This window comes from Drosophila kikkawai, unplaced genomic scaffold, assembly GCF_030179895.1.
Source record: "Drosophila kikkawai strain 14028-0561.14 unplaced genomic scaffold, DkikHiC1v2 scaffold_132, whole genome shotgun sequence".
In the NCBI taxonomy this organism is placed as follows: domain Eukaryota; kingdom Metazoa; phylum Arthropoda; class Insecta; order Diptera; family Drosophilidae; genus Drosophila; species Drosophila kikkawai.
Genome location: NW_027222463.1, coordinates 96,202 through 240,380, shown reverse-complemented (window position 1 = coordinate 240,380; position 144,179 = coordinate 96,202). Strand labels below are relative to the sequence as shown.

The 144,179-nt window shown below is 40.0% G+C and overlaps 1 protein-coding gene, 2 long non-coding RNA genes and 1 pseudogene across 3 annotated transcripts; 1 reads left to right on the top strand and 3 right to left on the bottom strand.

The window, feature by feature from the left end:
- Positions 1-54,953: 54,953 nt before the first annotated feature.
- Positions 54,954-57,574, bottom strand: LOC138929330 (uncharacterized). Its single transcript, XM_070288774.1, has 3 exons — positions 57,507-57,574; positions 55,305-55,763; positions 54,954-55,239 (listed from the first exon to the last, which is right to left on the bottom strand). Exons 1-3 carry the CDS (start codon positions 57,572-57,574, stop codon positions 54,954-54,956), a joined length of 813 nt encoding a protein of 270 aa, XP_070144875.1.
- Positions 57,575-65,191: 7,617 nt separating this feature from the next.
- Positions 65,192-66,074, top strand: LOC138929329 (uncharacterized). Its single transcript, XR_011445724.1, has 3 exons — positions 65,192-65,529; positions 65,581-65,736; positions 65,793-66,074. It is a non-coding gene; the product is annotated as an uncharacterized lncRNA (long non-coding RNA).
- A 3,893-nt stretch (positions 66,075-69,967) lies between these two features.
- LOC121502473 (uncharacterized) lies at positions 69,968-74,783 on the bottom strand (annotated as a pseudogene).
- Positions 74,784-78,506: 3,723 nt separating this feature from the next.
- LOC121502913 (uncharacterized) lies at positions 78,507-79,349 on the bottom strand. Its single transcript, XR_005991124.2, has 2 exons — positions 79,220-79,349; positions 78,507-79,160 (listed from the first exon to the last, which is right to left on the bottom strand). It is a non-coding gene; the product is annotated as an uncharacterized lncRNA (long non-coding RNA).
- Positions 79,350-144,179: the final 64,830 nt, after the last annotated feature.

The following is a 144,179-nucleotide window of genomic DNA, read 5'->3' as shown; positions in this document are numbered from 1 at the left end:
ATGTATTAGACGTGTAAAAACTAATATAAATATAAATTCTGAAGTGGATGCAGACATTATTAGCTGAGTTGTAAACTTTTTGTTTACAAATTTACAATTGAGTATGCAAATAAATGTATTAGCCTTCTAAAAACTAATATAAGTACAAATTCTGCCGTGGATACATGCATTATTAGCCGAGTTGTGAACTTTTTGTTTTCAAATTTACAATTGAGTATGCAAATGTATTAGCCGTGTAAAAACTATTATAAATACACATACTGAAGTGGATACAAACATTATTAGCTGAGTTATGAACTTTTTGTTTACAATTTACAATTGAGTGTGCAAATGTATAAGCCGTGTAAAAACTAATATAAGTACAAATTATACCGTGGATACATGCATTATTAGCTGAGTTGTGAACTTTTTGTTTACAAATTTACAATTGAGTATGCAAATGTATTAGCCATGTAAAAACTAATATAATTAAAAATTCTGAAGTGGATATATGCACTATTATCTGAGTTGTGAACTTTTTGTTTACAAATTTACAATTAAGTATGCAAATGTATTAGACGTGTAAAAACTAATATAAATATAAATTCTGAAGTGGATTCAGGCATTATTAGCTGAGTTGTGAACTTTTTGTTTACAAATTTACAATTGAGTTTGCAAATGTATTAGCCTTCTAAAAACGAATATAAGTACAAATTCTGCCGTGGATACATGCATTATTAGCTGAGTTATGAACTTTTTGTTTACAATTTACAATTGAGTATGCAAATGTATAAGCGGTGTAAAAACTAATATAAGTGCAAATTCTGCCGTGGATACATACACTATAAGCGGAGTTGTGAACTTTTTGTTTACAAATTTACAATCGAGTATGCAAATGTATTAGCATTGTAAGAACTAATTTAAATATAAATTCTAAAGTGGATATATGCATTATTATCTGAGTTGTGAACTTTTTGTTTACAAATTTACAATCGAGTATGCAAATGTATTAGCATTGTAAGAACTAATTTAAATATAAATTCTAAAGTGGATATATGCATTATTATCTGAGTTGTGAACTTTTTGTATACAAATTTACAATTGAGTATGCAAATGTATTAGACGTGTAAAAACTAATATAAATATAAATTCTAAAGTGGATATATGCATTATTATCTGAGCTGTGAACTATGCAAATGTATTAGACGTGTAAAAACTAATATAAATATAAATTCTGAAGTGGAATCAGGCATTATTAGCTGAGTTGTGAACTTTTTGTTTACAAATTTACAATTGAGTATGCAAATGTATTAGCCTTCTAAAAACTAATCTAAGTACAAATTCTGCCGTGGATACATGCATTATTAGCGAAGTTGTGAACTTTTTGTTTAGAAATGTACAATTGAGTATGCAAATGTATTAGAATTGTAGGAATTAATTTAAATATAAATTCTGCCGTGGATACATGCATTATTAGCTGATATGTGAACTTTTTGTTTACAAATTTACAATTGGGAATGCAAATGTATTAGACGTGTAAAAACTAATATAAATATAAATTCCGAAGTGGATTCAGGCATTATTAGCTGAGTTGTAAACTTTTTGTTTACAAATTTACAATTGAGTATGCAAATGTATTAGCCGTGTAAAAACTAATATAAGTACAAATTCTGCCGTGGATACATGCATTATTAGCTGAGTTGTGAACTTTTTGTTTTCAAATTTACAATTGAGTATGCAAATGTAATAGCCGTGTAAAAACTATTATAAATACACATTCTGAAGTGGATACAGACATTATTAGCTGAGTTATGAACTTTTTGTTTACAATTTACAATTGAGTTTGCAAATGTATAAGCCGTGTAAAAACTAATAAATTTACAAATTCTGAAGTGGATATATGCACTATTATCTGAGTTGTGAACTTTTTGTTTACAAATTTACAATTAAGTATGCAAATGTATTAGAGGTGTAAAAGCTAATATAAATATAAATTCTGAAGTGGATTCAGGCATTATTAGCTGAGTTGTGAACTTTTTGTTTACAAATTTACAATTGAGTATGCAAATGTATTAGCCGTGTAAAAACTAATATAAGTACAAATTCTGCCGTGGATACATGCATTATTAGCGGAGTTGTGAACTTTTTGTTTACAAATTTCCAATTGAGTATGCAAATGTATTAGACGTGTAAAAACTAATATAAATATAAATTCTGAAGTGGATGCAGACATTATTAGCTGAGTTATGAACTTTTTGTTTACAATTTACAATTGAGTATGCAAATGTATAAGCCGTGTAAAAACTAATATAAGTACAAATTCTGCCGTGGATACATGCATTATTAGCTGAGTAATGAACTTTTTGTTTACAAATTTACAATAGAGTATGCAAATGTATTAGCCTTCTAAAAACTAATATAAGTATAAATTCTGCCGTGGATACATGCATTATAATCGGAGTTGTGAACTTGTTGTTTACAAATTTACAATTGAGTATGCAAATGTATTAGCATTGTAAGAACTAATTTAAATATAAATTCTAAAGTGGATATATGCATTATTATCTGAGTTGTGAACTTTTTGTTTACAAATTTACAATTGAGTATGCAAATGTATTAGACGTGTAAAAACTAATATAAATATAAATTCTAAGGTGGATATATGCTTTATTATCTGAGCTGTGAACTTTTTGTTTACAAATTTACAATTGAGTATGCAAATGTATTAGCATTGTAAGAACTAATTTAAATATAAATTCTGCCGTGGATACATGCATTATTAGTTGAGATGTGAACTTTTTGTTTACAAATTTACAATTAAGTATGCAAATGTATTAGAGGTGTAAAAGCTAATATAAATATAAATTCTGAAGTGGATTCAGGCATTATTAGCTGAGTTGTGAACTTTTTGTTTACAAATTTACAATTGAGTATGCAAATGTATTAGCCGTGTAAAAACTAATATAAATACACATTCTGAAGTGGATACAGACATTATTAGCTGAGTTATGAACTTTTTGTTTACAATTTACAATTGAGTGTGCAAATGTATAAGCCGTGTAAAAACTAATATAAGTACAAATTCTGCCGTAAATACATGCATTATTAGCTGAGTAATGAACTTTTTGTTTACAAATTTACAATAGAGTATGCAAATGTATTAGCCATGTAAAAACTAATATAAGTACAAATTATGCCGTGGATACATGCATTATTAGCTGAGTTGTGAACTTTTTGTTTACAAATTTACAATTGAGTATGCAAATGTATTAGACGTGTAAAAACTAATATAAATATAAATTCTGAAGTGGATTCGGGCATTATTAGCTGAGTTGTAAACTTTTTGTTTACAAATTTACAATTGAGTATGCAAATAAATGTATTAGCCTTCTAAAAACTAATATAAGTACAAATTCTGCCGTGGATACATGCATTATTAGCCGAGTTGTGAACTTTTTGTTTTCAAATTTACAATTGAGTATGCAAATGTATTAGCCGTGTAAAAACTATTATAAATACACATACTGAAGTGGATACAAACATTATTAGCTGAGTTATGAACTTTTTGTTTACAATTTACAATTGAGTGTGCAAATGTATAAGCCGTGTAAAAACTAATATAAGTACAAATTATACCGTGGATACATGCATTATTAGCTGAGTTGTGAACTTTTTGTTTACAAATTTACAATCGAGTATGCAAATGTATTAGCATTGTAAGAACTAATTTAAATATAAATTCTAAAGTGGATATATGCATTATTATCTGAGTTGTGAACTTTTTGTTTACAAATTTACAATTGAGTATGCAAATGTATTAGCCGTGTAAAAACTATTATAAATACAAATTCTGAAGTGGATACAGACATTATTAGCTTAGTATGCTAATTAGACGTGTAAAAACAAATATAAATATAAATTCTGAAGTGGATTCAGGCATTATTAGATGAGTTGTGAACTTTTTGTTTACAATTTTACAATTGAGTATGCAAATGTATTAGACGTGTAAAAACTAATATAAATATAAATTCTGAAGTGGATTCAGGCATTATTAGCTGAGTTGTGAACTTTTTGTTTACAAATTTACAATTGAGTTTGCAAATGTATTAGCCTTCTAAAAACGAATATAAGTACAAATTCTGCCGTGGATACATGCATTATTAGCTGAGTTATGAACTTTTTGTTTACAATTTACAATTGAGTATGCAAATGTATAAGCGGTGTAAAAACTAATATAAGTACAAATTCTGCCGTGGATACATACACTATAAGCGGAGTTGTGAACTTTTTGTTTACAAATTTACAATCGAGTATGCAAATGTATTAGCATTGTAAGAACTAATTTAAATATAAATTATAAAGTGGATATATGCATTATTATCTAAGTTGTGAACTTTTTGTTTACAAATTTACAATCGAGTATGCAAATGTATTAGCATTGTAAGAACTAATTTAAATATAAATTCTAAAGTGGATATATGCATTATTATCTGAGTTGTGAACTTTTTGTTTACAAATTTACAATTGAGTATGCAAATGTATTAGCCGTGTAAAAACTATTATAAATACAAATTCTGAAGTGGATACAGACATTATTAGCTTAGTATGCTAATTAGACGTGTAAAAACAAATATAAATATAAATTCTGAAGTGGATTCAGGCATTATTAGATGAGTTGTGAACTTTTTGTTTACAATTTTACAATTGAGTATGCAAATGTATTAGCCTTCTAAAAACGAATATAAGTACAAATTCTGCCGTGGATACATGCATTATTAGCTGAGTTATGAACTTTTTGTTTACAATTTACAATTGAGTATGCAAATGTATAAGCGGTGTAAAAACTAATATAAGTACAAATTCTGCCGTGGATACATACACTATAAGCGGAGTTGTGAACTTTTTGTTTACAAATTTACAATCGAGTATGCAAATGTATTAGCATTGTAAGAACTAATTTAAATATAAATTCTAAAGTGGATATATGCATTATTATCTGAGTTGTGAACTTTTTGTTTACAAATTTACAATCGAGTATGCAAATGTATTAGCATTGTAAGAACTAATTTAAATATAAATTCTAAAGTGGATATATGCATTATTATCTGAGTTGTGAACTTTTTGTTTACAAATTTACAATTGAGTATGCAAATGTATTAGACGTGTAAAAACTAATATAAATATAAATTCTAAAGTGGATATATGCATTATTATCTGAGCTGTGAACTATGCAAATGTATTAGACGTGTAAAAACTAATATAAATATAAATTCTGAAGTGGAATCAGGCATTATTAGCTGAGTTGTGAACTTTTTGTTTACAAATTTACAATTGAGTATGCAAATGTATTAGCCTTCTAAAAACTAATCTAAGTACAAATTCTGCCGTGGATACATGCATTATTAGCGAAGTTGTGAACTTTTTGTTTAGAAATGTACAATTGAGTATGCAAATGTATTAGAATTGTAGGAATTAATTTAAATATAAATTCTGCCGTGGATACATGCATTATTAGCTGATATGTGAACTTTTTGTTTACAAATTTACAATTGAGAATGCAAATGTATTAGACGTGTAAAAACTAATATAAATATAAATTCCGAAGTGGATTCAGGCATTATTAGCTGAGTTGTAAACTTTTTGTTTACAAATTTACAATTGAGTATGCAAATGTATTAGCCGTGTAAAAACTAATATAAGTACAAATTCTGCCGTGGATACATGCATTATTAGCTGAGTTGTGAACTTTTTGTTTTCAAATTTACAATTGAGTATGCAAATGTATTAGCCGTGTAAAAACTATTATAAATACACATTCTGAAGTGGATACAGACATTATTAGCTGAGTTATGAACTTTTTGTTTACAATTTACAATTGAGTTTGCAAATGTATAAGCCGTGTAAAAACTAATCTAAGTACAAATTCTGCCGTAAATACATGCATTATAAGCTGAGTTGTAAACTTTTTGTTTACAAATTTACAATTGAGCATGCAAATGTATTAGCCATGTAAAAACTAATAAATTTACAAATTCTGAAGTGGATATATGCACTATTATCTGAGTTGTGAACTTTTTGTTTACACATTTACAATTAAGTATGCAAATGTATTAGAGGTGTAAAAGCTAATATAAATATAAATTCTGAAGTGGATTCAGGCATTATTAGCTGAGTTGTGAACTTTTTGTTTACAAATTTACAATTGAGTATGCAAATGTATTAGCCGTGTAAAAACTAATATAAGTACAAATTCTGCCGTGGATACATGCATTATTAGCGGAGTTGTGAACTTTTTGTTTACAAATTTACAATTGAGTATGCAAATGTATTAGACGTGTAAAAACTAATATAAATATAAATTCTGAAGTGGATGCAGACATTATTAGCTGAGTTATGAACTTTTTGTTTACAATTTACAATTGAGTATGCAAATGTATAAGCCTTCTAAAAACTAATATAAGTACAAATTCTGCCGTGGATACATGCATTATTAGCTGAGTAATGAACTTTTTGTTTACAAATTTACAATAGAGTATGCAAATGTATTAGCCTTCTAAAAACTAATATAAGTATAAATTCTGCCGTGGATACATGCATTATAATCGGAGTTGTGAACTTGTTGTTTACAAATTTACAATTGAGTATGCAAATGTATTAGCATTGTAAGAACTAATTTAAATATAAATTCTAAAGTGGATATATGCATTATTATCTGAGTTGTGAACTTTTTGTTTACAAATTTACAATTGAGTATGCAAATGTATTAGACGTGTAAAAACTAATATAAATATAAATTCTAAGGTGGATATATGCTTTATTATCTGAGCTGTGAACTTTTTGTTTACAAATTTACAATTGAGTATGCAAATGTATTAGCATTGTAAGAACTAATTTAAATATAAATTCTGCCGTGGATACATGCATTATTAGTTGAGATGTGAACTTTTTGTTTACAAATTTACAATTGAGTATGCAAATGTATTAGCCGTGTAAAAACTAATATAAATACACATTCTGAAGTGGATACAGACATTATTAGCTGAGTTATAAACTTTTTGTTTACAATTTACAATTGAGTGTGCAAATGTATAAGCCGTGTAAAAACTAATATAAGTACAAATTCTGCCGTAAATACATGCATTATTAGCTGAGTAATGAACTTTTTGTTTACAAATTTACAATAGAGTATGCAAATGTATTAGCCATGTAAAAACTAATATAAGTACAAATTATGCCGTGGATACATGCATTATTAGCTGAGTTGTGAACTTTTTGTTTACAAATTTACAATTGAGTATGCAAATGTATTAGACGTGTAAAAACTAATATAAATATAAATTCTGAAGTGGATTCAGGCATTATTAGCTCAGTTGTAAACTTTTTGTTTACAAATTTACAATTGAGTATGCAAATAAATGTATTAGCCTTCTAAAAACTAATATAAGTACAAATTCTGCCGTGGATACATGCATTATTAGCCGAGTTGTGAACTTTTTGTTTTCAAATTTACAATTGAGTATGCAAATGTATTAGCCGTGTAAAAACTATTATAAATACACATACTGAAGTGGATACAAACATTATTAGCTGAGTTATGAACTTTTTGTTTACAATTTACAATTGAGTGTGCAAATGTATAAGCCGTGTAAAAACTAATATAAGTACAAATTCTGCCGTAAATTGTTGCATTTCAAGTCGGAATGGGCTGGAGGGCTATCGATATATCGATAGAGGTAGGGTCGGTAGGAACAGGGGGAGGCAGGGACTGGTGAGCGAACCGGGAAAAACCAAACTTAAGAGAAAGGGTTTTTACCCTTTTCACTAGGCCGTTGCACTGAGCGCCCCAAGACTACGGTAAGCCGAAAATGGGAACTCGGACAACGGAGCCTGTATAGGGGGGCAGGAGCATCTAGAAAAAGTGAAATTTAATATTTAAAAAAGAAAAACGTGAGTGAAGTGGCGCGAAGGAAAATAGCCATAGTGATTGTCAAAGAAAATATATGGTTTTTTTCTTACAGCGTGGCCGTGACGAATAACACGGGCCACGGGTCTTTTTTTCTGTGTTCCTTGGTGTTGGTGCATTCGCGTCTCCGAGCGTTAGGTGGATTTTGTCTGGGCGAGACCTCACTTCCCGAGACCACCGCGCGACACCAGGTCCCAGCGCACCTGCACAGCAGCGGCCGCCGGCACAAGCCACCACCGCCAATCCTAGCCGTAGTCTCTTCGCCTGGGTTTTGCATGCCCCATATCAATAGCCATTGATTCTCCGCAGCCGGAAATATAAGATATTGTGCATAAAACTTTGTTAATAGTTGTTAGTGTTTGATGTATTTTTTTTTTTTTTTGTAAACTCACGTATCGCCGTAATTTGTCCTCTGCGTTGTCGTAGTCCCTGGGTCCGGGATTTGTGCAACACAAGGCTGCAATAGGGCCGATTCGGGGTGAAGAAGCTGGACCAAAAATCGAAGTAGAACCCTCTCCCCTTTTATTTCTCTTGGAGCTCCAGTAGGGATATCAGGTTGGAAGTAGCAAATTCTTTTGGCCAGGTTGTGGCCTGTTGCGTGTTAGCGGAGCGCCGGTTCTCCTCCGCGATATCTGGAAACAATTGCTTGGCAGCCTTGGCGCGAGCGCATCCCAGGCTGAGGCCACGCTCTTGTAACGTGCGGGTGAGTTGTGACAAAGGAAGAAAATATATTACTGGTCTTCGGGGCTTCTCTCTCTTTCTCACTCTCTTCGGGTCCGGAAGAATGACGGGCGGAATCCTCTTGTGCCTTAGCTCTTGGGCGTTTGGGGTGGGTTTTTGCCATTTCCATTCCACATTCACATAACCTTTAATTTTTAGGATTCCTACTGACACTATAAACAGGAGCTCAACTCCATGAAGTAAACCAAATCAACCAATACTAAAAGCAAACACATTGGAAAAAAATAACTAGAATCGGACTGCGAGCTATAGACGATTAGCAAGGTCTTAGGTGATATTTGACTCTCGCTGTCTGTACCCTACCCAACCATGATCTTCGAAGCGAAAAAAATTACGGAAGATCCCAAAACATTCCTCCGATGAGTTTTAAGTTGCCATGTCAATCCAGAACATAATAAAATTTAGCACATCATGATTTCAATTCTCCATATTTTAATTCGTAATCGTTAACAATATATTCCATTGCCTAAACACAACAAAACTCAAGTCTGAATAAATGTACAAATCCATTATCCGGAAATATTTCCAAAAATGATCGAATTCTAAAGTTTTATCCCTTTTATTCTTACAGTGTAGTCCCTAAAGCTACTAAATTAAACCTAAACGAAAAATTGTTAATACATAATAAATTTTAATTCATGTTGTTTTGTTGTATAGGATTATTGAAAATAAAGGGAATTATTAATTTACGAAAATTCTTTTTCTTTTAGCGTAGTTTACATTTTTTAAAGGTTGTTGTTGAATTATTTATTTACCTATAATAATTTTAGTTTGCTTTAGCTTTGCATATTGATTGTGATTTTATTTTGTTATTTATTTAATTTATATATATAGATTTTTTCTTCTGACTATTTTTCTTCAGTGTAGGCTCATTATTGTCTATAAAAGGACAGCAGGGTATGCGCCAAAGGTGCGAGATAAAGTAGAAAATTTTTAAAGGCTACATTTAAAAAAATTAATAATAATTTTAATTAAAAAAAATGATCTATGGCATTTTAAATTGGTTGACTATATTACGATTATTTTATTTCCTTACTTTTACTGTTTCAATATGTATTTCTAATAATTTTTTTATATATATATATATTTATACCCTTGCAGGGTATTATAATTTCAGTCAGAAGTTTGCAACGCAGTGAAGGAGACCTTTCCGACCCTATAAAGTATATATATTATTGATCAGAATCAACAGCCGAGTCGATCTAGCCATGTCCGTCTGTCCGTCTGTCCGTCCGTCTGTCTGTCTGTCCGTCCGTCTGTCCGTCTGTCCGTTTCTACGCAAACTAGTCCCTCAGTTTTAAAGCTATCTGAATGAAACTTTGCATATAGTCTTCTATATACTCTCACTGCAATATATGTCGGAACGGGCCGGATCGGACAACTATATCTTATAGCTGCCATACAAATGTTCGATAAATTTTTAGAAAAAAAATTATAACATTGCTGTTTTTCAACATTTTTGCACCATTTTTTAGATATGGTCATTTTATATTATTCCAGAATTTTGTTAAAAATTTTATGAAAATCGGATGACTATATCATATAGCTGCCATAGGAACGATCAGGAAATTAATAGGAAGAAAATTATAACTTGGCACCATTTTTGAGATATGGCCAATTTATATTATTTCAGAATTTCTATATTAATTTTATGAAAATCGGGCGACTATATCTTATAGCTGCCATAGGAACAATCGGGCAATTAACAGAAAAAAATTTATAACTTCGTTGTTTTTCAACGTATTTTTATCTTCTTTGAGATATAGCCATTTTTTATTATTTCAGAATTTCTTATTTAATTTTATGAAAATCGGGCGACTATATCTTATAGCTGCCATAGGAACGATCGGGGAACTGCAAGAAAAAATCTAATTTCGGTGTTTTTCTTTTATATTATTTCCCATTTTCGGATTTAATTTTATTAAAATCGAACGATTATATCCTATAGCTGCCATAGGAACGATCTGAAAATGTTTAGGATAAAATATAAAAGTTCGTTGTTATTACTTATATGTTTCTGTTTTAGAATTATATACATAGTATAGCTCTTGTAAAATATATCTGGCCAATTCTGTAATTGGCAATTGGCAATCTGTACTCATAGCCTCTACTAAACAAGTGATCAATCTTGCACAGTTGCATAACTAACCTTATTACCTGACATCTACCTGTAGTAGAGTCAAAAGGGTTAACCTTAAAGGTTGACAACAGGGAAGGTAAGGTGCTTTTTTATTGACGCACATGTATAATCCGCGGATTAGTATTTTTACGAAATCTCCCGCCATATATGAAGATTTTCGAGTATGACCTGTGGTGGTCACTCTATTTCTAACCGACCGAAAACTTAAACTTAATTGGTAAACTTCAAAACATATTTGCCATTTTTTAAGTGGAAGGCTAGACCATAGACCTACAGGGACCGAGTGACAACATATTTCAGTACTTCTCAGTGCTTCCAGTAGTTTTCTACTGTGTGAATTTGTGTTTATCTCACTGAAAACAGTGAAAAGACAATTAATAGTGTTTGTGTGTGTGTGTATAGGTATAGAAAAATTTGAGTAAGTTTAGTGTTAGTTATACATTTTGGCTAGATTTGGTTTGGGTACATTTTTGAACATTTGCCTTAATATATTTCGATCTCCTGTGGAGACCATCGTTAGGCGAATTAGCTTTTTCAAGCGCCCTTTTTTTAAACAGACAACAAGAAAATGCCGCGCACATCTTCTTTGTCCCAAGAACAGCGCCGCCAAGCCGCACTTAGGCGAAGTCGCGCTCAATACGCTAGGAATGCTCCCCAAATTAGAGCCCGAAATGCCGAGCACAATGCCCTTGTCCGCTCAGCAATTTCGGAGGTTGCAGAGGAGACTCGCGCTCGAAATACCGAAGCACGCTCTCAGAGAAGGCGTAGTGAACGAGTTCGAGCGCGGGAACGAGTGAATGATGCAGCATCTCATGCACTCGCCAGGCAGAACTCCGAGGAGCGTCGACGACAGCAGTTGCAAAATACTGCGGATCACGCTGCTTGGAGATCGCTCGAGGAAAACCGCAGGCCAGAACGTGCTCGAGATGCTGCAGCGCATGCACTCGCCAGGCAGAACTCGGAAGAGCGTCGACGACAGCAGTTGCAAAATACTGCATCGCACGCACTTGCCAGGCAGAACTCCGAGGAGCGTCGACGACAGCAGTTGCAAAATACTGCGGATCACGCTGCTTGGAGATCGCTCGAGGAAAACCGCGGGCCTGAACGCGCTCGGGATGCTGCAGCACATGCACTTGCCAGGAGCTACTCCGAGGAGCGTCGACGACAGCAGTTGCAAAATACTGCGGATCACGCTGCTTGGAGATCGCTCGAGGAAAACCGCAGGCCAGAACGTGCTCGAGATGCTGCAGCGCATGCACTCGCCAGGCAGAACTCGGAAGAGCGTCGACGACAGCAGTTGCAAAATACTGCATCGCACGCACTTGCCAGGCAGAACTCCGAGGAGCGTCGACGACAGCAGTTGCAAAATACTGCGGATCACGCTGCTTGGAGATCGCTCGAGGAAAACCGCGGGCCTGAACGTGCTCGGGATGCTGCAGCACATGCACTTGCCAGGAGAAACTCCGAGGAGCGGCGACGAGAGCAGGTGCAAAACACCCTCTCTCGCTCTAACCGAAGAGCACAAGAGGAAAATAGGAGGACTGAGCGAGCACGAGATGCCGAAGTCCGCAGAATTGCTAGGAACAACCCAATAATTAGGGCACGGGAACAACATAGGAACACAATCCATCATCGGAACACTAGGCTTCAGAGGAGACTTCGGGAGCAGCAAATTCAGGAAATGGCTGAGGAGCGGCTCCTAACATACAGGTCCATTTCTCAAAATCGCCAGGCTGAATCTGCAAGGCAGTCACAGCGTAATATAGCTTCTAGAGCAGAACTATCCCCAGATGAAAGACATGATCATCGGGAACGCCAACGCCAAAGAAACCGAGCCTCTGCTAGGGAACAATATCGACGGAATATAAAAGATGGACCAACTCAATGCTGTGTGTGCTGTGGAGGAACATGGTTTCCATCGCAGATAAATGGTTTAAAGAAAAATTCCATATCTGCAAAGTATCCAAATTTAAATGTAGACAATGCATTTTATTTAAGTAGGAAATTCCCGAGTCCGTCAGGCAAATATCAGTTTTGCAGCTTTTTTATGCGTATTATCTCCCTAGGCTATGAAAGGCAATGCGGAATTAGAGGTGCAGTAGTTAATGTTCCGATTTCGGTACCTGATACTGTAAACGCACTTCCCCGTTCCTTTGATGCGACTCATGTCATACAGGTGCACCTTAAAAGGAAGCTAGAGTATTCCCACAATTTCATGACAAACAATTCGACCCGCTCGGGTCCTTGAAGCTGTTCGTTATTTAGTTAACACTGAGCTTTACAGAAAGCACAATATTGCTTTTAATGGGAGTTGGCTTACTCAAATGGGAGATCGAGAAGAAATCCCTTTTATCGCAGATGAAGCCGACCGAGAGGAGGTGGAACAGCTCTTACGCCAACTACCCAATTCTCAATTAAATCGACCAGAAGAAGATTTAAATCCAGGCGGTCATGAAACCCTTTTAGAAAATAATGACACTGCTCTTCAACGTATAGCTTTGGCCCCCGGAGAAGGGCGCCTGCCAACTAATTTAACCCTCGATGAAGATGCAGAAGAACTTTCGTTCCCAACAATCTCTTGCGGTGCTGTTTTCAAAGCAAAAACCACCTACGCAAAAAAAGCAAGATCGCAAATTCGTTTTTACGATCGTCGTTGTGCAGTAGTACCCAAAGTACTTTATATGTACAAATTTTACGAAATGCAGCGAATTCAAAATTCAATCTCCATTGCCCTTCGTAAAAAATCAGGTTCGGTAACTGCTGCCAATGTGATGGATAATTCGTTTGTTGACAACCTTGTACAGCATGACGACGGATATCACATTCTTAAAGGTCTTCGATCCGCCCCAGCTCATTGGGAAGCTGAGAAAAAAAAGGTCATAGCTATGATAAGGCAATTTGGGCTGCCTACTTTTTTTATAACTTTTTCCGCTGCGGAATCCAAATGGAATGAACTTTTGGTTATTCTTTCTCGTCTATTGGATAATAGAAATATTACAGAAGACGAAGCGGCAACTCTTTCTACCGCCGAAAAGGCTAGATTAATTAGATCTGACCCAGTAACATGCTCCCGATACTTCGACTTTAGGTTTCGACAATTAATTAAATTGTTCAAAAGCTCCGAAATTTTTGGCGAGTTTTCTCTGGTTCATTATTATTGGAGGATAGAATTCCAGCACAGGGGATCGCCCCATTCTCATGGAATGTACTGGTTCTCTGGCGCTCCAAAGCTAGAAGGACCAGAAAATTCCGATCAAGTGGTGAGTTTCATTGATCGTTTCATTACCACCACAGGGGACGATACTGAATTGCAAGAAGTAATTCAATATCAGCGGCATAAACATAGTTCTTCGTGTTTAAGGGAACTGCGTGGCCAGGATTTCTGCAGGTTTCAAATGCCATACCCTCCAATGCCAGAAACAATGGTTTTGTTTCCGTTAGAAGACAACGAACCCAATGTTGAACATTTTAAAAAAAATTTTTAAAAAATTAAAGAGCTTTTAAAGTCTACTTCCGATGAAGAAGAAGCCGTCTTTAATAACTTTGAAAACTTTCTTGCTCATCTACAGATAAGTCTTGATGAGTACAAGTTCGCCATCCGATCAAGCTTAAAAAAGCCTCAGGTATTTCTCCGCCGCAAATTTTCCGATAGGTTAGTAAACGCTTATAATAGGGATATCCTTGGCCTACATAGGGCAAACATGGATATACAGTTTATCTTAGATGCATTTGCCTGTTGTAGTTATATAATTAACTACATAAACAAATCCAACCGTGGGGTGTCGCAACTGCTTAGAGAAGCCATGACTGAAATAAGCCATGGAAATATATCAGTTAAAAGAAAATTGCAGCATCTCGGGAGCAAATTCATTAATGCTACCGAAATATCAGCCCAAGAAGCAGCCTACAACATTTTAGGATTGCACATGTCTGAGGCAAGTGAAGGAAACATTTTTGTAAACACTTGCCATCCAGATAAAAGAGTTCGGATAGTTCGATCTAATAGAGAATTAGAGCAGCTTCCTGAGAACTCAACTGATATTTTTGAGCAAAACTTGCTTGATCGGTACGTACAGAGGCATGGAGACTTAGAATCGATATGCCTTGCAGAATTTGCAGCTTGGTACAAGTTTTCCAAAATAAACGCACCAAGAGAACCGTCCAACGAAGATTATGATGAAGCGATCGACTTGGATCAAAATGAAGAAAATCCCATTTCTGTCCAAAGCTACCAACTGCTAGATGGAACTGGGAGCGTCAAAAGACGTTAGCATGCCTTAATTCTTAGATGGGTTCGCTTTAGCATAAACTCTTCCCCGTCGGATTATTTTAGAGAGCACGTAATGCTCTTCTTCCCATGGAGAAATGAAGAGACTGAACTTATTTCGAATGACAATGAAATGACATTCAGAAATAATTACGACATCATTAAGCGCAACAAAGAGCAATATGATGTGTTTGATGATATGGAACTAGAGAGAGTTCTTCAAGATTTTGAAAATTTTGACAGAGAAGATAATGGGCTTCCTCCTCAGGAACCTGCCTCTCAATATCTAGATGAAGAATTTAGAGCCTTGGCGGTACCAAACGTCGAACGAAACGTAAATGTACTCCAAGATGACAACGCCGTAAATAACACAGAAGATGGCGAACTTCAACTAATAAGACTTCCCCCGTTAGTATCTGATGATAATCTTTGCTCGCTGTCCAGGTCGCTTAACGCTAAGCAACGTCTGTATTATGCCCACGTGATGCATAATATAGCAGCCAAAAAAATATTTTATGAATATGTTGGCGGAGGTGCTGGAGTAGGCAAAAGCAGACTGATTTCAACGATATATCAGTCTATAACTTGGAGAGCTAATAAACTACCGGGTGCAACTGATTCTGCAAAGGTCTTACTTTGTGCTCCCACTGGAAAAGCAGCTTTTGGAATTGGAGGACTTACACTTCATTCCGTTTTCTCACTTCCAGTGAATCAAACATCAGGTCCTTTAAGACCTTTAAGCAATGACTCCATAAACACGATGCATTGCAAGCTAATAGACCTCCAATTAATTATTATCGATGAAATCTCGATGGTCGGATCTAAAACGCTAGGATATTTAGATCAAAGACTTCGACAAATTTTTAGAAGCCAAGACGTAATTTTTGGGGGTAAGTCTATTATAGTGTTTGGAGATCTGAAGCAGCTGTGCCCAATAGGAGATCGGTGGATATTCCTAGAGAATATCTCAAATCCGTATAATATTCTGGCTGGCACAAACCTCTGGAGTAATTTTAGGTTTTTCGAGCTAACAGAAATAATGAGGCAACGGGACGATCATGCATTTGCTTTGGCTTTGAATAACATGTCAGAAGCTAACATGACAGATGCAGATGTGGTGCTTTTTAGGCAAAGAGTTGTCACGCCAACCGACGTTCCGGATGAAGCAATCCACTTATTTGCTTCCAATGACGAGGTTAATCAGTACAACGCCTTAAAGCTCGCTCAAATCCCCACAGAAGAGTTCGTTTCAACTGCCATAGATACTGTGAAATCAGCTAATATGTCAGTACGAAATAAAGAAACAACTCTCAGAAATGCCCAAAATATGAAAACGTCCGAAACCCAGGGTCTGCCATATATTCTGCGTCTTAAAACAACAGCAAAGTATATGGTTACCGTCAATATAGATACAAATGACGGACTGGTAAACGGGGCAACAGGCCAATTAATGCAGGTTGACAACTGCAGGGTAAACAACGTTGGATTAGTAAGAAAACTTTGGATTAAGTTTTCAGATCCTACAGTTGGTGCCATGGCCAGATCAAAAGTTAGGAGAAATGATCACCCAGATTGGACTCCTATTGAAAGAACAGCTCGAGTCTTCCAATGCGGAAGCTCAGGACATTCTTCTGTTGATCGAAAGCAATTCCCTGTTGTTCCTGCTGAGGCTATAACTATACATAAAAGCCAAGGAGCCACCTACAACAAAGTCGCTGTGCACCTTAAAAGGGGCATTAAGCGAGCTTCGCTTTACGTAGGACGCAGCAGAGCAACAAGCGCATCGGGTCTCTTCCTTTTAGGAGACTTTGTTCCTCCAACTAGATTTGGAGCTACAAATGTCCAAGCAGAGCTAGAACGCTTGAGAGGAGAAAAGGCCTTGACTACGCAGTATGAATTCTTGGTCAATGGGGATAATACCATCTCAATGTATTATCACAATATTGAGTCTCTTCGCGCTCATCGCGAAGACATTGCCAATGACCAAATTATTTGTTCTGCAAACTTTCTGTGTTTTGTCGAAACCTGGACTCTTCCCCACGAAGAGTACAACTTAAGGGATTTCGTCATTATCAGAAGAATTGATAGCAATCGGTTAAATGGTATTGGGAAAAACGGAATACTTATTTATGCCAAACAAAGTATTTCGTCAAATGTGCAGTTTCTTTTTGAGACAAAGAAAGCGCCAACACCCAGAGCAACCTATCAATCGATTGCTTTTAAATATCTTGACACGTCATTTATAATTGTTTATAGGAGTCCCGGATATCCTATTGAAAGATTTCGTAATGAAATTAAATCAGACGTTGAAAGAGTTCGAAGAATGGATATTAATAAAGTTGTTTTATTAGGAGACTTTAATATCTGCAGATCCTCAGCGGGTGATGTTTTGGAGGAATTTTTGAATGGACATAATCTTTTGCCATTAAATAATTCTGAAACAACGAAACAGCAAACTCAAATTGATTGGATATTTTCTGACTCCCGAGTTCCAGAAGCTGTTGCCCTGACATATAAAACACCCTATAGCCATCATGATGGAATTTTTTTTAAATATAGCTTTTAGGAGAGTATTCATAAATTATTTGATTAGGTATAAGTAGAATTTTTTTTTTCCCCCTCGTGGATTGAGACCTTGCCGTGGTGAGGGGGCTTAGTACGTGAATTTTAAACAAAATATATCACTGAAACTAACCGCAATCCTTATATAAATCATTTTTTATTTTTTTACTTACTGCAAGGGTATTTAAACTTCGGTAAGCCGAAGTTAGCTTCCTTTCTTGTTTTTTTTTTTATATAGACTACATTTTAATTAATTAATTTTTTTTTTCTGTGTATCAAAATAATTATTTCATTATTTATTATTAGTACTTAATTCACGCAATATTTTGGAGAAGATAATTTCAACTTAAAGCTAGCATATAAATATATATATATTTTTTTTTTGTTTAAGGCATTACTCACACGTTTACTTTTCCATCGTTGAAAGGCCTTCCAGCGGTGTTACATGATGATCATAAGGCTTAAGGGGGGCAAAAGCTTTAAAAAATTGAATTTAACTTCTCATATGTAATATTTTTTTTTTTTAATTACTAAAACTTTAAGTTAGCGGAAGAATGGAAAAAAAATTTCTATCGACTTTAATTTGGCATTTTAATTTAATTTAATTCTAGGTCATTTCTACGTCGCAACACTCTCTTTACTTTTTATGCATTTGCCGAGCAAAAGAGAACAAAAGAAAATCAAATGCAAAACAAGCTTAGAAAAACAACAACCACTTTTTTACAACAAAACCCTTTTCCTAAAACGCGTGGTGCGATCGCTGCCTCCGCCTTATCATTCCTCTGCTCTGCCTCTGCCGGCGTCGCTGGACCAAGCGCTACCGCTGCCCTGTGCTTTTCGCTGCTGGGGACAGGTGCGGATTTAGGGGCTGGCCAGGTGCGGATTTCGGGTTGACTTTTCCTCAAACCGGGATCCAAATGGACGGTTTTCCTCACTTAAGATTTTTCCAATGTAATTTTCTTCTTTTCCCGTAGTTGGGAGAGTTTTTCAGCTTCCAAAGGCAACACTAATATGAAATAAATTTGGCGTTAGAAAAACGCAATTTAATTCTGCCGTTTAAAAAAAAACCCATACCTTTCAGAAAAGGCTGCAAGGGTTATTTGCAGTTTTCCGGACCGTTCGCCCGGGAGTTTTCTTTGGCCAACTCGAAGTTGAAGCCAAGAAGATAATTTGTCTCCCAAAACTGAAAGCACTTTTCCAACCGTTGGCACAATTTATTAAATAAAGCGCTTGGGCGCAATTTATTTACGCTCTGGGGCGCAATAATAATTGTGTATAAAAAAAATGTGCGCAAACGGATGTAACCTGAATTTTTTTATTTTTCACTGCACAAAACACAAGATCGATGTCTGCGGAGTTTTATTATATTGGCCGGAAAAGATCGAATAAAGCCGCGTGGGTGGTTTATATAGATAAGCTCAGAAAGCTTTATCTGGACCAAAGTTGGCTGCGCTTATCAATGCACCTGCATTAAGAGAGCAAGCTTAAGATAAGCCATTTTCTTTCAGCGATGCCAGATTTTAATATAGCTAATTTTTTTAATTCAGCTATTATAAAAAACTTTTGAAGCTTTTAAATATTCGTTTTAAAAATTCGAACTCCTGGCCATTACACCACCCGATAATATTCCTTCTTTTAGATGTAATATTAGCGGGAATTAGTTTCGGATGTCCTTCGCATGGAAGGTTCCTATTTCTCTTCCTTGTAAATTCTCGATTTGGTAGATTGGTTTTCACTGTATTTGTTCTTCAAGGCTACGTAAGAATCCTCTAAGAACGCGTTTGCTTGATGGTCGATTACTGGGCTCATCTCTATCTCTGCAATATCTTGTTCACAGAGTCTGGATAAAGCATCAGGGACGACGTGGTCCTTTCCTTTCCTATGCAGGAAGGAAAATTTCAATTGCTGCAACCTGAATATCCATCTTGCAAGTCTGCCTGAGACATTTTGTTGACGCATTAGCCAAAGTAAGCTAGAATGGTCTGTTACAACTTCGAACTCTTGAAGCTCTAGGTAGCAACGAAATTTCTCAATGGCTAATACAACTGCTAGACATTCACGTTCAGTAACGCTATAATTGCGTTGAGCTCGACTCAATTTTTTTGACATAAATGCAATGGGCTTCTCCGCTCCATCTTCTGACAATTGAACTAACACGGCGCCTATTCCAAAATCGCTGGCATCGCAATGAAGGTAAAACTTCTGGCGAAAATCTGGATTCGTTAGAACAGGGGCTGAAGTCAAAACTTCTTTTAGCTTGTCCATTGCTATTTGAGCTTCGGAGGTCCATTCAAATTTTAACTTTTTTGACAACAAATCCGTGATTGGACAAGTTAGATCCGCAAAATTAGGGATAAAACGACGGTACCAACCACAAACTCCTAAAAATCCTCGTACCTGTTTCAGATTCTTTGGCGATGGCCAATTAACAATACAGGATACTTTTGCAGGGTCAGTGCAAATGCCACCACTACCTATGACATAGCCTAAGTAGTTGATGCTTGTAACACAAAATTGACTTTTAGCCAGTGTGACGTAATTACGCCGTTGAAAGGGGAAAACATAAACTGGGTATCGTTGTTCTCGATCATACCTCCGAGTGTTAACCACATTCAGGCTTGTCGACCCTTAACCATCAGCTGAGCGGGACCCATTGATTCCTAGCTCTAGCGGGAGATGTGGGGGGGGGGTTTTGCTGCGGATAAGGATTGTTACGTCAAAGGTTTTATTATAGAGTCCCTCCTGAATCTACACAATGAGACGATCCTCATACAAAACAATTGTCTCATAATTAGTAAGATATGAAACAAGGCAAAACTAAACTGCGAGAAAAAAATTGAGAAACGAGAAAGCACGAATACGTATTTGAGCCTGCAGGGGTGGCCTTGGCTGTTGTTCGCCACACCCTATATCTTTACCCTCCCAACCATGGTCCTTCTTGTAATCGTTAGCGAAAGACCCCAAAAGTATTTACGTATACATCAGTTTGTTAGTCTCCCATGCCATAAGTAAGAAAACTTAAAAATTCATCATCATTATAATAATTTTTAATAATCAAACAAAAATTCCTTTTCCATATTTTTCAGTGTACATATCTCCAATTAACAATAATAAACGAAGTCCTAATATAATTATTTTTCTTCACTCATGTCTACTAGATTTCAATGCTTAATTTATTTATTTATTAATTTCTAAACCCTATCCTTACATAGCCTATTTTATTGACTTATGTTAATATAATTATTTATTTAATCATTTAAATTTTTTTCAGTTTTTTTTGTTTCGTTTAAAACAATGATAATGGTAAGGTGGTGCCTAATTATGATGCTATAAAATATTATGAAAATATAACTATGTCCATTTAATTGTTTTTATTTTTTGTTGTTTTTTTTTTTTGTTGTTTTGGGTCTACATAATTTTATTTATTTATTATTCGATTTTTTGTTTAGCTTCAACAACCTACATCGCACAATTACAAGAAAACAGTTTCTATTGCTGAAAAAAGAAAATATGTATATGCAAAATAACAAAATAATTAGGTTTTAATTTTCTCAGTGTAGCGCATGTTTTGGCTTTACATTTAAATGCTTTAAATTTACGATGATAACATGAATCAGAATAAAAAAGAGGAATTGGAAAAATAACAAAAATCAATCGATGCTGATAAGCATTAAAGCCGGTAATCAGCCTGTACACTGGGCGACATAAGTTGTTTTCTGTGTTCACTCACCCACTTTGTTGTTCTCGAAGAAGGCCTTCTTGTCGATGAGGTTTTGGTGTGTATTAGGGAAAAATTAAAAATTAAAAATATAGCCGCATAATCTTAATTTGTTTGTTTGTTTTTTTTTTTTTTTTTGATTAATATTTAAAATATGTAGAAGTTATTTAAAATTTTTTTTTTTTCAGTTACGTTTTCATATTTGATATTAATTATACAGTTACATATTATTTATTTTATTTTACTGTGTTTAGTTACGTTTTAATTTGTTTTTTGTATTCTTACTGGCAACGAAACCTTTTATTGCACTGTACGATATTAGTTGGATTTGCTAAGCTCACGCTCTTGTTTTTTTTTTCCTATCATATTGACTGCTCATATGCATCACCATCACTACCACTGTCATTGTTTTTACACCGTTTACATCTTTTACATGCCTATTTTAAATTTTATATTTCTTATCGGATTTGAGACACTTCATAATTTCATGATTTGGTAAAAATGACGATGTTTTCGATATGGTTTTAACTCTATTGGTTTTTAATTGAACAACAAAAAAAATAAGTTTTATATATCATTCGGATTTTCTCCTTCACCGCAGCTGGTCACATCTTCGAAAAGTCCTTATTAAATAAAATAAAAATAAACGAAAATATATAAGATAATTTATTTAAAGAAAACTATTTTGACTCCAGAACATTGTTTATAAATCCGTGCCAAATAAGTGCTGAAATAACATCTGCAAGTCCACCAAACTTTGCGACACAATCAGCCAGAAAATCGAGTGACGCAGCAAATTTTTAACTCAAAAAGCAACAACAAGCCGGGGTGCACCCTGGTAAGTCAAAATGATACCACCAGACAAAAATAAATTGTTTTCGAGAAATACAAACTCAGACGAACAAAAATATATTATAATTAAACGAAAAGACAACTTATCTCTGGAAAATGCAAATCCATTCATAATAAAAAAATCGATTGATTATGTTTGTGGAAGTGAGGTTGAAAAATGCAAACTCACCAGAGCCGGGACACTTTTGATAAAAACTAAAAACTCTAAACAAGCAGAAAAACTACTAAAAATTAATAAAATCGGGATAATAGATGTGGAAGCAAATGAACACAAGAGCCTAAACGAGACAAAGGGAGTAATTTATTGTAATTTACTCCGAAATATCCCAGAAGAAGAAATTTTGGCAGAGCTGAAATCCCAAAAAGTCAAGGAAGTTTACAAATGGACAAAATTGGTTGATCAAAAACAAGTCCCAACAGGTCTGTTAACATTAACTTTTGCATCCACTAATCTCCCCGAAAAGGTAATGATTGGCTACGAAATAGTATTTACTCGCCCATACATTCCACGCCCAATGCAATGCAAAAAATGCCTTCGTTTCAACCACCTCCAAACCTTTTGCAAACAAGATAGCCCCACATGCAAAAACTGTTCAGAAACCACACACACAAATGACAATAACGACTGCATACAGGAACCAAAATGTATCAATTGCAAAAACAATCATACTTCCATAGATAAAAAATGCCCAGTCTTTATTAAAGAACAGGAACTTGTAGCCATAAAAATCACCGAAAAAGTTGATCACAAAACCGCCCGTTCCATATATTATGCACGCCACAATCCCAGTCAAGTAACGTCATATTCACAGACTCTAAAAAACACAACACCATTAGAAATCCCTACTAAACCAACAACAATAACCGAAACACATGAGAATAAAGGAAATGCTAGGATCACAAACTCCTCAGAAGAAATACTAAAAGATTCTGACAAAAAAATGGAAAATACAACTATGCCAGCAAACCGGACGCACGTAACTTATGACATCAATGATGAAGCAATGGATACACTTTTCGATCTCGACTTGGAAGTCCCCACAACATCAGCAAGAGACCGTACACTTAGAAGCCAAACCAAAGAAAAATCCGCCCTATCCAAAACATTTAAAGCCAAAGATCAAAAATCCACCTCGTATAACCCATATACTATAAAACAAGCACAAAAAAATTTTTAATTCATTAATGTCTTTAAAAATATTGCAATGGAACATTAAGGGATACACAAATAATTACAACCAACTACTATTACTCATCAAAACACACTCTCCACATATTATATCACTTCAAGAAACACATATACAACAGCTTTACAGTTTACCAACCCCTATAAATTATAACATACTGACAAACATTGCATCCAACAGATTTGGAGGAGTAGCCCTACTAATTCATAAATCAATTCAGCATACGCAGTGCAACATTAACGAAGATGTAGAAGCAATAGCAGCCGAAATAAAATCCAAACAAAAATTTAAATTATATGCCATTTATATCTCACCCAACAAAGCTTTTTCACGCAATAACTTAAACAACGTTATAAACACCAACAATGAATTAGTTATGGTAACAGGCGACTTTAATAGTTGGCACCAAAATTGGGGATCCCCACAACCGAACTCAAGAGGAAAAACAATAGCTAAATTTATCGAACAATCGCAACTTACCCTCTTAAACGATAAATCACCAACTCACTTTACTACGCACAATACCTTCACCCACGTTGATCTTACCTTCTGCTCTCCTTCACTGACTCCACTCACCACCTGGAACACAATCGATGATCTTTACGGAAGCGACCACTTTCCCATCCTAATCAACCTCTTTCCCAAAAACCCCACCAACAATCCAAGCAATCCCTATTTTAAAATTAAACAAGCCAACTGGGAGAATTTTCAGAAATACACTCACAACTTTAACGAGTTATACCCCTGCTCAAACAACATCAACAAAGAAGCTGCACTAATCAACAAAATTCTAATACAAAGCGCACATCATACAATACCCCAAACACCGCCAAACATCCTCTTACCCCGAGTTCCCTGGTGGACCAAAAAAGTATCAGATCTACACCAAGAAAAGAAAGAAAAATGGAGAGCAGTAAAAAGACAAATAACACAGCAAACTATAATAGAATATCGGAGAGCCAATGCGCGTCTTAAAAGAGAAATTAAGACAAGGAAAACAGAAGCAACTACAACATTTACATCAACTATACAGACAAAGACACCAACAACTAAAATTTGGAGTAACATAAGACGATTTTGCGGACTGAACCCAGCAAGGCAAATTCACTGCATCACAACCACCAATGAGACTACTACGGATAAAAACCAAATAGCCAACCTGTTCACATGACATTGGTCTGACCTTTCAAAGGACACAAACTTCGACCATAAATTCATAACACAAAAATATACACCTATAACTCTAAACCACTCCCCATCAACATCAGCAATAGAAATAGAAAGGAACATAACTAAAATGGAATTTAACATGGCACTACAATCCCTGAAGGGTTCAACACCAGGAATTAACAGGATCTCATACCCTATGATCAGAAATTGCTCTCTAACAACGCAAGATAGAATAATAGCCCAATTCAACCAAATATACAACAACTACATTCCGCAATCATACAAAATCAGCCTTACCATACCCGTACTAAAACCCAACAAAGAAAAAATAGACATAAACTCCTACAGACCCATCTCTCTAAACTGCTGCATAGGAAAACTCCTGGACAAGATAATCTCACAGCGACTATGGTGGTTCCTTACGAATAATATCCAATAAAATCCAAATCAATTCGGATTTAAAAAAGGAAAGTCTACTTCAGATAGTCTACTGTACGTTGACCACCTTATCACCAAAGCATTGAATTCAAAAAAACATATCTCGCTAGTCTCTCTCGACTTTGCCAGAGCATTCGACCGGGTTGGAGTACACTCAATAATAGACCAACTAACTAAATGGAAATGCGGACCTAAAATAATAAATTACATTAAAAACTTCATGGCGAACAGAAAATTAGCAACCCGAGTAGGATCACAAACCTCTACAATACACCCTTTAGAAAATGGAATACCCCAAGGTTCACCTATCTCTGTCGTCCTATTCATAATAGCATTCAACAAATTAAGTAACATTATTTCTCTACATAAAGAAATAAACAGTGCTTACGCGGATGACTTCTTTCTAATAATAAACCTAGATAAACGCAAAAATATAAATTATGACTTAAACGCACTCTTCACTGAAATAAAAACCTGGGGCGAGTACTCTGGTGCATCTCTCTCACCAACAAAATGCCAACATCTGCACATTTGCAGAAAACATAACTGCATTTGCACGATTACCTGTAACAACGCCAACATAACAAACTCCTCATCACTCAAGTTACTTGGACTCTGGATAAACAACAAATACAAATGGAACACCCACATCAATGCCCTCATCCCAGCACTTTCAAGCAAACTAAACATTATAAAATGCCTGGCTAGCCCACGATTTAATTGCAACACACACACATTGCTCAACGTCACAAAATCAATACTCATATCAAAAATCGACTACGGTCTACACATATATGGACAAGCACCGAAAAACAGTCTTAACAAATTAAAAACTTCATTCAACGCAGCAATCCGACTAGCTCTGGGAGCATTCCGCACGACACCCATCCACAACTTACTATACGAAGCCAACATATCAACAATAGAACAAAAACATGACCATTTAACAGCAAAACTCTTCAAATCTCTAATACAAGCTAAAGACACTCCTATCGCCAAATATATAAAACCAAGCACCAGACGGAAAAAATGGATCTCAACAATACAAAACGCAATTACAAAATGCCAAACTAACGGAATACCATACCAGCCGATAACGATTCACAAACTAAAACCTGCCTGGCAACTACCCAGCAAATCAATCAATACATCAATTCACACTTACAACAAAGCCAACACCCCTCCTGAAACATACCAAAAAATCGTCAATGAAACAAAAACATATTATCCAAATCACACGTTTATCTACACCGACGGATCTCAGCAAAACTCAATTACAACATATGCAATCACCACAGAAACCGAAACCCTAGCCTACGGAAGCCTACCACCCTACTCATCAATACAAACAGCCGAAATCTTAGGAATCCTCGAAGCAGCTAAAATAATATTAAAAAAAAGAGGCAAATTTGTAATATGCTCTGACTCACTAGGAGCAATCGAAGCCATCAAAAACCGACTCACAAGCACAAGAAGAAGTCACTCGTCTCGACCAAATAAAGTTTACCCGATTACGATTGGGCCATACAAGCCTAACACACAAACATCACCTAGATACAACAACACAACGAAACTGCCCACTTTGCCATACATACACTCCAGTCACTATAGAACACATCCTAAACCTTTGCCCTACAATAGCCCAAATGAAACAAAATATCCTTAAAAACACAAACGCCACACACTATTTAAGTAACCCCTCCACAGAAAACATCAAAATAATAACCAAATTTCTTAAAGAAACAACATTATATCACAATATTTAACATACACTTCTACACAAATTGTAAATATTGTAAATAATACACCATAGCCCCGTATATAGTCGATGGCCCTGGCAGCTCGCACTATATATTTACATGTTAGTCTTAGTTTTATAAACTATTCTAACATTCAATAAAATAAAAAAAAAAAATAAAAAAAAAGTTTTATATATATGTTTTTACACTATTCTGCATGTTTTTTTTTTCGCTTTGAGGTCGGGTTTTGAAGATTTTACATTTTAACTAGTCGTGTATTTTATGAGTTGTTTTAACCCATTTCCGAGTCTTCGTTAACTTTTAATTTATCACTAGATTTTAAGGGTTTTTAATTTTTTTAATCTGCAATGTGTTTCACACGTTTATTTTTTTTTTTTGGGTCACTTTTTGTGGGTTTTTCTCTGCTCCAAGCTGCTGCGAACTCCAAATAAATTTTCTCCAGCAGAGATAGCTGCTCCGGCCGCCTTTTTTTGGCCGGCGCTGAATAGCGTAACCAATCTGCTCTGCTGCCTCGTTTAGCTACAGGAATTAAAATAATTAATCTTGTGCCAACGAGCCCAGGAATTTTTTAGAAATATTTACCCAGTGCTTCCTTTTCTTGTATTTTTTCTGCTCAATCGACCTAGCGATTTCTCGCCGTGTAGTCGAAGAAAATAAGCGTGACCTACACGTGCAAAAAAAAATATTATTATATGTCGATCGGCTTGGACATTTTTTTTATAAAAAATATTTACCTTGCCGACACGGCAATCTTTGGCAGCCGGTAGATTGGGGTTTGTTGATGGCCTTTTTCAACCGATGCCGAAATAGCAGTGGGATTAGGGTCCGGAGCACATGTGCATATGCTCTCTTGTATATTTTCCCTGCTGGGTTCGGGACCAACTTCTCAGCTTGACGACTCCAATAGAAAAGATCGAAGCCAGAAGCTGGAGACCCGAAGAACCCTTCACTGATTTGCACTTCGGTATTCACCAGCTGGTGGTTTCAACTGTCATTTTTAAGACGTTGCCAGATAAGAGGTCGATACTAATTATCGGTACTATTTTTAGGCGCGTATCATTTTAATTTAAAAAAAAAAAATACTAAAAAAAAAAAAGTTTTTCTATGGGTCCATTACACCACCAGATAATCTAACGAGGCTCCGAGGCACGATTAGCTGGAATTAGCTTCGAAGATCCTTGGCGTGATATGTACCAATTTCTTTGCCTTGTAATGTTTCTAGCAAGTAATAAGCTGTTCCTACTTTTTTCTTCACCCGACATTTTGAAAACTGCGGCCCTAATTTCTTATTGAAATTCTTAGCGAAGTTACTCAGGTAAAAGTTGCGTTTAAACACCTCTTGGCCTTCTTTGTACGAGACTGGCCTGGATCGCAAATTGTATTGCGTCGCATTACGCTCATAAGCCGTGCGGCTATTTTGCTTAATCTCATCTCGTAACCAATGAAGTTTATCCTGACAATTCAAAAGCGGAGATTCTTCCAAGAGAGATAGCTTTCTCAACAACTTATAATCACTTCCATGATTTACCATATTGAAACCAAACAAAGCCTTGTAAGGTGAGCAGCCAAGGGCTTGGTGCAGCGAGGATCGCAATGCCGAGGAAATGCTAGTTAAATTAGAATCCCATTCGGTTTGATCTGCTCGCAGATAGGATCGTATCGCAGCCAATAAGGAGCGATTTACCCTCTCCGCCGCGTTGCTCTGAGGAGAATATAACGCGGTAAGCGTATGCTTGATTCCAAACTTAGTTAAAAAGGCTTCAAACTCATTAGACTTGAATGGAGATCCATTGTCGCTTACGAGGATCTCGGGTGTTCCAAATTCAGCAAAAATTCGATTTCGCAGAAAATCTATTATCGCGGAAGATGTAAATTTTTTTAGTGGACACAACCAATGGTAACGACTGAAGTGATCAAGGACAATAAGTAACCCTATGTGACCTTTCTTGCTTCGCGGGTAAGGACCTAATATGTCAACATACAGTTTTTGAAACGGCCTGCACGAAACACTTTGTTGACCCATGGGAGGTCGTAATGTTGTGTTCGGGGCTTTAGTTTCTTTGCAAACATCGCACTCGCGAACGTATTATCGAACTTGTTTGGACAAACCTGGCCAAAACAAGTGTCTTCGCAAACGTTCAATTGTTTTCTGCATTCCCCCGTGCGCAGATATAACGCAGTCATGCGCTTGGCGGATCGCCTCTACTCGTATTGCCTCCGGCACCCACAACTTCCAACAGTCCGAGTCCTGTGCTGCATTTCCGGAGGGGTGTTCGGTGCGTATGTACACAAATCGGTCTGCCGTTCGCAGATCCGGGAACTTTTCTCTATTTGCTTCTATTGTTTCCTTGAGCTGGATGTAATCAGGGTCAAGGAAAGATGACGATTCTAAATAAATTTCTGGACCTATCCATTCAACACTATCGATTTCTGGGTCACAAATTCGAGATAACGCATCAGGAACAATATGATCTTTCCCTTTACGATGTGAAATAGTGAACTTAAAAGCTTGCAATCTAAAAATCCAAGGGGCCAATCTTCCAGATACATTCTGCTGTCGCATAAGCCAGAGAAGGCTTGAGTGATCTGTCACTACTTTAAATGGTTGTAATTCTAAATAGCACCGGAATTTTTCGATCGCTAATATCACTGCCAGACATTCGCGTTCCGTAACACTGTAGTTTCGTTGCGATTTCGAGAGCTTTTTGGACATAAATGCCAATGGTCTTTCCTCTCCGCTATCAGATACTTGTACCAACACAGCACCAATGCCGTAATCACTAGCATCACAGTGTACAAAAAATTTACGGGAAAAATCCGCATTTTGTAACACCGGTGCTGACGTTAGCAACTGTTTCAATTTCTCCATGGCGTCCTGGGCTTCCGGAGACCACTTAAAACATTTTCTTGTTTTTAAGACTTCTGTAATGGGACAGGTGATTTCTGCAAAGTCTTTTATAAATCGCCTGTACCAACCACATACACCGAGAAAACCTCTCACTTGTTGCAAATTTTTCGGTGTGGGCCTGTTAATTACATAGGATATTTTTTCCGGATCAGTGGCTATTCCACCACTTCCGATCACATACCCTAGATAATTCACCTTAGTAACACAAAAGTCACTTTTCTTTATGTTTAGAGTTAGGTTAGCTTTTTTGAATTGATCTGCAATACGCACTAGAACTGCTAAATGTGACGCAAAATCTTCTGAGACAATGCATAGGTCGTCGAGATATCCGAAAACGCAATGACGTAAATCTGGCGGAATTAAGTCATCCATTAGCCGGGACATCGTCGAGGGAGCATTACATAAGCCAAAAGGCATGACCGTAAACTGATATAATGCTCGACCTGGAACTGTAAATGCAGTCAATGGTTTCGCTTCCTCTGTCAACTCGATTTGCCAGTAGGCATCTTTAAGATCCAGTTTCAAAATCATATTTGCTTTTGGCAAACGAGCAAATATGCCTTCGATGCTTTGCAGTGGGTAAGCATCTTTTTTAGTAGCATCGTTCAGTTTCCGTGCGTCAAGGCATAAACGAACTTTGTTTGGCTTTACCACCAGCCGCATTGGAGAACTCCACGCACTTTGTGAAGGTTCGATCACTCCGAGGCTAAGCATGCGGTCAATTTCCGTATACATAAGCTTTTCGACAGCTGGGCTCACCGGATAATAACGCTGTTTCACAGGCTTGTTTTCTCCTATGTCGATACTATGCTTCATCAGGGCAGTGCGACCTAATCCTTGTTTTTCAAAATTCGGAAATAACTCCTTAACAGCCTCAAGTTGCTGTTTTTCTTTTACTGTTAATGGGTATTTTTCCTCCTCTTCACTTACTTCTATTTCCTCATTCAATATAGAACTGATGATCCCGGGAGCTAACTCGAAAGCTCGCCAGAAATCTATACCTAATATTAACCTCTGGGCTATAGACAGGATTATGAATAGTTCTCTACCTCTTTCTCTTTATTTTGATACTGCATTTTTACTTTGAGACTTCCTAGAACTTGGTGAGACTTGGCGTCAGCGGTTCGGACTTGAGACAAAATTGACTTAAAATTGGGATACTTCGAAAAGTCCGTAAGCGCTAGGGACGAACCAATACAACTTATGTTGGCCCCCGTATCAAGCAAACCTAGTTCAGAAAAATCCAAGAATGCTACGCTGGCATAACTACGACGATCAATGTTGTTTTGAAAAACAGTTGACACAATCATAGTTTTCTTCTTTTTTAACGAACGATAGTACTTTCGCATCCTGAGGGTATTTCGTCTACTCTTTTTCACGAGTCCAGCAAAAATTCGTTCTCTTACTAGATAATAGTTTCTTAACCTCTCATGATAGGGCTTAAATGATATTTTAACTTCAGGATTCGACTTTTGATCTACCTTACTTTCTAAGATGCGAAGCTTTTCAACATCTATTCTTGAGCTATCTTCTACTTCTGGGACACCCTTCCTGGATTGGATGCCCCCCCTTGCCGGCTTTCCGCCTTTCGCTTGCAGTTTTGGCAATTGGATTTATATATTTGCGGGGCTCCGCAACCATAACAAAAAATACGTCTCTCGGCCAAGCAATTTTCCCATATGTGACCGGGAGCCTCACAGTTCCAACACAACAAAGGAGTTGTGCGTTGAATTGCTGCAATTTCGTTATCATCCTCACATTCCTGAGTCTCACTGAGTTGATTGTCCTCCACCGCGTATACGCGATATGGTCCGGGCTTAGTTTGTGATGACCGCACTCGGCCTGCTTCCCTAAGAAAATTCTCTCGCTTATGAACCAACCTTCGTAACTCGGAAATAGATGAAATGTTTCCAAATAACAATCTCTCTTTCATGTCGATCAGTAGATTTCCTTGTATCATCTCTACTAGCTCGTCTTCTGCAAAACTCACTGATAATCTATCCATGAGCTTACAAACACTCTCATAAAACGTATCGAACGATTCTCCTGGCTTTTGCTTCCGGGAGCGAATTTGTTCACGTAACTCTGTTCCTGTTCTGCTCTCACGATATTGTTCTCGAAAAGCAGCGCAAAATTCTCTCCAGTTGAATGTTTGAACCCTTTTATGGTATCTCCAGAACCAACTACTAGCTTTACCAATTAAAAGATGATGAATATTTCTGCTGATAATTTCTAGATCACCGTCAAAGTGTTCAACTGTCAAAATCTTCACTCGGTATAGAAATTCCTCTACCGATAATCCCTCTACTGTTCCATCAAACCTTACTCCCCATTTCTGAAGAACATCTGCGATTTTATGTGGACCAAGAGTATGCATATGCATACCATTTGCGGACCTATAACTTCGAAGTGTACCTGGGCTTGCATGTTCAGCTACTTGTCCGGGTGGCGGTGCTAGGCTAGATGACAAAACCCGAGTCACTGTCTCTCGAACGATTGATTCTATCTCCGCTCGCGGTACACTATTGGCTGCTGGCGGATTATTCTGTCTTCTTTGCCTTGGAGGGCGACCTCGTCTAACTGGTGCGTTGGCGACTTGATCTAATCTTGCCCTAACTCCTTGATTCGTAGGCGTACTTCCTGGTGAATGTTGGTTTTCTGAATTTGATAAATTAGACTGGTCATGAACTCTGACCAGAACCTCGGCTTCCGTTGGTGCCGGTTGTGCAATTGCTTCTAGTTGATGTGCTAACGACCGAGTACACGGACGAGAACCTGTTGCAACGACTCTTTTTGGAGGGTTGTTGACCGCGCTCCTCGCATTCGGTGAATGGCTACCTACAACTACTTTCCAATCTTTTGGCTGTACTGCTTTTAAGCAGCAAGGACACTCTTTATGTACTGGTACATGTGTTTCCAAACAATGCTTATGAAAAATGTGATTACAATGCGTTACAACACAAGGTTGTGTATTTAGCATAATTTCTTCGCAAATAAGACAGATATTTGCTGCCGAATCTGCTTGGTGTTGAGTTTTTCCTGACTCAAAGCTGTGTTCAAGTGGCATACTTAACAATTTTTTTTTTTTTTTATGGCGTTTTCAGGGAGACATAAACAAAATATGCATACTTCTGGGCTTTCTACTAATTCTGTGCTTTATGAATTTATTTAAATTGGGCTATTGCAATTAGTAAATGTAATTCTTGTGCATGACCTCCATTATCTACTTTACTGTACAGTTTTCTACGGACAATAAAACACAAATGCATTTATATTGTATTCCAGTAGCTTACCTCTAGTTTGTTTTCAAACAATGATCACACAATAGAACACATTGGATCAAGACTTTCTCTTACTTTACTCAAGTTGTTAATTATTCTGATAGCAAGCTACCTGTAATCTCGGTCGAAAATTTCCGAATACTCAAAAACTCGATTTCCAAAGATGTATAACAAAATCAATCAGTTTTCTTGACTACTTTCATAATGGTAATAAAAATCTCATCAAAGACAAAGAGCTTTCAGATTATGACTGTTGTAACAACCCGATACTGTTCTCACAAATTCCAAAGGCTAAAGCGAAAAACGATTTCGTTTCAACTCTGTCACTCGTAAGATCATCCGTTGATGTTATTTGGTTGCAAGCTATTTTATTCCAAAGAATTTTCTTTTTCAGAATTAAATTTCTACGGTCGATGCCTATCAGCACTCGCTAATAATGGATCGCTTTCCAATAGTCTATTTAAAACTTACTAAAGCTTGATTTACAACTTTCAATAATCAGGGGTTAGTACACTATACTAAACAAATATTTAAGCACCTGCCTTTTAGCATTAGCGACTGCACGGAAAATCGAAGTGCTGTTCGCACCTGGCTGCTGGGCCAAAATATATGTACCGTAAACGCACTTGCCCCACGCGTTGGGCGCCAAAAATCTATGTGACGTAATTACGCCGTTGAAAGGGGAAAACATAAACTGGGTATCGTAGTTCTCGATCATACCTCCGAGTGTTAACCACATTCAGGCTTGTCGACCCTTAACCATCAGCTGAGCGGGACCCATTGATTCCTTGCTCTAGCGGGAGATGTGGGGGGGGTTTTTGCTGCGGATAAGGATTGTTACGTCAAAGGTTTTATTATAGAGTCCCTCCTGAATCTACACAATGAGACGATCCTCATACAAAACAATTGTCTCATAATTAGTAAGATATGAAACAAGGCAAAACTAAACTGCGAGAAAAAAATTGAGAAACGAGAAAGCACGAATACGTATTTGAGCCTGCAGGGGTGGCCTTGGCTGTTGTTCGCCACACCCTATATCTTTACCCTCCCAACCATGGTCCTTCTTGTAATCGTTAGCGAAAGACCCCAAAAGTATTTACGTATACATCAGTTTGTTAGTCTCCCATGCCATAAGTAAGAAAACTTAAAAATTCATCATCATTATAATAATTTTTAATAATCAAACAAAAATTCCTTTTCCATATTTTTCAGTGTACATATCTCCAATTAACAATAATAAACGATGTCCTAATATAATTATTTTTCTTCACTCATGTCTACTAGATTTCAATGCTTAATTTATTTATTTATTAATTTCTAAACCCTATCCTTACATAGCCTATTTTATTGACTTATGTTAATATAATTATTTATTTAATCATTTAAATTTTTTTCAGTGTCATTTTTAATTCTATTTTGTTTCGTTTAAAACAATGATAATGGTAAGGTGGTGCCTAATTATGATGCTATAAAATATTATGAAAATATAACTATGTCCATTTAATTGTTTTTATTTTTTGTTGTTTTTTTTTTTGTTGTTTTGGGTCTACATAATTTTATTTATTATACCCTTGCAGGGTATTATAATTTATTATTTGATTTTTTGTTTAGCTTCAACAACCTACATCGCACAATTACAATAAAACAGTTTCTATTGCTGAAAAAAGAAAATATGTATATGCAAAATAACAAAATAATTAGGTTTTAATTTTCTCAGTGTAGCGCATGTTTTGGCTTTACATTTAAATGCTTTAAATTTACGATGATAACATGAATCAGAATAAAAAAGAGGAATTGGAAAAATAACAAAAATCAATCGATGCTGATAAGCATTAAAGCCGGTAATCAGCCTGTACACTGGGCGACATAAGTTGTTTTCTGTGTTCACTCACCCACTTTGTTGTTCTCGAAGAAGGCCTTCTTGTCGATGAGGTTTTGGTGTGTATTAGGGAAAAATTAAAAATTAAAAATATAGCCGCATAATCTTAATTTGTTTGTTTGTTTTGTTTTTTTTTTTTTTTGATTAATATTTAAAATATGTAGAAGTTATTTAAAATTTTTTTTTTCAGTTACGTTTTCATATTTGATATTATTTATACAGTTATATATTATTTATTTTATTTTACTGTGTTTAGTTACGTTTTAATTTGTTTTTTGTATTCTTACTGGCAACGAAACTTTTTATTACACTGTACGATATTAGTTGGATTTGCTAAGCTCACGCTCTTGTTTTTTTTTTCCTATCATATTGACTGCTCATATGCATCACCATCACTACCACTGTCATTGTTTTTACACCGTTTACATCTTTTACATGCCTATTTTAAATTTTATATTTCTTATCGGATTTGAGACACTTCATAATTTCATGATTTGGTAAAAATGACGATGTTTTCGATATGGTTTTAACTCTATTGGTTTTTAATTGAACAACAAAAAAAATAAGTTTTATATATATGTTTTTACACTATTCTGCATGTTTTTTTTTTTCGCTTTGAGGTCGGGTTTTGAAGATTTTACATTTTAACTAGTCGTTTATTTTATGAGATGTTTTAACCCATTTCCGCGTCTTCGTTAACTTTTAATTTATCACTAGATTTTAAGGGTTTTTAATTTTTTTAATTTTTTTAATCTGCAATGTGTTTCACACGTTTATTTTTTTTTTTTTTTTGGGTCACTTTTTGTGGGTTTTTCTCTGCTCCAAGCTGCTGCGAACTCCAAATAAATTTTCTCCAGCAGAGATAGCTGCTCCGGCCGCCTTTTTTTGGCCGGCGCTGAATAGCGTAACCAATCTGCTCTGCTTCCTCGTTTAGCTACAGGAATTAAAATAATTAATCTTGTGCCAACGAGCCCAGGAATTTTTTAGAAATATTTACCCAGTGCTTCCTTTTCTTGTATTTTTTCTGCTCAATCGACCTAGCGATTTCTCGCCGTGTAGTCGAAGAAAATAAGCGTGACCTACACGTGCAAAGAAAATATTATTATATGTCGATCGGCTTGGACATTTTTTTTATAAAAAATATTTACCTTGCCGACACGGCAATCTTTGGCAGCCGGTAGATTGGCGTTTTGATGGCCTTTTTCAACCGATGCCGAAATAGCAGTGGGATTAGGGTCCGGAGCACATGTGCATATGCTCTCTTGTATATTTTCCCTGCTGGGTTCGGGACCAACTTCTCAGCTTGACGACTCCAATAGAAAAGATCGAAGCCAGAAGCTGGAGACCCGAAGAACCCTTCACCGATTTGCACTTCGGTATTCACCAGCTGGTGGTTTCAACTGTCATTTTTAAGACGTTGCCAGATAAGAGGTCGATACTAATTATCGCTACTATTTTTAGGCGCGTATCATTTTAATTTAAAAAAAAAATACTAAAAAAAAAAAGTTTTTCTATGGGTCCATTACACCAGGTTAAGAGTAAGATTAGCTCTTCGAAATTGTTCTGCAAGCCTGACCAAAACTTCAATGTGAGAAGAAAAGTCTTCTGAGACGACACAAAGGTCATTCAGGTAACCAAATACACAATAGCGAAGATCAGGTGGAATAATCTGATCCATTAATCTACACATTGTAGATGGGGCATTACATAATCCAAACGGCATTACTTTAAACTGGTATAATGGGCGACCAGGGACAGTAAAAGCTGTTAGGGCTTTAGACTCAGGACTCAGCTGAATTTGCCAATATGCATCCTTGAGGTCTAGTTTTGAAATAATGTTTGCTTTCGGCAACCGAGAAAAAATACCATCGATGCTGGGTAAAGGATAAGCATCCTTCTGGGTTGCATCGTTTAGTTTTCGGGCGTCCAGACAAAGTCTTACTTTGTTTGGTTTAACTACAAGTCTCATTGGGGAACTCCAGGCGCTACTAGAGGGCTCAATCACATCCAATTTCAACATGCGATCAATCTCTTCATATAACAGTTTCTCTACAGCTGGACTTACTGGATAAAATCGTTGCTTTACTGGTTTTGCGTTGCCAACTTCGATATGGTGTTCAATCAACGAGGTACGACCTAATGTCTCAGACACTTTTGGAAAAAGGTCTTTTACTACATCAAGTTTTTGAATCTCTTTGCGACTCAATGGATAAGCATTTGCCACAGATTCATAGGTTATATTATCTGTCTCTAACGAACCGATAATATTGGGTGCTAATTCAAACGTCTTCCAAAAATCGTGGCCTAATATCAATTTCTGCTTAAGGCTTGGAATGATATATAGTTTAATGGGTCGTTTGAAAGTTTTGTAGTGCATATCTACTTCCAACAATCCTATAATAGATTGGTTTTCTCCACCAGCAGTTTTTGCGCTGGATTTTATTTGCTTAAATTGGGGAAACTTAGAAAAGTCAACACTGGCCAATTCCGCTCCTATGCAGCTTATATTTGCTCCTGTGTCTAGTAAACCTAATTCGGTGTAATTCAAAAATGACACTTCAGCGTAACTTCTCAGATCAGTTGAATTATTAAAAATAGTAGAGATCTGCAGTTTCTTATTTTTCTTAATTTCAGCACAATATGATTTTAATCTAAGAGTGCGTCTACTCGCATTTTCTTTGAATATACGACGTCTGACTCTAGTATAATTGTCTAATCTATCTTGGTAAGATCTATGTCTTAATGGAATATTAGATAGATTTGGTTCTGACTTTTCAGAAATAGTGGATAGAATCGATTCAGAAGAATCACTTGCCAATTTTCCAGCAGTGAACCATTCTGGTCTCGAGACTTTATTAAACAATGCTTGACCAGGTTGGATTACATTGCTAGGGGGCTCCTTATGTTGTGGGATGCCCCCGCTCGGCGGTTTTCCGATTTCTTTTGCAGGCAGGTTGGGCACTGTGGCTTATACACATTAACCTTTCCACAGCCGTAACAAAATATACGCGGTGGGGACTTACAATTTTCCCAAATGTGACCTACTTCTTCGCAATTCCAACACTTGAAATTGGCTTTCGAGTTATCTACCGCGTCTACTTCCGCATTGAATTGGGAATCTTCTACTTCATTCGAAATATTCTCTTCCAAAGCATGTATTTGACGACGATTAGTTAACTGTTTCGATTTAGACCCGGATTCATAACGAGCGTTTATCTCATAAGATAAGTTTTCTCTCATTTGAACCAAGCGACGTAACTGTCCTACTGAATGTACGGGATGGTATAATAATTTGTCCCTAGTTTCAGGAAGCAGATTACTCTTTAAAATTTCCACCAGCTCTTCTTCTTCAAGCCTAATGGAAGCGTTATCGATTAGAGTCACTACAGACTCATAGAAGGACGAAAAACTTTCTCCATGTTTTTGTTTGCGCGCTCTGATTAGTTCCATACTCATAAAGTCAGATCGATAATCTTTATAATGTTGACGAAGAGAGGCGCAAATATCTGACCAAATAATTTGATCGACTTGTTTATGGTATCTCTAATACCATGATTTAGCTTTCCCAGTAAATAATACATGTATATGATCACACATATTTGAGAAATCACTTTCCAGTGTTTTCTTAGTAAGTGAAGAGATTCTGTAAATGAATTCTTCAACTCCTAATCCATCTGCGGATCCATCAAAGGATACACCCCATTTTTGCATGATATCTATGGTCTGTCGAGAATGGCCTGAGGAACTACTACACAGAAAAAAAAATCCGGGATAAAGTCGCCAAAATCAATCCCAACTGGGCATGATTTCGAGCTAAGGTCGGATTTTCTTAATATAAGAACGAACATACTTAATTTTTTCAATCTCGAAAATTCTTGATTCAATCCCGCGAACCTTAAAAATTTCAATCCCAATTTTTCTTAATTTAATCTCAAACATTCTTAAATTTTAATTTAAAAATTTAAATTAAAATTTAATTTAAAAAAAAAAAAAAATTTTCTCGATTTAGTCCCCGAAATTCTTAATTATTTTAATCCCAAAAATCCTTGATTTAATCCCTCTAAAGTTCTTAGTGAGAAGTGAAAGAGAATGTCGGGAACGCGAATACATACAGTTTCAAGGAAAGAGCAAAAATGTTATCTCTCTGAGCTAAAAATAGATTTGCTGCTCTCACCAAATTTTTAAGAATATTTAGGCTTAATTCAAGAATGTTTGGGCTTATTATGCCTCTATAATCCCAAAATGAGATTAATTCAAGAATTCTTACGCTCATTTTGTCATTTTAATCCCGAAACGCGATTGATTCAAGAATTTTTAGGCTTAATTGGTAATTTTAATCCCGAAACGGGATTGATTCAAGAATTTTTAGGCTTAATTTGTCATTTAATCCCGAAACGGGATTAACTCGACTGTCTAACCCCGAATCGTACTTAAAAATTTTAATCCACCACATCGAAAAAATCAAGAAAAATATTCTTGATTTTTTCGTTCTACCATTTTTTCTGTGTAGATACAGGTGATGCTCTACTCCCTGTTACAACTGAAGGGTTGCGTTGTGGTGTTTGGTTAACATTCAAGGAAGCCATAACTCTACTGATCGTCTGTTCTATCATCTCTTGAATGGTATTGTAGTCTACAGGTTGACTGCGACGATTATTAGGGGGACGGTTTTGCCTATTGCTACGAGGCCTACCTCTAGAAGGTCTTTCAGCAATGACCTCTCCCTGATTGGTGCTGTTACTACCATCTAAGGCTTGAGGACTAACCTCTCCTACGTGTTCAACTGGAGGGTTTTGAATTGAATTGACATTCGGATTTTCTGCTAAAGCTAGAGCTCTAGCGCTTCGCGTCATAACACCTCGCGTATCTCGTACCGCGGAAGGTGCAGGTTGCTGAGGTCTGGGTGGCGAACAATTGCCTACCACGACCCTAAGTTCATCTCGAATAATGGCGACACTACAAATACTGCATACTGTATTTTCTGTCAACCAGGCTTCTACACAATTTTTATGAAACACATGTCCACACGTGAGTAAATAACACGGATTGGTGTTATCCAATATTGTGGCGCATAATAAACAGTTATTTTCCCTCAACGCTGAAGAGGCGCGTGGCGGAGTATTTACAACTGGCATTTTCAATTTTCTAACTTCTGGATTTGACTTAATTTGGCAACAAAAAAAACTCGGAGCAAATAACCTAGCTTGCAGTATCCGATAAGGAATTTACGTTTTTCTGGGCTATTGAAACTAAACTGAAATGAGACTAAATACTTGATTTACAATCTTACTAGCGGTTTCCATTCGGCACGTAAAGCGATGTAGCATTTAAACGAGTTCCAGACAACAGTTACCTAAGTGCAAAAATAAACAAATTGTATCTCGAAATTCATCTCAGAGGTGTCTTTGGGGTCTCAGGATCGTTAAATTTTCATCATGAAGAAAGGGTTCAACCTAACGCGATAATCGAGTACTGGCATCTGATCTCAGCCGAATGCGCAATATTCTCCAAAACTATCTTCGTCAAATAACGACTTCACATCTTCCGAAATGAACTAATTGAACTCCAAATCACGAAGTAACACGAGCAATTTTTCTTGATGAGCATGAACCCAAGTTCTTAACTGTATAAGACCCATTGGAATTCTACATTTTCTTCAACGATACGCTCTTTCCCTGGTTCTCGTACGTTATCCCGTCTGAATAAACATATTCGTAGGCCAGTGAACAGACTTCCCTCCTAGAATACTATTTAGCGGTATTAAGACCTATCAGATCTAACTTACTTCAGCTGTAGTACTACTAGAAACTCGAACAAAATATACTCAACAAAAATATTTTGGGGGGGACCAAAAAGTATATGTACCGTTTTTCCTGCCTCACATTCGGGGCAAAAGAAATCTATACAACGTTCCTCCCCGCCCCACGTTCGGGCGCCAAAAAGTATATGTACCGTTTTTCCTGCCTCACATTCGGGGCAAAAGAAATCTATACAACGTTCTTCCCCGCCCCACGTTCGGGCGCCAAAAAGTATATGTAACGTGCGGGTGAGGTGTGACAAAGGAAGAAAATATATTACTGGTCTTCGGGGCTTCTCTCTCATTCTCACTCTCTTCGGGTCCGGAAGAATGACGGGCGGAATCCTCTTGTGCCTTAGCTCTTGGGCGTTTGGGGTGGGTTTTTGCCATTTCCATTCCACATTCACATAACCTTTAATTTTTAGGATTCCTACTGACACTATAAACAGGAGCTCAACTCCATGAAGTAAACCAAATCAACCAATACTAAAAGCAAACACATTGGAAAAAAATAACTAGAATCGGACTGCGAACTATAGACGATTAGCAAGGTCTTAGGTGATATTTGACTCTCGCTGTCTGTACCCTACCCAACCATGATCTTCGAAGCGAAAAAAATTACGGAAGATCCCAAAACATTCCTCCGACGAGTTTTAAGTTGCCATGTCAATCCAGAACATAATAAAATTTAGCACATCATGATTTCAATTCTCCATATTTTAATTCGTAATCGTTAACAATATATTCCATTGCCTAAACACAACAAAACTCAAGTCTGAATAAATGAACAAATCCATTATCCGGAAATAATTCCAAAAATGATCGAATTCTAAAGTTTTATCCCTTTTATTCTTACAGTGTAGTCCCTAAAGCTACTAAATTAAACCTAAACGAAAAATTGTTAATACATAATAAATTTTAATTCATGTTGTTTTGTTGTATAGGATTATTGAAAATAAAGGGAATTATTAATTTACGAAAATTCTTTTTCTTTTAGCGTAGTTTACATTTTTTAAAGGTTGTTGTTGAATTATTTATTTACCTATAATAATTTTAGTTTGCTTTAGCTTTGCATATTGATTGTGATTTTATTTTGTTATTTATTTAATTTATATATATAGATTTTTTCTTCTGTCTATTTTTCTTCAGTGTAGGCTCATTATTGTTTATAAAAGGACAGCTGGGTATGCGCGAAAGGTGCGAGATAAAGTAGAAAATTTTTAAAGGCTACATTTAAAAAAATTAATAATAATTTTAATTAAAAAAAATGATCTATGGCATTTTAAATTGGTTGACTATATTACGATTATTTTATTTCCTTACTTTTATTGTTTCAATATGTATTTCTAATAATTTTGTTATATATATATATATTTTTATTTTATATAGACTATATTTTAATTAATTAATTTTTTTTTTTTCTGTGTATCAAAATAATTATTTCATTATTTATTATTAGTACTTAATTCACGCAATATTTTGGAGAAGATAATTTCAACTTAAAGCTAGCATATATATATATATATATTTTTTTTTTTTTGTTTAAGGCATTACTCACACGTTTACTTTTCCATCGTTGAAAGGCCTTCCAGCGGGGTTACATGATGATCATAAGGCTTAAGGGGGGCAAAAGCTTTAAAAAATTGAATTTAACTTCTCATATGTAATATTTTTTTTTTTTTTAATTACTAAAACTTTAAGTTAGCGGAAGAATGGAAAAAAAATTTCTATCGACTTTAATTTGGCATTTTAATTTAATTTAATTCTAGGTCATTTCTACGTCGCAACACTCTCTTTACTTTTTATGCATTTGCCGAGCAAAAGAGAACAAAAGAAAATCAAATGCAAAACAAGCTTAGAAATACAACAACCACTTATTTACAACAAAACCCTTTTCCTAAAACGCGTGGTGCGATCGCTGCCTCCGCCTTATCATTCCTCTGCTCTGCCTCTGCCGGCGTCGCTGGACCAAGCGCTACCGCTGCCCTGTGCTTTTCGCTGCTGGGGACAGGTGCGGATTTAGGGGCTGGCCAGGTGCGGATTTCGGGTTGACTTTTCCTCAAACCGGGATCCAAATGGACGGTTTTCCTCACTTAAGATTTTTCCAATGTAATTTTCTTCTTTTCCCGTAGTTGGGAGAGTTTTTCAGCTTCCAAAGGCAACACTAATATGAAATAAATTTGGCGTTAGAAAAACGCAATTTAATTCTGCCGTTTAAAAAAAAACCCATACCTTTCAGAAAAGGCTGCAAGGGTTATTTGCAGTTTTCCGGACCGTTCGCCCGGGAGTTTTCTTTGGCCAACTCGAAGTTGAAGCCAAGAAGATAATTTGTCTCCCAAAACTGAAAGCACTTTTCCAACCGTTGGCACAATTTATTAAATAAAGCGCTTGGGCGCAATTTATTTACGCTCTGGGGCGCAATAATAATTGTGTATAAAAAAAATGTGCGCAAACGGATGTAACCTGAATTTTTTTATTTTTCACTGCACAAAACACAAGATCGATGTCTGCGGAGTTTTATTATATTGGCCGGAAAAGATCGAATAAAGCCGCGTGGGTGGTTTATATAGATAAGCTCAGAAAGCTTTATCTGGACCAAAGTTGGCTGCGCTTATCAATGCACCTGCATTAAGAGAGCAAGCTTAAGATAAGCCATTTTCTTTCAGCGATGCCAGATTTTAATATAGCTAATTTTTTTAATTCAGCTATTATAAAAAACTTTTGAAGCTTTTAAATATTCGTTTTAAAAATTCGAACTCCTGGCCGTTACACTCTCGCCGTGAGCAAGTGAGGTGTTACCTGTGTTACAAACACGTACTCTGCCATGTTTATGTAAGCATACCTGAAATCGAAATATTATAAAGTATTAAAGCGAAATGAATCGTAAATAAGTGGTATTACCTGGGAGAGATGAGTCGGTCGCCAGACCGCCTGGAATAGACTCCGGTCCGCCGGAGAATGGGTGATGCCCCGAGATGACCAGGAGGCATCACTGGATGGGAGGGTGCGTCGTGGCGTACACATCTAAGCCACCAATTCGTCCAAATTGTCATCCAAGTCTTTGTTTACATTTTTTACGTAGTGATGTGAGTTTTGTCAGCGATAGTGTTAGTCGAGACGTCCGATATTTTGTCGGTATTCGATTGTGCGGACTGCGGGCATCGGGTCGAACCCGATGGGCCACTCTGAGCTAGCCCGGCATTGCCCTGGCAAAAGGCAGTTCCGTTACAAAATACATGCATTATTAGCTGAGTAATGAACTTTTTGTTTACAAATTTACAATAGAGAATACAAATGTATTAGCCATGTAAAAACTAATATAAGTACAAATTATGCCGTGGATACATGCATTATTAGCTGAGTTGTGAACTTTTTGTTTACAAATTTACAATTAAGTATGCAAATGTATTAGACGTAAAAACTAATATAAATATAAATTCTGAAGTGGATTCAGGCATTATTAGCTGAGTTGTAAACTTTTTGTTTACAAATTTACAATTGAGTATGCAAATAAATGTATTAGCCTTCTAAAAACTAATATACATAAGTACAAATTCTGCCGTGGATACATGCATTATTAGCCGAGTTGTGAACTTTTTGTTTTCAAATTTACAATTGAGTACATTTGCATTCGACCTTCATCGAGTGCAGACGTGCTTACGGACGACCGCTACGCGGGGTTTATTCTCGAAGTGTTTTTTCATGGTGAAAAAGTAAATTCGGAACTCTAAACTACGTACTGTCAGCTAGGCCAAGCCCTACAGTGCGTATGACATACGGACACTAGTGCGTGAGACGTGTTTTTGAGCTGCAAAGTTCATTTATATGGTGCCACGCGTAACAAGCTCAAAATAATGAGCGGCGATCAAAAGAATGAGCGTAGAACCTCTGTAAACCAAAGAAACGGTGTTTTCTCTTATTTCTCAACTCGCGACATCGAAGCAGAAAAAACGTCTACCAAGCCCAACCCGGCTCTACTGACCGCCGACGGCACGAGAGCGCGCTCTTGCTCTCCCGCCCTACTTATTCCAGCTCCTACATCTTGGAGCTCCCAATGCCAAACCCCACCACCAGCGGCTTCGATGGAAGACGCACCAACAACAAGCAGAGCTGCAATTTCTGCAAACGCATCAAAAGCAACAGCAACAACTAAACCAAATACTAATATTGCGAAATCGGTGCCAACGGCCGCAGCGCAAAATACAATGGTAACAAAAACCGTGAGCTCCGATAAGCAACAAGCGGTTCCGGCCATACAGACTGGCATGGATCGCTACATCCAAATTAAGCGTAAGCTTAGCCCCCATAACACGGTTGGTAACAAGCCTAAGATCAACCGTGTCACCAAAAGCTACGACCCAAACAACACCAACAAATTTTCTCCGCTAGCAGCTGGTGAGAATAATGAAGCAGAGCTGGAGCAGGAGACTCAAAAACAGCCAAAGCCCCCACCTATATATATAAGGGAGAAAAGTTCAAACGCCCTGGTCAACAAAATTGTTGCGGTGGTCGGGGACGGAAACTTTCATGTTGTTCCGATTATTAAAGGGAACATTTGCGAAACCAAAGTTCAAACCAAAACAGAAGAACACTTTCGAGCTGTGTCTAATTACCTGCAGGAAGCAAAAAAGAGCTTTTACACCTACCAACTAAAAAGCAGCAAGGGACTGCAAGTAGTGCTGAAAGGAATTGAACCAGATGTCGCCCCCTCCGAGATACTAGAAGCCCTGAAAGGCAAGGGTTTCTTTGCCAAGAATGTTAGCAACATTATCAACAAAAACAAAAAGCCGCAACCTCTCTTCAAAGTCGAACTTGAGCCAGACAGCAAAGCCCTAAAGAAGAATGAAGTTCACCCGATCTACAAGTTGCAGTTCCTACTGCATCGAAGAATCACCGTGGAAGAACCTCACAAACGCAACGGTCCTGTGCAATGCACAAATTGCCAGGAGTATGGTCATACTAGGACATACTGCACCCTTCGGTCAGTCTGCGTAGTCTGTGGAGACTTCCACAACTCCGCACACTGCCCTGCGAACAAAGAAGACCCCAACACGAAAAAATGTGGAAACTGCGGAGGAAACCATACAGCTAACTACAGAGGCTGTATGGTCTACAAGGAGCTGAAGAGTCGCATGCGAAGAGCGACAGCTACACGCCAACAAAATACACAAAATGTGTATTTTAATTCAAAAACTACTCCAGATGTATTTTTTGCCAAAGCAGCCAGATCTTCTTTTGGTCCGCTAAATGCCCCCACGGGTATCTCCTACGCCGAAGCTCTAAGGACAGGTATGCAAAATCCACTCCCCTCAAACTCAGTAAATGCTCAGCAGGCCCCAGAGCAGCCACAAAACAACATGGAATCCATGATGGTGACCATGCAACAAAGCATGATGGAACTCATGTCATTTATGAAAACGACCATGCAAACGCTCGTCCAGAATCAGAATATGGTGATACAGCTGCTCGTAGCACAACAGTCAAAATAATCAATGTCCAATCTACGTATATCCACGTGGAATGCCAACGGCGTCTCACGGCATAAACTTGAACTAACACAATTTCTAAACGAAAACCACATCGACGCCATGCTACTGGTTGAAACGCACCTCACAAGCAGATACAACTTTCATATAAGAGGTTATACCTTCTACCGCACAGATCATCCAGATGGTAAAGCCCACGGCGGGACCGGCATCCTTATCAGAGAACGCATCAAACACCACTTCCACCAAAGGTTTGCAACAAATTACTTGCAAGCTACGTCCATTAAAGTGCAGTCAGGTAACGGCAACCTTTGCATTGCTGCTGTCTACTGCCCACCTCGCTTTACAATCTCTGAAGGCCAATTTATGGACTTTTACAACTCTCTTGGAGATCGTTTCATAGCTGCAGGAGATTACAACGCCAAGCACACGCATTGGGGATCCCGCCTCGTGACCCCCAAGGGAAGACAACTGTATAACGCTCTCATCAATGTGAGAAATAAACTGGACTACGTTTCCCCTGGTAGCCCCACCTATTGGCCAGCAGACCCCAGAAAGATACCTGATCTAATTGACTTTGCGGTGACAAAAAACATCCCACGCAATCTAATAAACGCCAAGGCCCTTCCGGACCTTTCTTCAGATCACTCGCCGCTATTGATAACCCTCCTTCAAAGCCCAGAAACTACGGATCGCTCTCACAGGTTGACGTCGCACAGAACAAATTGGATGAAATACAAAAAGTATGTGAGTTCCCACATAGAGCTAGCCCCCCAGCTCAATACTGAAGCCGACATCGACTCCACCACCTCCGCTCTGGAAGAGGTACTTGTGACTGCAGCCAGGATCTCAACACCACAACAGAAGGATGTGCAAAAAATCAAATTTAAAACGAACCTGCAGATTGAACAGCTTATCCAAGAAAAGAGGCGTCTGCGACGGGCGTGGCAAAACAATAGATCGCCATGCTCAAAGCAACGTCTAAATGAAGCCACACGCAAACTAAGCCGGGCCCTGAAGCAAGATGCCGAAAAAGCACAATTAAGATATATTGAAAAACTCTCGTCAACCAGCACAAAGCATCCCTTATGGAGAGCTCACCCAAACTTAAGCTCTCCGACTGAAACCATTACCCCGATTAGAAAATCATCTGGTTGTTGGGCCCGCAGCGACAAAGACAGAGCCGAAACTTTTGCCTCACACCTCCAGGGCGTTTTCCAGCCGAACCCTGCAGCACATCCATTTGAACTACCGCAAAACCAAACTGAAACGGAATCTACTCCAACATCATTTCGTCCGAACGAGATCACGAAGGTCATCAGGGAACTGAAGCCGAAAAAGGCTCCCGGCGATGACCAAATAACTCAAAAAATGATAATTGAACTTCCGAATTGTGCTATTGAGGTCATCTGTAAAATCTTCAATGGGATCATAAGTCTCGGCCACTACCCAACTAAATGGAAAAAATCTATAATTATAATGATACCGAAGCCCGGAAAAGACCACACGATTCCATCATCCTACCGACCAATAAGTCTACTATCTTGCTTGTCCAAGTTATTTGAAAAATGCCTACTAAAGCGCATAATTCCTTATCTGGGAGCTCACAACATCATCCCAGCTCATCAATTTGGCTTCAGAGAAAAACATGGAACTATAGAGCAAGTTAACAGAATAACATCAGAAATTCGCACAGCCTTCGAACATCGAGAATATTGCAGTGCAATATTTCTAGACGTTTCTCAAGCATTCGACCGCGTCTGGCTCAATGGCCTCATGCACAAAATTAAAACACTCTTACCGGCATACACACACAAATTACTTGAGTCGTATCTCTACAACAGAGTCTTCGCAGTGAGGTGCAACGCAACAACATCCGGCACCTATTCAATCGAAGCTGGAGTTCCACAAGGAAGCGCACTTGGGCCTACCCTATTTGTCCTATACACAGCGGATATCCCCACAAGCGACCAGTTAACACTATCCACTTTCGCTGACGACACTGCGATCCTCAGCCGTTCCAGATGTCCAGTCCGGGCAACAACCCAGCTCGCCAACCACCTCAAGGTAGTCGAGAAGTGGCTATCTGATTGGCGTATTAAAATAAATGAACAAAAGTGTAAGCACATAACGTTCACTCTGAACAGACAAACATGCCCTCCGCTCTACCTGAACAGCACGCAGATCCCCGAAGTCAACGTGGTAACGTACCTGGGCGTCCACCTGGACAGACGCCTAACATGGCGAAGACATATTGAATGCAAGAAAATTCATCTAAAACTAAAAGCCAGCAGCCTCCACTGGCTCATAAACTCCCGATCGCCCCTGTGTCTGGACTACAAGGTCCTGCTCTACAACTCCACACTGAAGCCAATATGGACGTATGGCTCCCAGCTCTGGGGGAACGCGTGCAGTACTAATCTAGACATCATACAGCGCGCCCAATCAAAAATCCTGAGAACTATCACTGGGGCACCATGGTATATTCGCAACGAACACATCCACAGGGATCTCGGCATTCCTGCAGTTAAGAACGAAATAGAAAAACAAAAAGCGTCCTACAAGGAAAAACTCTCCACCCATCCAAATCCTTTAGCAAGGGACTTGATACGAGTTTCCAGAAGAAGCCGCCTACTACGTAACGACCATCCAACCCAGCCATAATTAGTCAGGGCCATTTTCTCTGTACCAGTCTCATGACTGCTAGTTAGGTAGTATTGTAAGATTTGATACACTTATTGTTAGTCTCATAAATGAGAAGATTCAATAAATAAAAGCAAAGCCTAAAAAAAAAAAAAAAAAAAAACAATTGAGTATGCAAATGTATTAGCCGTGTAAAAACTATTATAAATACACATACTGAAGTGGATACAAACATTATTAGCTGAGTTATGAACTTTTTGTTTACAATTTACAATTGAGTGTGCAAATGTATAAGCCGTGTAAAAACTAATATAAGTACAAATTCTGCCGTAAATTGTTGCATTTCAAGTCGGAATGGGCTGGAGGGCTATCGATAGAGCTAGGGTCGGTAGGAACAGGGGGAGGCAGGGACTGGTGAGCGAACCGGGAAATACCAAACTTAAGAGAAAGGGTTTTTATCCTTTTCACTAGGCCGTTGCACTGAGCGCCCCAAGATTACGGTAAGCCGAAAATGGGAACTCGGACAACGGAGCCTATATAGGGGGCCAGGAGACTGGAAGAGGGGGAGATTAGCGGGACGTCAGCCGGCGCGTTAGCATCTAGAAAAAGTGAAATTTAATATTTAAAAAAGAAAAACGTGAGTGAAGTGGCGCGAAGGAAAATAGCCATAGTGATTGTCAAAGAAAATATATGGTTTTTTTCTTACAGCGTGGCCGTGTGTTCCTTGGTGTTGGTGCATTCGCGTCTCCGAGCATTAGGTGGATTTTGTCTGGGCGAGACCTCACTTCCCGAGACCACCGCGCGACACCAGGTCCCAGCGCACCTGCACAGCAGCGGCCGCCGGCACAAGCCACCATCAGGCGAAACCGGGAGCAACCGGCAAACCCAACATAAACTGGAGGACAGCGGTGAGTCCGTTCCGATTAAAATCGGCCGGCCCTAACCTAAGTGGTCGGAGTCATATATTTTCGCCGCCAATCCTGACCGTAGTCTCTTCGCCTGGGTTTTGCATGCCCCATATCAATAGCCATTGATTCTCCGCAGCCGGAAATATAAGATATTGTGCATAAAACTTTGTTAATAGTTGTTAGTGTTTGATGTATTTTTTTTTTTTTGTAAACTCACGTATCGCCGTAATTTGTCCTCTGCGTTGTCGTAGTCCCTGGGTCCGGGATTTGTGCAACACAAGGCTGCAATAGGGCCGATTCGGGGTGAAGAAGCTGGACAAAAAATCGAAGTAGAACCCTCTCCCCTTTTATTTCTCTTGGAGCTCCAGTAGGGATATCAGGTTGGAAGTAGCAAATTATTTTGGCCAGGTTGTGGCCTGTTGCGTGTTAGCGGAGCGCCGCTTCTCCTCCGCGATATCTGGAAACAATTGCTTGGCAGCCTTGGCGCGAGCGCATCCCTGGCTGAGGCCACGCTCTCGCCGGGAGCAAGTGAGGTGTTACCTGTGTTACAAACACGTACTCTGCCATGTTTATGTAAGCCTACCTGAAATCGAAATATTATAAAGTATTAAAGCAAAATTAATCGAAAATAAGTGGTATTACCTGGGGGAGATGAGTCGGTCGCGAGACCGCCTGGAATAGACTCCGGTCCGCCGGAGAATGGGTGATGCCCCGAGATGACCAGGAGGCATCACTGGATGGGGGGGTGCGTCGTGGCGTACACATCTAAGCCACCAATTCGTCCAAATTGTCGTCCAAGTCTTTGTTTACATTTTTTACGTAGTGATGTGAGTTTTGTCAGCGATAGTGTTAGTCGAGACGTCCGATATTTTGTCGGTATTCGATTGTGCGGACTGCGGGCATCGGGTCGAACCCGATGGGCCACTCTGAGCTAGCCCGGCATTGCCCTGGCAAAAGGCAGTTCCGTTACAAAATACATGCATTATTAGCTGAGTAATGAACTTTTTGTTTACAAATTTACAATAGAGAATACAAATGTATTAGCCATGTAAAAACTAATATAAGTACAAATTATGCCGTGGATACATGCATTATTAGCTGAGTTGTGAACTTTTTGTTTACAAATTTACAATTAAGTATGCAAATGTATTAGACGTGTAAAAACTAATATAAATATAAATTCTGAAGTGGATACATGCATTATTAGCTGAGATGTGAACTTTTTGTTTACAAATTTACAATTGAGTATGCAAATGTATTAGCCATGTAAAAGCTAATATAAATACAAATTCTGAAGTGGATTCAGGCATTATTAGCTGAGTTGTGAACTCTTTGTTTTCAAATTTACAATTGAGTATGCAAATGTATTAGCCGTGTCAAAACTATTATAAATACAAATTCTGAAGTGGATACAGACATTATTAGCTGAGTATGCAAATGTATTAGACGTGTAAAAACTAATATAAATATAAATTCTGAAGTGAAATCAGGCATTATTAGCTGAGTTGTGAACTTTTTGTTTACAAATTTACAATTGAGTATGCAAATGTATTAGCCGTGTAAAAACTAATATAAGTACAAATTCTGCTGTGGATACATGCATTATTAGCTGAGTTGTGAACTTTTTGTTTACAAATTTACAATAGAGTATGCAAATGTATTAGCCTTCTAAAAACTAATATAAGTACAAATTCTGCCGTGGATACATGCACTATAAGCGGAGTTGTAAACTTTTTGTTTACAAATTTACTATTGAGTATGCAAATGTATTAGACGTGTAAAAACTAATATAAATATAAATTCTGAAGTGGATATATGCATTATTATCTGAGCTGTGAACTTTTTGTTTACAAATTTACAATTGAGTATGCAAATGTATTAGCCGTGTAAAAACTAATATAAATACAAATTCTAAAGTGGATTCAGGCATTATTAGCTGAGTTGTGAACTTTTTGCTTTCAAATTTACAATTGAGTATGCAAATGTATTAGCCGTGTAAAAACTATTATAAATACAAATTCTGAAGTGGATACAGACATTATTAGCTGAGTATGCAAATGTATTAGACGTGTAAAAACTATTATAAATACACATTCTGAAGAGGATACAGACATTATTAGCTGAGTTGTGAACTTTTTGTTTACAAATTTACAATTGAGTATGCAAATGTATTAGCCTTCTAAAAACTAATCTAAGTACAAATTCTGCCGTGGATACATGCATTATTAGCCGAGATGTGAACTTTTTGTTTACAAATTTACAATTAAGTATGCAAATGTATTAGCCGTGTAAAAACTAATATAAATACAAATTCTGAAGTGGATTCAGGCATTATTAGCTGAGTTGTGAACTTTTTGTTTTCAAATTTACAATTGAGTATGCAAATGTATTAGCCGTGTCAAAACTATTATAAATACAAATTCTGAAGTGGATACAGACATTATTAGCTGAGCAGTGAAATTTTTGTTTACAAATTTACAATTGAGTATGCAAATGTATTAGCCTTCTAAAAACTAATATAAGTACTGTAGTAGCCAGCCAGCTAGTCGGTTCTCCCTTGTCTTTCTATGTCAGCCAGACTAGGATCGTCGGTTGCCCGTCAGGGCTCCCTGGCCTGTGTTCACCGGGTTAAGGGTAACCTAGTGTACAAGGAGATTCGGTTTCGTGTACTTCTAGCATTGCTCTTTGCTAAGCTCGTCGGATTGTCGTGGGTTTTCCTCATCTTCCCTATATACACTCTGCACTACGCAAAAGAAAAGTTTTAAGTGCACTAACTGTAATCTACAGTTCAAAACAACAAAGGATATATTCGGATTCTGGTATACGCGGACGGACCAGTAAGCTAATCAAGAGAACATTAGGAGTAGGGGTGGCTAGCTGTTATTCGCCATCCCTTTCTGTACCCTCCCTGCCATGATAACTCGAGAGATTATGTTTGCGGTTATCCCTTAATCAAAGTTTATTCTTATATTATAATTCTAATTCACATTGCGGCAGCATCAAGATCGATCCACGAAAACTAATTTAAATTACTCCAACATATTGGAAAAAGGATCAATCAATCAAAACAAAGAATCGCATAAATTCGATCATATTGGCCAAATGCCCAAAACAATAACAAAAGGTTTTCAAATCGCATCATCTTATCGTCTACAAATTCTTATTCGCTCCTAAATTCTTATTGTTGCTTACGATGTATTTAACTCATAACCATAATGCTACTAAAACTTACTTTAATCGAATCGTAAAAATATTTAAATGTCATTCGACTAATTATATGGCGTATCGTTATAAAAATGCATCCACAAAAATAGAATATATTTGTAAAGTCAGAAATCAATATGTTTTTATAAGGAGAGATCTCACTTACTCACAAATCCGGTTGAAGCAGGTTCGGTGGGCCCATTGAAGACGCTGTGCTAGATTTAATCAAGAAATGTTGTTAACTTCTGACAAATATTATTTTTGTGTTGCTCAAACGACCCTAAATTTACATTACTTGAATACAAACAGTATATTGTCTACGCAATTATCAAAGAATTAAATCTACAAATTCAGCACATTGGCTTTAAATCCCTAAACAAAGAAAATGATCTGCAGCACACGTCAACGTTGATTGGCTGCAGCTCTGCTCATGGCGATGCCTCCTTGCGGCATTCTCCTCCAGGTCTCCTGTTCGATTCACCGCATACGAAGGGTTTGGCGTCTTCGCATGCCAGACGAAAGGTCTGTTCTCCCTATTTCATCCCGCTCTGGGATATGGTGCCGCACGTGGCACGTGCGCGCAAAGAGTAGGCTAGCGTCGCCTCACATTCGTCTCTTCCTCTTAATTACGGCAGCAAAACCAGCGGTCAACCGATCGTCGTTACTTCTGCAGGAGCTCGTAGCTCCTTCTCCTCCTCCTCGCGTTCCTTAGGGTAGCTTAACCCGCATGGGTACTCCGACACCACGCCTGGGATGGATTGGCTGATTGGGAACGGCAGGTCGGATTAAGGTTAAATCCGAACCTCCATGTGGCACACGGTTGTCGCGGCCGAAGTGTCTCTCAAAATTGTGGTTAAGTCCGATTTATGTTGGGCGTGCTCACGCGCAGGTCGATTCCAACCTCAAAACGTGGCACTCTACACGCGGCTCGTCCAAAACAATACGGCGGTTGTCGCACTGATCTTGGCCAGCAGCCTCCAAAACGGTCCACCAGCCGGTGACCAACACCCGAGAACTGGCGTAATGCTGCAGCTCTGGCGCTGAAGTTGCCGGCCGACGTATCTTCCGTCTCTTTCCTACACAAAAATATGCACTTAAACACTGCCTTTTCATTTGCACTTTTCACGGAAATATTTACCCCTTGCGCTTGGTTCGTTTCTCCGAAACTCCTTCTGCACTGGTGAACTCCTTTTCCTTGCCAGAAAACACTTTACAATTTTCGGCCACGCGGTTGAAAATTTTCCACTACTATTACTACGATCAGCAGCGGTTTGCATGCGAACGTTATCAGTGCCAAAAATGAAATGAGCGAGAACTCTGACTCGAGAAGTTAGCTGTACGCAATTGCAGCGTTGCCAAACTTCACCTAACGGAGTGCTTCCAGTCGCTCTTCTCCTTTTCCGTCTTCACACGCATTCGGTGCACACGAGAAAGGGTTACCGCTATGCAGGTAGGCTGTATGCGAGAGCAGGCCAGATAAGCTTCTATCGACGCTCTCCGCTATACTCTACGTTTTGCTTGTGAGCATATGCGAATTCAAATGTGATTTGCATTTTCGCAATGTTTACAAATTAATTTCTTTATTTCTTATATATTTTATTTTCGGTTTGCGACTGGTCAGCACAGTACAAATTCTGCCGTGGATACATGCACTATAAGCGGAGTTGTGAACTTTTTGTTTACAAATTTACAATCGAGTATGCAAATGTATTAGCATTGTTGTAAATCCGTGAGGGTTTTCCGGACAAAAAATTCGAATAAAAAAAAGGCGACTAGCAACTAGCGGCCTAGCTGGGGAATTTCAACTCGAAGGCAAAGAAAAGAAGACGAGAAGAACTGCAGTCGCACGAAAAAGTTTTATTGCGCTGGCGCAGCCAGCAGTTCCAAAGCTTAATCGGCTACTACCTTTACACAAGCAGCGTCCGAATTACCTCGCTATGAAAGCTATACGTTTCGGCTATTCAGCTCGGCTGAGTGCAAGCGATAAGCTTTTTGTTTCACATTGGTTACGTTTTAGTTCTATTTTTTTCTTCATGTAAATTCATTTTAACAATAATATCAATCGCTAATCTAGTGCTCCAACATTCCGGCCCCGTTGAAGGCCTCCGGCGCTTTAACCTCCTCGTTAGGAGCGATGTTTATCGGCAGCAATGCCAACTTCTGGATGGCGCGCTTGATGACGCCTCCTGACGTCTGGATGTGTGCTACACGCACTTTACCGTCCGCGCCGACTGTTGTTGCCACCACGCGCCCTGTGAGCCACCGTTGTGGGGGCGAGTTGTCCTCGTGTACGAGCACCAAGCGTCCGACCTCCAAATCGCTGCATCCGGTGCTCCACCTGTTGCGCTGCTGCAGGCTGACGAGTAGTCCTTGGACCAACCGTCCCAAAACTACTGCTTGAGAGCGGACAGCATTCGCCACCGCCTCAAGTACTCGCATCCGCCCTTGCTGGAGGTTACGCCTGTGTCGGACTCTTGCGGCAGCGAAAGAAGAGCCTGACCGATCAGCAGGTGTCCTGGTGTCAGCGCCTCTCCATCGTTGGGATCGTTGCCAGGCGATGCGATTGGTCGAGAATTGAGCAGCGCCTCTACCTCGACCAGGTGGGTGCTCAACTCGTCGGCCGTTAGCTTGGCGTTGCCGACCCCTCTCAGCAATCGATGTTTGGCGGACTTGACGGCTGCCTCCCACAGTCCTCCGAAGTGTGGTGACCTCGGCGGTATGAAATACCACTCGACGCCTCTCTGAGCCGCGTACCCTCTCAGCTGATCCTCGCTGTGGTGAAACGCTGCGTTCAGCTCCTGCAGCACGTTGCTCGCTCCTACGAAATTCGTGGCGTTGTCGCTGTACACCTTCTTCGGCAGCCCTCTCCTCCCGACGAACCTTTTAAAAACAGATAAAAAACTGTCAGTGGATAGGTCTATCACAAGCTCAAGGTGAACAGCCTTTGACGAGAAACACACGAAGACGGCCACATAAGTCTTAATCGGGGGTTTACCGCGGATCTTCAATGATACATAAAATGGACCGCAGAAGTCTACCCCACAAACCAAAAAGGGGCGAGCCATTTTGACCCTATCGGCGGGTAAATTACCCATTATCTGGTCCATTAGCACTGGTTTGTACCTAAAACAGTGTACGCAGCTACGGACAATTTTATTGCATGCTCCTCGAGCATTGATGAGCCATATCTGCTGTCTCAAGAGCGATACCAAAACCTTGACACCAGCATGGTAATGAGTCCGATGTAAGTTGCGAAGATACAACGAAACAAATTCTGACTTCGATGGCAGTAACAACGGAAATTTGGCATCATACGGAATTGGCGCGTTTAATAATCTTCCCCCAACCCGAATTAGTTGAAACTTCACACCATCTATTTCGCTGGAGTGTATGAAAGGATTTAGACGTTGTAGATGTGGACTCAAACTTTCAGATTTCTCTATCTTGACATATTCTGACTCAAATTCAACTCTTTGCAAGACTTGGACCATCCTAAGAAACGACAGCTTCAGTTCGTTGGCCGAAATAACAACATCGCGTTGACGCTTCTTCCCTTGAATAAATCGATTTACGTATGCCATGATCCGCATTAATTTATTAAATGACGAACATCGTCCAACAAGTTCAATAAAGACATTCGGTTGGTTTTTTGTGACGGAACATACTGCTACGCTTTTTTTATTCTCGGACAACTGTAACTCCTGTGATACCTCAACCTGATGAGAACTAGGCCACTCGTCTGGATTTCGCAGTAAGAAGTCAGGTCCATTTTCCCATAGAGTACGCTTCAAACCCTCTATATCTGTTCCACGTGACACTAAGTCAGCCGGATTCTCTTCTGTAGGCACATGACGCCAGACTATATTCTCTGAGAGTTCCTGGATTTCAGCAACTCTATTCGCGACAAATGTTGCTAAAGTAGACGGATCCCTCTTTAACCAGTATAGAGTGACTTGGGAGTCCGACCAAAAATTAACGCTCTCCAACTCTATCTTGTGTAGCAAAGGAGATACTTGAGTCCATAGCTTAGCCAGCAAATGCGCTGCACATAATTCGAGCCTTGGAATTGATTTGGTTTTTAGCGGGGACACTCGTGACTTAGCGGTTAGCAGTCTCGATAACCTATTTGTCCCAGCCACCGTGCGAACATAAATGCAACAGCCGTAGGCGTGGCTCGATGCGTCAGCAAATCCGTGGATTTGAACAGCGTCATAGGCTGACAGACAGATATATCGAGGAATGGATATCTTGTCAATCTCTGATAAATTCTGCTTAAATTCGTTCCAACTTGTATGCAATTTCATGGGAACTGATTCATCCCAATCTAGTTTTTGTCGCCAAAGCTCCTGAAGCAAGATTTTTGCTCTTGTGATCAACGGACACAATAGCCCCAAGGGGTCAAACAAACGAGCTGTGACGGACAAAATGTTGCGTTTCGTGGGAGGTAAGGATTGAAACGAATCCTCCAAATTATAATGAAATGCATCATTCTGAGGGTTCCACCTCATTCCAAGCGTCTTAACGGACTCAGAGGTGTTAAATATAAGAGATTTTTCTGGTCCCTGGTTAGTCATCAAACTTGGATGATTTGTTGCCCATTTGGCTAGATGGAAACCCCCTAACTCCAAAACCTCAGTGACTTCCTTGCGAATCACTTCCAATTCGTCCAAACTGTTCGCTCCTGTAAGCATATCGTCGACGTAAAAGTCGCTCGAAATTACTTCCGCTGCCACCGGATGTGATTTAGCGTAAATTTTTGATAGCTCAAAGAGACAACGAATGGCTAAGAATGGAGCTGAGGCTGTCCCATAAGTGACAGTGTTTAGGCGAAAGGTTTGGAGAGCTTGAGTAGATTTTTCCCTCCACAAAATGAGTTGGAAATTTCGGTCTTCATTGGCAACGTTTACTTGCCTATACATCTTTGAAATATCTGATGTCAAGGCATATTTGTTCAATCTAAATCTTGCCAAAATAGCGTAAAGCTCCCTCTGAATAGTTGCACCCACCATTAGTGTCTCATTTAAAGAGATCGAGGTTGACGTTTTACTTGACGCATCAAAAACAACTCGCAACTTTGTGGTGCTACTATCAGGTCTCAGGACACATTGATGTGGAATATAGTAGTGTTGTCCTGGAGGAGGCGTTGGAAGCCGTGACATGTGCCCAAGGTTAAGATACTCTCTCATAAACTCGTGATACATGTCTTGCAACTCGCAGTCATTCGCAAGTCTGCGCTCCAACGAAAGAAATCTGCGTCTTGCCGTTTCGAAGGATAAGCCTAGAACACTTGGATTTGTCTTGAATGGCAGCTTCACCTCAAAACGACCTGAAGAAAGTCTTTTTACTGTGTGCTCGAAATGCTTCTCACAAGCAACTTGTTCAGCTGTGTAAACAGCCTTCGATCTCTCAGGGACTTGTTCCAACTCCCAAAATCGTTCCACCAGAGAGTCGAGAGAACTTATATTTTCACTGACAGTGACGCTGCCTACTTGAGCTTGACTCGCTAAGCGTTGAGTGTACTTTCCCGACACAATCCATCCTAATAATGTTTTCTGAAGCGAAGGATGGTCGGAACCCAATTTTATTTGGCCTACGCTTAGAAGTTCAAAAAAGGATTCTGCGCCAATAAGCAAGTCCACTTTTGCGGGCTTGTGAAAACGAGGGTCTGCCAATTCAATGTTTGCTGGAATTTTCCATTGGGCATAATTGACCTCATAGTCAGGTTGATATGATGAAATTGACCTTAACACCCAAAAATCGGTTGCGAAACTATGAGCATTGACGCGAGAGTGAATTGACGTGTGCACCTTGTGCCGCACTACCGAATCGTTCTTCCCGACAGTAGTAATATTCAAATAAGACTCCTCCCTATGTAGCCGTAAACGTTGTGCCAAATCTTCGGCCATAAAGTTTATTTGCGACCCGGAATCTAAAAGAGCTCGTGCTAATTGAAACTGTCCGAATCTATCCCGCACCTTAACGACGGCAGTGGCAAGAATCACTTGGTCGCTACTTGCAACATGACATGATTGGGCTTGATTTGAATGATCAAATGCTACAGGAAACGACTGTGACTGCACTTGAGAACCTGATCCCGAAGCTACAGGTTGCTGCTCTACCCCATATCTGTGAAGAAGTGTGTTATGAGGCTTAGAGCAGACGCGACACTATGTTGCTTTGCATTTTTTAACTGGATGACCAGGATTTAAACAATTTATGCACAGCCGATTATGTTTCGTAAAATCAAAACGCTGAATCACGTACAGAGCCATAAAGGCTTGGCAACTACCTAAATTATGATTCGTCGCTGAGCAATATTGACATTTCGAATCTGGTTTGTGATCTGCTTTTGTGCATGAGAATGACGATTTTGAGTATCCCTTATTCGAACCTTGGCTAGGCTTCCCTTTACTTTTCGTTGATTCCTCAGCAGCTAAATGCTGGTATCGCCGATTCAACTGAAACGCACAATCAGACCATGTCGGCAACTTATTGTAATCTAGCTGCTCCTCAAATCGGGATTTTGTTGTGTGATCTACCTTGGACATAGCTATGTGAATAAAAATTGCATTATTGATCTCCTGTTCACTACCCAACGACTGCAATGATGCATACAGAGCCGATATCTCATCAACAAGAGACCTCAAGCCTGATGCAGAGGGTTTCGATACCTGGGGAAGGTCAAACAACTGAGAAATCGTGTCGAAGAAAATCAAACATTTATTGTCGTACACGTTTTTCAAGCTAGCCAATGCTTTCTCATAATTTAACTCGGAAATTTGAAACGCCTTTACAGTTCCTAATGCATCACCTGTTAGACATGTAAGCAAATGGTTGAACTTTTCTACCTTTGTAAGGGATGGATCGTTATGAACTAAACTCTCGAATAGACTTATAAAATTTTTGTAGTCCGAATGTTTTCCACTAAACTTCGGCAGATTCATTTTTGGTAATTGCGATGAATGACGATAACCACTGAAATCCCCTTGACTAATTCTCTGAGGTTCAACTTCTATCATTGCGGAGCGATACAATGCCTTTGTAATGATACATGCATCCTCAACCGACGCTCTCAGATCATTTTCTGAGTATAGTATATCAATGTCTGCCTGGATATCCATTAGATTTTAACAGTACGATTCGAGAAGTTGCATTCGATATTCCACTTGAATTTTGTCGAATGAAATAGTTCTTTCCTCAAATGCCTTTTTCATTCGCTCGATGTCACTCAGAACCATATCGTGTTTCTGCATAGCCATCCAAAGTTTTGCATTTGGCTTTGCAGCCGAATCTCTTTCAGCCATTTTGAAATTGATTGGGAATTAATAAAAATGCTCCAAATGTAAATGATTGGCACTAAGTTTTAATAAATCACTTTCGCAAATGATTGCGTAATTATTATTCACTTGATACAATTTCGCCGATACCCCAATATTAAACTTTATTAATATAAATTCACAAGCACACCAAATTTTATTTGGGTTATATAAGGGTTAATAATGCCAAAAACCACCGCCGAAATTAAACACCAAGTTGAATTTTATTTGACAAATAAACTGTCCGAAAATATTTAAGTGGATCCCATACGGGTTAAAGATGCCCACAAGCACCGCCAAAGCCAGAAACTGTATCACAATTAATGTCGCACGTAAATACATACATATGTACATATAATAATATGTGCAGAATTTAATTTCACTGCCGAGTTTTGCAGGAATTTTACTTTGAATACTGTTTGAATACCACTGACAGAGTATATGCTGTCGAAATTAACCGATATGCCACTATGTACGGTTTGAAAGCCACTGACCAGAGTATATAGCTCAAAAATAACTGCTCTGCCACTGCACAAAAGGGAAAATAACTTGGCGGCAAAACGCTGGTATATAAGTATGTAGATATGTATGTAATTAACTGTACCGCACGCACATCAATTTTCTCACAATTTAATTCCAAAAATTATTAAAGGCTGTTAACTTTTTATTTGTTTATTTGGAGGTTTTATATGTTGGTTTTAAATTGGTTTTCCAATATACAAAGTGCCAAGAATTACAGCCAGATAATTGCACACAAAGACACGTAACGTGGAGTGCTTCCAAGTTTTAATTTTTGGCACTGAATACCTGATCGTTGGGCATGATTTCCAGAACTTTCCTTTTTTCCAAAATTTGATCCAATCCGATCCAAGATTTGCCGAGTTCCGCCAGCTAGGTTTTTTCGCCAAATATAGAAAAAAAACGGAACAAGTGCCGAGACGACGAAAATGCACTATTTTTGTTCGTTTTTCCGACGCGAAATCGAAAAGCTAGTCGTAGTCCCTGTTCGGGCGCCAAAATGTAAATCCGTGAGGGTTTTCCGGACAAAAAATTCGAATAAAAAAAAGGCGACTAGCAACTAGCGGCCTAGCTGGGGAATTTCCACTCGAAGGCAAAGAAAAGAAGACGAGAAGAACTGCAGTCGCACGAAAAAGTTTTATTGCGCTGGCGCAGCCAGCAGTTCCAAAGCTTAATCGGCTACTACCTTTACACAAGCAGCGTCCGAATTGCCTCGCTATGAAAGCTATACGTTTCGGCTATTCAGCTCGGCTGAGTGCAAGCGATAAGCTTTTTGTTTCACATTGGTTACGTTTTAGTTCTATTTTTTTCTTCATGTAAATTCATTTTAACAATAATATCAATCGCTAATCTAGTGCTCCAACAATTGTAAAAACTAATTTAAATATAAATTCTAAAGTGGATATATGCATTATTATCTGAGCTGTGAACTTTTTGTTTACAAATTTACAATTGAGTATGAAAATGTATTAGCCGTGTAAAAACTTATATAAATACAAATTCTAAAGTGGATTCAGGCATTATTAGCTGAGTTGTGAACTTTTTGTTTTCAAATTTACAATTGAGTATGCAAATGTATTAGCCGTGTAAAAACTATTATAAATACAAATTCTGAAGTGGATACAGACATTATTAGCTGAGTATGCAAATGTATTAGACGTGTAGAAACTAATATAAATATAAATTCTGAAGTGGAACCAGGCATTATTAGCTGAGTTGTGAACTTTTTGTTTACAAATTTACAATTGAGTATGCAAATGTATTAGCCTTCTAAAAACTAATCTAAGTACAAATTCTGCCGTGGATACATGCATTATTAGCTGAGATGTGAACTTTTTGTTTACAAATTTACAATTGAGTATGCAAATGTATTAGCCGTGTAAAAACTAATATAAATACAAATTCTGAAATGGATATATGCATTATTATCTGAGTTGTGAACTTTTTGTTTACAAATTTACAATTGAGTATGCAAATGTATTAGCCGTGCAAAAACTAATATAAATACAAATTCTAAAGTGGATTCAGGCATTATTAGCTGAGTTGTGAACTTTTTGTTTTCAAATTTACAATTGAGTATGCAAATGTATTAGCCGTGTAAAAACTAATATAAGTACAAATTCTGAAGTGGATACAGACATTATTAGCTGAGTATGCAAATGTATTAGACGTGTAAAAACTATTATAAATACACATTCTGAAGTGGATACAGACATTATTAGCTGAGTTGTGAACTTTTTGTTTACAAATTTACAATTGTGTATGCAAATGTATTAGCCTTCTAAAAACTAATCTAAGTACAAATTCTGCCGTGGATACATGCATTATTAGCTGGGATGTGAACTTTTTGTTTACAAATTTACAATTGAGTATGCAAATGTATTAGCCGTGTAAAAACTAATATAAATACAAATTCTGAAGTGGATTCAGGCATTATTAGCTGAGTTGTGAACTTTTTGTTTACAAATTTACAATTGAGTATGCAAATGTATAAGCCGTGTAAAAACTAATATAAGTACAAATTCTGCCGTGGATACATGCATTATTAGCTGAGTTGTGAACTTTTTGTTTACAAATTTACAATTGAGTATGCAAATGTATTAGCCGTGTCAAAACTAATATAAATACAAATTCTGAAGTGGATACAGACATTATTAGCTGAGCAGCGAACTTTTTGTTTACAAATTTACAATTGAGTATGCAAATGTATTAGCCATGTAAAAACTAATATAAATACAAATTCTGAAGTGGATATATGCATTATTATCTGAGTTGTGAACTTTTTGTTTACAAATTTACAATTGAGTATGCAAATGTATTAGCCTTCTAAAAACTAATATAAGTACAAATTCCGCCGTGGATACATGCATTATTAGCTGAGTTGTGAACTTTTTGTTTTCAAATTTACAATTGAGTATGCAAATGTATTAGCCGTGTAAAAACTATTATAAATACACATTCTGAAGTGGATACAGACATTATTAGCTATGTTATGAACTTTTTGTTTACAATTTACAATTGAGTATGCAAATGTATAAGCGGTGTAAAAACTAATATAAGTACAAATTCTGCCGTGGATACATGCATTATTAGCTGAGTTGTGAACTTTTTGTTTACAAATTAACAATCGAGTATGCAAATGTATTAGCCGTGTAAAAACTATTATAAATACAAATTCTGAAGTGGATACAGACATTATTAGCTGAGTATGCAAATGTATTAAGTAGTTGAATAACCGGGCTTTCGGGACCTTTGATGTCGGTAAAAAGGGTAATAAAAATGCAATTAATGGATTAGCTGTCAAAATTTGAGTGGTTTAGATAATAAAAATGCACTTAGTTAGGGGGAGATATGAACCTGTCATAAGAGGGGGTAATAAAGATGGAATAAATTAGGGTCAGTGCATGTAAAAGGACACTTGAGATCAAGTGTTCAAGGGATTCCCACATGGATATGGATACGAGTGCGAATGCAACGGAGCGATCCCGGTAGCGATCCCGGATCGATGCACGTGCACCGACGACCCCTCACTTAGAGGGTGAGGCAATTGAAAAAGGGCGCACCGGGGAGATCCTGCTCCGACAGGAGTGATCCTGTTCCACACGTGTACGTTCACCCACTTAAGGCAATTGAAAAAGGGCGCACGGCGGCGGTCCTGCTCCGCCCGGATAAGGCAATTGAAAAAGGGCGCACGGCGGCGGTCCTGCTCCGCCCGGAGTGATCCTGAGCATCCCGTGTACGTTCACCCACGATCCTCGTTTGAAAAAGGGACAGGGTGTAAGTGAAGAAGGGCGCCAGACGTGAACGTTCAGGCAACATCCTCACTTGATAAAGGGACGGGGTGTAAGTGAACAAGGGCGCCAGAGTCGAAACATGTTCCCACCCACGACTCAGGCCTGTGAGATACCTCACTTGAAAAAGGTCAGTTGTTTTTCAACTGAAGGGCCGCTGGAAAGAGGATCAGAGCAGTCAAATTTTCCCACCCTCATCCCACCTACACTAGATCAAGTGCGTGCAACAACCTGCTCAATTAGCTCACCAAAGTAGGGATGGTGAAGGATGCACTTGTAACGGTTTCTCAACAGTCTGTGCAATGTGAAACACCCCATCCACCCAAAACTCAAATCCACAGTCAATCTGAAAAGTAAAGGCTGCAAAAGAAATATTCCATATCCCATTTCCACCATTAAAAAAATTTTTTTTTTTTTTTTTTGTAAATATAATTTTATTTTTCAAGTATAATAATCAAAAGCGATGTTCCAAATTAACATACATTTTCATAATTTTTAATGATTTTTGTGAGCGTACAATAAAGAAATGGCAAGCACATGTATCAACTCCATCCTCGACATTATCATGTGCCCAACAACAAGATGTGAAATGTTGCCCATGAATATTAGAAACCAGCGGTGTATCAGCCATCCTTTTATAAAAATATTTAAGCGACTCCTCCAGATATTGCTCATGTTTGGGGAAAATTTGATGTTTAAACATTTTCATGAAATTATTTATTTTTATTACAAGTTGTTGAATGCTATTACTGGTTGAGATGATGTCTTTGTTTTTTAGTGTTAGCATTTTGATGGATCCGTGTACGTCTACTTGCAATGAATTCAAAAATTTAAATTAAGTAATCCTTTCCAAATTGTTAGACGATACGCTAAACCAATCCAGTTAGTGGCGAGTATTCAACTAGTCGATCATGGATGAGAAGGCAATATGCCTTTGTATTTATCCCACTCGCAACAGTTAGTTCAGTGGAAATTTTTATATCAGTCGCTCCTGATTTGACACTCTCGTTCTGGTATGAGAGATCAACAACCACAATAGGAGCCTTCGACATGAATTCCATCGGAGATAAAAGAGCTCGGGGTTCTCGATTGTAATAGCTCTCTTGAAATTTTGTATACATGTCATACAAGACAGCAAACCGATTCTCATTATATTTAACATTCAAATTCTCATAGGGATATACTTCAGAATTAAGATATACCTTTGCATTTCTCAAATTGTTTGTAATTAGTTCTCCATTCAATGTAAATGCAATAACAGCAAAACGTGGACGTTCTCTATTTGCAGACATCTTGACATTCCATATATGATGTGTTCCCTGAACCAATGTCGGATTTATATAACAATCCCAACTCCGGAATGCGAGTGGGAGGCTAGCTCCACTCTTTACTACATTAAACATTTTAATTTTAGCACTGTCACTTGGAACGATGTGGGGGATCTTCCAACTTATACTATTTATAGCAATATTATGGATTTTTCCATCAACATTTTTCACAAACATATCATCAGGGTTTTTCGTAAGTAACAGAACGAGCTCATGTTTACAGTTTAAGACGACTTTCTTATAGTCTTCAGCGAACCCCATCAACATTTTTAAAGGTACAGAAAAACTGAAATGTCCTCCAGAAGGGATATTGTCCCCGCCACTCCACCCCGCATTGCGATAAGCCGCTCCTTCCTGTTGGCCGACTGAGAGAAAGTTCATAATAGTCGTTGTTATTCCAGTAAAACGTGTCCTATCCAATTCACAACCATTCAACTCATATCTTATTTCATCCAGAAAATAGGCCATGCAATTATTTTTGAGCAAACCGCTAACGCCATTTGTACTAGTCGTTCCTGTATTTGTTTCAATAATTTTGCTAAGCGTTCCTTCAAAATGGAGAAAATTTTCACATGGAAGGACATACAAATCTTGGTTATGAAAACTGATCCGTACTTCATCATTTGCTTTGAAGTTCTGCTGATATGGATAATATGAATGAAACTCTTTTTTAATAATAGATTCATCGTTAGCAGGCTTTTCCTGGACATAAAAGATCTCATTCATTTGAATATTAGTTGATAAACTTTATTTAATATTAAATCCCAACGATTTCAAAATCAATTTATTTTTTAATGTGAGTGCCGGGCGTTGTTGTGAAGATGATGGTGCTTTCACTTCAGCTTTAGATTTGATAATGTTATCAAAGGATCGATGAGTACCCCTTTTATTGTAAATAATCATTCTGTCGGTCGTAAGTGGAGACGGATTGATACAGTTTCTCCACGCAAATTAACTAAATCTCCGTCCTGATCAGTTATCCGTATTTCTAGTGTGCTTATTTCTCTGGTGTTCACAGGCAAATAAATCAAATTTCGTGGTGTTATGTTCATTTTATATCCAGGGGGGACATTGATTCCAAATTCATGAAGCACATGATTTGATTTATTCCCTACATATGACCCGCTTATAATGTTGCATTCCAATCTAACAGAATTTATTTTTAAAATATTGACGGGATTATCCGAGATGTAAACTTCTTTCTCATGTGGTCTTAATTTTCGTTTATTAAATCCAAATAAACGACCAATTGATCGTTCATGATTAAAATATACGGTCTCATTTTTAGTAATAACTTGAACTTGTAAAGTGCTGATATTACACTCTATTTTTATACTGTCTTGAAGCTCATACTCCTTGAGCTTATTAATAATATATTTTGAAATATCATCAAACTCATATGAGCCAATTGGTATTTCAATGACTTTGTTCCCAATATGAAATAAGTTGTTCCCCTTATCAACATTCGGTATAGAATTGAATGTATAAAAATCAATTAGAGCACATTCATAATTACGTTTTAGTTCAATTTGTGGGAAAAAATTCTCGCTAAGTACAGATGTATTACCATTTAGAGCTATTGTCAATGATGTAGTCATTATGATGCTTGAGTCTGAACTGACTTTATTCACAATAATATTATTATATTTATATTATCATTATTATTTATTCAAGTATAATAAATTGATCGAATCCTTTTCTATATCGTCCAGCTTTCATATCATCGTCTTTAGAGATTACAAGAAATCCAAATTTATCGTCCCAACACTTTCATGAAATTTCCATTATGTTTCAAAATTCATATCAAAATGAACATGATCTCGATATATGTGACGAAGGTTCATATCGTCCTGCTTAAACATTATAATAAAATTTGCATTATCTCGTATTAAATGTTTTGGAATATGTGTATACGTTTGACATAAATAGAATGAATCAATATTTCTATGTCGCCCATACAAAAATAATTGCGAATAGCAGTTTGCTTTTCACACGCTACGTCATCAAACACCATGATGGAATTGTTTTTAGCTTCCTCTGGTGACAAAACGTTGTCATTCGCTGAAAATGTATAATATCCCATTCCTCGTATTGGTTTTACAAGTTTTTCCAAATACTCATATTTCGGTTGATATAAACTCTTTGAATACACGTATATATTTTCGAATTTCAGGCCGTTTGGGTCCTCGATTAAGGCAATCATCACATTAGTTTTTCCGCAATTGGACGGACCTACCACCAAAGCTCTGATCGTGTTTGGGAGCAGTGAACTGTGACGCCGATGTTTACTCTCCCCATCACCACCACTTTCAATGTTTTTTACTATGATTTTTTTATTTTGTCTTAATAAACGCATGTTTTAGAGATAAGTACTTCATTCAAAGACAACCAGTCGTTAATTGAGATTGATATAAAATGGGTAAACATTTTTATAATATTACCAGTCATAAATCAAATGTCAAACAGGGTACAGGTCTCATAAATAATTTAATAAACACTCTTCCCTTTGAGGCTCATATACCTGGGTATAATTACTGTGGACCTGGTACGAAGCTAGAGAAACGATTAGCTCGCGGTGATCGGGGTATCAACGGCTTAGACGAAGCTTGTAGGGAACACGATATAGCATATTCAAATACAAAGGATTTGGGGGAACGTCATAAAGCAGACTCGATTTTAATTGATAGGTGTTCGGCTGGGGGGGGGGGAATTCTTCCTTCAATTTCCAGATAAGCACAAAACTATTAAAAAAACACTCCCGCGCCGCAGTCAGCGAAAACACCGTAGAAGTAGCGAAAAGTCACCACCAAACGAAGAGAAATAGTAGGCCGGGGGGCGTGGTTATTTTCAATACAAATCAGTCTGGACTTGGTCCGCTTTATTAGACTTCAATATAGGAATTAAAATGTACAAGTTGGAGTGAGAGATCAGAACCGCCGATCGCCCAGAGTCTAGAAGAGCGAGAGAGCAAGCTGCGCAAGAGCGCAAGCTGAGAGCGAGAGCGCGCTGAGGAGCTTTGCAGAAGCGGGAGCGCTTCGGAGTCGCGCGGGGGGGAAACGAAAGCTCCTGACCTGAACATTCCGCCCCCCTTGCAATCACTATGGGTTGCAATAAAGTCTGCTCCTCATTACGGCGTGTGACAGGCCCCGGACAGGACCCATCCAAATACGGTGCTTTGGGCCACCGGCAATCCATCCTGCACTTTCAGGAACCCAGGCTGCATAACTTTGGGGTACACATCCGCGCCCAGGATGACGGAGATCGTAGCCGGAAGGTAGAACCGTTCATCAGCCAAGGTGATGTCCTTGAAATGGGACCGCACAGTCTCATCCAACTGTCGGATCGGAGTGCGGACGCGCACGTGAGGCTCCACTTTGAAAACGAGGTCGAGCCGGACATGGGCGTTCGTTTTCGAGCCGACGGTGGCTGAGCAGATCTGTTCAGCACCCACCGCTGTCGTTGAAAGTCGCAAAGAAGTCGCCAGCGACGCATCAATGCAGCTCATAGGCGTGCATGGATCGATAAGCGCCGCTGTGTCGAACACTCGCGTCCCGGTGTCAATCCGCACCAGCGCGGTCGGGAGGAGGTTCACGCGGTATCGCTGAAGCAACGTGGCCAGTGAAGGCCCTGTCGGAACTCCCTGCGGGGCGAATGCCGCGGTTCGTGGAGAGGCCGACGAATGCCGTGGAGAGGCCGAAGAATGCCGAGGAGCGGCCGACGAAAGCTGAAGAGAGGCCGCAGAGCGCCGAGGAGAGGCCGAAGAGCGCCGAGGAGAGGTCGTAAATACAGCGGCTGCTCCTGCATATGCAGCAGTGTGTGGTGCTCTCCGTTGCAGATCTTGCACCTATCGGCACGGCGGCACGCTCCATCCGAATGCTCGTGAGCCAAGCAGTTGGCGCAATAGCGATTCGCGATTACCGCGCGGAGCCTCTTTTCGATGCTCAGCCGCAAGAATCTGCGGCACCTCCGTAGAGGGTGGACTCCGTGGCAGACTCGGCAACGGTAGGAATTTATACCTCGTGTACGTCTGCTCTCCATTTCGACGGCGCTACGTAGACGTGGGAACATTGTTTATAATCTGGAGTAGGAAACCAAAAAAACGAATTAGTATGGAGTCGAAAATATGACTTAGAACTAGCGACAGAAGCAAACTACGGAGTGAGGATACGGCTAGTTATTGAGATTTTTCGGAGGTCGCCCCCGGAAGCAATACGACCTTTGCGACAGGGCGCTTAACGATTCCCCGAGCAGTACGAATATTCACTACTCGGACATGACCATCGGGTCCGGGAAACACGGAGTCAATCCTGCCGAGCTGCCACTCAGTGGATGGCAGATTATCGTCCTTAATTATAACCATCTCGCCCACCTCGAGATTTCTTGTGGGGACTTGCCACTTTGTTCGCTTGTGGAGCTCCTTAAGGTACTGTTCCTTCCATCTCAGGCGGAATTGCTGATGAAGGGCCTTAAGGTGCTGCCACCGGTTGATAATAGAAGTGGACGCACCCTTAATTTCGGGTTCGACGGTGGCGAGAAGGGGTCCACCTACTAGAAAATGACCTGGCGTGAGTGCGAACAAGTCTGTGGGGTCTTCGGACATCGGGGCGAGTGGACGCGAATTTAGACAGGCCTCAATCTTGGCCAGCAATGTGGAAAGTTCTTCGAACGTATACTTTCGAGTGGCTGTGGATTTATAAAACAGCGTCTTGAAGCTTTTAACTCCAGCTTCCCATAATCCTCCCATGTGCGGGGCTCCTGGTGGTATGAATTGCCACAGGAGTTCCTGGTGACTATAAGCATTCGTCACGGACTCCTTGACAGCTTGCAGAAATTCACGCGACAGCACTGCGGCTGCACCAACAAAGGTCTTCCCATTGTCCGACTGAACTTGTCGAGGGCACCCTCTCCGCGAAACGAATCGGGCGAATGCTGCGAGAAATTTCTCTGTTGTGAGGTCCGAAGTAGGCTGTAAATGGATGGCCTTCGTGGAGAAACATACAAACACCAGCACATAGCCCTTGGTAATCAGGCAGGCTCTCCCGGTGTAGTTCTTTATATCAAACGGTCCGGCATAATCCATGCCCGTGTACGTAAAAGGCCGCGAAAAGGACGTTCTTTCTTTTGGTAATTCGCCCATGAGTTGGGTCTGCAACTTCTTTTTGTGGATCACACATATTTTGCAGGAGAAAATTACAGACTTGATTAAGTTCTTGACCCTTGGTATCCAGAATTTTGAGCGGATCAGGCGTACCATTAGCTGATTACCGCCGTGCAAGGAGATGCGATGCGTAAAGGATACAAGGAGACGCGCCAACTGACAGTTGTATGGAAGAAAGATCGGATGCCGTTCATCATATTGGAGGACTTCGGAGGCCGTCACCCGACCACACGCCCTGATGAGGCCGTGAGGATCAAGGAAGGGATTCATGTTCTTAATAGAACTGGATGCTGGAATTGGCCGCTTTTGGCTCAGGCAGGCATATTCAAGCGCAAAGTATCTGCGCTGTGTTATGAAAATTAGGAGTCGCTCAGCTGTGGAAATCTCTGTATTGGATAGCTGCAGCTCGCCTGGAATAGGTCGTTTTTGCGAGCGCTGTATGAAGCGCTGAACATAGGCGAAAACTCGTAGTGCCTTATCGAGCTTGGAGAACCGCTCAAGCATGTCCTGCTCCGGGCATGCTAAATGGCAACGTAGGGGTCGCTTCTCGATGTGGATGTCGGGAACTGATTCATAAGGTGCAGGCCAGGAGTCTTGTGGCTGAGTTAGCCATGAAGGCCCATGCCACCATAGCTCACTGGTAGCTAACTCTTCAGCCGCTACTTCACGACTGGCTAGATCTGCTGGGTTGTGCTCGGAACGCACGTGAGACCACTGGCTGGCATCAGTATTTTGCGACGAAGGTCGTCCACTGACATGGTGGCTTGTTCAACCATGCCAGCACAATAGTGGAATCAGTCCATAGAAAAGATTCCATACGACCGAAAGGAATCTGAGGCAGAATTGCAGTCCACAAGTCTGCCAGAAGGACGGCTCCACACAGTTCTAGACGCGGGAGCGAGACGGTTTTTACCGGAGCGACTTTGGTCTTTGACGTTAGAAGATTTGATGAAATGATTCCATCACGCTGGATGCGCACGTAAATCGCTGCGCCATAAGCCTTTTGGGAGGCATCACAGAAACCATGGATTTGGACTTGTACACCTGGTTGAAAATGTACCCAACGCGGGATGCGAACTTGGTGGAGGAAACTGTAGCTCCGAAGGAAATCATGCCAGCGATGTAGTAGTTCTGCAGGAAGAAACTCATCCCATTCGACGCTGGCTAACCAGATATCCTGCATCAGGATTTTGGCCTGAACCACAAATGGGGAGAGCCACCCAGCTGGGTCGAACAATTTCGCGATTTGGGATAAGACGTCGCGTTTCGAATAGTTTGCCTGAATGGTGACCTCTGTTGGGACAAAATAGAACTCATCCGTCGTAGCGTTCCACCGTACTCCCAATGTCTTAGTGGTGCTGACCTCTTCGAGATCAAGAAAATCAGTCGAAAGTAGATGCTCTTTAGGAAGTGCTTTAAGGAGTGCACGTTCATTCGATGTCCACTTGCGGAGAGGGAATCCAGCTGAGTCCAGAGCTGCTTGCAGCTCCCGAATAGCTAAAATAGCTTCAGCCTCTGTATGGGCTCCTGCTAGCACATCGTCGACATACATATAATTTGAAATTATATGCGACGCCCGTGGATATTGGGCGTTGACATCGTCGGACAATTGTTGCAGTGTTCGTAGGGCCAGGAAAGGGGCACAATTCACTCCAAACGTGACCATCTGAAGCTCGAAGTCGGATATATCCCCTTGGCCATTTCGAAAGAGAATTCTCTGAAACGGAGTGTGCTCTTGGTTTAGGAGAATTTGCCGATACATCTTGGTGATGTCGGCATTGAAAACGAATTTAAACGTCCGCCACTTCAGGATTTGAAGAGTGAGATCGGACTGCAGTACTGGCCCTGGATACAGAATGTCATTAAGGCTGTTCCCATTGGAAGAAGGACTGGATGCGTTGAAAACTACGCGAACTTTCGTGGTCGCACTTTCGGGCTTAAATACTGCATGATGGGGGAGATAGAAATTTATCTTGTCGGTATTCGGAGGCACCGGCTTCATATGTCCAAGATCGATATATTCTTGGATCACTGAGTCATAAGTGTCTTTGAGAGCCGGCTCCTTCTTCAAGCGAGTCTCATTACTCAGAAACTGTGCGAGTGCGGAACTCCTGGAATGCCCCAAGTCAATGTGCTCTGAATATTTGAAGGGCAGGGATACTATATATTTCCCGTCGCAGGATCTGGTAGTTGTTCGGACGAAAAAGTCTTCACACAACTTGTCCGTCTCCTTTACCAGTCTACATGGAAGGTCCTTCACCTCCCAAAATTTTGTGAGAAGTGTTTCCATGGTTGCTTCGGACTCTATGGATATCTGTGTGGTAAAAGACGAAACCCTACTAGTGGTTGAAGACAATGGGCCGGTCAAAATCCACCCGAAAATGGTCTCTTGCGCTAATAAAGACCCACATACGTTTGGCCTCCAGCCCGATAGCAGGACAGACGGAAGAATATCCGCACCTAGAAGAAGGTCTATCTGAGACGGCTGGAAAAACGACGGATCTGCCAATGGCATATTTGGCAGCCTATCGAGGATGTTTCGATCAATTGTGCTTGTCGGAAGATTGCCGGCCAGGTTCGGCAGCACAAACGCCGTCGTGTCGATCTTGAGCATAGGTTTGGCCGGAGTGCCCATCTGGAAATGACACATTTTTTGTGAGACACCGGAATTGGCTTGGTTGAGCCCTGTGACTCTTGTTGTTACGGCTTGAAATGGAAGTTTAATCCGGTTGGCAAGCCTCTCAGAAATGAAAGTGCCTTCGGAGCCTGAATCTATCAGGGCACGTGCTGGAAAATTCTCTCCTCGGTGGCACACATGAACTATGGCCGTACCTAGAAGTACTCCTTGTTGGTTGGAGGCGAAATGAACTGACGTGTTTGAGATTGGCTGCTCTGGAGGGTGAGCCGGCGCTGTGCTGACAGCGTTAGACGGAGTATCTTTGTGCAAGAGCGTATTATGCCGTCCCCTGCATGTGAAACAACAATGCCTGCTCGGGCATTCACGAAGATTATGTCCCCTTGCAAAGCAATTAAGGCACAGTCTCTTTTGTTTAATATATGATGCTCTTTGTGGTTGAGTCATCTGCAAAAAGCGAGGACAAAGCCGAACTGGATGAGGCTCTCGGGAGCAGAGATCACAAAATCGTGCGCGTGGCCCGACTTGTGTCTCGAAGGTATTTACCCTCCTTGGTTGTGCACTTCTGGGCTCCCTTGAATGCTGTGTGCTGGAAGAATTGGGTCGGACATCCTCAATTGCTTCTAACGTCCGATATCTCTCCTCGAGAAAGGAATTCATTTCTTCCCAGGCTGGGATCGCGGACTTATTGGTCAAGGACTGCTCCCATAACGAGAGAGTGACCTTCGGCCACTTGGATTAGAAAAATTAGAAGGCAGTCCCAATTTTCCGTGGAAATTTGTGAATGTTCGAGGGCTATCAAGCTCCCTTGGATTGTGCTCTGCAGATCTTTCAAGGCCGTGCCTGATTCACTGCCTAGGGTCGGAAGACTAAACAGGATTTTTAGTTGGCTGTTTACCAACAATCGCTTATTTTCAAAGCGATCCTGAAGCGCTGACCACGCGGATTGGAACCCATCATTAGTCAGCGGAGACTTGGCCGCAATGGCGTGAGCTTCGCCGCTAGTTTTAGCGTTTAAGTGGAATAGCTTTCCCACTGGAGTTAACCTGGAATTGTTTACATAAATGGCCGTAAACAGGTCACGAAAGGTGGGCAAGCGCAGATAATCTCCGTCAAAGATCTCTGTATCGCATGGCGGAAGACTGCAACCCCTCGAGAATGTCTCTGTCGGCGGAGCTGTTCTTGGCGGTGAAGTGGGGGCGGACATACGGTCGATGTCTTCATTTAGCTTCGCAGCACATCTTTCGAACACCGCATAGCAGTGCTCATATTTGTTTTGCAGTAACGGAAGATTTCCGCTACCTCCTTCGCGAAGAGCTGCTTTGGAAGCGGTTTCATACTCCCGTTCAACCTTTTCCCATAAGGATTGTATCTGATCCAGACGGATCTTTACGGTAAACAAATTAGGCTCGGAAGAGGATGCCGTAAATATCTGGCTTTCAAATTTGCTAAGACGGTCGCTAGTTGCTATGAACTCAAGCAAAATAACGTCTAAAGTGTTCTTGGCTTTGGATCTCAAACTACTTGACGGTCCCGCGCCCGTGTTTCTCGGACTCGGTTCCCGCCTTTGACTTCCATCTATTGAAGGCGCTAACTGCGCTGCCTCCTTCTTCTGACTCGCGTCTTGCGGAATTGGTTCTTGTCCTTCCGACATTTTTTTTTTCTTTTTGGATTGGATTGGCAAGAATATGCCGTAGAATTCGAATGTTAGACTTAGTTGTGGTCAATACCGTCAACTAAAAATCGCCGAAGTAGAAATGTGAGACGGTAAAAACGAAGCGAATATGGATTGCAAGAATATGCCGCAGAACTAGGATGGTAGATGGTAGATGGCGGGATTAATCAATCTCAGAATTAACCAATAAAATTCGAATCGTAGAATTATTTGCTCCCTATACCGTCAACTAAATCGAAGAAGTAGAAATGTGAGACGGTCAAAACGAAACGAATATGGATGGCAAGAATATGCCGCAGAACTGGGATGGTAGATGGATGGTGGATGGTGGATGGTGGAATTAACCAATCTCAGAATTGCAAGTAAATAAACTGGAAAAAATTTACTTGACGTGGAAGCGACGATAACTGAAAATATGTGTAGCGGACTCACTATCAATTGGAGCAAATGCGACGAGAATGGAAAATTTATTTGTAGTAGAGCCAATATTAATTGGAGCAAATGCGACGAGAATCGAAATTTATTTATAGTGGAGCCAATATTAATTGGAGCAAATGCGACGAGAATCGAAATTAATTATATTTATAAATAATTGCGGAATGGAACTGCCGAGTTGTTTATTATTTTCGTATTTAATAATAACCCAATAAATGCAAAGAAAATATATATGGAGTACCATTGACAATTGCGGATATTTAATCGCGTGCAAAACTTTAAAAGGTATTAAATGAGCTATTAATTGATTAATTATTAAATAATAAAAATATTAATTATAAAGAAAAAAATAATTAAATCGGAATGGTGGGAATGGAACACCTGACCCTTTTTTCCCAACACAATATTCGTTGGGTTACGCTGCCGGCGATGTAAAGCTCTTGTGTATGTAAGTAGACAATTATATGTCGCGGCGGCAGCGGAACTATGCAAGGCGCAACAATGAAATGCACAAAAATACGGACACTGGTTTACAAATTTTTGCAATATTTTATTCTTTATTATATTTTGATTTTTTTTTTTTTTTTTAAATGTTGTATGTAATGGTTTTTGTATGGGGGAGTTTATATGGAGAAAATATAAGTAGGGTAAGGTGGGGTAAAGCCGACCTAGTAAATGGTTTTGGCTATAAAATGCTTATTTTACATCGGATAAAATCGTTATTTATACCAAATTAAAGGTTAGACTTTTGCGCAACGTTCTATGCATAGCATTTTATTCATAACTTTGAAAAGTTTTGAGATACAAGCGTTTTACGAAAAAGTTCATTTTTGCTATGTTCAAAAATGATGGGGTAAACCCGACCGCCTATGTTTTTGGTTGATTTAGTACAGATATAACCTAAATATAGGTTTTGCAATGATAAATCAATCAATGTTATGTTATATAATGGTAATAAAAGATAAAAGAATTAAAAAAATTAAAATAGCAAAATAATTAATCAGTATCATCTGATTCGCTGCTTAAATAGCTTGCTGGCGTTTTTTGGTTTGAGTTGAACGTCTGGTTGGCTGCGATGTTGATGGTTTTGGTGTGATTGTTGTTTTTTTTGGATTTTTTGCGGCAGGATTTGCCCCACCACGTAATTTTTCATAAAAACGCAATTAAAAAAGAAATTATGAAAAAAATGAACCAAACTTATATGCACTTTGTAGGACTTTATTCAAAGAATCTAAATCCACTTACCTTTTCATGCGATAACTTTGACAAAAAGAAATATCCTGCAGTTAATTATGCACAAAAATGAAATTCAAAATTGTGAAAACAAACTTTTTGTCGTTTGACCATCTCAATGTTGACTAATAAAATGCTGTCATACCACCATTTACATTGTTTTCGATGCTCTACACGACAACACTAATATTATTTTGCGTAGTGCTTCCGATTTTCGAAAACAGAGGGAGGTCGGGTTTACCCACACTGTCGGCTTTACCCCACATTACCCTACTTATATGGATTTATATTATAGCACTGGATAGCTATTCGTAGGCAGCGGACTGTATTTTGATTGTTAATAAATCCTTATTATTGGAATTTTTATTTTTTTTATTGTGCGAAATCAAATCAATGTCTTTATGTAGACCGATGTATGGACATATGTATGTATGAATTTTAATTTTGTGTCGGAACCGTTTTGTACATTGATGTACGGATAAATGCCAATATGTATAGAGGAAAGCGGACGAAAAAGAATATGGCGACGTTTAAAACGGAGACGGATTGAAAAAATTTGCCAATTTTATGAAATGGAAAATAAGAAATGGAAAATTCCTCAACTGCCGTTGTCAGGAAAACTCGCTCTTGGAGTCGACACGGAAATTAATCTTGCAGCAGAGTGACCGAAATTAATTGTTCGGACTACTGCTGAAGCTCGGCAGCGAGGGGGGCGACGGAATACGGAGTACTTATCTTGGAAGCAGAAAAACGCCGAGAACTGCTGGTGAAGCGGAGTTATAGAAAAAATACGGAATCCAAAATCCAAAAAAATCCAAAATCCAAAAAATCCGGAAATCCAAATAATCCAAGATCCGGCTCTGTAGGACCAAATGTTCGGCTGGGGGGGGAATTCTTCCTTCAATTTCCAGATAAGCACAAAACTATTAAAAAAACACTCCCGCGCCGCAGTCAGCGAAAACACCGTAGAAGTAGCGAAAAGTCACCACCAAACGAAGAGAAATAGTAGGCCGGGGGGCGTGGTTATTTTCAATACAAATCAGTCTGGACTTGGTCCGCTTTATTAGACTTCAATATAGGAATTAAAATGTACAAGTTGGAGTGAGAGATCAGAACCGCCGATCGCCCAGAGTCGAAAGCCTCCGCTAGAAGAGCGAGAGAGCAAGCTGCGCAAGAGCGCAAGCTGAGAGCGTGTAGTAGCCAAGAGGCAGGTGCTCACTAGATACTGTGGGTTTTCCAGTGTATAATCGGATCGGTATTTGTGCACTTCTTGCTATGCTCGGTTCAAAGCTCGTCGGATATGGCGTGGGCCTTCCTCACCGATAATAAGTCACACCCTTTCACTACTGTAATAAAAGTTTAAGTGCACATTCTGTAAACTAAATGATTGGTCAACGGTTGAATTAATCGGACGTACGGACGGACCCTAAAGAGTAGGTATAAGAGAGGAACACTCGCGTTGTGGGTGGCTGAGGTGTCGTTCGCCCCCACGTCTTTACCCTCCCTGCCGTGGTAAACTCTGATAAATTAAGTGTTACCCCTTTACTAAGTTCATCTTTTCGATCTTAGCTCATTCTAAAGTTATTCGACATCCACTTGCTGTATTAACATAGACCAAAAATATACGTTTTTACTCCATTATTATTTCGTTAAACTTCAGGATAATTCATAATTCTGTCTCTTACAATTATTCATCATTTTCTTAACCTCTCTAGTCCCCAGCTATTTATCTCTACGTTAATTGAAATTTAAGTAAACACACGCGTAAATATGCGGCTCGCTTAGGATCCCGTTTAAATTATACATACGATCGATATATATTTACAGAATAAATCAAAAATGCGGCCTTTGTGCCGATTTACTTTCGATATATTGACTTACGCTCAGATCCTCCGCTGCTGGTTCGTTGGGCCCATCGAAGTTGCAGGTGCTGATGGCTGTTAGTTGGAAAGTTCAGAAACGATATTTAAATGGGACGCTCGCGTTCGCATTCACATATTACGCTAAATGGCAGAAAAGCAACAACAATATCAGTTACTTTCTAGCTAACGTTACGCATTACTCTAAATTTAATCGATCTCAAAACTTCTCTACATCCTTCGGGTTACTGGAATCATCCAGCGTGAGCGCGCTGCTCGCCGCGACGCGCCTCCAACTTCTTCGACAGGTCACATGCCTGCCGCGCAAGCGAGCTCTCTATCCGGCTGCGCCTGCTCCTGCCTAGTCTCCGCTCAGCTACCTTCGCTGCACCTCCACTGTTCCTACTGGCTTATGCTCGAAAAGGTAATGCTTAGCCGCTGTCCATACAGCCGAATCGCCTTAGTTGGGGCTGCACGAGGCCGGTTACATTACTCCGAGAACTCAGACACAGGCCGCCTCTGGTCTGACTCTTGGAGATTTCTCGCTCCCGGTTTAGTGCGGTCGCACTCGGATCGCTATAGCTCCTTGGCAGCCGACGTGGCAAAGCAGAGGTACCCAAAAAGTAGGGTTACGCGCACGTGCTGCGTTGGCCGCACGTCGACGTCTCTGCCGCTGTAGGGCCTCCGAAAAGTTAGGTTATGGCCGCTCGGTTGCACCGCGCCGCCTTGTTCGCTGATCGCCAACTTCTGCCGCGTGTGGCTGCCACGCCGGCGATACGCCCACGCCTAGCGAAGGACGTAAGAGCCGTCGCCTAGCGCCAAACTAGCCCTGCACAACAAAAGGGTTAACTATACTATAAACTCTGCCGTTCCGTAGTTAATATTTACCCGTTCTCACTCGTGCACAACACTTATTAAGTTTTGTCACTGGTCTCTTGCTGGCACTTTACTATTAATTCGATTGAAACTGTATACTCCACGTGCCGGAATTATTATAGTAAAAGTGATCTACGATGCGTGTGCTTTGCTCTGGTTTTCAATTTCAAGTGAGCGAGCGTCACAAAATTTCTCTACACGCAGCGTGCCTTGCATAGCAAACGAGCCAAAAGCTACGGGACTTTTCCCAAATCCTCTCTCGCGCTCTCGATGCTGGAGGACTGGAGGAAGGAAAAATAAGCAAAAAATCGTACGATTTCGCTGGCGCTGCGAATGCAGGTAGAAGAAAAACGGCATGTTCTGGAAGGCGCTACCCTACACTCTAGTCGCGGCATATGCGTTTCGATGGGTCGGTTCTATCATTTAAACTTACGATTATTCTTATTTATATTTTCCTATTTGTTTTCTCTGCCCTTACCCTCTGACCCCTACACCACAGTTAACTCATCGAGAGTCCTACTCGAAGAGGTTTTAACTGAAAAAGGTCAGACAAGAATCGTTCTAGCTCTTTATGTCTTTCAGGTGATACACCCCTAAGGATTTGCCGACATCGTTTTCTAATTCATAGTAAAAATGGCTAAGCTTCTTAGTAACTGTCGCTTTCATAAAGACTGGAGCCAGCTTACTGTTGAACTGTTTAGCCGCATTGCTTTGCGCAAAACTGCGGGCATACACAGTGTCACCGACTTTAAAACATGCTGAACGCGAGCGCAAATTATAAACTTTTGCATTGTTTTCATGCGTTTCCTTAATTTTCTTCTGTGCTTGACTACGTGCTAGCTGCATGACATCAGGCGTTTTCAACAAGGTATCATCCTGTAACGACTTAATGTTTCTTAGTAATTCATAGTCCTTTCCGTTCATGATCATATTTTGACCAAAACACAAATAATAAGTGAAAATCCGGTGCTACGATGATTGTTCGCTCTTAAAGATGCGCTAATTTCGTCTATATTCCTATCCCAATCGGTATGATCAGTCCCGATATAAGCTCTTATGGCGGCCAGTACGGATCTATTTACTCGCTCGCTCGCGTTGGCTTCGGGAGAGTAAATGGCTGTACACACATGTGCTACGCCGAATCGCGTTAGGAAAGCCTTAAAATATCCAGATTTAAACTGTGATCCGTTGTCCGTTAGTATGGATTCCGGAACTCCGAATGTACAGAAGACGTATTTCACCAAAAAGTCGCAAATTCTATCAGAAGTAAACTTTCGTAATGGGTGCAAGAAGTGAAACTTCGTGAAGTGATCGACGATAATAAGCAGACCTATGTTACCGCTCTTGGATCGCGGATATGGTCCTAAGAGATCCATATAAAGTTTCTGAAACGGTCTTTGGGAAGTTGTTGGATTCCCCATGGGTGGTCTTAATATTTGATTAGGACTTTTGGTCGACTTGCAAATGCAACAGTTAGCTACGTAATCACGGATTTGGGTCACCATACCAGGCCAAAATAAATAACGCTTCAATTTCTCAATCATTTTGGACATGCCTACATGAGCTGAATCTGGGGCATCGTGTGCTCGGTACAAGATTGCGTTTCGTAAGGCTGTCGGGACCCAGAGCTTCCAAGCATCCGCTGTTTGTAGGGCATCTCCCTTTGCGATTTCTGTTCGTTTGTATACAAATTTACCCGATATTTTCAGATCAGGCAATCTTGCTTGATTTGTTTGGATTTGGTCGATCAGGCTTAGGTATTCCTCCGAATCGAATTCGCTAGATGACAAATCAATGATTGGGCCTGCGTCTGTGACTTCCTCTAGGTTAGATTCTTCACAACGCGACAGCGCATCCGCAACTACGTTCTGCGAGCCGCTTCTGTGCTTTATACTAAATGAGAAACCCTGCAGCTGGATTGACCATCTAGCCAATCGTCCTGACAGGTCTTTCTGCTTCATCAGCCACTGTAAGGACGCGTGATCTGTCACTACACAAAATTCCTGCCCCGCTATATAAGCACGAAACTTTTTAATCCCTCTAATCACTGCTAAGCACTCTAGTTCGGTCACAGAATAGTTTCGCTGTGCTTTCGTCAGCTTCTCTGACATGTACGCTATTGGTAACTCAACGCCGTCTTCATTTTCTTGGGCTAATACGCATCCAAGTCCATACAGACTAGCATCGCAAAGCAATATGAACTTATTATGAAAATCTGGGGTTCCTAACACAGGTGAGGAGGTCAGTTTCGACTTCACTAATTTAAATGCCTCTTCACCTTCCGGATCCCAGCTAAACTTACGGTTCTTCTTAAGCAATTCCGTGAGTGGTAAGGTGATCGTAGCATAATTGTCTATGAATCGCCTATACCAGCCTGCTAGTCCTAGGAACCTGCGAAGTTGTTTGACTGTCGTCGGGATCGGAAATGTGTCGATTGCGCTAACTTTGCCTGGATCGACTTTGATCTGTCCATACCCTATGATAAAGCCTAAGTATTTAATATCGGTCATACAAAACTTCGACTTCGCTATATTGATAGTTAAATTAGCTTGCCTCAACTTCACCGCGATTTCTTCTAACAACACCATGTGGGACTCGAAATCTTCCGACAGAATTAATAAATCGTCTAGGTATACGAATACCCTGTGACGGTTAGGTCATTCCTCGGGGCTCAAGGATGGCCAGGGTTCGTCTCAGAAATTTATTTGTTGTCTGAGGTGGTTGCTGAAAGAGATGCCGACCCGGTCCCAGAGTAGAACGCCGAGAAATATGCCGTAACTGTAATTATCTGTTTATTGCCTCCAACATTACAAGTGTTAAAAAAGATTGGATTTAGTCTGCTGCCGTGGGTAGTCGCTCTGGAACGCCGCACTTCAGGGTCAGGTACATCCTTCCCGCTCGGGTCGACAGTGTCGGTGAAACGCCGGTGCGCGGATGCCCCTCAGATCTCCTAGAGTGAGAATAGCTGGTGGAGGCCCTCAGGTCTGCCAGTTAGTGGAATAACTGGTTAGCGGAGACCCTGAGATCTTCCAGTTAGCGAGCAGATTTGTGGAGTCCCTAAGGTCTTCCAATCTTTAGAAGTTTGTAGAGGCCCTAAGGTCTTCTAAGATGGAGAAGTTTGTAGAGGCCCTAAGGTCTTCTAAGATGAGAAGTTTGTAGAGGCCCTAAGGTCTTCTAAGATGAGAAGTTTGTAGAGGCCCTAAGGTCTTCTAAGATGAGAGGTTGTTAGAGGCCCTAAGGTCTTCTAAGATTGAGAAGTTTGTAGAGGCCCTAAGGTCTTCTAAGTTTGTAGAGGCCCTAAGGTCTTCTAAAAGAGAGAAGGTTTTAGAGGCCCTCAGGTCTTCTAAGTTTGAGACGTGCACGGAGGCCCTAAGGTCTACCGAGATATATAGAGACTTATAGGGAGGCCCTTAGGTCTTCCAATATTGAGACGTACAGAGAGGCCCTAAGGTCTTCCACAAGTTATAGACGTAAGATATGGTCGGGGTCCGACTATGGGTTACCGCTTACCAATATACCTTACTTAACCGTGCTCCTTGGGTGACTCCTTCCTGTTGGCTTCCCCTTAGCTCCTGGTAGAGGACTTGGCCGATCGCTGGCCGAAAACTGAATGCTTTTCAAGGGCTGAGGCTCGCCTTATATAGGGCTCCGGCAGGGTCGAGTGTGACCGCCGCACCCGAAGATATTTTGCCATAATAGTGTGGCCAGGCCCTTCCTGGGCCAGTGTGACCATTTGGGCGCGATCATGGCGCGCGCGCGCATTCAATTCAAATCTATTCCATATTCTATATTCATTGTTTTCTATTGTGTATTCCTTATTTTATATCTTACGTATATATTTGTGCGCGTCTGCGCGTCACAACCCTAGGGCGCAAATGTGTTGGTATCACGGCGTCCATCAGTCTGCATAGTGTTTGTGTTGCGTTACACAGGCCGAACGGCATTACTTTGTATTGATACAAAGGCCTGTTGGGGATCGTGAACGCTGTGCACTGCCTGGACTTCTCCTCGAGTGGAATCTGCCAGAATGCGTGTTTCATATCGAGACCCGTTATGTAACGCGCTGGTGGCAATCTGCTAAGGATTCCGTCTACGTGAGGGAGTGGATAGGCGTCTTTTATGGTTAGCTTGTTCACCTCCCTGGAGTCCAAACATAACCGAACTTTTTCTCCTCTCTTCACCAGCACGCAGTTACTGCTCCACGGGCTTCGAGATTCTTCGATCGCGCCTAACGCTAACATATTCTCTACTTCGGCAAACATAAGTTTCTCCTTAGCTGGTGAGATGGGCCAATGCCTCTGTTTTACCGGCTTCGCTTGACCAACGTCTATGGAATGTTCAATTAGTTGAGTTCGACCTAATCCTTCTGACTCGTAAGAGGGAAGCTTAGAGATTACAGTCTCTAGCCTCTTCTGTTGCTCGATCGAAATAACATGCGTTTTCGGGCTATCGTCCGGATCTTCGTCTCGCCCTACGTCAAGTTCAGCTACACTTCCGGTCTCTTCCATTATTTTGGACAATAGACCGAAGTCTCGCCAGAAATCAACTCCCAGATATATATCTTGCTTCAGCCCTGGAATCACAAAAAATTCGACTGGATGTGTACGATTTCGATAATTGATGTCTGCCACGAGTCTGCCTACGACGGGGCACTCGGAGTTATTCGCGGTTTTAATGCGACCTGAACATTTTCGTAAATTTGGGTTCTGAGCTAAGTCTCTAGCAGCGTTGCCTCCGATACAGCTTATCGTTGCTCCTGAATCGAGTAACGCCACATAGCGCTTACCCACTAAATCGATTTCCGTGTATAAACGGTTATCGGAATTCATAAAAACTGCTGCTATCAACTTTTTCCGGTTCTTTCGAACCTTGTTCCAAAATGATCGTGCTCTTAGTGTTGAACGTCCGGGTTTGTGAGTGTCAATACTGCTGCAAACGTCTGCGAATATTCTTCGTCTGGCTTCAGCGTACTGTGCTTCACGTATATGATAAGGTTGGTTAACTTTTGCTGTGTTTGGATGTACTTTTTGCAGATTTGAAACTTCACACGGTTCTGTCTGCGTACCACTACTGGATTTTAATGTTTCGGATGCGACGCGTGGATTTTGGCCGACGCATCCCTTTGTCGGTTTTCCGATGGTCTACAGTGCTGACAGTTTGGCTTAAAAGTGTTCTTGGCTCCGCATCCATAACAGAAGATGCTGCGAACTTCGAGACACTCGTCGAACCTATGGCCTATCTTATCGCAGTTCCAACATCTTATCTGATTAGTCTGTAGGGCTGACACATCTTCTAGTCCTACATCCTCAGATTCCTGTTCTAGTTGAGCAATATAAGGTCGTGTTCCAACTTGGTTCTTCCCTTGCTGCGGTCTATTCTGCTTACAAAACTGTTCGTGTGTTCGTATCTCTTCCCTTAAGGTGACTAAGGAATCTATGCGCAAATGCATCAACTCGTACCTCAGCGATGGCTTCGCATGCCGAATCAGCAGTTCATCTAACGACTGCTCTGAAAGTCGAGTACTCAAGCGCGAAACCAACTTTTCTATTTGGAATTGGTATTCTTCGAATGGTTCCCTGTCTGCTTGACGCCTACTATTGATAGATTCCCATATGTCCATGTCTGTATCCACATCTCGAAATTTCTGTCTAAATTCCCAGCAAATCTCTGCCCATGTAAAATTCGTACATGCTTGGTGGAACTTCCAATACCACTCATTCGCTTTGCCGGTAAAGAACAGATGTAGGTGATCACAAAGAAGCTGATGATCTCCGTTCAAGTTTTGTTGGGCTAGTGCTTGTACTCTGTACAGAAAATCCTCTGTCTGCAAGCCATCTTTGGCTCCATCAAATTTGATGTGCCAACTCTGGATAATACCGGGCACCTTCTCCGGCTGCACCGAAGTGTGCGACCTCTCAGAGTTTCGACTAGATTGTCGATTCCCTAATCTCTCGTTTTGCTCCCTGTTCGGTAAATTCAATCCTGACCCTGGCTGAGCTTGACCTACTGCGAAAGCTTGTCCCTGTGTTACATTGTTCATGCTTCTCCTACCTCTCAGAGTTTCGACTAGATTGTCGATTCCCTAATCTCTCGTTTTGCTCCCTGTTCGGTAAATTCAATCCTGACCCTGGCTGAGCTTGACCTACTGCGAAAGCTTGTCCCTGTGTTACATTGTTCATGCTTCTCCTACTCGGGGATTGGGCATTCTGTTCGAGCTGCAAATTCGATATCTGTGACTGTATGAAAAGAGTCAAATCCTGCATAAGCTTCTGTTGCTGAGACTGCATTGCTGCTTGAACTACTCTACCTATTTCTTCGACACTCTCTGCTCTAGATGAATCGAGAATTGATGGTGTATTAGCGCTTCTATCGCGCTGCTGCGCCACGTTACTACGTTGCTGAGACCTAGTAACCATACCTCTGCGTTGCCCCAAACTTCGACCTCTTCTTGGTTCATTCCTGTTACGGCCTCGGTTTGTGATAAGACTGCTGCTGCCTTCGCCAGCGTCATATTCATTGGGTGCTCTTCCTGACTCGGATCTTTGTTCTGCATCTGCCAATTCGGCTAACAAGTTATTGTTCGATACTGACAACTGCTGCACCGTGCATGGTCGATCGCAAGTCGGACACGAGTTCGTTACTGACAAGTGATCTCTAATACATTGATGATGAAATCGATGATTACAAGGAGAAGCTGCTGTCAGATCGTTCACGCTTAAAGGTCGTGTGCATAGAATGCAAACACTTTCGTCATTATTAGAAGCGGCTGCTAAATTCTCTAAGCTATGATGAATAGGCATTTTCTTCTTGCGTATCTGTTATGGGTTGCTTAATATTTTCAATTTATAGCCTTTGTTTTTCCAGCTAGTTTCTGTCGAATACCTTCTTGCTGAGCGTTCTCTCCTAACCAACTCTATACTAATATTGTCTATATTGTCGCGGCTTTGTAGGTTTGTATTCGCTGTATTGGTCATCCATCGAAGTTCCTCCACTTGATATTCCTAAATACGCGTACAGTACCTTTTGCCAGTAGTCTAAACTGTCGCCTTTGGATAGTATTCTGCGCTCGGTTAGTACTGGTCGATAGTACCACGAAGTTTTGACAACATATCGCTATTCCAAGCTACTAATTCCGAATTCGCTTCCCTCTACCTATTGAACGGGAGTTTGATCCACCTAACTAATTTCAGGCTCGAGTTTTTGCGCCTGTGAGTGGGTTCGTTGCGGTCGCCTTGATCCGTAAGATCTCGAATCGAAGACGCAATTCCGGCTAAGAAGTCCTCAACTCGCAACTAGCAAATCTCTAGTATGAAATAGTAACAATTTCTGCTGATTAAATTAATTACAAAAAAATCTTTTGGATGGATAGTCGAGCATTTTCATGGGCTAAAACCACTCGAAGGTCCTGCACCTAAAACAATAGGTATTTGCGGCTCCTGCGAGTTGCACTATAGCTTGATATTCTTCTTCCTCTTATTTCTCAAATGCAGATAACGGTCTTTGGCCCCACACGTTGGGCGCCATTTTATTTATGTAGTAGCCAAGAGGCAGGTGATCACTAGATACTGTGGGTTTTCCAGTGTACAATCGGATCGGTATTTGTGCACTTCTTGCTATGCTCGGTTCAAAGCTCGTCGGATATGGCGTGGGCCTTCCTCACCGATAATAAGTCACACCCTTTCACTACTGTAATAAAAGTTTAAGTGCACATTCTGTAAACTAAATGATTGGTCAACGGTTGAATTAATCAGACGTACGGACGGACCCTAAAGAGTAGGTATAAGAGAGGAACACTCGCGTTGTGGGTGGCTGAGGTGTCGTTCGCCCCCACGTCTTTACCCTCCCTGCCGTGGTAAACTCTGATAAATTAAGTGTTACCCCTTTACTAAGTTCATCTTTTCGATCTTAGCTCATTCTAAAGTTATTCGACATCCACTTGCTGTATTAACATAGACCAAAAATATACGTTTTTACTCCATTATTATTTCGTTAAACTTCAGGATAATTCATAATTCTGTCTCTTACAATTATTCATCATTTTCTTAACCTCTCTAGTCCCCAGCTATTTATCTCTACGTTAATTGAAATTTAAGTAAACACACGCGTAAATATGCGGCTCGCTTAGGATCCCGTTTAAATTATACATACGATCGATATATATTTACAGAATAAATCAAAAATGCGGCCTTTGTGCCGATTTACTTTCGATATATTGACTTACGCTCAGATCCTCCGCTGCTGGTTCGTTGGGCCCATCGAAGTTGCAGGTGCTGATGGCTGTTAGTTGGAAAGTTCAGAAACGATATTTAAATGGGACGCTCGCGTTCGCATTCACATATTACGCTAAATGGCAGAAAAGCAACAACAATATCAGTTTTTTTCTAGCTAACGTTACGCATTACTCTAAATTTAATCGATCTCAAAACTTCTCTACATCCTTCGGGTTACTGGAATCATCCAGCGTGAGCGCGCTGCTCGCCGCGACGCGCCTCCAACTTCTTCGACAGGTCACATGCCTGCCGCGCAAGCGAGCTCTCTATCCGGCTGCGCCTGCTCCTGCCTAGTCTCCGCTCAGCTACCTTCGCTGCACCTCCACTGTTCCTACTGGCTTATGCTCGAAAAGGTAATGCTTAGCCGCTGTCCATACAGCCGAATCGCCTTAGTTGGGGCTGCACGAGGCCGGTTACATTACTCCGAGAACTCAGACACAGGCCGCCTCTGGTCTGACTCTTGGAGATTTCTCGCTCCCGGTTTAGTGCGGTCGCACTCGGATCGCTATAGCTCCTTGGCAGCCGACGTGGCAAAGCAGAGGTACCCAAAAAGTAGGGTTACGCGCACGTGCTGCGTTGGCCGCACGTCGACGTCTCTGCCGCTGTAGGGCCTCCGAAAAGTTAGGTTATGGCCGCTCGGTTGCACCGCGCCGCCTTGTTCGCTGATCGCCAACTTCTGCCGCGTGTGGCTGCCACGCCGGCGATACGCCCACGCCTAGCGAAGGACGTAAGAGCCGTCGCCTAGCGCCAAACTAGCCCTGCACAACAAAAGGGTTAACTATACTATAAACTCTGCCGTTCCGTAGTTAATATTTACCCGTTCTCACTCGTGCACAACACTTATTAAGTTTTGTCACTGGTCTCTTGCTGGCACTTTACTATTAATTCGATTGAAACTGTATACTCCACGTGCCGGAATTATTATAGTAAAAGTGATCTACGATGCGTGTGCTTTGCTCTGGTTTTCAATTTCAAGTGAGCGAGCGTCACAAAATTTCTCTACACGCAGCGTGCCTTGCATAGCAAACGAGCCAAAAGCTACGGGACTTTTCCCAAATCCTCTCTCGCGCTCTCGATGCTGGAGGACTGGAGGAAGGAAAAATAAGCAAAAAATCGTACGATTTCGCTGGCGCTGAAGAAAAACGGCATGTTCTGGAAGGCGCTACCCTACACTCTAGTCGCGGCATATGCGTTTCGATAGGTCGGTTCTATCATTTAAACTTACGATTATACTTATTTATATTTTCCTATTTGTTTTCTCTGCCCTTACCCTCTGACCCCTACAAGCGAGAGCGCGCTGAGGAGCTTTGCAGAAGCGGGAGCGCTTCGGAGTCGCGCGGGGGGGAAACGAAAGCTCCTGACCTGAACAATAGGGCTTGGGATCGAGTAAAAGCAGCGGATAGCAGCATTAGTGAGAGGGCTGCATCATATTTTGTTACAAACATGATGAAGCTAAAAAAGAAATTTGGTATGGGAGCAAAGCAACAGAAAAAGAAAGTGGTGAAAAAATCTCTTGCATCAATCATCAAAAAGGCAACCATCGAATTGCGAAAGCATAAGCCACTCGACATATTGAATGCTGTTAAAGTGGCACGCAGTGCAGTATCGAAATCAATGGGATGTAAGAAAAATGTTGTAATTCCACGGGTAATAGCAGTTCCAAAAGTTGGTGGTTTTTTACCATTGGTACCTATTTTAACAGCCCTTAGCGCTGTGGGTAGTTTAGCGTCAGGTAGCGCTGCAATTGTAAAATCAATTAACAATGCAAAGAGGTCAAAGGCACAACTTGAGGAAAACCAGAGACATAACAGAAAAATGGAATCTGTATCGTTGGGTAAAGGCTTGTACCTACAACCATACAAGAAAGGCTATGGCATATCATTTTCAAAAAATAATAATTAACAAAAAAAACTATTAAATGAGCTACCCAAGAGAGCACTTTCCAATTTTGATATATTGAAGTTTGCCTTTAAAAATATTCCACATTTTCGGGGGTGTTATATGAGAGATGACATACCCAAAGTACCACATTATTCCGAGTGTGGAATAATAAATTTAGCAGACTCATCATCAGAAGGAACGCATTGGGTGGCGTATTATAAGAATGGATCAGACTCGTACTACTTTGACAGTTTTGGTAACTTGCAGCCGCCTTTAGAAATAATTAGATATTTAGGGGAAAAAATAAGATATAATTATCAGCGTTTCCAAAAAATTTGGTACTTTTAACTGTGGGCATTTATGCCTTAAATTTTTGCTAGACTGTAATTCTTCCCATACCCTTCGTAACCACTTCACATGAAGTGGACACTTTGACCTTTTACAAAGCTAGACGTTCTATCCCTTGAGACCGAATACCATAGTACAAGTGGATAGCAGTGGGAGGAGAAATATGCTCCTTGGCGGGTATAAATTCAGGGCCCTCGTCTAGGAAAAATATCATTCAGCGACCAGCATCAGCAGCAACAACAGCAGCAGCAACAGTAGCATCATGAACCGCCACCACCACCAGCTCTACCAGCTCCACCAGCTCTACCAGCTCCACCAGCTCCACCGACTCCAACACCGCATCTAGCTCCAACTAATCCGCCTCATCCAACTCAACCGCCTCCAACCTCCCCACTGGGGTCACGCAGGAGGACATCGATGCCCTTTTGAGGGATATTGAGGAAGACCCTCAGATGCAGGCCTTCAACGCCTGCAGAGTGAAAAGGAAGTTAACCTTTCACAAGCTGTCGATAAATATGCCCTTTCATATTTATTCGGCCAGGCGGGTGACGGGAAAGTTCGGCACCAATATTATGGTCGAACTGGATACAAGAAATGTACTCCTCCCGGATAGGTTCTCGCAGCTTAAGGATGAGGTAATCCAAAAGATTTCTTCAGGGTCGTATTCTCTCCAAAAGCTGAAGGATGGGAATGTTATAATAGATTTAAGTACAAATTTCAATAATTAAATAAAAAAAAAATTTTTTTTTTAATTACAAATTTTTTATTGGGAAAAGGGACTTGGGAAAATTCTTTTTCAGCTTTTATATTTCAGATTAAAAATGAAAACAAAAATAAATAAAAAAAAAATTTTATATATATGTCGGAGATATCCGTTATTTAATTTAACCGTAGTCGAGCCAGCGAGTTCTGTTCGCCTGCGCAGTCAAATCGAATCTGTCATCACGCCACTTTTCCTGTGGCCCTTTCACCTTTTCTTACTTTTCACTCAGATGTCATTCCTAGACAATCTCAAGCTGTCTCTCTCATTCTCTCCTATTGTTGCGACAGACGAACAGACCTCACTCAGTAACACTCCTGTTACCGACTCAACTGTCATTGCGCCTGCGCGCCAGCGACACCTACAGGCTACCAATACCTGAGCATGCCGAATAGTTCTGTTGCCATAGCAACAAGCTTTCCAAATTTGCACTTAGCAACCAACTCGCCGACACGGCCATCCTGACAATTCACGCGTCCTCGCGTGACGTGTCTTCTAATAGCTCTAAACATAACTGTCATTTTCATTTATCATTCTCTCTTTTTTCTCTCTTTGGTCTCAACTTAACATTTCATTTTATCTGTTTTATTCATGTCAAATAAGCTTTACTTTTATTTCTTCTCGCCACTTCATTCTCTTCTCGTACCAAATCTGTATCTTCTTTCTCTGCTCGTACCACAACTCTTACTCAACATCTCTTCATCAATTTATACAGGCTCTTGCTGCACACTTTGCAACGCTCACACGCACCTCTTGCGTCACGGTCTCTCTGGACCCTCATAGCCTTATAAATGATTCCACCAACGAGTGCCTCAGTCGGCGATCTCTCACACTTCTAGTGTCTTCAAATGTTAGTTTGGCAGGATAACCTTTCGAAACCATAGAGTACAAGCTCTTTTCGTATTTCAAAAGGCTCCGCTTCACATATTCTGACCATAGGAATAAAGTAGGCCCTGTTTCATGTGATCCGACACGGCCTTCCTGACAAATCACACGTCCTCGTGTGTTAACTTTAAATCACAGTATTCTCAAATTTCAGTACTCGTTACATTTTATTGTCAACAAACATTTCATTAATTTTCTAAACATAAGTATTGAGGCATTTAGACAAAATAAGCATCTTGGTTTCATGATAACATAACAAATTACATCTTCATTTTAATCATAATTTACAATTCAGACTTCTCTAATTACATAGCTTTATCAACTGGTGTATTTCCTTTTACACCCACATACTGACCCCCGCCATAACAATTCCTTCTGTTATGGTGCGGTCTCCACTGACCCCCGCCATAACAATTCCTTCTGTTATGGTGCGGTCTCCACTGACCCCCGCCATAACAATTCCTTCTGTTATGGTGCGGTCTCCACTGACCCCCGCCATAACAATTCCTTCTGTTATGGTGCGGTCTTTATATCCCCTCTTGGGATTCCAAGGCATCAACCGTGCCATCCATATCATCATTCCCCACATGGGAATCAGACGCATCTCCACTTGAGTCGTCTAAATCTTTAATCAACTTTAATCTTTAATCAATCAACGTCATTGCTTATTTTGTCTATTTGGCTATGCCCTCAAAAACTCATGCGCATACTTATAAAAGTTCGCTTACTTGACAGATATCTCAAAACATATCAGCCACCATCAAGCTTTTCTATAAACTCTGTTTGGTGCCGATCTTCATTTTCATTTTCCATCTTCATTTCTTTCTCCTTTCTCTCTCATTCTTAACATATTTTCCATTTTCATTTTTCATTTTAAATTAATCTTGCCTTATCAAAACTAGTGCTTTTCCGAACCAGCATAACGTAGCTTTAAATTTCTCTTTCTTTATACTTTTCTCTGTGTCATGTGGTGGTATCAAGCCCAAAGGGTGGGTCCGATTGGCATCTCTTAAGGGCTTGCATTGGTTGCACTACTAACTGTGCAGTTCGCCGCAAGTTGCACCCCGCCAAGAGCATCTTCCCATCACCTCTGCGGTCCTGGTATCCAGCCAGATGACTACTTTACAACTTTACACATGATACAATTTTCAACAATCTTTAAACTTAGTCATTTCCAACAATTCTGATAAATATTGCTGAGTCTATTTTTTCCAACCCAAACACATAACGGATTTATAACCTTGATTAATAACTATCCAACAAAATTTAAGGGACACTACTGGCAGATAACATTGCCTCACACCTCTCTGTATTCTTTAAAATCCCTCTTCGTAACTCAAGTTAATTTCAATTATTTTTAGTTGTTTATAAACTATACCAATAAATCCTGAAGTTGATCAGTCGGTCATTTGAGATTTCCATTCTAAGTTCAGACGTTTTTCTGTCAATTTATTTTTATTTATCGGAGTTAAATCAGTCATGTGAATTCTGGACACAAAAAGAATTCCACAATTGCCTTGCGCTTTCTCTTCCTCTACTCTATGATGCACTTCAGTTAATTTTTTTTTGTTTAGAAATGATTACATCTGCAATAAGTATAGACTACAAACTCTCATCTGAGCAAACAATGCCAAAAATGTCAGAATAATTGCACGCCAACCAATATTTCCAATTCATACAAAGGCTACTTGGACTCCACAAGACACATAGTTCTACCAATATATCCACCAACATAAGGGTCTCCATTAATTAGGTGTATTAGCATTGGACCATATCCACAAGAGCTTATATCTGTTTCAAATTTGATCAGATGTTTCGAACCAACAAATAACGATTACAGGCTCATTTGTAATAATATTAAAAACGTTCGTTCCAATTTCTGAATATCGTCATTTCACTTAAAGATACTTGAAGCCGAAGAATCTGTCTCATGATCTGAGAAAATCGAGGCACACGTTTTTGAAAACAAGGCACCAATTCAATAAATGGTCTTACGACGGTCTCTTAATTGCACCGATTAAAAGAACGGACCTTTAACGTAAGGATTTTCTAGGAATTGGGTCTGATTTCTCCACCGCACACCTCATAGCTCAGATACTGCGTAGTAGGTTCAAGAAACCCACATTTGGTAACGTTAAATGGCAACTCTGGTACAGTCAACACATTTAATACAACCTTCAGCCTTCGGAAAGCCTTTTCTTCCGAGTTTGCCATGATTAACATGCATCTATGTAAACTATCGCAAATAATCATGATAAATTCCAAACGCCTTAACAATTGCATGATGAAGGTAGAAGATGCACTCTACAAACCAAACGGCACGGCAGACCAAACAGACGGCAACTCGTAATTTTTTTAAATTAATTATTTTTCAACAGAAACATTTTTCCTTCACAGGGTCTGACATAAGCGGCAAAGGCCACTGTCCGAAACCATTTTCGAATATTGCTTCCGATAGTCTAAGCACAACCTATCGTAGCACAGGGCTCGCCAATGGGAAGGCAGATGGGCAAACGACACTGCAATCAAACACATCTCTATTCCCATCTTTTAGCCAATTCAGCTCCCAAATCAAAGAATAATTGGAAAGGGCTCACCCGATACTGTCACTGTTGAATCACACAAATCAACTCGCTTCTACATGCAGCTGCCGCTGCCCCTCGCAGCCGCTGATACCCATCTCGTGCACACAGATGCAATGTGACCACCGTTCTCACGCCTGAAGTGCGTCACTCCAGCTCTCCGCACTTCAGCCGCAGTTCCGCCAGTGTGCTGTTGTTGTTGTCTTCCATTCTTCCCCAAATTTTCTGGCCGACACTGATGACACTTGCAACCGTCCGGCTCAACACGCGACCAGTGCATTTGACTGCCTATCACGACTCCGGTGTCTCGCACCACGCGGCTGCGCAAGCCTTCGATGCGCCACTGAATTTAATATCGACCGAAAATCACTTTATCAGAATGCCCGCGAGGCTATGGTGAATCCCACTTCTGATGTCGGAGATATCCGTTATTTAATTTAACCGTAGTCGAGCCAGCGAGTTCTGTTCGCCTGCGCAGTCAAATCGAATCTGTCATCACGCCACTTTTCCTGTGGCCCTTTCACCTTTTCTTACTTTTCACTCAGATGTCATTCCTAGACAATCTCAAGCTGTCTCTCTCATTCTCTCCTATTGTTGCGACAGACGAACAGACCTCACTCAGTAACACTCCTGTTACCGACTCAACTGTCATTGCGCCTGCGCGCCAGCGACACCTACAGGCTACCAATACCTGAGCATGCCGAATAGTTCTGTTGCCATAGCAACAAGCTTTCCAAATTTGCACTTAGCAACCAACTCGCCGACATATATAAAAAATATTACTGTTCAGGTCAGGAGCTTTCGTTTCCCCCCCCGCGCGACTCCGAAGCGCTCCTGCTTCTGCAAAGCTCCTCAGCGCGCTCTCGCTCTCAGCTTGCGCTCTTGCGCAGCTTGCTCTCTCGCTCTTCTAGCGGAGGCTCTCGACTCTGGGCGATCGGCGGGTCTAATCTGTCACTCCAATTTGTACATTATTAATTCCTAATTAGAACTCCAATAAAGCGGACCAAGTCCACGATATTTTACATTGAAATTACCACGCCCCCCCGGCCTCCTATTTCTTATCGTTGGTGGTGATTTTCTTGTGTGCGGTGATTTCTACGGTTACGTTGACTGCGGCGCGGGAGTGCTATTAAATACCTTTGTGCTTATCTGGAGATTCGTGGAAATTGAATTTCCCCCCCCCCCCCCCCCTCGAGCCGAACAATTACAAATTTTTTATTGGGAAAAGGGACTTGGGAAAATTCTTTTTCAGCTTTTATATTTCAGATTAAAAACAAGAAAGGAAGCTAACTTCGGCACGCCGAAGTTTGTATACCCTTGCAGATTGGTTTCGATGTTTATATTATAGATTTAAATGCTGAAAACACTCACAAAACAGAGTTTCATTACATTTTACCTATACTTATTATGTTTACAGTTTGACAGTTACAGTTTTACATTCCCAGTTTTACATTTTCTCTACATCTACCGATCGGTTTATATGGCAGCTATATGATATAGTTGTCCGATTTTTATGAAATTTATACCATAATTCTAGAATAATAAAAAAATATTATATCTCAGAGTAGATAAACATACGTTGAAAAACAACGAAACTATAATTTTTTTTCCTATTTATTTCTCGACCGTTCATATGGCAGCTATATCATATAGTCGTCCGATTTTGATAAAATTTTTACCAAAATTCTGAAATAATATAGAATGGCCATATCTAAAAAATGGTGCAAAAATGTTGAAAAACAGCAAAGTTATAAATTTTTTTCTAGAAATATATCGAACATTTGTATGGCAGCTATATGATATAGTCGTCCGATCCGGCCCGTTCCGACATATATAGCAGTGAGAGCATATAGAAGACTATATGCAAAGTTTCATTCAGATAGCTTTAAAACTGAGGGACTAGTTTGCGTAGAAACGGACAGACGGACGGACGGACGGACGGACGGACGGACGGACAGACGGACAGACGGACAGACGGACATGGCTAGATCGACTCGGCTGTTGATACTGATCAAGAATATATATACTTTATAGGGTCGGAAAGGTCTCCTTCACTGCGTTGCAAACTTCTGACTGAAATTATAATACCCTGCAAGGGTATAATGAAAACAAAAATAAATAAAAAAAAAAATTTTATATATATAAAAAATATTACAAATTTTTATTTGGGAAAAGGGACTTGGGAAATTTATTTTTCAGCCTTTATATTTCATTTAAAAAACAAGAAAGGAAGCTAACTTCGGCACGCCGAAGTTTGTATACCCTTGCAGATTGGTTTTCATATTTATGTCATAAATTATAATGCCGGAAACAGACACTAAACTGAGTTACATACCATTTTACCTATACTTATTATGTTTACAGTTTGACAGTTACAGTTATACATTCCCAGCTTTACATTTTCTCTACATCTGCGGATCGCTTCTATGGCTGCTATATGATATAGTTGTCCGACTTTCATAAAATGTATACCAAAATTCTATAATAATAAGTAAAGCTCATATCTCAGAGTAGATGAAAATACGTTGAAAAACAACGAAGTTATAATTTTTTCTATTACTTTCCCTATCGTTCCTATGGCAGCTATAAGATATAGTCGTCCGATTTTCATAAAATTTTTACCAAAATATTGAAATAATACCAGAAGCTCATGTGTCAAAGTAGATTAAAATACGTTGAAAAACAACGAAGTTATAATTTTTTTGATTAATTTCCCGATCGTTCCTATGGCAGCTATAAGATATAGTGGTCCGATTTTCATAAAATTTTTACCAAAATTCTGGAATAATATAAAATAGCTATATCTCAAAAATGATGGAATAATATTGAAAAACAGCCAAGTTAAAATTTTTTTCTAAAAATTTATCGAACATTTGTATGGCAGCTATATGATATAGTCGTCCGATCCGGCCCGTTCCGACATATATAGCAGTGAGAGTATATAGAAGACTATATGCAAAGTTTCATTCAGATAGCTTTAAAACTGAGGGACTAGTTTGCGTAGAAACGGACAGACGGACGGACAGACGGACGGACAGACGGACATGGCTAGATCGACTCGGCTGTTGATGCTGATCAAGAATATATATACTTTATAGGGTCGGAAACGTCTCCTTCACTGCGTTGCAAACTTCTGACTGAAATTATAATACCCTGCAAGGGTATAAAAATGAAAACAAAAAATAAATAAATAAAAAAAAAAAAAAAACAAATTTTTGATTGGGAAACGGGACTTGGGAAAATTCTTTTTCAGCCTTTATATTTCAGTTAAAAAATGAAAACAGACCTGATAAACAGATCAGAGTTGATACCAGGTCCGATTATCATGTCGGCTTATCAGACCTGATAAACAGATCAGGTCTGATTATCACATCTTGTTGTTGGGCACATGATAATGTCGAGGATGGAGTTGATACATGTGCTTGCCATTTCTTTACTGTACGCTCACAAAAATCATTAAAAATTATAAAAATTTATGTTAATTTGGAACATCGCTTTTGATTATTATACTTGAAAAATAAAATTATATTTACAAAAAAAAAAAAAATATATAGCATTTTTTTAATGGTAGAAATGGGATATGGGATATTTCTTTTGCAGCCTTTACTTTTCAGATTGACTGTGGATTTGAGTTTTGGGTGGATGGGGTATTTCACATTGCACAGACTGTTGAGAAACCGTTACAAGTGCATCCTTCACCATCCCTACTTTGGTTAGCTAATTGAGCAGGTTGTTGCACGCACTTGATCTAGTGTAGGTGGGATGAGGGTGGGAAAATTTGACTGCTCTGATCCTCTTTCCAGCGGCCCTTCAGTGGGAAAACAAGTGACCTTTTTCAAGTGAGGTATCTCACAGGGAAAATCACAGTCCTGAGTCGTGGGTGGGAACATGTTTCGACTCTGGCGCCCTTGTTCACTTACACCCCGTCCCTTTATCAAGTGAGGATGTTGCCTGAACGTTCACGTCTGGCGCCCTTCTTCACTTACACCCTGTCGCTTTTTCAAACTAGGATCGTGGGTGAACGTACACGGGATGCTCAGGATCACTCCGGCCGGAGCAGGACCGCCGCCGTGCGCCCTTTTTCAATTGCCTTATCCGGGCGGAGCAGGACCGCCGCCGTGCGCCATTTTTCAATTGCCTTAAGTGGGTGAACGTACACGTGTGGAACAGGGTCACTCCTGTCGGAGCAGGATCTCCCCGGTGCGCCCTTTTTCAATTGCCTCACCCTCTAAGTGAGGGGTCGTCGGTGCACGTGCACGTGTGGAACAGGATCACTCCTGTCGGAGCAGGATCTCCCCGGTGCGCCCTTTTTAATTGCCTCACCCTCTAAGTGAGGGGTCGTCGGTGCACGTGCATCGATCCGGGATCGCTACCGGGATCGCTCCGTTGCATTCGCACTCGTATCCATATCCCTGTGGGAATCCCTTGAACACTTGATCTCAAGTGTCCTTTTACATGCACTGACCCTAATTTATTCCATCTTTATTACCCCCTCTTATGACAGGTTCATATCTCCCCCTAACTAAGTGCATTTTTATTATCTAAACCACTCTAATTTTGACAGCTAATCCATTAATTGCATTTTTATTACCCTTTTTACCGACATCAAAGGTCCCGAAAGCCCGGTTATTCAACTACTACAAACTAATATAAATACAAATTCGGAAGTGGAATCAGGCATTATTAGCTGAGTTGTGAACTTTTTGTTTACAAATTTACAATTGAGTATGCAAATGTATTAGCCTTCTAAAAACTAATCTAAGTACAAATTCCACCGTGGATACATGCATTATTAGCGGAGTTGTGAACTTTTTGTTTACAAATTTACAATTGAGTATGCAAATGTATTAGAATTGTAGGAATTCATTTTGTTCGGCTGGGGGGAGCTGTTGCAGCTAGCTTTCGCAGAATAGGCACCAAAAAATATAATCAATCCCGCGACGCAGTCGAAGGTTCCACAGAAAACCACCTCAAGAAAAGAATAGGCCGGGGGCGTCGGGGTAATTTTGAATATATAAATGCATGGACTTGGTCCGCTTTATTTGGCTTCAGGTTTAGAACTAACTACAAGCGGGAGCGGGAGATCGAAATAGGAGTGCGCGAGCGGCCGAAGCCTCAGCTTGGAGAGCGAGAGCGCAAGCGGAGGAGCTTTGGACTGGAAGTCCGGAGGGAGAGGGAGAGAAAGAGAGAGCGCACTGCCTCCCGAAATTAAGCGCCTTTCTGGCGTGAACATTCTCCCCCCCTTGCGAGGATACGCAGCAAAATATTATAAGTCCTTCGCTCGGGAAAGTGTTGGATTCGCTGAGCGGTCGTCGGCATGTAGAAGTGTGTGATGATCCTGTCCACACGACTGGCATCGGTCGTTACTACGGCAAGATCCTCCAGAATGGTGGTGGGCCAAGCAGTTGACGCAGTATTTTCTGTCGATGACTGCCTGGAGCCGTTTCTTTGCATCAAGTCGAAGAAAACGGTGGCACTTCCGAAGAGGATGGTTCCCTTGACAGACTCGGCATTGGTAGGATGAAATACCTCGGGAACGTCTGCTTTTGCTGTCGTTGTATGGAACCCAGTAATTGAAGGAGTCGGCCGCATTGGTTACTCGTGTAGAGAACGACGAAATCCGTTGGATAGGTGAAGATATCTGTCGGGTGTCATCACGAGGAATCGGAACACTGGAAGATGAGTCGCTTGGATGCAACAAAGTGTGATGCCGACCGTGACAAGTAAGACAGTTGTGGGCGCTTGTGCAATTACGGAGTGGATGACCGCTTGCAAAGCAATTTAAGCACAACTGCTTTTTCTGGATATAAGATGATCGATCGACTATCGTCATCTGAAGGAAGCGTGGACACAAACGCACTGGATGGTTCTCTGTAGAACACAAAGCGCATCTTTTGGACGTATGAAGAATCCTCGTACTAAAGGATTGTAGTACTCGTTGCGATGGGTTGGAGATTGTCGGTTTAGATGAACGAAAGCGTGTCACAGTAGGCTGGATAGAATCTATGGCTTCCAGAGTTATATAGCGCTCTGTAAGGAATGAATCAAGTTCCGGCCACGTAGGAATTTCGGTTTTTTGTTCGATGGATTGCTCCCATAATGAAAGCGTCAGCTTTGGAAGTTTTGTGGAGCACAAATAGACAAGGAGAGTAGTAGGCGAATCTAACATCCAGGCCAGTTTTATCTTAATTGCTAATTAGGGTCATTAATTAAATAGATAGGGGTGATCTGACCCCTGTCACCTTAAAAGGGTAGGGTAATAAAAATTGAATAGGGTGTGATTGAATGGATTGAGGACACGTGAGAAACGTGTGCGGAAGCGGTATCGCCCCGAAGACGCACTCGATACGTGAGCGAGGGAGCGATAACGCACACGATACGTCTTCGAGTGCGTATGCGAGGGAGCGATAACGTTCGATCCGCACGCGAGCGGGAGCGTAACCGCCTCGAAGACGCACTCGAAACGGCTTCGAGAGGGAGCGATAACGTTCGATCCGCGCGGGAGCGGGAGCGTTACCGCCTCGAAGACGCACTCGAAACGGCTTCGAGAGGGAGCGATAACGTTCGATCCGCGCGGGAGCGGGAGCGTTACCGCCCCGAAGACGCACTCGAAACGGCTTCGAGAGGGAGCGATAACGTTCGATCCGCGCGGGAGCGGGAACGTTACCGCCCCGAAGGCGCACTCGAAACGGCTTCGACGCGCGCATTCGTTTCCCACAATCAAATCCCACACCAAAAGGGGATGGAGGGTGAAAAGGTCAGTGCGATCCTTAAAGGGATGGAGATGACACCGGGTACACCTGCAAACGCACAATGCAATGAAGAGGGAGGGATGAAAAGGTCAGTCGAGATTTTTGGTTGTGATACATATGGAGACTTGTGTGTACACGAAAGGACAAGCTGGCCAGCGATCATCCATTTCATAAAGAGAGGGGAGGGCGCTCATAGACAGGTAAAATAATGTATGCGACCGGGAATCAAGGGATGAGGTTTAAACCCATGCCACATACCCTTTCGGAGTCAAAGAACACTCCCCCTCAGAGTCATAAAAAAAGGTTGTTTACGATGTTGACTAATTGAAGACTTCTCAAGAAGGTTACAGCTCATTTATTAATGGGTGGGTGAAGGGAACATGCATTGATATACAACCCGTTTAAAATCTCATTTCAAAACAAAGAAAAGGAAGGGAAAAGTCAACGAAGGCTGGCGCCGAACGCCGTCCACTTTAGAGGCAATCTCATTTGCTTAATGTGATAAACAAAGGACCATGGCTTCGTATACCATCAGTTCTCAAAAGTCATTTCAAAATGATAAAAAGTCACCGAGACCAACATATTTTCTTCTATTAATCTCTCATTTATTTTCAATTAAGGGTGAAAAGGATTCGTCCTCTCACCCCTTTATTGTAGGTAAATTTCCCATACCTGAAAATGAAAAAACTGAAAAGAATAACCATTTTCCCATTTCCCAATGAAAAGTATTGAATATAGTTTATTTTTTCTGAATATTGTATAATTTTATTTTCTCAATAACTAAATCGATGTTCTAAATTACAATACGAATTTATAATTTTTAAACATTTGGTTGAGCGTACAGTAAAGAAATGACATGCGCATGTATCAACCCCATGGTTGACATCATTTTTAGCCCAGCAACATGATGAGAAGTGTTGTCCGTGTTCATTAGAAACCAGTGGAGTATCGGCCATCCTTCTATTGAAATATTTTATTGAATCTTCCAGATATTTCTTGTGCTCGCCGAAAATTTTATTGCCTTTGTTCCAATATTTCAAGAAATTGTTTATTCTGCATATAAGTTCATAGATCCCCATTTTGGATACATTTTTCATTTCACTTTTGTTTATAAACATTTTATTGTATTTATTATTTAATTATTTTGTTGAATTTATTTTTTGTGTTTTGTTCCGTAGACGTCCACTTCCAACGATTTCCAGAAATTGATTGAAGAAATGTTATTCAATTTTTATACAATACGTTGAACCAATCCAGTTAGTGGTGTGTATTCGACTAGCCGATCATGAATGAGAAGGCAATATACCTTAGTATTCATCTCACTTGCTTTAGTTAGTTCTGTTGAAATTTTTATATCAATGGGTTCTGATTTTACACTCTCATTTTAATATGAGAGATCGACAACTACAATGGGAGCCCTGCTCATAAATTCCGTTGGAGATAGAAGTGGATGGGACTCTCTATTGTAATAGCTCTCTTGAAATCTGGCATACATATCATACAAGACAGCGAAACGATTTTCATTGTATTTAATATTCAAATCCTCATAAGGGTACACATCGGAATTAAGATATACCTTTGCATTTCTCAAATTGTTTGAAATTAGTTCTCCATTTAAGGTGAATGCAATAATAGCAAATCGTGGTCTCTCTCTATTTGCAGCCAGCTTAACATTCCATACATGATGCGTTCCCTGTACCAATGTTGGATTTATATAACAATCCCAGCTGCGAAATGAAAGTGGAAGACTAGCTCCATTTTTCACTATATTATACATTTTAATTTTTGTACTATCGCTTGGAACAATATGGGGTACTTTCCAACTAATACTGTGTATAGCAATTTTAAGTGTTTTTCCATCAACAGTTTTATGATACATTTCATCTGTATTTTTAGCTAGTAGGAGGATTATTTCATGTTTACAATTTAATATGACTCTCCTAAAATCCTCTGTAAAACCCAAAAGCATCCGAAGCGGAACAGAAAAGGAGAAATGAACCCCAGATCTGATATCATCTCCTCCGCTCCATCCAGCATTGCGATAAAGATGTTTTTCCTCATGACTGATGGATAGAAAGTTCTTGAGGGTTGATGTAATACCAGTGAACCGTGTCCTATCAAGCTCAGTTCCATTTAGTTCGTATCTTATTTCATCCAAAAAATAAGCCATGCAATTATTTTTAAGTAGACCATCAACACCATTTGTACTGCTTGTTCCTGTATTCGCATCAATAATTTTGCTAAGTGTGCCTTCAAAGTGGAGAAAGCTTTCACATGGCAACAGATTGATGTCAGAGTTCTGTACACAGATCCGGACTTCATCATTTGTTTTGAAGTTTTGTTGATATGGATGATACGTATGGTACTCCTTTTTAATGATACTTTGATCATTGATAGGCTTTTCTTGAACATGAAAAATTTCATTCATTTGAAAACTAGTTATAAAACTTTATTTAATATTAAATCCAAGTGATTTTAAAATCAATTTATTTTTTAATGATAGAGCAGCTCGTTTATGTGAAGCTCCTTGAGATGATGTTGATGTTTTCACTTCAGCTTTCGACTTAGTAATGTTGATAGGGGCGCGAGGAATGGGCTTTTTATTATAGATGATCATTCTGCTGCTCGCAAGTGTAAACGAATTGATACAGTTTCTCCTCGCAGATTAATTAAATCTCCGTTCTGATCAGTTACCCGTACTTCAAGCGTGCTTATTTCTCTACAGTTGACAGGTAAATAAATTAAGTTTCGTGGGGTAATGTTCATTTTATAGCCAGGGGGTACATTAATCCCAAATTCGTGAAGCACATGATTTGGTTTATTTCCAACATACGATCCGCTAATAATATTACATTGCAATCTAATGGAATTTACTTTTAAAATATTTATTGGATTATCCGAGTTGTGAATTTCATCATTATGAGGCCTTAATTTCCGTTTATTGAATCCAAATAGCTGACCAATCGATCGTTCATGATTAAAATATATAGTTTCATTTTTTGTTAGAACTTGAACTTGAAATGTATTATTATTACATTCAATTTTAACGCTCTCATGAAGTTGATGTTCTTTAAGTTTATTAAAAATATATTTTATAATGTCATCAAATTCATATGAACCCTCTGGTATTTCTATTACTTTATCACCAATATGAAATAGATTATTCCTCTTATCAACATTCGGAATAGAATTGAATGTATAAAAATCAATGAGAGCACATTCATAATTACGTTTTAATTCAATTTGTGGAAAAAAGTTTTCGCTTATAATTGATGTATTTCCAGTTAAGGCAATTGTTAGCGATGTAGACATTATGACGCTTGTTTCTGAACTGTCTTATTTATCATCATTTTGAAAGAGATATATGATTTTTAAATATTATGGAATAATAAATTGATCAAAGCCTTTTCTATATCGACCAGTATTTATTTCATCATCCTTTGAAATTATGAGAAAGCCATATTTATCCATCCAACACTCTCGTGCAATTTTCATAAAAGTCTCATAATTCATGTCAGTAACAACATGATCTCGATAAATGTTTCGTAAGTTCAATTCATCCTGCTTAAACATTATAATAAAATTTGCATTATCACGTATCAAATGTTTTGGTATATGCGTATAAGTTTGTGATAAGTAGAATGAATCAATATTTCTATGACGTCCCATGCAAAAATAGTTCCGAATGTTTTCTTGCTTTTCACAAGCAACGTCATCAAAGATAAATATTGAATTACTTTTAGCTTCCTGTGGCGACAAAACTATTTCATTATCCGAAAATGTGTAATATCCCATTCCTTGTATTGGTTTTATTAGTTTTTCCAAGTATTGATATTTCGGTTGGTATAAGCTTTTTGAAAACACATAAATATTTTGGAATTTAAGACCGTTTGGATCCTCGAGTAAGCTTATCATCACGTTAGTTTTTCCACAATTGGATGGACCGATAACCAAAGCTCTAATCGAATTCGGCAACAAAGTACTATGGCGTGGAGGTCTGTTCTCTCCATGTCCTCCACATTCAATGTTTCTAACTATGATGCTTTTATTTTGTCTTAATAAACGCATGTTATTGAGATAAGTACTTCATTCAATGACAAACTTTTGATAATTAAGGTTGTTATAAAATGGGTAAACATTTTTATAATATAAACAGTCATAAAACAAATGTCAAACAGGGTGCAGGTCTCGTAAATAATATAATTAATGCTCTTCCCTTTGAGGCCCATCTACCTGGTTATAATTTCTGTGCTCCTGGTACAAAGCTAGATAAAAGATTAGCTCGTGGGGATCGAGGTATCAATGGATTAGACGAAGCCTGCAGAATTCACGATATAGAATATTCAAATAGTAAAGACCTGGGTGATAGACATAAAGCAGACTCTGTTTTAATTGATAGGACTTGGGAACGTGTAAAAGCGAAAGATAGTAGTCTTGGTGAGAAAGCTGCTGCGTATTTTGTGACAAACATGATAAAGGCTAAGAAAAAGTTTGGGATGGGAACAAAGCCAGTAAAAAAAAGGGTCGTAAAAAAATCACTTGCTTCAATAATAAACCATGCTACCAAGGAATTGAAAAAGAAAAAGCCGCTAGACATATTGAATGCTATTAAAGTAGCACGCAAAGCAGTATCAAGCACAATTGGATGTAGGAAAAATGTAATTGTGCCAAGGGTAATCAATGTACCCAAAATGGGTGGCTTCTTACCACTTGTTCCAATTTTAACAGCTCTAAGTGCTGTAGGAAGTTTGGCTTCAGGAAGTGCAGCAATTGCAAAAGTAGTAGGGAAATCTAACATCCAGGCCAGTTTTATCTTAATTGCTAATTAGGGTCATTAATTAAATAGATAGGGGTGATCTGACCCCTGTCACCTTAAAAGGATAGGGTAATAAAAATTGATTAGGGTGTGATTGAATGGATTGAGGACACGTGAGAAACGTGTGCGGAAGCGCCCCGAAGACGTACTCGATACGTGAGCGAGGGAGCGATAACGCACACGATACGTCTTCGAGTGCGTATGCGAGGGAGCGATATCGTTCGATCCGCACGCGAGCGGGAGCGTAACCGCCTCGAAGACGCACTCGAAACGGCTTCGAGAGGGAGCGATAGCGTTCGACCCGCACGCATTCGTTTCCCACAATCAAATCCCACACCAAAAGGGGATGGAGGGTGAAAAGGTCAGTGCGATCCTTAAAGGGATGAAGAGCCGCTATACACCTGCAAACGCACAATGCAATGAAGAGGGAGGGATGAAAAGGTCAGCCGAGATTTTTGGCTGTGATAAATATGGAGTCAAAAGGTTACAGCTCATTTATCAATGGGTTGGTGAATGGAGAGAAAAGGGTACCATTGACCGAGATTTTCGGTGTTGATAAAAAAGGATCACTTTCCCTTTCAACAAAGGACACATGCCAACGAATGCTTACTAAAAAGGAATTGAGGGATCGTCTAGCAAAAAAGGTAAGCGATCTCACACATTTACAACACCTTCTTTTTCTTATAATGAAAAACAAAAACAAATCTTGAAAGAGCATGAGTAAATTTAGTGCTATCATCGACCCTACTCTTATATAATGGTGTGGGGTATGAGTACAAACGATCAACTAAATGACAACTACCCAAGATAAAATAGTCGGGTTCCTTTCCATTACGTTAAAAGCAAAACTGACAAAAAAAATAAATAAAATAAAAGAAATTTTCGCATTTTATGCGAATGATTTCGGGTCTACGAGGAAAATCCTAGATCCTAAGGATTCACTCACAGTTTGTGGCCCGATCAATTTGTACACGCCGGTGTTTACCTTAAAAAAAAATTATAAAACAAATTTTTACGTTTAAAAAGTGAATAAGTGTATGTAAAATTGGTTTCAAGAAAAAAACAAAAATTGAAAAAGTGAAATTTGTTTACATAAAAACAAAAATTGACAAAAATATTAAACATTAAAAACAAAATACAAAAAATTTATTAACATTATTAACAACAAAAGCAAAAATATAAAAAATTAAAAACAAAAGAAAAAAAAAACAATAACAAAAAACAAACATTCAAAAAAAATAAATATATATAGTCAACGTGAACAACAATAGCAAACGCATCAACAAAGTGCATATCAACACCATAAACACCTATATTACCTTCAACGAAATCAACAAAAACATCATCATGAACAACTACAACAATTACAACAATTACAACAACTACAACCAGTTCAGCAACTACAACAATATGAATGGCATTTACTGCCAATCCTGCCAAATGGTTCTGGCTGTGGGTGTGCAATGGCATCATCATGTCCGCACAGAAACCCACAAGTTTTATGCAACTCGACCTGTAGATGGGAGCGTTAAGCAAATTTTAGATGGATTCAAGGGTCGAATCCTTCAATACATGTATGTTAATGAGGGAGTTCCTGTAAGAAATCCCAGCGAATTTTTAAATGAGGCGAGTCTAGCGCTGATCCCTCATATTGAGAGAGTGTTAACCTCTCACATTTCATCGAAAATAAATTTCGAGTTGTTTGCTGAGTATATGCTTGTAAAGGAGCATGTAACTCAAGTGGAGATAAAGTCATTCCAAAGTAAAATGACAATGGTTTCATCAGCCTCCAATTTGATTATGCTGTTCAATTTCCACAAAGATGAAATTGAAACAAAAATGAGTGAGTTCCAGGAAAGGGACAGCGGATGGACTCTAACCCGCATAATTAGAGTCGAGTTAAATATGTTAAAATGTGACCCATTGAAAGGAAGCGGACCCTTTAAACTACCACAAAAACTTCAAAACAAAAATGCTGTGATTAACGTCCAAAACAAAGACGAATATTGCTTTAAGTGGGCAATATTATCCAGCTTTTCGAAAAGCAAAAAGTCACAAAGATGTTCAACATATAAAGTGAACATTTCATCAAGCGTGATTTATGTAGGTCCATCCACGAAATTAGATTTCACTGGCTTAAATTTCCCAATGGAAATACGTGAAGTTGGCAAGTTCACTGCTCAAAACCCACACATTAGCATAAATGTGTTTGGGTATGATGAAAAAGTGGGTAAAGTGCTTGGACCACTTTTTTCGGATGCTGTCGAAAAGGAATTCCACATCAATTTATTATTTGTGGATGGACCAACTGCAAACATTCCAGGACATTTCGTCTGGATAAAACATATGTCAAGGTAAGTAAAATATAAAAAATTTAAAAAAAAAAATATATATATATATACATTCTAATTTGTATACTAATTAAATTTTATATTTTTATTTATAGACTACTTACATCACAAATTGGGAAACAAAGAATTCAACGTATGTTCTGTAACAGATGTTTAAGCTACTCAACAAGCGATGAGAGGTTTGAAAAGCATCACGAAGTCTGCAGCAAAGTGGTCACCACAGGACCTCATGTGAAAGCCACAACGCTGGAGTTTTCAAATTATCATCGTCAACTGGAGGTCCCTTTTACAGTTTACGCAGACTTTGAGTGTATCCTGGAGCCTGCCTCAATAGCAGTAAGTGAAAAATCACAAATTGTAAATAAGCATATTCCTATTTCATTTTCATATTATATAAAGTGTGCATTTGATTCTAGTTTAGATAAGTCAGTTTTAAAAACAGGTGGAAATGTTAGTCGCACTTTCATTGAAAATTTAACGTCCGATTTGTCCGAGATATATCAAAATCATATATATTTTTTTTTTTTTCGCGCGGGGTCCCGCTTCCACCTCCCGCCCAACCGACCGAGGGGCGCAGCCGTGTGACGTACGGCACGAATCGCGAACTAGATAGACGCGGTGAATTAAGGAAGATAAGAACGAGGAAACGTTACAAGAGAACAAAAATTAATAAGGGGAACAAAAATATATAATGTAATAAACATATAATATAATAAAAATAGTAATAATTAAGTAAAAACGCATGCAAAATAAATATAAAAAATATAAAATAATGTAACTAAATAATAACTACGATAAATAAATAAAAACACATGCAAAGTAAATATAAAAAAAATAATATAATGTAACTAAATAATAACTACGATAAATAAATAAGATCGCATGCAACCTTAGACTACGGTGATACACTACGAGCTAACTCTACAAGTATTAAAGTTTTTAGTACAGAAGGGCTATCGCTACGAATTATAATGTCAGAGAGGCGGTTGTAATCCGTACATAAAACCCTAAAGGGTTCATGCACTTCAAACTCCCGCCTACAGTGATTTACTACTAAAGGGATAAGGGTTCTAGATGTTAGTCGGGGAACGTGGAAATTGAGCTGCCCTAAGAGAAAGGGGCTCTCAACATCACCGTTTATTAGGTTATGGAGGAATACGACACCAAGCATCGTTCTACGGTTAGCTAGGGAGGGTAAGTTAATTAATAGGAGTCTACTTGAATACGACGGTAGCCTCTCATCAGCATCCCAAGGTAGGCTACGGAGGGCGAAAAGTAAAAAGTTCTTTTGTACAGATTCAATACGGTTAATATGGATTCCGAATTGAGGACTCCAGACGCATGAACCATACTCCAATATAGGGCGAACTAACGAAGTAAAAAGGGTCTTCGTTATATAAGGGGAATCGAATTCCTTCGACCACCTCTTAATAAAACCGAGCATGCCTTTGGCTTTATTAACCATGCACGAAATATGTTCAGAGAACGAAAGTTTAGGGTCTAAGCGAACGCCTAAATCATCAACAAGAGATATTCTTTCAAGAGCGCAATCATTTAGCGTATAAGTGGCAAACTGGGGAGTGACACGTGAAAATGTCATCAGCTTGCATTTAGAGTTATTGAGATGTAATAAATTAGCACGACACCATGCTTGAAAGTTATTAAGATCCGATTGCAGGTATGACTGGCAAGAGCTGTCCTTATACTGCACGCATAGCTTAACGTCATCAGCGTACATAAGTACTCTAGAATTCGTTAGAACCAGCGGGAGGTCATTGATAAACAATGTAAATAGCAGCGGGCCGAGGTGGCTACCCTGTGGGACGCCAGAAGTGACTTTGAGGAATTTGGATAGAGCATTTTTAAACAGAACCTTTTGAGTTCTGTTACTCAAATAGCTCAAAATCCATTTAAGAAGATCGACAGGAAACCCGATTAAGTCAAGCTTCCTTACAAGAAGAGAAAGATTAACCGAGTCAAAAGCTTTACTGAAGCCTGTGTAAATCACGTCGGTTTGAAAGTTACGTTGGAAACCTCTAATAACGAAAGAGGTGAGTTCCAGGAGATTTGTAGTGGTCGATCTTCGCCTCATAAAACCATGCTGACATGGTGAAATTACGGATCTGCATAAATGCTGCAAGTGGGGAGTAATTACATTCTCGAAAAGTTTTGGAATTGCCGACAGCTTAGAGATTCCTCTATAGTTGCTGGCGTCCGATTTGCTACCTTTTTTGTGGAGAGGAATGATGAATGATTCCTTCCAAACAGTGTTGCCGTTTTAGCCTTTTTCCGGACAGATCTGTCCGGTTTTCAGCTGCCTCAGCCGGAAAAAATGTAAAACATCCCCTAGCCTTTTATCTGTCCTTTTTTTATTTTGGCCTGGCCTTTTTTATACGCTTTTGATTTTTGCGTAAAGTGCTGAAAAGTAAGTAATAAGGACTCGGCTGGCAATAACCCATTTATGGAATTGGCAACATTTGCTCTAGTACTGCTGTCGCTGCCCTGGTCAAATGCTGAAGTTGAGCGTGGTTTTAGCCAAGCTACATTGGTAAAAACCTTAAAACAACTTTTATGTGTCCTTTTTTATTTTGGACTGTCCTTTTTTATCCGCTTTTTATTTTTGTGTAAAGTGCGGAAGCAACCAATCTAATGAAAATGAAAGATTAGAATCTTGTAATGATGACATTGACGATGTTCTAAACGAGTTGGCAAACAATAAAGAGTAATATTACATAAAATGTATGGACAAAATATTTTGTCTTGTTTTTTGTCCTTATTCTGAAATTTTTGTCATTTTCTATCCTTTTTTTTATAATCAATCTAGCCTTTTCTTGTAAAGAGCTGACGGCAACACTGCTTCCAAATAAGGGGAAATTCTGAGGTTTCTAAAGATAAGGTAAACAATTTCAGAAGGGGATTGCACAGAGCTCCGGCACAATACCTGAGCACGCAGCCTGGTATTCCATCGGGACCCGGTGAGTAAACTGGTTTTACACGATGAAGATCCGAACTAAGGGAGCTTTCGGTTAAAATAGGACTGAAAATTAGGTTCGACTTGGGCAAATCAAAAGAGTAAGTCTGATCTAAGCTATTCGAGCAACAATACGTAGTTTTGAAAAACTCGGCAAAGAGATCGGCGATTCGGTAAACACAATCACCTGGGATGCAAACGAAAAGCTATCAGAATATAATTTGGAGAGCTTGCTGCGTAACCCTCTAGTATTCTGATAGGAAAGTAGGAGGGAGGTATTTAGTTTTTTGGCACTGCCGTGACGCCCGCAGTCACTGTGGTTTGTGCCGGCCGTGAAGGCCGTTTTTTCTTTATCTTTACCTCGTACTCCTTGACTACAGCGTGCTCGGGCCAGAAGTCACCAGAACAAATTGTGTCAAAAAGATCGAGGGAGACACTTATCTTGAAAGATGAGATATCTCTGGGGTATGAGAAATTAAATTTTTCCACTTTCACACTTTTGGCTTGGGTTTTGCTCCGTATATGAACTAGTACATCTTCCGATGCGAGATCAGGGGCAAGCCGGGAAACAAATATTGTTTTTAATGGTGGAATAGCGGTGAGGGTCTTTGGTAACGCAGCATTACCGACTTCTGCTAGTGGTTCAGCCCTATTTTTACCCTTTGGAATAGCTGAGATTTTTTTTGAAGTCTGCGAAGTCAGAGATTGAGACCCCGCAGCGGACTCAACTGTTAACACTGGCGGAGCTGCTGTCATTTCTGCCCCGGCACCTTCGAATGCCGAATCTTTAGCCGTTCCCGATCTTAACACCATTGGAGTTGGTGTCGGTGACGGGGGCTGTGCCGAGGGAGTGTGCCAAATCTTTGGTGGCTGGGGTTCGCCCAAATGCAGCCGACCAGCAGCAGATTTTTTCCGCTTTGGCGACTCACTTAACAGCTTCATGCCGCTAAATTGAGCGTCCAGCTCTGTGAACAGGTCGTTTGTTTTTCGAAAATTCACCCTAAGTTCACTAAATCCGCGTTTGGTTTGCCGCATGAAGGATAACATATCCTTCTCCACCTCACGACAGGCATGGCAACAATAGCGCAAGCCATTTTTGGCAGAAATTGCGTCAGCGATACGGCCCGTTAAGCTTAGACACTTAGCGTGAACGACCGCATCGCAAAGCCAGCAGTGAACGCTGGGCTGATCTGCCAAAACCTCTTTTTGGCAGCCTTTAATATCGCAAATAAAATTTGAAACCATTTTCACAAACCTTAAACCACTGTGCGCTGATAAGCAGTACCGAAAAAAAACAAGAGAGCGGGAGCGTAAGCGTGGGTGAGCAGAGAAAACAAACGAAAGCTTGAGCCGCCTAAGTGCCGCTAGGAGCAAATAAACGGGACAACACAAAGAGGGGATAAGAAAAACGCAAAAACTAAAAGTGAATTAATTAGATATATGTATATATTAAATAAACACTTAAAGACACATGCACATGCACTCGCGTAGCAAAACGGCAAAGTTATATATTGTATTTTAACAAGTTAAAATCTGGACCCCGGTGGTTTTAAATGCAAAACAACACAAAAGTTCGGAGCGCAAAACAAAAACACGACCGTTCGCTATGAAAGTTCAAGTATGTCAAAAATAATACCATTATCAATGAGTCATCAGGATGAAATAAAATTTGCGTCCGCTATCAATTGTCATATATGTAAGGGTGAATTAGGAAATGATAGAGTGAGAGATCACTGCCATTTCACAGGTCAATTTCGAGGTGCAGCTCATAACGAGTGTAATCTAAAATATAACACAGGTAATTTCATCCCCGTGTTCTTTCACAACCTTTCCAAGTATGATGCGCATTTGTTTGTGAAAGAGCTCGGGGAAACAGAAGGCGAATTACGTGTAATTCCATGCAATAATACCCTAGAAATTAGATTTTTAGACTCTTTCCGATTCATGTCCTCTAGTCTAGACACACTGGCAAGTAATTTAAATGATGATGAGTTGAATGTATTAAAATCTCAATACCCAAATAGTGAAGACTTTTCCCTTCTTCGTCGGAAAGGTGTTTTCCCTTACGAGTATTTAGACTCTAGTGATCGATTAAAAGAAGTTTCTCTCCCACCTCGTGAAAAGTTTTATAGTAGTTTGTCTGAAACAGAATGTTCTGAGGCTGATTACGCGCACGCACATAAAGTATGGACACATTTCAAGTGTGAGACCCTTAAAGATTACTTAGAATTATACTTAAAAACTGATGTTTTATTGTAGTCCGATATTTTCGAAAATTTCAGAGGAATTTGTATGGAAATTCATGGGCTCGATCCTGCTCATTATTACACAATTCCGAGTTTGTCTTGGGATGCCATGCTTAAAACTTGTGACGCGTGTACGCGCACAATATATCTTGGTAGAAAATAATAGGAACAATTAGCGACATAAGAAAAGGAATCAGCGATATAATGGAAATATTTGAATTGAATGCGCGCGCGCGCCACCGATCGTGAAGGAGGGTCACACTGGACCGACCGGAGGCTGGCCACACTAGTCGGGGAAAATCCCGCACAGGACTCTGGCCACACCGAAGCCTCGCCAGGGCCTATATAAAGCGGACCACGGCCCTGGAGAAATCACTTAGCCGCCGACTGCGATTGGGTCGAGTTGACCTCCCCAGTAGTTAACAGCGAAGTCACTTTTTGGGAACTCAGGTTCCTATTTATAAATTGTAGTTAGGATCTCTGCTGACTTGCGAGTCCAATCTCTGACGACTTTCGAGTCCAAAACACTGCCGACTTACGAGTCCGAGTCTCTCTGCTGACTTTCGAGTCCGATTCTCTCTGCCGACTTGCGAGTCCAAAATACGGCAGACTTTCGAGTCCGAGTCTCTCGGCTGACTTGCGAGTCCAAAATACTGCCGACTTTCGAGTCCAATCCTCTCTGCTGACTTTCGAGTCCAAAATATTGCAGACTTTCGAGTCCGAGTCTCTCGGCTGACTTGCGAGTCCAAAATACTGCCGACTTCAGAGTCCGATTCTCTCTGCTGACTTTCGAGTCCGAATCTGCAGACTTTCGAGTCCAACAAACGTCTTCGAGCTGACTTTCGAGTCCTAATCTGCAGACTTTCGAGTCCGAACTTCTCTGAGCTGACTTTCGAGTCCAACAAACGGCGCTGAGCTGATCGTCGAGTCCGACAACTACTGGGTTCGGTTGACTTTCGAGTCCGAACGCATTCTCTCGTGGTTGACTTTCGAGTCCGAACGCATTCGCTATTGGGTGGCTTTAAAGGCCCATACCCTGGCGGGACTATCGGCATCCCCCTATCGGACAGCCGCACTCGGGACGAGGAGGACGAATCGGAACTACGGCAGAATCGAGATCCGGCATGAAATTATTGAAAATTGTCCCTTTTTAAGTAAATAAACATTAAGATACATTTACGGCATAATCCTCTAGCGTTCTACTCTGGGACGGGGTCGGAATCTCTTACAGCAACCACGCCTGAACCAAATAAATATATCTGCACAGACCCTAGACGTCCCGCTGACTACCCGTGGACGACAGGACGTTACAGATTGGCGCCCGAACAGGTTGAAGTGGTTGCAAGAGATCGACACCAAGAGTAATGGCTAGCAGGCAGATTTAAGAGAGAGGCAGCAAGACTGTGAGCCAGAGCAACGACCACAAGGAAACGGTCAAGGATTGTAATAGCTGGACGGACGCAAAGCTAAGAGATACAATCATGGAGTGGAAGAGAAGCGTGGAGATCCTGGATCAAGTGAGGAGCTGGGAAATACGATACGATGGGAGGACCAACCCGCTGGAGTTTATAAGGAAGCAGGAAGGTTGGGCGACGGGATACGGCATCGGGCACGACCAGTTGGTGCAAACCATGCCGTTCATCCTGGAAGACGCGGCGAGCGATTGGTGGAACTGCACACCAAACAATCTAGACAGTTGGGAGAAGGTCTCGGGTGAGCTGGTTGAGTACTTCTTACCGCGGAGGTATCAGGAGCAACTCAAGGAGCAGATCCAGCGTCAGAGGCAAGGAGAGACCGAACCAACGAGAGAGTTTGCAATGGAGCTGATGGGGATGATGAGGTTCGCGGATTATACGGCGGAGGAGAAGTTGAACCGCATATACCTGAATTGCCGAAGCCAGATAAAACTATACACGAGGAGGTCGGGGTTCAAAACACTGCCCGAGTTTCTCAAACTGGCCGAGGTAGTCGAGATTATCGAAGCGGAGAGTCTCGAACAACCACAGCACAGACTCGACCAAGAGATCTGCAGAGAGTCCGACGGGGGGCCTTTTAAGAGGGACCCCAAACCCATCGGATGCGGTGAGACGGCTTGGAACCGATCAGGGCACACAGGCCAGGCGGTTTCGGACCAATGGAATACACCAGGAAGTGGAGAGGCCGAGGTGTACATTCGGTCAGCCGTTAGGAAGGAGGACACCGAGGAAGTAGAGGAATCCGACATGGTGATCCAACAAGACCTTGAAGAGGAATCGAGGCAAGAGGAAGCTGGAAGCACCACGGCGCTAGCAGGCGAAATAATAGAGAAAGTAGAAGAGCAGCAGCACGGACGGGAAGAGCAGGAGGACACGGAGCATGCGGAGGAGCCGATACAGGGGCGGATTAACTGTAAGGAGAAAATGACGCCAGGATGGGTATCGTGGAACAGAGACGGCACGACTAGAGAAGCAACAGTGATAGCCAGGAGCGCACGGAGATCGACGGGTATAGTGGCATCACGGGAGGAAGAACGAAGCAAGAAACATCGGCACCAAGACAGAACGATGGACATGACCCCGAACTGGAGAAGCGTCTTCGACCGGGGAAAGGACGTTACGGTGCGGTATCACACCTTCTCCCAAACGGGGGGGGGGAGTGTGACGCGTGTACGCGCACAATATATCTTGGTAGAAAATAATAGGAACAATTAGCATAAGAAAAGGAATCAGCGATATAATGGAAATATTTGAATTGAATGCGCGCGCGCGCCACCGATCGTGAAGGAGGGTCACACTGGACCGACCGGAGGCTGGCCACACTAGTCGGGGAAAATCCCGCACAGGACTCTGGCCACACCGAAGCCTCGCCAGGGCCTATATAAAGCGGACCACGGCCCTGGAGAAATCACTTAGCCGCCGACTGCGATTGGGTCGAGTTGACCTCCCCAGTAGTTAACAGCGAAGTCACTTTTTGGGAACTCAGGTTCCTATTTATAAATTGTAGTTAGGATCTCTGCTGACTTGCGAGTCCAATCTCTGACGACTTTCGAGTCCAAAACACTGCCGACTTACGAGTCCGAGTCTCTCTGCTGACTTTCGAGTCCGATTCTCTCTGCCGACTTGCGAGTCCAAAATACGGCAGACTTTCGAGTCCGAGTCTCTCGGCTGACTTGCGAGTCCAAAATACTGCCGACTTTCGAGTCCAATCCTCTCTGCTGACTTTCGAGTCCAAAATATTGCAGACTTTGTAGTGGCGACTGAAGATCCACGAGATTTTTTTTTGGCCCTAGAAGCATGCTACAGATTTTGTGAATTTTAAGCCGAGCTTTGGGGCGTATATGGTGGCACAAACAGATGTCAGCTTAAAAGCAGGCAACAGTTTTCGCAGTTTTTAAGCCGAGCTTCCAATGCACATGCGTAAAATTCGGCAGCTGCACGTATATGGTTTGTTTTTTTGCAAGACCATATTCTTGCAGATATACTAGATAACTCACAGCGGCGCCAGGGGAGATCTGGAAAGCTCTATTTCCAATTAGGAAATTTTTTTGGCACTGAGCTGCACCTAATTCACTCCATCCGTTTCCGTACTAAATTCTTTTCGAATTGAGAATCGGTGGAGTGCACAAGCCCTCAAATTGCTCCCGCCACATAAAGCCATATAAAGTGCCAAGTCCACTGAGACAGTGTATCGGGTGGAGAAGTTTTTTTTGCCAGATCTTAAGGAATCCCAAGTGAGTAGACAAGAGCTGTCAGTGCCGGTGTACAGTGCGTAACCCCTTTTGTTGCCCAGGTCGCCGAATTAATTGCCAGTGAAGATAGCAAATCCAACGCAGGCGTCGACCAGCACCGAGAGAGAGGTTATATCTTGGAAACCCTCTTTTATTTTTGTTGGAAACCTTTTCAATCAGCGGGTAAATTAATTGTGAAATAGAGTTATTTATTTGGTGCTTACTGTGGATATATTTTATTCAGTGGATCGAGCCCAGCAAGCAGCATTAAAGTTCCGGTCCCGAGGAGCACCCCCTGAGGAGGGGATGAAGGGCTAGGAAGCCGGAAGGAGAGAGGATTTTAAAATACTGTGCTTGTGCGAATAAATCGGCCAACAGCGCGACTGCGCAACATCATTTAGTGGCCGACTATGTAGTTGTGGCAAATTTGGTTGCAAGTTAGGCAGTGGGCAGAGGCTCCAAATGATTGACCGTGGCATGACCTCTGTGTCCTTTTGCGCTTTGACTATTGGCCGGAGCCATGAATATTGTTAGCCAGAGGTCTCGATCAGTGGCCATAGGAAGTGTAAATGCGATTAAAACGAATTAAGGGCACCAATTAAATTGTTTAATCTCCGGATTTGAACTTCGACTAAATTTTGATTTTTCCAACTGCCTAAATTTGACCTCGACCTACATGGCGTGTCATAACTCTTGCGAATGAGTTTTTCTTTGTTAACTTTGCTGCGACTAGAAGTCAATATTGATGAGAAGAACCTTCTTTATGAAGTTATAAAACGAATTAATAATTTTTAAATAGTTAAAGAAATTTTTAAATAATTATATTTAAGTAACTCGTATTATTTTCTTGCTTAATGTGAAGAATAGAGTAGGTAGAAAAGTCAATTTTTCCGTTTTTGTTCAAACTAATGCCATGAAACTTGCAACCATTGAATTCCAGCTCACTTCGAGGGAGATCGATCTTCGCCGATGGAAAAGAAAAATGAGTGAGTGTTAATGCAAAAGTAAACGAAGTGTATTAAAAGTTTAAACAAAAGCAAAGAGGAAAAGAACATAAAAATACGTTTCTACACAATGCTAAAAGATAAGGTTGAATTGAAATCACTACATATTTAAAAAAAAAAAAAAAAAAAAAAAAATAATGAATTACTTTGAAGAGAAAATATTTCTAGAAATTAAATAAGGAACTACGGCTGCTAAAAGAAAAAATTAAACTTTGATTATTATTGAATTTTTCCGAGAAAATGAAGCAAATTAAATTAGCCATTTAAAAAAAAAAGGCGAACCAGAGCAGCGTTCAAAACAAAAATTAAATTAAATTAAACAACTACACATATTAAAAGATATTATATTTTTTTAGTATTATTTAAGCATATATATATACATAACCTATTCCTTAGTCTGATTTCCAAATGAATTCATAAACAATGTTAGCATTAATCTCAAAATTTATATTAAAACGTAATGTTTAAAGAAAGCATGATGGCTTAAATAACTGTTTTACCGACTCGATGATGACTCCACGGTCGTAAGGATCTAAAGGGATCACCAGAGCCATGCTCTAGCGGTGGTGATCATAGGTTGGGTGGGCATATAGCGAACACAATAACACCTGTGTCTTCGCAAAAAATTAAGGATCTCTCTCTCTGTCCTTTCTTCTTCGGTTCCTTCCCCTCTTCTAGTTTTTTTTTTTTTGTTTGAATTTGTTTATTCTTCTCCCGATTTGGTTCTAGTTCACATTTTTGTCGCAAGCACGCTCAATTCTCTTCGTTATTAGTAATAATGCGTAGTTCGTGTCCGAGATCTGAGTAGGCAAGACCTCCACCCCAAAGCCGACGAGCTAGAGCCGGAAAATTACAGCGTGCCCCGCAGCTCAGATCCTCGAAAGCAGCCAGAAAACAACGTTACACACTACAGTAATAATTAATTATTATTAATAAGAAAAGTGGCGCCCAACTTGTGTGGCCTTAGTAAAAGATTTTTTTATTAAGACTCGCGGATAAACAAATTCAATCCTGTTTATTTAATCCTCTCTTGTCAAAAAATTCTTGGATAACAGTTTTGCGAGTATTAGTAGTCCTAACTGGCCAGAGTTTAACGTGTGTGGATTTATTAAAGATACTTTAATAAAACTCGAGGGTAAATAAATTCTTTCCATTTCAATAATTCTATTTTTCTTTCAATTTCCTTCAAGCCTATATCAAAACATTTTTTTTTGTTTTTCTTGAAAGTCTTGGAAAACAGCTGAGATAAATATCTGTGTTCTCAATTGGCCAGATTCACAAGGAAGCAAAAGATTAATTTTCTAAACTTAAAGAGATGACAAGGTGGCTAGTAAAGATGAGGAAAACAGAGGAAGCGATACAGAGAGCTCATCTTCTGCCCCAGTTTATAACACTACACGGAAAATATAGACATTTCTTCCGAGTCGTGCTATATCCAGAAAGAGTATATAAAACATCTTTTATTCTTTTATTTCTTTTGAAGTCTTAGTTTCTTTTGATCATATTCCGGAATACATGCACATCTGTTTCTGAACTAATCGCTGTCCGAATTTGGAATAAAGAAATACAGCTTCCCTCTTTTGAATAGGGTTAAAACTAATCAAAAGTTTTCACTTTTCAATCTTAACATTTCTGAGAAAATTGATTTTTTTTATTATGATCCTTCGAGACGTGTGACAGTTAATCAAGAGTTCGGTAAACACATTTATTACGTATATAAATATTATATCTTTATTTCTCTATATTTTTGGCTTTACTTATCGCAAAGAAGCAAAACAAAGAAATATTTCAAAAAAAATAATAATTGCAGTTGGTTACATTTATACTTTTTTCGCATTTAAACAAAATTTTGGTATCTCGTGGGAATGATGTTGGTAAATCGAACTCCTGAAAAAGGAGCTGAGTCAAGCCCAAAGGCAGTTTGTCCGTTATGTACAGCAGACATAGATCCTGCTGAGGTTTTTTTTACCAGTTGCCGACACGAGTTTCACAAGCGATGCATAGAAGCTCATTGGAAGGATAGCGCACTATGTCCGGTGTGTAAAGTATCTAGTAGACCAGCGATTTCAAAGCCTAGTGAAGTATCTGAGAGACAAACTCGAAGTGGGTCTAAGAAACGACAGCCTTTAGATACAGTCGCTCAGCAAGCATTAGATAATACAGCTTCGACCTCAGGACAAAGTGCACAAGCTAATAACAGTGGGTCGAAGAAGCGACAGCCTTTAGATACAGTCGCTCAGCAAGCATTAGATAATACAGCTTCGACCTCAGGACAAAGTGCACAAGCTAATAACAGTGGGGGTAGCAATTCAAGCGTTATAACAGCAAATGCTATAACATTATTGGCCATGGAGCGAAGATTACTCGCTACGCTTTCGGAAAGGATGACCGATTTAATTCAAAATGCAGTAGCTGACAGCATAACCAGGGTGGTAGCAAGCAACAGTCGTGGGAGTGACAATTCTCAGAGTGAACGTTCTTCAAGTCGATCGCTAGGAAACGATGATGAAAGGGTCGAAACTAGGAATGAAACTCGAAGCAGTCCAAGACAAGTCCTCTTGGCACCGAACTCTCCCGCTTCCCAGAGAAGCACTACATCCGATTTGGTGAACCGACCGGATAAGGTCGTGCATATCCTCAATGGCTGGAAAATAAAATTTACAGGAATAGGAGTATCTGTAGATAATTTTATTTATAGAGTAGATACTCTAACCCGAGAGACGTTAGGTAGCAATTTCGATCTACTCTGTAGACACGCAAGCGTCCTTTTTGAAGGGAAAGCCAATGAATTTTATTGGCGTTATCATAAAGCGCACGGCGAGATTCATTGGGACACTTTCTGTTCAGCTTTGCGTCTCCAGTTTCGCCAGAGCAGAGACGATGGCGATATCGAAGAGCTAATTAGAAACACAAAACAAAAGCCAAATGAATCTTTTGATTCGTTTTATGATACAATATCTTGCTTAGCCGATCAGCTTGAACATCCATGGACGTCAAGTAAATTAATTCGAGTTATTAGAAACAATTTGCGTCCAGAAATAAGACATGAGATATTGAACATTGATATTAATACTGTCTCAGATCTAAGACAGATTTGCCGCAGGCGTGAAGCTTTCTTAGCCGACGTTAAGCGGTGCAGTGGCTACGCGCGGAGCACTCCGTTTAGACGGGAAGTATCTGAACTTAATCAGGGATGTGAAACTCAGGTAGAATCTGAGTCTGAAAACGAGGCTGATGTCGAAGCGTTTTCCTTATTATGTTGGAATTGTCGCAAGGAAGGGCATAGATATCAGGAGCTTGTGGAGCTGCAAATACTTACAAACCAAGCTGTAGTAAGTGTGCAAAAAACTCCAAGGCCGGCATGTCGAAGTCGCAATACAGACAGAAGCCTTCGAGTGCCGTCAGAAGCCAAGCCACGATGACCGAAGAGTAGTAGATACAGCAAATATTACTCAAATTCCATTCCCTGACGAACAACAAATACCTGCTAGTCCCTTGCTACATAGCAAAATCCCAATGTTAAAGGGGATAACTATACCAGAAGATAACTATTTACATGATTTACAGAAACATAAGTCTCGAAATTCTACTCGAATAAAAGCATTCTGGCGAAATGTCAAGCAATGTAGAATTGGCATCGAGTACATAAATTCACTACCGTCAGGACCTAAAGATCCTCGACCCTTTTTGCCAATTCGTGTGCTAGATCGAGTAATTTACGGCCTTTTAGACTCCGGAGCATCGATTAGTTGTGTGGGAGGTAACTTAGCTCGTGAGGTAATGACCAAAGGGGATTTCAAAGTAATCAAGAGTAATGCTACAACAGCCGATGGTCGATCGCAGCAGATAACAGGGTTTTTCCAAGCTGAGGTGGAATACGCCGAAGTAAAGAACCGGTTAAAAATTTACATAGTGCCCTCACTGAAACAGGATCTATATCTAGGGATAGACTTCTGGAGGCTTTACGATCTTCTCCCCAGAAATTTAAACATATCTGAGTTAGACTCAACGGAGACGGACTGCAAAGTCAAAATAGATCAGCACAAATTGTCCGATATAGATAAAGCTAAACTAACGAATGTCGTTAATTGTTTCCCATCGTTTAGCCAAGAAGGTCTCGGTAAAACTAACCTAATATCACATTCCATTGATGTAGGTACAGCTAAACCAATAAAACAACGGCATTATCCTGTCTCACCTGCTGTAGAGAAGGCAATGTATGCTGAAATCGACAGGATGATACAATTAGGAGTAATCGAAGAGTCCGACAGTTCTTGGTCATCTCCAATCGTGATGGTTACGAAACCTGGAAAGGTTAGAATTTGTTTGGACTGTCGCAAGGTGAACAGTTTCACCGAAAAGGATGCATATCCTCTTCCACAAATTAGTGGTATATTGAGCCGCTTGCCGAAGGCTGAGTATATAACAAGCCTTGACCTAAAAGACGCGTATTGGCAAGTGCCTTTAGAAATTTCTTCTCGCGACAAGACGGCGTTTACTGTCCCTGGTAGACCCCTCTATCAGTTCAAAGTTATGCCGTTCGGGCTTTGCAATGCCACAAGCACTATGTCTCGATTGATGGACAAAGTGGTGCCAGCTCATCTGAGGAACGAAGTTTTCATTTACTTAGACGATCTGCTGATAGTGTCTGCAAGTTTTGAGAGGCATTTAGAAGTGCTAAGGGAGGTTGCTTTACACATAAGGCGTGCAGGCTTGACGATCAATATTGGCAAAAGTCATTTCTGCATGCTGAGGGTGCGATACTTGGGCCATATAATCGGCGATGGAGGAATTCGAACTGATCCCGAAAAGGTTGCCGCAATTAGGGATTTTCCTTTACCAAAAACTTTGCGTAATTTGCGTAGTTTTATGGGTCTTTGCGGATGGTATCGCAAGTTCGTCCCTAATTTTGCGTCTCTTGCTGCTCCTTTAACAGATCTGATGACCACAAAAAGAAGATTCAGTTTGACTGAGGCAGCAGTAGAATCTTTCGAGAAGCTAAAGCAATGTCTTAGCGAGGCTCCGGTATTATGCAGCCCTGATTTTTCGAAACCGTTCGCAATACATTGCGACGCGAGTAAGACCGGAGTTGGAGCTGTGTTAGTTCAAGTTTCGGAAGAAGGAGATGAGCGTCCTATTGCCTTTATTTCGAAGAAATTAAATAAGGCGCAACGAAATTATACCGTACCAGAGCAAGAATGTCTCGCTGCGATCGTGGCTCTTAAAAATTTCAGGGCGTATGTGGAAGGACATAGATTTAAAATCATAACCGATCATGCGTCATTAAAATGGTTAATGTCCAACCATGACCTGAATTCACGACTAGCTCGATGGGCTTTGGCCTTACAAAGGTATGATTTTGAGATTAAGCATCGCAAAGGTTCGCTTAACGTAGTGCCCGACTCCTTGTCTCGGGTAAACGAAGACCTGATAGCTGCGATAGACTTGCAGGAGGGATTTCTTGTAGATCTAAATTCCGATCATTTCAAATCAGCGGAATACACCGAATTAGTGCAGAAAGTGAGTGCAAATCAGACGAATTTTCCTGATCTTAGGACCGATAACGGTTACATTTACCGAAAGGCTGAGCATCTGACTGGAGAGCAAGTGCACGATGAATATGCCTGGAAGCTCTGGGTGCCGAAGGAACTGGTTCCTGAGATACTTTCTCGCGCTCACGATAGTTCGTTGTCTGCTCATGGTGGGATACACAAAACCATTGAAAGAGTAAGGCGTTATTATTTCTGGCCTGGACTTGTGACGGACGTTAAGGCCTATATAAATGCTTGTGAGGTGTGCAAAACTACAAAAGCACCAAATTATGTTTTGCGACCACCGTTAGGAAAAGCACCGGAAAGTCAACGATTTTTCCAAAGACTATTTATAGATTTTCTTGGACCATACCCCAGATCCAGAGGTGGAAATATTGGGATTTTTTTCGTTCTCGACCATTTTTCCAAATATGTATTTCTCAAGCCAGTAAAGAAGATAGATGCGAGTGGCGTTATAAAATATTTGGAAGGAGAATTGTTTATGTCGTATGGCATTCCCGAAACGATAGTGTCAGACAATGGATCTCAATTCCGGTCGCACGCTTTTCAAAAATTAGTTCAGCAGTACTGCATTACGCATACGCTTACTGCTGTGCATTCTCCTCAGGCCAACGCCTCCGAGCGCGTTAACCGATCAGTTATCGCTGCAATTAGAGCGTATTTGCGGCCTGATCAGAAAGATTGGGACGAACACTTAGGGCGGATTAGTTGTGCGTTGAGATCTTCCGTACATTCGAGTCTAGGAACATCTCCTTATTACATGGTTTTCGGACAACACATGGTAACTTCTGGTTCCACGTATTCTTTGTTGAGGAAGCTCAACCTATTGGATGACAGATCTTTAAAGTTCAATCGTCAAGACTCGTTTGAGATAGTACGGGAGAAAGCATGCAAGCGGATGCTGGAAAAGCACTCCGAAAACGAAAAGAAGTACAATCTTCGGTCTCGAGTTGTATCCTATGCTGAAGGGCAAGAAGTATTTCGAAGGAATTTTAAGCAGAGCTGTTTCCAGACAGGGTACAATGCTAAATTCGGTCCTTCTTTTGTAAAAGCCAGAGTGCGCAGAAGATTAGGAAACTCTTACTACGAGCTAGAAGATTTGCAAGGGAAACTATTGGGTACCTACCATGCGAAGGATATTCGCCAATGATGTGTCTTCAGTCGGCATCAGTCTAGGGTATCAGTGAGATATATACCCTAGCCAGATGTTACCGGGGGGGCTTTTGTAGTGGCGACTGAAGATCCACGAGATTTTTTTTTTGGGCCTAGAAGCATGCTACAGATTTTGTGAATTTTAAGCCGAGCTTTGGGGCGTATATGGTGGCACAAACAGATGTCAGCTTAAAAGCAGGCAACAGTTTTCGCAGTTTTTAAGCCGAGCTTCCAATGCACATGCGTAAAATTCGGCAGCTGCACGTATATGGTTTGTTTTTTTGCAAGACCATATTCTTGCAGATATACTAGATAACTCACGGCGGCGCCAGGGGAGATCTGGAAAGCTCTATTTCCAATTAGGAAATTTTTTTGGCACTGAGCTGCACCTAATTCACTCCATCCGTTTCCGTACTAAATTCTTTTCGAATTGAGAATCGGTGGAGTGCACAAGCCCTCAAATTGCTCCCGCCACATAAAGCCATATAAAGTGCCAAGTCCACTGAGACAGTGTATCGGGTGGAGAAGTTTTTTTTGCCAGATCTTAAGGAATCCCAAGTGAGTAGACAAGAGCTGTCAGTGCCGGTGTACAGTGCGTAACCCCTTTTGTTGCCCAGGTCGCCGAATTAATTGCCAGTGAAGATAGCAAATCCAACGCAGGCGTCGACCAGCACCGAGAGAGAGGTTATATCTTGGAAACCCTCTTTTATTTTTGTTGGAAACCTTTTCAATCAGCGGGTAAATTAATTGTGAAATAGAGTTATTTATTTGGTGCTTACTGTGGATATATTTTATTCAGTGGATCGAGCCCAGCAAGCAGCATTAAAGTTCCGGTCCCGAGGAGCACCCCCTGAGGAGGGGATGAAGGGCTAGGAAGCCGGAAGGAGAGAGGATTTTAAAATACTGTGCTTGTGCGAATAAATCGGCCAACAGCGCGACTGCGCAACATCATTTAGTGGCCGACTATGTAGTTGTGGCAAATTTGGTTGCAAGTTAGGCAGTGGGCAGAGGCTCCAAATGATTGACCGTGGCATGACCTCTGTGTCCTTTTGCGCTTTGACTATTGGCCGGAGCCATGAATATTGTTAGCCAGAGGTCTCGATCAGTGGCCATAGGAAGTGTAAATGCGATTAAAACGAATTAAGGGCACCAATTAAATTGTTTAATCTCCGGATTTGAACTTCGACTAAATTTTGATTTTTCCAACTGCCTAAATTTGACCTCGACCTACATGGCGTGTCATAACTCTTGCGAATGAGTTTTTCTTTGTTAACTTTGCTGCGACTAGAAGTCAATATTGATGAGAAGAACCTTCTTTATGAAGTTATAAAACGAATTAATAATTTTTAAATAGTTAAAGAAATTTTTAAATAATTATATTTAAGTAACTCGTATTATTTTCTTGCTTAATGTGAAGAATAGAGTAGGTAGAAAAGTCAATTTTTCCGCTTTTGTTCAAACTAATGCCATGAAACTTGCAACCATTGAATTCCAGCTCACTTCGAGGGAGATCGATCTTCGCCGATGGAAAAGAAAAATGAGTGAGTGTTAATGCAAAAGTAAACGAAGTGTATTAAAAGTTTAAACAAAAGCAAAGAGGAAAAGAACATAAAAATACGTTTCTACACAATGCTAAAAGATAAGGTTGAATTGAAATCACTACATATTTAAAAAAAAAAAAAAAAAAAAAAAAATAATGAATTACTTTGAAGAGAAAATATTTCTAGAAATTAAATAAGGAACTACGGCTGCTAAAAGAAAAAATTAAACTTTGATTATTATTGAATTTTTCCGAGAAAATGAAGCAAATTAAATTAGCCATTTAAAAAAAAAGGCGAACCAGGGCAGCGTTCAAAACAAAAATTAAATTAAATTAAACAACTACACATATTAAAAGATATTATATTTTTTTAGTATTATTTAAGCATATATATATACATAACCTATTCCTTAGTCTGATTTCCAAATGAATTCATAAACAATGTTAGCATTAATCTCAAAATTTATATTAAAACGTAATGTTTAAAGAAAGCATGATGGCTTAAATAACTGTTTTACCGACTCGATGATGACTCCACGGTCGTAAGGATCTAAAGGGATCACCAGAGCCATGCTCTAGCGGTGGTGATCATAGGTTGGGTGGGCATATAGCGAACACAATAACACCTGTGTCTTCGCAAAAAATTAAGGATCTCTCTCTCTCTCTGTCCTTTCTTCTTCGGTTCCTTCCCCTCTTCTAGTTTTTTTTGTTTGAATTTGTTTATTCTTCTCCCGATTTGGTTCTAGTTCACATTTTTGTCGCAAGCACGCTCAATTCTCTTCGTTATTAGTAATAATGCGTAGTTCGTGTCCGAGATCTGAGTAGGCAAGACCTCCACCCCCAAAGCCGACGAGCTAGAGCCGGAAAATTACAGCGTGCCCCGCAGCTCAGATCCTCGAAAGCAGCCAGAAAACAACGTTACACACTACAACTTTCGAGTCCGAGTCTCTCGGCTGACTTGCGAGTCCAAAATACTGCCGACTTCAGAGTCCGATTCTCTCTGCTGACTTTCGAGTTCGAATCTGCAGACTTTCTAGTCCAACAAACGTCTTCGAGCTGACTTTCGAGTCCTTATCTGCAGACTTTCGAGTCCGAACTTCTCTGAGCTGACTTTCGAGTCCAACAAACGGCGCTGAGCTGATCGTCGAGTCCGACAACTACTGGGTTCGGTTGACTTTCGAGTCCGAACGCATTCTCTCGTGGTTGACTTTCGAGTCCGAACGCATTCGCTATTGGGTGGCTTTAAAGGCCCATACCCTGGCGGGACTATCGGCATCCCCCTATCGGACAGCCGCACTCGGGACGAGGAGGACGAATCGGAACTACGGCAGAATCGAGATCCGGCATGAAATTATTGAAAATTGTACCTTTTTAAGTAAATAAACATTAAGATACATTTACGGCATAATCCTCTAGCGTTCTACTCTGGGACGGGGTCGGAATCTCTTACAGCAACCACGCCTGAACCAAATAAATATATCTGCACAGACCCTGGACGTCCCGCTGACTACCCGTGGACGACAGGACGTTACAAACTACGCAAATTAGCCTCGAATTACTGCAGGATATAGACATGATACGATATATTCAAAAAGGGTTTCGAGAAGGGTTAGTACAAAGTACGCATAGGTATACCAAGGCAAACCACAAATACCTTAAAGATTTTGATTCTAGTAAAGAATCGGGATATTTAATGTATGTGGATGCGAATAATTTGTATGGTTGGGCCATGTCCGAGTCCTTACCTTATGGGGATTTTAAGTGGCTAGAGCCGGAAGAAGTGGATTTGCTTAATGTTGAAAACATTAGTGAGGATAGCGAGTATGGGTATATTCTAGAAGTTGACTTAGAATATCCATACTCGCTTCATGATTTACATAACGATCTCCCTTTCTGTCCAGCCAATAAACTCCCCTCGGTAAATTCAAAAGTCACAAAATTGATTGCAGATTTACATAACAAGGAAAAATACATTATTCATTATAAGACGTTACAACAGTGTATGAAGAATGGATTGAAACTTAAAAAGATTCACTCCATTATTCAATTTAAACAGAAGCCCTGGTTGAAAATATATATTGATATAAATACAGAACATAGAACCAGGGCTACAACTCCGTTTAAAAAAGACTTTTTCAAGCTCCTAAATAATTCAATTTATGGAAAATGTCTTTAAAATAGTGAAAAGCGCGTTGATATACGTTTAATTAGTGAATGGGCAGCTCCACCCATTGGACCGCAAGGCGGACGTCCAAGACTATGTGCGAGGGACTTAATAAGTCGTTCAAACTTTCATAGTTTAAAAAAGTTTACAGATAAACTTTATGCAATTCAATTAAAGAAATTACATAACGTTTGTGATAAGCCGCTATATTTAGGTTTCGTGGTTTTAGAATTATCGAAATGGAAAATGTATGATTTTCACTATTCATACATGAAACCTAAATTTGGGGATGCGCTAAAACTTAATTATATGGACACTGATTCATTTATTTACTCAATAAAAACAGAAGATTTATATGCAGACATTAGAAATGATATCGAGTATAAATTTGATACATCCGAGTATTCAGATGAATTGGCTGCACTTTATAATTTTAAGCAGTGTAATAAGAAGCGGTTAGGTTTCTTTAGGGATGAATTGAATGGTAGGGCAATGACAGAGTTTGTAGGCTTGAGGTCAAAGATGTATGCCTATAAATCAGAAAGTGTCGGTAATCAGCCTGAAAAGTGTGTGAAAAAGAACAAGGGTATAAAACGTAGTTGTTTACAAAAAATTACATTTGATGGATATAAAACATGTCTATTTACTGGTCAGCAAGAATATGATTCTATGTGTATGTTTAGATCTAGAGGACATGAAATAAGCACGATAAAAATAACGAAAATAACATTAGACAACAAAGATGACAAGCGAATTATTTGTGATGATGGAGTTTCAACTCTAGCAATAGGGCATTATTCTACAATAGAAAATAGAATAAGGAGTGAAATGGCCACTTTGGAAGCTCAGACAATGGTTTGGCGTAGCCAAATAGAGAGTTCTCAAAGACCTCTAACTAATAAAGAAAGATTGAAGAAAATGAAAGTGCGACTATAGAAAAAATGACCCACCTTATAGAGCATTATGCTTCTGATTATTATGCTAAGAAATTCAAAGAATAATAAGAAACAAAAAAAAATAAAAAATAAATAAATAAAAATAAAAACAAGAAAGGAAGCTAACTTCGGCACGCCGAAGTTTGTATACCCTTGCAGATTGGTTTTCATATTTATATTATAAATTATAATGCCGAAAACAGACACTAAACTGAGTTTCATAACATTTTACCTATACTTATTATGTTTACAGTTTGACAGTTACAGTTATACATTCCCAGCTTTACATATTCTCTACATCTACGGATCGCTTCTATGGCAGCTATATGATATAGTTGTCCGATTTTCATAATATTGTTACCAAAATTCTGAAATAATACTAAAAGCTCATGTCTCAAAGTAGATGAAAATACGTTGAAAAACAACGAAGTTATAATTTTCTCTATTACTTTCCCTATCGTTCCTATGACAGCTATAAGATATAGTTGTCCGATTTTCATAAAATTTTTACCAAAATTCTGAAATAATACCAGAAGCTTATGTCTCAAATTAGATTCAAATACGATGAAAAACAACGAAGTTATATTTTTTTTCGATTAATTTCCCGATCGTTCCTATGGCAGCTATAAGATATAGTAGTCCGATTTTCATACAATTTTTACCAAAATTCTGGAATAATATAAAATGGCTATATCTTAAAAATGATGGAATAATATTGAAAAACAGCCAAGTTATAATTTTTTTTCTAAAAATTTATCGAACATTTGTATGGCAGCTATATGTTATAGTCGTCCGATCCGGCCCGTTCCGACATATATAGCAGTGAGAGTATATAGAAGACTATATACAAAGTTTCATTCAGATAGCTTAAAAACTGAGGGACTAGTTTGCGTAGAAACGGACAGACGGACAGACGGACGGACAGACGGACAGACGGACATGGCTAGATCGACTCGGCTGTTGATGCTGATCAAGAATATATATACTTTATAGGGTCGGAAACGTATCCTTCACTGCGTTGCAAACTTCTGACTGAAATTATAATACCCTGCAAGGGTATAAAAATAAAACAAATGTAAAATATGTAAATAAAACAAATTATATAAGCTTGTAATAAAATATAATAATAATTTATTTAAAAATTTTTAAATCTAAGATATTAAAATTATAAATAAATCCTATGTAAATAATAGTATATTTAAGAATTTATTAAAATATCATAAATAAAAAAAAAAAAAAAAAAAAAAAAAAATGAAAATTTTCAAAGTGTTTGAATTATTACAAAATTTCAGATGTTTCAATCCAACTATCAACAGTTTTGGGAAAATTTAGCCAGCGGACAAGAGCTCTGTTATTCTTTCTTTTCAAGACTTTTTCAACTAGGTATTCATCTGGGAAACGAGTTTTTTTCAGTTCTTCTTTATAAAAACCACCCTTAATTGGATTAGAATTTAAATCCTCCAGTAAGTATGTCACAGGATTAGTATTTTGTACTTTAATAATTTTAAAGATTTCAGTGCTCCAATTTTGCGTATAGGCTTTTTCAAAAACTCCTTTATATTTAGAAATTCGAACATTAAGCCTAGTACTCTGACGAGAAAAACCCGCTGTCTAAATTGTAGCGCTTGCTCGGGTTAAAGATACTTTTGTAGCGCCACCTATGGGATGATCGCACCGAGTTGCCACTCAAGCAGAGGACGGAATGGAAGATAAGATGAAAACAGAATTTTATCCGTGAGAGGAGCGATGACATAGGCTCGGGTGCAATGTCAGGTTTCGGTTGCGACCCGAAGTGGGTTCAAAAGAAGGGAGAGGGTTCCCGCTCGAAGCGCGGCGTCTCTAATGACATTGCGAAATCTGCACTGAAACGGAGAGGTTCCAAAAATCGGTCCGGCTGAAGTTCTACCTATAACCCGAAAAGCTAACGGCAGTGTTTAATATTTTGTGACCAGTGGTTTCATTCTGCGGCTAGGCCAGCTTTCCCTCAGTGTCCACGAAGAAATAGGGCGAAAAACCTGGAGTCCCCTGGGTAAGCGAGTGCGGGAAGAGTGACGAAAAGTGTGCAGAATATTAACAGTGAAATTTTGGCTTAGGCTTGGGGCTCGAAAAAAGGGGTCAAGAGTTCCGACGTCTCCGTCTGGGAGGGCGCATCGACCTGGCCCGATCGGAAGTTGGATCGAGAAGCAGCAGCGAGACCGACCGTCAGCAGCAAGATAAGGAAACTTCCAGCCTCGGCCCTCAGCTAAGCGCAGAAGCGACGGAAGCAGCGGAAGCAGAAACGGCGGCGAGAGAAGTGCCAGAAATCCAATAAAACCTCCTCATAAATAGCAGCAGAGGCAGAAAAATTTAACCACCGCGCATACGCGCTAATTTTCGACCCATTTCTATTCTCCTCGTAGCATGAAAAAGAGTATGTGAAAGGGCAAAGTCCAGAGGTTTAAGTAGCGGCTTTCTTCGTCTCTTTTATGTCCCATTTTTTTTTGTCTCGAGCTGGAACCCAAAAGGGATCAAATGGGAAGTAACGCTTCGATTTCAAGCCAAGCCAGCGAAGAAGGCTAAAAGACTCTGAGACTCCTATATTTGTTCCGGATGAATGCTGAGATTTTTTTTTATTTAAATATATAGGTTAATTTTAATTTTTTTCTTATTTTTCATCAGAGCTTAAATGCGGTAAAAGAGAAAATAGAAAGCCAAGATGGCGACATAGAGAAAGAAACTAAGCAAAATTATCAGCTTTTCCTAACTTTCTTATTGCATGAAATGTTTGAATAAAACGACAATAATTGTTTTGCGTTCAAAGGCACAGTGGGAAAATTCGGTTTTTTTTGTCGCTGAAAAGTGTGAGGCCCTTTATATCTTTTTCCCTCCACAGCTAGCACCGAGGAAAGCGCTTTCGTCGATGGATGTTAGTAATGAGTGAGTGATATGCCCATATTTTCCTATCTCTGGCTCCTGATCGAAATATAAAAAAAAATATAATGAAGTAATGACAATTGAGAATGCCATAATTTAAAGGTTAATTTTGTCGGAGCATCCCACAGTTCGGCTTTGCGTTTTTCTTTCTCTTTTGCTCGCGCCCCTGCTGATATAAATCCATTTTAATTGTGTATGATTATGTTTTAAATTGTTTTACCTTTTATGTATTTTTAAAATTTAGTTTATGTTCGAAATTTATTTATTTATGTACCAGCATGTTAAGAAATATTATTTTTAATTTGTTAGAATAAAAATTATAATGTTTTAAAGAAATTTGAAAGTGGCCGCGGCTAGCGTATGCTTGTGATGTAGGGTAGCACGACGAAGGGGTCGCTCAGGCTATTATGCTCTGAGGCAGGAGCGACTGTAGGTAGGGAGGGCGAGCCAGATCCTCCAGGTCAGCAAAGGCTTGTTTTAGCACGCGAGTATCGTAGTTATTATTAAAGGCAATCCGAGAGTCGAACAAGACCACCACTCCTATAGCCGACGAGCCGCAGCCGGACACTATTTCCGCGTGCGCTCGAATCTCGAGGATCCATCCAGCCGAGTATATAGTTAAGTGTAGCCGCTCGTTAGATTTATAAATTATATAGATAAAGTAATAATAATAAAGATTGGCGCCCAAGCGTGTGGCCTCATATATATTTTTATGTGACTCACACACACACAAACACAGAAGTATTTGCCAAAAATTTTCTTTCAGTCAAGGGGTGGGCTAAAAACTAGGTTGTGTTGACAGGTAGTCACGAAGCCACGGTTGCTCCAGCTGTTAGGAAATCATAGTCTATTTCCACTCATAGTTGTTCGGAAGCAGGAAGACGGAAAGATGACTCAGAGTTGAAGTGTCTAGCCGGCCGCAGACGATAGCATAGAGATCCGAAGTAGACAGACTTGTGTATACTCTACACAGTGCAGCCCGAGTCAGTGCACATCAGACGCATAGGACTAGCAGGTACATTTGCTTTCAGAAGCGAGAACCTGACCACGGATGATTGGCATGGACAAAGAGCACAACAAATTTCATGGGGACTATTATCTTTCGATATTATTTGCATAGGATATACTGAGCGTTTATCTTTCAGAAGAGAAACTCAGGCCACAGATAATAGCGGAAGACATATACCCGAAATAAACGGAAGAGTAGGAGCATCAGCCGCTTGAACGGCAGACAGCGAAGCTTAGTCTGACCGCGGCGAAACGCTCCGTGTTGTTGTTGGTGGTTAGCAATGAGCAACGCATTGTTGTTTTTGCCAAACAGCGATAAGCAACGCTCGTCAATTTTTCTAAATTCTCTTTTGTGCTGTTCGAAACCTTTTGGTTGTAAATAAGTGCATTTTAATTGCAAGCATTGCTATGCTTGCTGGCCGACTTTTATTATTGATTTTTGATTTTGATTCTGATTTTTGATTTTTGATTTATGACTTTTGATTTTTTTGATTTTTGGATTTTTGATTTTTGATTTTTTTGATTTGTGATTTTGATTTTGTATTGGGGACAAAGTTTTGTTTATATTTTTCATATTATTTTGTATTATCGTTAGTTATCTGCGTTTAAATAATTTTTTTTGTATACTTTATTATTAAAAACATTTATTAAAAGAACCTAAAATTCCTAGTTCTGAGGAAAGCCGGAGTTTAGTTGTGGAACTTGGATAAATTCTATATTTATTTATTTTAGACTTTTAATTTTTTTTATTTCTTAATTTCCTTATAATTTTATCGTTAATTATAGTTTTAAATAATTGCATTTTGTCGTTTTTTATTTATTTTATCGCTTTATGGTGGGTGTCTCGTAGGCGTCCCATACTCATTACTCCGTTTTTGCCAGAAAAATTTTCTTTTGAGAGATCATGGATCCAGAAGCTTCGGGGTCACCGAAATGCATGCTCTGCGACAAGACCTTGTCGCCAGACCAAGTGACACGGGGAAATTGTGGACATTCATTCCACAAGGAATGCGCGGAAGCATTAGTCAGAAAGCAGGGTAGTTGTCCAGGTTGCGAGGCCAAGGGAACTGCCAGCAAGACGGCAAGGACCCCAGTTGCTAAGAAGGCAGCCACAAGCAGCATTGACGCAGAAGCGATCAGTAGAATAGTGGCGCAACAACTTAAAACGTTGCAGCACGATATGCTAACCACGCTATCTGAGCAGATGGGGCAAATAATTCAGGCAAATTTGGCGGCACAGAGGCACGAGCCACCGAGATCAAACGAATTCGTCCATAACTTCGGAGTCCAATCAGTGTCAGGGGATATTGAAGTCCAAGATAGGCCCACCTCCGCCTTTTCCAGCTCGGATTTGGGCAGTCGTCCTGATAAAGTCGGACAAATCATCAGCAGCTGGAAGTTGCGATTCAATGGGGCTCAAGATGGGTTAAATGTTGATAAGTTTCTATACCGAGTTGAGGCTTTAACACGGCAGACACTAAATTCGCGGTTTGATTTGGTCTGCGGCAACGCCAGTGTGCTGTTCGATGGGAAAGCGCGAGAATTCTATTGGCGTTTTCACAAAGAGTCAGATAGCTCAAGGTGGGATCTGCTTACAGAAGCTTTACGCAAGCAGTTCCGAGATACGAGAACGGATGTGGATCTGAGAGAGTCAATTCGAGATAGGAAACAGAGAGAAAAGGAAAGCTTTGACTCTTTTTACGATGCCATCGTGCAGATAACGGACTGTCTAGAAGTTCCAATGCCAGAAAAAGATCTTATTGAAACACTTCGCAGAAACTTACGGCCGGAAATACGGCATGAGCTTTTAAACGTAAGAATAGATTCCGTTCAAAAGCTTCGCGATATCTGTCGGCGTAGAGAAGGGTTCTTTGAGGACGTTAAGCGTACTTATGGATATCAAAAGCCAGCTCCTTATCGGAAGCAGGTATCTGAGCTATTGCAGGACTATTTCTCGGATGACGCTTCGGAGTTTTCCGACGCGGATCAGGTAGCGGAGGTAGACGCACTTGCACTTATATGTTGGAATTGTAGAAAAGAGGGGCATCGTTATCATGATTGTGAAGAAAAACGAAAGATATTTTGCTACGGCTGTGGCGCCCCGAATTCTTATAAACCATCCTGTCGCAAGTGTCAAAAAAACTCGAAGCTGAACACACGACCCCGACAACAGCCGTGTGTTCCTCGGGAAAAGCCAGCGAATCTAGATGTCAACTAGCTGAGTATTTCGAGAAATTAGAGGCAGATACTGTCGGCAATCCGCCGCTTTTCTGGCCTCAGGCTTTGAAAAACAAGCTAATACCGAATATATCAACAAAAATAGCTAAAACGTGCTCGCGAAATGCAAAGAGGATTAGGAACTTTTGGCAAGTGGCAAAAACGATCGACGCCATCAGATATAAAAGCCAGGATAGACGCCCATATGCTGAAGTTCGCCTGTTAGACAGAGTGGTACTTGGCCTTTTAGATACTGGTGCATCCATGAGTGTTGTGGGCGGGAATCTGGCCGAACAAATCATCAAACAGAGAATACCTTTTAAGAGGGTGGCATCCATAGTAAATACAGCCGATAGTCAACAGCAAAGAGTGATAGGTCGATTTAAAACTCCGATTCAGTATGAGGAAAAGAAACAAGAGCTTGATTTATATATCATTCCTTCGCTGAGTCAGGATTTATATTTGGGTATCGATTTTTGGACCGCTTTCGACCTGTTGCCTCCTGAGATGAGTATAGAGGAATTGTCTAGTGACGCGCATGTTCTGTCTGATATCCAGCAAGCCAAATTGCAGGCAGTCATTGAGCAGTTTCCATCTTTTGCGGTTTTGGGTTTGGGAAAAACGAGCATGCTTTCGCATTCAATCGATGTTGGGGAAGCCAAGCCCGTAAAGCAAAGACATTTTCCCGTTTCGCCAGCTGTAGAGAAGTTGCTCTATGAGGAAGTCAATCGTATGATTCAGCTCGGTGTAATCGAGGAATCAGATAGCCCTTGGTCTTCGCCCGTGGTATTGGTGCAAAAACCAGGGAAGGTGCGACTTTGCCTCGACAGCAGGAAGGTGAACGCTGTGACAAAGAAAGATGCATATCCTTTGCCACAAATAGATGCCATACTCAGTCGATTACCCAAAGCAAATTTTATTTCTAGCCTCGATCTTAAAGATGCGTACTGGCAAATTCCATTAGATCCGCAGTCGCGCGATAAAACCGCATTCACGATCCCGGGCAAGCCATTGTACCAATACAAGGTAATGCCTTTCGGTTTAACGAATGCATCGCAGACAATGACTAGGCTGATGGATAAGGTAATACCAGCGGAACTCAGAAACGAAGTTTTCGTGTATCTAGATGATCTCTTGATTGTCTCAGACAGCTTTGAGGGTCACTTAGGGGTGTTGAAGACAGTTGCTAGCCACATAAAAGCCGCTGGTTTGACACTCAATGTGGAGAAGAGTAAATTTTGCATGAGGAACGTTAAATATTTGGGCCATATAGTGGGCGAAGGAGTAGTGCGAACGGATCCAGATAAAATATCTGCAATGACGGATTTTCCGTTACCAAGATCTTTGAAGGCATTAAGAAGATTTCTTGGAATGGTCGGTTGGTACCGGAAATTCATAAGCAATTTTGCAGCGGTATCAGCTCCCTTGACTGATCTCTTAAAGCCCAGGCAAAAATTTGTTATGACTCCGGAAGGAGAAGAAGCATTCACAAAATTAAAAGAGATGCTTTGTTCTGCCCCAGTTCTTCGTAGTCCGGACTTCAGTAAGCCATTTTATATCCATTGCGATGCTAGCAACTCCGGAGTTGGAGGAGTGTTAGTGCAGAAATCGGAAAGTGGCGAAGAATGTCCGATAGCTTTTGTCTCGAAAAAGTTGAACAAGGCTCAGAAGTCGTACACTGTTAGCGAGAAGGAGTGTTTGGCGGCAATTATTTGCATAAAGCGATTTCGAGCTTACGTGGAGGGCCATGATTTCACTGTCATCACTGATCATGCGTCCCTCAAGTGGCTTATGTCCCAAACGGATTTAAACTCTAGGCTTGCTCGGTGGGCGTTGAAACTTCAAGGCTTCACTTTCAAAATTGAGCATCGGAGTGGTAAGCTGAATGTGGTCCCTGATGCGTTATCCCGAGTCAACGAGGAAGAGATAGCGGCCGTAGATGCAAGTCATGGGCTATTAGTTGATCTTGAATCTTCCCATTTTCGCGATCCTGACTATGTAGAGTTAGTCGAAAAGGTTGAGGCTAATGCAAGTAACATCCCAGATTTAAAAGTAGCTGACGGATTTCTCTATAAAAAGACAGAGCATTTAACAGGAGACCTGATGCATGATAAATTTTGTTGGAAGCTATGGATTCCTATGGGCTTGGTGCCCGAAGTTCTCAGGAAGGCTCACGATGATCCCTTAGCCTCTCATGGAGGGGTCCATAAAACTCTAGAGAGGATAAGGAGATATTATTACTGGCCTGGATTAGTGAAGGACGTGAAGGAATACATTCAGGCGTGCGACACCTGCAAGATGACTAAGGCTCCCAATAGCACATTGAGACCACCCATGGGAGTAGCTCCAGAGTCCGCGAGGCCTTTCCAAAAGCTATATGTGGATTTTTTGGGTCCGTATCCTAGGTCTAGAAGTGGGAATGTGGCCATATTTATCGTCCTAGATCACTACAGCAAGTTCGTTTTCCTTAAGGCGGTGAAGAAACTGACAGCGGATGTTGTTGTAAAGTATATGCAGCAGGATCTATTCCACACCTTTGGTGTCCCTGAGACTATTATCTCAGACAATGGATCTCAGTTTAAATCGGAAGTATTCCAAAAGCTGTTAAGGGAATACAAGATTTCGCATACTTGTACTGCAGTTTACTCGCCCCAAGCTAATGCGTCCGAGCGAGTGAATCGATCCGTCATAGCTGCCATACGATCGTATGTACGCAGCGACCAGAAAGATTGGGACGAGCAGTTAAGTAGCATCTGCTGTGCTCTCAGATCAGCGGTCCACTCAAGTCTAGGCACGTCACCTTACTACATGATCTTTGGGCAGCATTTCATCTCATCAGCTGCAACTTATAAATTGCTGAGAGCTCTCAATCTGCTCGAAGATAGGTCTCTGGCGTTCACGAAGGAGGATTCTCTAGAACTTGTTCGCAGTAAAGCCTTGGAGGTGATGAAAAATCAATTCGAAAAGAATGAAAAGAGATACAATTTGCGGTCAAAGGAAGTATCTTTTAGTGAAGGCCAAGAAGTCTACCGAAGAAATTTTAAGCAGAGCAATTTTGCAGCAGGGTATAACGCGAAATTAGGTCCGTCCTTTATAAAAGCAAGGGTAAAGAAAAAGATTGGACAAGCTTATTATGATCTCGAGGACTTGCAAGGGCGTTATGTTGGTAGGTTCCATGCCAAGGACATAAAACAGTAGCCTCGCAAGCTGTTTTATCAGTCTTGGAGTGTTGACCCCCAAGTCTGATCTTGGTGGGGGTGTATTTCTGTAGCGCTTGCTCGGGTTAAAGATACTTTTGTAGCGCCACCTATGGGATGATCGCACCGAGTTGCCACTCAAGCAGAGGACGGAATGGAAGATAAGATGAAAACAGAATTTTATCCGTGAGAGGAGCGATGACATAGGCTCGGGTGCAATGTCAGGTTTCGGTTGCGACCCGAAGTGGGTTCAAAAGAAGGGAGAGGGTTCCCGCTCGAAGCGCGGCGTCTCTAATGACATTGCGAAATCTGCACTGAAACGGAGAGGTTCCAAAAATCGGTCCGGCTGAAGTTCTACCTATAACCCGAAAAGCTAACGGCAGTGTTTAATATTTTGTGACCAGTGGTTTCGTTCTGCGGCTAGGCCAGCTTTCCCTCAGTGTCCACGAAGAAATAGGGCGAAAAACCTGGAGTCCCCTGGGTAAGCGAGTGCGGGAAGAGTGACGAAAAGTGTGCAGAATATTAACAGTGAAATTTTGGCTTAGGCTTGGGGCTCGAAAAAAGGGGTCAAGAGTTCCGACGTCTCCGTCTGGGAGGGCGCATCGACCTGGCCCGATCGGAAGTTGGATCGAGAAGCAGCAGCGAGACCGACCGTCAGCAGCAAGATAAGGAAACTTCCAGCCTCGGCCCTCAGCTAAGCGCAGAAGCGACGGAAGCAGCGGAAGCAGAAACGGCGGCGAGAGAAGTGCCAGAAATCCAATAAAACCTCCTCATAAATAGCAGCAGAGGCAGAAAAATTTAACCACCGCGCATACGCGCTAATTTTCGACCCATTTCTATTCTCCTCGTAGCATGAAAAAGAATATGTGAAAGGGCAAAGTCCAGAGGTTTAAGTAGCGGCTTTCTTCGTCTCTTTTATGTCCCATTTTTTTTTGTCTCGAGCTGGAACCCAAAAGGGATCAAATGGGAAGTAACGCTTCGATTTCAAGCCAAGCCAGCGAAGAAGGCTAAAAGACTCTGAGACTCCTATATTTGTTCCGGATGAATGCTGAGATTTTTTTTTATTTAAATATATAGGTTAATTTTAATTTTTTTCTTATTTTTCATCAGAGCTTAAGGGCGGTAAAAGAGAAAATAGAAAGCCAAGATGGCGACATAGAGAAAGAAACTAAGCAAAATTATCAGCTTTTCCTAATTTTCTTATTGCATGAAATGTTTGAATAAAACGACAATAATTGTTTTGCGTTCAAAGGCACAGTGGGAAAATTCGGTTTTTTTGTCGCTGAAAAGTGTGAGGCCCTTTATATCTTTTTCCCTCCACAGCTAGCACCGAGGAAAGCGCTTTCGTCGATGGATGTTAGTAATGAGTGAGTGATATGCCCATATTTTCCTATCTCTGGCCCCTGATCGAAATATAAAAAAAAATATAATGAAGTAATGACAATTGAGAATGCCATAATTTAAAGGTTAATTTTGTCGGAGCATCCCACAGTTCGGCTTTGCGTTTTTCTTTCTCTTTTGCTCGCGCCCCTGCTGATATAAATCCATTTTAATTGTGTATGATTATGTTTTAAATTGTTTTACCTTTTATGTATTTTTAAAATTTAGTTTATGTTCGAAATTTATTTATTTATGTACCAGCATGTTAAGAAATATTATTTTTAATTTGTTAGAATAAAAATTATAATGTTTTAAAGAAATTTGAAAGTGGCCGCGGCTAGCGTATGCTTGTGATGTAGGGTAGCACGACGAAGGGGTCGCTCAGGCTATTATGCTCTGAGGCAGGAGCGACTGTAGGTAGGGAGGGCGAGCCAGATCCTCCAGGTCAGCAAAGGAGGTAAGAGGCGGTAGACAGCAGAAGGGGATCAATATATTCTAGGGCATTATTTCGGCTGTTTGTGTGTTATCTCTATCCGGTTTTAATTGGCTTGTTTTAGCACGCGAGTATCGTAGTTATTATTAAAGGCAATCCGAGAGTCGAGCAAGACCACCACTCCTATAGCCGACGAGCCGCAGCCGGACACTATTTCCGCGTGCGCTCGAATCTCGAGGATCCATCCAGCCGAGTATATAGTTAAGTGTAGCCGCTCGTTACAAAATTAGACAGCGGAATCGCTGTTTATTTCGCCACCGAGCTAGTGTGACCAAAAAAAATTAAGGAAAAGCCTGAAACGCCACGAAAATGTACTTTTTATGGCGTTTAAGGATTTTCTTTGGTCACACTGGACAGCTGTTTGTAAACAAATATTCAAAAAATATATTAAAAATATTAATAAATATGGCATTAAAATGTCGTTTGTGGGTTAAATTCCATATTATGGTCTTCCCCTTGACAGCCCCTATCAATGCCACCTTTTTCCTTCAACTTTCCCTCCATTAGGGGTGTCTAAATAAATCAAATGAATTATTTAGACAGCGCGATATCAGCTGATTACTATCTTGATCTGGCAACGCCATTCAATTTTCGCAGGCTTCATTTTCGTCGTCAGAGTACCGAAAAAAACGACGTGTCTAAAAGTTCTTCTTCTTTTTTTTTCGACACCGTTTTTTTCATATGGAGTTTGGCCGCTGTCTAAATTTATACAGCGGTTTTTTCTTGTCAGAGTACTAGGCTTTATCACCAATTTTTAGTTTGCTACCTGTAAACATTTTTATGTTATTGTATACAGTTTTTAAAATATGATTCTCATTCTCGCTGTTTACATCTATGGGAGCCATTTTTATTGTTCTATGTGTTGTATTATTATAATTATTTATTAACTCTTTGTACATGTCAATCCACTTATATGTCCCATTGAAAGAAAACTCTTTCCACATGAGTTCTTTTAATGTTCTATTAAAACGTTCAACAATTGAAGCCTTTAGTGTACTAAAAGTTGAATAATGATTAATTTTATATCGTGTGAGTTAAAGAACTCTTTCCCATCATCCGATTGAAGATTCTTAGGTACTCTTCCACCAGTTTTAAATACTTTTTCCATGGCCTCAGTTACATCTTTACCAGTTTTTGATTTAATTGCTTCACCCCATGCAAATTTTGAGAATGCATCTACAACAGTAAGAAGGTAGCGATACCCTTTATTAGTGGATGAATACTTCCCCATCTCGACTAAGTCAACTTGAAATAAATCATCAATCCCCTTCATAATAACCCTACGACGTAAAAAATTTTTACGTGATGGAGCGTGTAATTCATTAATAATACCCCGCCTACTCATTTTCACACAAGTTACTTAGAATATCCTTTTTTTTCAATAATACTTGAAATAATAACCTCAAGTCTGTCTAAACGATCCTCAATATCGGTGGCCCTCACATCAGGAATACTAATAATTAACTCCTCTTGATGTGACATTAGCGATGCTCTTATATCGTTCACAGCTTTATCAACATACTCCTTGATAACTATGTCACCATTCTCTTTTGGAAAGCCTCCATTTTTTATACGTCTGCGTTGAATATTAAAGTTTCCATCGGTGTCTATAAAAAATCCTGTTGCTGTTTTCTCATATCGTTTTAAATGGTTAGAGCTCTGCTTATCATGAATATACCGTCCAAACTTGACAACAGACATTATGCAAATAACCTTATTTGAATACTGTTGTATTAATATATACTTCATTAGTATATTATTTGAGCCTCTCTCATTTCTTCAATTATAGATGTAATTTCATTCTCATGACTTGAATTTCCTGCAGATTTCGATGCTATTAATAGCTGTAATCGCTCAACTAATTCATTTGGATCATCCCAATATACATACTTTGGTTTATTCATGTCAAGTCTCATGAAACCAGTCCCTGTTATTAGTGGATTAGTATGTTTCGGTGTAGATTCAGCAATAGGAGATTTAGCTAAAAGTGGTTTAATAATGCTGGAATATTTAAATGCTCTCGTTCCTTTCACCTGTCCATTTGGAAGAAAATTTCTTCGATAGACATTGGTTTTTAATAAAATTGATCTATAAATTTCCAATTCATCTGCATTATAATTTTCTGGATGATTATGAAAAATTAGGGAATATAATCCATTAGTAAGTCGCCACTTTTGATTATCATCAAATAAAATGATATTGTTGGAAACAGTATTTTTTTTTTTTTTTTTTTTTTTTTTTTTTATTTTATTGAATGTTAGAATAGTTTATAAAACTAAGACTAACATGTAAATATATAGTGCGAGCTGCCAGGGCCATCGACTATATACGGGGCTATGGTGTATTATTTACAATATTTACAATTTGTGTAGAAGTGTATGTTAAATATTGTGATATAATGTTGTTTCTTTAAGAAATTTGGTTATTATTTTGATGTTTTCTGTGGAGGGGTTACTTAAATAGTGTGTGGCGTTTGTGTTTTTAAGGATATTTTGTTTCATTTGGGCTATTGTAGGGCAAAGGTTTAGGATGTGTTCTATAGTGACTGGAGTGTATGTATGGCAAAGTGGGCAGTTTCGTTGTGTTGTTGTATCTAGGTGATGTTTGTGTGTTAGGCTTGTATGGCCCAATCGTAATCGGGTAAACTTTATTTGGTCGAGACGAGTGACTTCTTCTTGTGCTTGTGAGTGGGTTTTTGATGGCTTCGATTGCTCCTAGTGAGTCAGAGCATATTACAAATTTGCCTCTTTTTTTTAATATTATTTTAGCTGCTTCGAGGATTCCTAAGATTTCGGCTGTTTGTATTGATGAGTAGGGTGGTAGGCTTCCGTAGGCTAGGGTTTCGGTTTCTGTGGTGATTGCATATGTTGTAATTGAGTTTTGCTGAGATCCGTCGGTGTAGATAAACGTGTGATTTGGATAATACGTTTTTGTTTCATTGAAGATTTTTTGGTATGTTTCAGGAGGGGTGTTGGCTTTGTTGTAAGTGTGAATTGATGTATTGATTGATTTGCTGGGTAGTTGCCAGGCAGGTTTTAGTTTGTGAATCGTTATCGGCTGGTATGGTATTCCGTTAGTTTGGCATTTTGTAATTGCGTTTTGTATTGTTGAGATCCATTTTTTCCGTCTGGTGTTTGGTTTTATATATTTGGCGATAGGAGTGTCTTTAGCTTGTATTAGAGATTTGAAGAGTTTTGCTGTTAAATGGTCACGTTTTTGTTCTATTGTTGATATGTCGGCTTCGTATAGTAAGTTGTGGATGGGTGTCGTGCGGAATGCTCCCAGAGCTAGTCGGATTGCTGCGTTAAATGAAGTTTTTAATTTGTTAAGAGTGGTTTTCGGTGCTTGTCCATATATGTGTAGACCGTAGTCGATTTTTGATATGAGTATTGATTTTGTGACGTTGAGCAATGTGTGTGTGTTGCAATTAAATCGTGGGCTAGCCAGGCATTTTATAATGTTTAGTTTGCTTGAAAGTGCTGGGATGAGGGCATTGATGTGGGTGTTCCATTTGTATTTGTTGTTTATCCAGAGTCCAAGTAACTTGAGTGATGAGGAGTTTGTTATGTTGGCGTTGTTACAGGTAATCGTGCAAATGCAGTTATGTTTTCTGCAAATGTGCAGATGTTGGCATTTTGTTGGTGAGAGAGATGCACCAGAGTACTCGCCCCAGGTTTTTATTTCAGTGAAAAGTGCGTTTCGGTCATAATTTATGTTTTTGCGTTTATCTAGGTTTATTATTAGAAAGAAGTCATACGCGTAAGCACTGAAGTTTATCTCTTTATGTAGAGAAATAATGTTGCTTAATTTGTTGAATGCTATTATGAATAGGACGACAGAGATAGGTGA

What these genes read in the sequence shown, in the direction of transcription:
- LOC138929330 (XM_070288774.1), bottom strand. Translation starts at nt 57,574, where the DNA reads ATGCTTACAGGAGCGAACAGTTTGGACGAATTGGAAGTGATTCGCAAG. An exon ending in GAAGTCACTGAGGTTTTGGA is followed by an intron (nt 55,764 to 57,506) that starts GTTAGGGGGTTT and finishes TGTTTTTAAAAG; the next exon opens with GTTCGTCGGGAGGAGAGGGC. An exon ending in GGATGCGAGTACTTGAGGCG is followed by an intron (nt 55,240 to 55,304) that starts GTGGCGAATGCT and finishes ACTACTCGTCAG; the next exon opens with CCTGCAGCAGCGCAACAGGT.